This window comes from Centropristis striata, chromosome 2 (genome assembly GCF_030273125.1).
Source record: "Centropristis striata isolate RG_2023a ecotype Rhode Island chromosome 2, C.striata_1.0, whole genome shotgun sequence".
NCBI lineage: Eukaryota > Metazoa > Chordata > Actinopteri > Perciformes > Serranidae > Centropristis > Centropristis striata.
Genome location: NC_081518.1, coordinates 42,072,128 through 42,216,306, shown reverse-complemented (window position 1 = coordinate 42,216,306; position 144,179 = coordinate 42,072,128). Strand labels below are relative to the sequence as shown.

The 144,179-nt window shown below is 38.1% G+C and overlaps 1 protein-coding gene across 3 annotated transcripts; it reads right to left on the bottom strand.

Annotated features, from left to right (window-relative positions):
- Nucleotides 1-33,132: 33,132 nt before the first annotated feature.
- Nucleotides 33,133-141,795, bottom strand: mtss1lb (MTSS I-BAR domain containing 2b). Of its 3 annotated transcripts, none has more exons than XM_059351492.1 (15): nt 141,033-141,795; nt 110,502-110,563; nt 109,203-109,276; nt 73,801-73,885; nt 71,226-71,317; nt 69,029-69,103; nt 63,172-63,329; nt 60,600-60,707; nt 59,746-59,843; nt 58,016-58,301; nt 56,071-56,145; nt 50,832-50,987; nt 49,626-49,808; nt 46,020-46,185; nt 33,133-43,642 (listed from the first exon to the last, which is right to left on the bottom strand). In XM_059351492.1, exons 1-15 carry the CDS (start codon nt 141,117-141,119, stop codon nt 42,777-42,779), a joined length of 2,571 nt encoding a protein of 856 aa, XP_059207475.1. In that variant the 5' UTR covers nt 141,120-141,795; the 3' UTR covers nt 33,133-42,776. The 3 variants fall into 3 exon arrangements, with proteins under 3 accessions (XP_059207475.1, XP_059207483.1, XP_059207492.1); XM_059351500.1 differs by having other exon boundaries at nt 58,016-58,163; XM_059351509.1 differs by lacking the exon at nt 50,832-50,987 and having other exon boundaries at nt 141,033-141,793.
- Nucleotides 141,796-144,179: the final 2,384 nt, after the last annotated feature.

The window sequence follows — 144,179 nt, the reverse complement described above, 5'->3', positions numbered from 1 at the left end:
AAATGCAGCCAAACTTAGCACCCCCTACTGGAATTTTCGGTGAATTGCAGGCTTAATGCACTTCCTGGTTGGCCTCCATGCTCAGGCACGGAGATTGCTGCCTGGTTCCTTAGCGCGCCCGGTGGAAATGCTCTCATTGATTAGAGTGGCAGCTATTTGCAACGGCGACCGCGGTGCTGCCGTTCCGCGGCTGTAACGCACCCGGTGGAAATCAGACTTTAAGGTTGACATGGAAAAAATACTGTAGCAGGTAGAGTGGCAGTGTCAGAAATGAAAAAAGTGCATGAATGTGTGGCATGTGTGCTTTGGGTGTGTCGAGGATGCAAAGCCAAAAGGCTATAATGCAGAGTGGATGTAGAGAAGTTTGCCCATGCATCAGCTCTTAGAAGGTGAAGGTGAACGAGATCAATGTGACAACCGTCCTATGTCAAGCAAACGAAAACAGGAAAACTAAGATACTATGATGTAAGCTCTGCAATGCAGCACTGACATTTTTCAAAACAAATTAATCATTTTTTTTTACTGTGGTTAATGAGGTTTGAACTTGTTTTTTATGAAGTTCTGTTGCAGGTACTCATCAGTCTATGGATAGAAATTTTTTTCACAACAACCAATAAAAGACTTGTTCATGAACTTGCTTTTGTTTCACTCAGGAATATGCCACATTGCAGAATCTAAACACCGCCAATTCACTGTGACTTTAAAGCCCTTTCCGTCTAGTACTGTACATCTCATTGTGCTGCTCTCCTTCATTTCTTATATAGATAAACCCTCTCCTGCCTTTGATTGACAGCCTATTCTGAAAAACATGTCGCCGACCCAAAATGACTCAAGGTTTTTAATAAACTGTAGGGGCAAGCTTCTGATTTCAGGGAAATATATGGAGGGTAAGCACAAAGTTTTTATTATCTACAGAAAAACAGAAGCCGAGGTGTAACACTAGGCTTAAACAATCACAGTGTGGCTAGGGTTTAGCACAGCAGAACGTCTGAGAAAAACTGCCTCGTGGTGTTCTGGGCTTAATCTGTTAATGAAGGGTATAATTATACAACATCATCAGGTAGAAAATGAACCGGTTCCTAATCCCTCCCACCCAAGCTTCCTCATTGAAACAATCAGTGGAACTGATTGGGGGAGTACATTGTGGGTGAAAGAGCCAATTGAATTTTCCACCCCCTCCCTCCTCCCAAGAGACTGCGCACAACTTCCCCCCTTCTAAATGTTATTGCATTTACAAATCCATTAAAATATGTCCTCATTTTTATCTTTTAAATCAGTAATTGTAGAAGCCAGCTCTACACAGTGGCTTCTGCAGCAGCAGCTAGTTGATATAATTGCAATGTACGTGTGACTTGAGTATAATACCAATTAGCTGTGTTACCTCCTTGAAGAGCAAACTGTGTCCAAATAAACACATCTTAATTATGCCCGCAGAGAATAGGAGTTGGAGAACACACAATTAAAGTGGCTAATTAATTCAGTGTTTTATCATCATACTTTTTCTTTTTTTTTTACCCTTCTTGCTTTACGCCAAGAATCATGCAACTAAAAGATTAATAAACTGTCCGTCCCCTCCACAGGACATTGGGTCAGCCTTTGTAGTTCACTGTCCTGGCAGTCATTAGCCTCTATGGGCTTAAGAAAAGGGGACCAGCGAAAAAGAAAAAAATATAAAGTGCCACTCGCACTGAATTTCTGTCCTAACCGGACCAATCACTCCACTTGGCTTCAATACTCTACCAGGCTTGAGGGACTTTATACCCCTCTCAAAGTTTAATTTTGTTTGAGTTAAATCTATATGTTTACTCTTCTCCTTTATTGCCTTCTGCTCTGCCTTCATACAACCACCAAGTGGGTTTGAGGAGCCTTAAAAAAGTTGTTGGGAAATCTTTTCTTTGGCTTTGAGCTCCTTCAGAGCAGTCCAGCCCTATGCTTAACCTCCGCTGAATTACTGACGGATAGGCTCCGGCACCAAAACATGCTGGGAGCTTGTAACATGGTATCAGAGTGGCCTCATGAGGAATCTTTAGAGTCTATGGTCTATAGTTTATAGGGCGGCACAGTGTCGACCTGCCCTCTTCACCTCCCCAATGTCAAACACTAGTTAGAGCTGCTATTACAGCCCGCTCTCACTCCTTACTTGTTACAACAACTTCTTGTCATAGGCCTTGGCATGCGATACCGACGTATAAGGCATAAAGACAAACTGGGCTTTCCATTGACTGTAATGTAAATCCATCTGCAGCATCTAATACGCCTGATATGGCAGATAAAGCAGTCGTTGACATTAGATCACAGGAATGTCCGTTGTGATATCGAATATATTTGTGTATATATTAAGTAAGGTAAATACACTGTAAAACTTTTTACTGTAAAATTACAGTACTGGCAGCAGTTTCTTCAGTAAGTTACTGTAAAATTAACAGTACATCTACTGTATTATAGAAATACAGGTTCGTTTACTGACAAACTGCCTCGAAACGAAGAAAAAAAATAGCGTGATGTTTGAATGTTTATGTTACAACTAATCCATGAAAACTCTATATTAGTATTACTGGAAAAAAAAACACATTGTGATTATTTCAGCCCTGACAAAAATGGAATAAAACATTTTTTCTTTTCGAAAATAACAGCTTTATTTTCCCGACATGCTCAGCTGAAAACCGTAAGTTCCTGAATGCCTGAGCAATCATGATAACTCCCACAATGCATTGCTTTCACAGCAATATACTGTACAACCATAATACAGCAAGTTACTGTTAGAATTTGACTGTAAATTTACAGCAAAGTCTTACAGTGTATTTTATACGATTATTGTCAATTGGCAGTCCTCAAGGACCTCCATGCCAGCCCCACCACAACTTTGCCAGGCAAGAGTGAGGCATTGTTTTGTGCGCTCGCTTTATGACCCAATTCTGACGCCATAGATAAGAGCAGGCTGGGGCTCCAGAACAAAAACACTGTCAGACCGACACATCCACAACAGTATGATGATAACAACTATGACAAAAGTGTTACTCTCAGTGGTTTTTGTGAATTGAGAAATACAGCAGCAGCACGGAGAGGAACACAGTAGCCAAGCGCACAGAATCCCGTTTGCATGTATAAGTGCATTTACCTGCAGAGCGCCTGACTGCCTGTCATGATTAGTTAGTGTCAGTTGAGTAGGTGGTCTTTTAATGTGTTCACAGTGCTAAAACAATGTGGCCAGGTAACTTTTGAATGTGGTCTGAGTGATTGGTGTCCTAAATGCATCCTGGGCGCATTCCCACCTGTATTTAAGATTACTTTATTAATCCCACAATGGGGAAATTCATTCCTCTGCATTTAACCCATCCTTTTTACACACAAGTGAACACACCATGCAAGGAGCAGTGAGCAGCACATCTAGACCTGTCAGTACCGGGATTCGAACCTGCTACTCTCCAGTTGCAAGCCCAATTCCTAACCTCTAGGCCACAGACTGCCCTTAGAGCTGTGATTGCATGTAATGTCAAGTCTGAAAAGGGCCCCCCCGTGACCCTCGAGGATAATCTTACATTGGCTTAATACATAAAGCAAAACTTTGTTTCCTTGGAGGACAACAAGGTTTTGCAGTGGTTGGATCAGTGGCACAGTTTCCCTGTACATCCTGTGTAAGTGTGGGTCTTCTCCAGCTTCCTCCCAGTGTCCAAAGACATGTAGGGCTTAGGTCCAGTGTTGACTGTAAATTTCCCATAGGTGTAAATCTGTCTCTCTCTCGCTCTCTCTCTTATAGATTGTATTTGTATTTTTTCTCATGTGATATTCAGGAAGGTTTTCTAAAAAACGCATAATGTTTATGTTCCATGTGTTCCCCACCTCTCCTTAATGCCAGCTGCGATTGGCTCTAGCCACTACATGACTTAATTGGATCAATGGGACACAAGTGATTGTATAGTAGCTCAAGTGAGCGTAAGTGAGATAATAAACCAGACATTCCTGAGCAGTAATGACATTCTCTGTCTGAGAATAAAGCAGTCTGTGAACAGGCTTACATCAGATCACATACACAATTCACAGAAGGATGAGGCTCAGCCAGCGCAGTACAAATGCAGGTTCAAAGTGTCGGTCCCCAGAGTGTCAACTGCGCTCTTGACATTAGGTTGTGAAGAGAAGTGGATGACATAGTGAGTCAATGAGTCTCCGTGGCTTTGTGAAATAGCATAGTAAAAAAAAAAAAGCTTGCATCAGCGAGTGAATGTATACGTACTCTGTGATGCAAGCTCTTACATTATTTTATATCAGGAAACAATGGATGAAGGCTTCTTCTTTATTCATTTTCCAGGGACTTCGTAATAATTATGTAATACTGGTTTCTGAAATTAATCTCCTATTGTTAATGCCCATTATCAACCACTCTAAACTTGTACATTCTGGATTTAAGTCCTGAAATATGCACCAAGTTTGACTGTGAAGACACAAAGACCCCATTTCCACCTGCTATTTGCATACAATGCGTGTCTCGGTATCCTATCTGAATAATAAAAATGCATGTATTAAGATGTAAAGGCATGCACAGTACATTGCTAATCAGATCTCAGCCAGTGCAACCTACACAGTGTGACCACCTATACTGTAAACCTCAGATGTAAATTTGCAGCGAAATCTGAACAATATCCTACTGTATTTATGTCATGCAGTGTCATACTGCGCAGGTCAATATAATCTACGATAAACAAATGTGATTACAGCACTGATGCCATTATTTACAGGAATTTACTGTAAATGTACACTAGGGGTGTGCCATATCGTATCGTTCACGATATATTGGTATATTTTTTTATGGTTAAAAAAAATGCATATCATGATATTGGCAACATTCCTACTTCTTGATGTAGTGGTTAAAGTTGTTTTAATCACAAAAAGCTACTTACTCTCTGTCGCTAAACACATGCAGCTTTCAAAATAAGAGCACGGTGTGTTAACAGAATCCACCACAGAACTTACAAGAAGACTGTCAAAATAAGATGCCTTAAATAAAACATACAAGAACCTTTATTCTCCTTTACAAAATTTAATTAAAATATGCCCCCGAAACCCCTAAATGTTTTTTTTAAATTATTTTCTCATACTCAAGAGTCAAGAGTAAATTTTTTATTTATTTGGCAACTGTTGAGATTTGCACTTCACACTACATTTTAGATTTTTATTTATTTATACAGACTAAAAAAACAACATATTTTCTATATATTTACTCAAGTACTTTGTAATATCGTCAAGAATATCGTTATTGCAAAAATAGCCTGAAATATCGTGATATTCTTTTAAGGCCATATTGCCCAGCCCTAATGTACACTCAAAAGTTTTACAGTGTACTGTAAATATTCTTACTATATAATATTCTGACAAGCTGAAGAGTATTGTGTTGAAAATTTACATGAATACAGTCATATATTTCACATTTATTCCCATTGAAATCTGGCCCGTCATGCTTTTTCTCACTGCTCTGCATTTTGCTGGACATGATTCGATTACTGTCGGACTCAAGTGAGAGGCATATTTCTGATCATACGGTCCACTTCCTTTCTTATTATCCGGGTGTTGGTCGCACAAATAACGCATGTCACATATTTTCCATCTTGCTGGCTCTACCATTTCATTGATCCAGCCTCTAACAGCCTTGCCAGTTTAACGCCTCTGTTACTACCTCTGAGGGCGGGACAGAGCCGGGATCACTTGGTACCCCCATTATGCCTCAACACGTTCAGATAAAAGGTGAAACGTCAGAGAGGCGTAAATAACAGCAGTATGAAAGGGGCCAATGATAGCCATAGTGGCCACAAAGCAGTCCTTTAGTCCAGTAGTTCTCAACCTTTTTGAGTCTCGACCCCCAATTTAATATGCATGTTGTCCGCGACCCCCGCTCACTGAACACAATCTCACACGCACAGTTCAGATCACCCAAAAAAGACACAAAATGACCAGAAAAGACACAAAATGACCAAAAAAAGACACAAAATGACAAAAAAAGACAAGAAGGAAAAAAATGACCAAAAAAAGACACGAATTAACCACAAAATTATCAAAAAAAGACACAAAATGACTAAAAAAGACACAAAATGATCAAAAAAAGACACAAAATGACCAAATAACACACAAAATGACCAAAAAAAAGACACAGAGTGACCAAAAAGACTAAAACACATGAATACATGTGGAGACAGAGCTGACTTCCAAAATGATTTGGCGACCCCCAAAAATCATCTCCCAACCCCAAGGTTGAGAATAGCTGCTTAAGTCCCTGTGTTAGCTTCTTCGGCTGCTTAGCTCCTGAAAGAACACGACAGTAGACAAAAACAGTGGTAAATAATATTTACATTGATAGAAAGCCGAATGAAAAGTAACCCTACATGTCATCTCCAGAGCCTACCAAATTTGCATTATTAAGATTCAAAATTCAGATGTCATTATCCAGATCACATCTTCAGATGTTGCTTTGTTCCCTACTTACGTTACTAAGCTTGTGTGCACTGCCCAGCAGAGATAAATTATCTGTAAGAAACATGAGACTTAATTATTTAATTACCATAGCCACAAGAAACAGCATTAATCTCAGATAAGATATTCAGGGTATTAAATATTGCTCTAATGCATAAAGCAGCAATATGTAAGAGAGCCGTTAGGGAAGGTCATGTCATACATCATGTCACCTCCCACTAACAATAATTACAGCACCTAAAGGAATTTCACAGTAGGCTATTTGACTATGTTTAACTGATTTTTTTAGAGATTGTAGAGATCGCTATTTAATACTTGAAATGGAACCGATTATTTTCTCATCAGTGTTGCAAGCTCACTGCCTAATACAAGCTATAGGCCTATGCATGCCATTAGTATGCATTTCCTTTTTCCTCATCTAAGCAGTGCTGGCTCTGGGTGGTAGGCCACGGACACAGCGCCATGGACAAATCAGCAGCCAGGCTGCTGGGCACAGAGAGCGGGCGCCTTTATTGATATGCTAATGCTGTCGTTCATTAGCTGTCTTTAATTAGAGAGTGTGCTGCTGGCTAACTGCAGCCACCAACACCAGACCACTTATCAACAGAGAGAGAGAGAGAGAGAGAGAGAGAGAGAGAACATATATGTTGATGAAAAGCCAAGGTGGAGGGCAAGGATTTTCAGGGAAAGTGGAATATTTGAAAATTGGACAGAATGAAAAGGGAGTAGGAACAAAAGTGAATCATTACGCGAGGGAATGACAGGGTTAAGACTACAATACAATTCTCCCTCATTCAGTAAATACTTTAAACCAAATCACATCCTTGGCACAGTGTGGTCTGTTGCAGAGCAACTTTATTATTTTGTATATTATCCAGACCCAGTGATATTTGATTTCAGACACCAGTGGCTCTGGACCACATGCAATCAAAACATTGATGAGCCACTGGGAGCCACACTCTCCAACATGATTTGTGTTCTTTACTGATTTATGACCTTTCCTTGGACTCTTATGGGTTATTGACTGCTTGTCTCGCCTTATCAAGCAATGTTTGTAAAAGCGAAAAAGTGCAAAGAAACTGTCAAAATGTGCCAGGTGCTACAAACATGAGGACTGAAAGCTGACATATTGATTTGTAAGTTTGTACATTTGCCCTCAGTTTGACCCCAAGCTGACAGATGCTGGTGTGTAAAATCTGGACCCGTTCCAGTTCTGTACATTAGTGAATTGACACAAAATTCGACATGACTCCATGAATGTTGGGTGCTGCAATAACTGTAATGGATTTTAGTTGTAGCCACCCAAACTTTGACCTCTCGGGCTTCACTCCTACAACAGATTCTCACAGAGTAAAAGCAAACCTCTTGTGATGTCATGATTCAAACTCATTTTTCAAGGGTTTTGTGGTGGTTTTTGGCATAGTTGGAATAGTCCTGAGCAAGGTTATCATAGTTTACAAAAACTAACGAAATAACGAAAACTAGAATTGATAACACATTTTCGTAAACTGAAATAAAAATAAAAATGAGAGTTTTTAAAAAATGATAACTAACTGAAACTGTATTTTGTGGTTACAAAACTAACTGAAACTAACTAAAATTATAGTGAAAATGTCCTTAGTTTTAGTCTTTGTCAACTTTTTTCATACGTAAACCTTTTTGGTTGATATGAAATAAATGTAATCTATTTGGTTTTATGACTTAATAAACTTATTGGGGCTGAGATGGATCAGACAAAGGAAATAAAGGCAACATTTATTGTGACCTTATTGAATCTGGCACCCAACAAATACCCCATTACAAAAAAACTAAAACTAACACTAAAACTAATAAAAACTAAACTAAAACTAAGCATTTTCCAAAAAATAAAACTAATCAAAACTAGCAAACTCACTCTAAAAACTAATTAAAACTAACTGAATTTGAAAACAAAAATTGACAACGAAATTAAAACTAAAACTAATGAAAAATTAAAAACTATTATAACCTTGATCCTGAGGGGGCCCTTGGGGACCCCCACTGAACCCTCCTCTGTGTTGTAAGAAGGCTACCCATTTACAGACCTCCACCAAGGCCATACCCTTCTACACCTGTCCTGTAGTATTTCAGTATTCCTGCTGACAGACAGACAAACAAACCGACAAACTAACCAACCTCAATCAGAATCTTCTTGGTGGAGGTTGCCAGTACTCCAGTGAGTGTTGGAATACCATGCCCAGGTTTGCTGCAAATTAATAAATAGTAATTTGATTAAACATAAATGTACCCAGGTTTGGCTACAAACATTATCCACCACACTAATGCTGTGATATTAATGTTATTATTGGAGTGTGTACACTACTGGTCAAAAGTTTTAGAACACACCAACTTTTCCAGAATTTAATTGAAAATGATGCAGTTTAATGTCTCAGTGTACTCTGAAATTAATGCACATTTGCAACATTTAAAATTCTTTATTGAGCATGATAGTGTTTTGAAAGTAAAAAAAAAGATTCAAAATCACATTTTATGTTGGACTAAAGGACTAAAAAAAGACACAAAATGACTAAAAAAAGACACAAAAAGACACAAAATGACTAAAAAAAGACACAAAATGACTTACAAAGACATGAAAAGAATTCAAAAATGGACAAACTAGCCCAAGACTCCATAGAGTTAAGTTGTTAATCCACTTCTTGTTCCCTGAAAAAGGCCTACTTGTATAATTCTGAAATGTACATTATTTTTCAGTTTTGGTTAAGCTTACCTTTTTTTATTTACCTCTGGCAGTTCACCACTTACCTTTGTACCCTTTCAAGCTGTTCATTTGACTTGAACTGCTTGAATTTCAATAAAAAACTGGAAAAATTGGGGTGTTCTAAAACTTTTGACCAGTAGTGTATGTCAGCATGATAAACCGGCGACAAGGGGTCAAAAAATAATCTTTCACCTGAAGGAATCCCTGATGGGTATGCCTGGTTTTGTTTTGATACAAGAACAGCTGTCATGCTTGTTGAGGTTCTTCCCACAAATCTTTACTCTTTATATCCTAGCTGTAGCACATAAAGTATAAAACATAGCATAGAAATACTCAGTGAGTTAGAACAAGGGGTCGTGACCAACTGGATGAAGGCTTCTTCTTTATTCATTTTTCAGGGACTTCGTAATAATTATGTAATACTGGTTTCTGAAATTAATCTTCTATTGTTAATGCCCATTATCAACCACTCTAAACTTGTACATTCTGGATTTAAGTCCTGAAATATGCACCAAGTTTGACTGTGGAGACACAAAGACCCCATTTCCACCTGCTATTTGCATACAATGTGTGTCTCGGTATCCTATCTGAATAAGAAAAATGCATGTATTAAGATGTAAAGGCATGCACAGTACATTGCTAATCAGATCTCAGCCAGTGCAACCTACACAGTGTGACCACCTATACTTTAAACCTCAGATGTAAATTTACAGCGAAATCTGAACAGTATCCTACTGTATTGATGTCATGCAGTGTCATACTGCGCAGGTCAATATAATCTGCGATAAACAAATGTGATTACAGCACTAATGCCATTATTTACAGGAATTTACTGTAAATGTACACTCAAAAGTTTTACAGTGTACTGTAAATATTCTAACTTTACTGACAAGCTGAAGAGTATTGTGTTGAAAATTTACATGAATACAGTAATATACACTACCGGTCAAAAGTTTTAGAACACCCCAATTTTTCCAGTTTTTTATTGAAGTTCAAGCAGTTCACGTCAAATGAACAGCTTGAAAGAGTACGAAGGTAAGTGGTGAACTGCCAGAGGAAAATAAAAAAAGGTAAGGTTAACCAAAACTGGAAAATAATGTACATTTCAGAATTATACAAGAAGGCCTTTTTCAGGGAACAAGAAATGGGTTAACAACTTAACTCTATGGAGTCTTGTCCATTTTTGAATTCTTTTCATGTCTTTGTAAGTAATTTTGTGTCTTTTTTTTGGTCATTTTGTGTCTTTTTTTAGTAATTTTGTGTCTTTTGGTGTCTTTTTTGTCATTTTGTGTCTTTTTTTGGTCATTTTGTGTCTTTTTTAGTCCTTTAGTCCAACATAAAATGTGATTTGGAATCTTTTTTTTTACTTTCAAAACACTATCATGCTCAATAAAGAATTTTAAATGTTGCAAATGTGCATTAATTTCAGAGTAGACTGAGACATTAAACTGCATCATTTTCAATTAAATTCTGGAAAAGTTGGTGTGTTCTAAAACTTTTGACCAGTAGTGTATTTCACATTTATTCCCATTGAAATCTGGCCCGTAGTGCTTTTTCTCACTTCTTTGCATTTTGCTGGACATGATTCGATTACTGTCGGACTCAAGTGAGAGTTGTAGCACATAAAGTATAAAACATAGCACAGAACTACTCAGTGAGTTAGAACAAGGGGTCGTGACCGACTGTGTGACGACTTGGGAATGAGAATGTTGTACAGGTTTCCCCTCAACCCGTGTCTTACCCTCTCATTGGTTTTAGCTCCCCAACAGACTCCCATGTCCAGATATTTAGCCTGCTAGATATCTATATCGAGATGTCAGTGGCTTAGAACTGACCTGCTAACACAAAATGCTTAAAAAGGCTACGTCTTGTTCTCAAGATAAAGAGTCACTATCGGCACTAACTTCAGTGACTGTGACAGTTTCACAATAAAAGCCAGCCAGTGTTCTGCCAGTTGGCTGCTTTTATGTGGACGAGCAAATGTAGGAGATGTTTAGTTTGCATTTAAACAGCTCTGATACAGCTGTAGGAGAGTGAACAGTAAACATGAAGGCTGTTAATGAGATAAAATTCCAAACAGTAACGCTGAATTACATGCTTCATCGTTTCCTGTGAATACCTCATGCATGTGATGGAAATTTAAATCCTGTGGGAAAACTCCCAGCCTGTGAGCCAGATGAATCTGCAAGCTACACTGTGATTATTCTCTTTTTTTATGTCTCTAACAGAATATTTCTTTTGTTGTGTCTGGGCTGAAAGTTGTGCACTCTACAGCGTCTGGACCCTAAACGGCACAAACCTCCAAAACATCTCGACACACTTCAAACGGAAACAATCTGTCCTGCGGTGTCCTGTGGCCAGTTGGAAGAGACGGTGAAGAGAGCCAGTGAGCCAGTAGCTGCGTTTCCATTAAAGTTTAATTGAATTTTGATGCAAAATATGAAATGTCACATTAAAGAAAATGTGAATTAGGGACGTTTCCATCAACTGGTTTGATGGCAGTGTAATGTATTGCCTTAGGGCGCTTTCACACCTATCTCGTTTGGTCTGGACTTTTCAGTTTGATCCGAACCTAAATTCCAGGTGTAAAAGGTGCCGCGGACCACGGTCCACACCAAAGGACCAGAGTTTGGTCCGACCAAAAGAGCTGGTCTCGGTCCAGACCAAACGAACCAAGGTCCGAACCTTTTGCAGTGTGAAAACAACTTTTTTTTATAGTTCGGACCTTCGTATCAATGACAGGAAGTTTTTTGCCATAACTGGCAGGATTGCGAGCCGTTTTCTCCTCCTCTCCTGTCGACGGCAAAACAGTTTTGGCATGATGAGGAGGCTCATCTTGCGAATACCAAGCACTCTCACGTATAGCTTATTAAGCTGGTGCTGCTGGTAGCAAAAGACCAGCAAAAGTATTTGTTGCGGCGATCTGCCTGGAGGTGCAGCTGCGTGTGTGTGACAGCGGCCGTGCAGCCGCATGCGTGCGACGGCGTGTGCGTTGCTCCGCGGCGCCTCATCAGGTGAGCACAATCACTAATCAGCGGCAAGGTAACACAAGACCAAGGACAAACATTTAGTTGTGTGCACAACGGAGCTGAGGACAGCAGCAGAAACCTTCACTGCCACAAGACTGAAATAACGCATGGGAAAAGGACTCAAACGGAGTAAAAGGTGTCTCGCTGGATTCATTTAGTGTAAACACGTTCAGGAAGTAACACTGAGGTCAGATGACGGTCGGCCTAACAACGCAGCGTAACCAAAACAAAATGAGCCGCAGAAGTCCACAGGGAGATGACGTGTCCAGTAGAATTGTCTTGTAAAGTTTGTTATTCCTTTTGCAGTGTGAAACCAAAACCAACAGGACCAAATGTAGACAATGGAACAGAACACGGACCTTGGTTCGGACTTTCAGGTGTGAAAACACCCTGAGTTCATCTGCTATACTAGAAGAAGAAGAGATTGAACAAGAGAGAAAAAAAAATATTTAAAAAAATTAGGTTGCTAATTGGACAACTTTGGCCATACATTTAGATTCAGTTGGGCAACTTATAATTGTTCTTTAATGTAAGCTTGTTTTGACTGGCAGAGCGGAAACAGCTGATCAGTCACATGAGTTAAATGCTACGTCAGAACTGAATCGCAAAAAGCGTTTCCATCTCCCATTTAGCACGTTAACTATTTTTCAAAAAATACAAAAAACACCTCAAGCAAGCATAAAAACTTTTATGCACATTTTCCAAGGTTTTTTTTTTTTTTTTTCAAATTTTGTGTTTCCATCAAGCTTTTCTCAAGTGAATCTTCAAAATGCATGGCTGCTGATGGAATTTCTGCTAACAAAGTGAAATGAATCGACGCGTTGAAAGCGTTGATTGCATCTGCTTTCCACACACACACACACACACACACACACACACACACACACAATTGGAAAACTATTAATGTAATTGAAGACACCAGCTAATTCAAGAATTTAGGGTTGTTAACGACACCTGGTTTAGCCCACTCAGACTGTGAATTATGTAGCATAAACTACATAAAGAAGCACGACTGTGACATTAGCAAGTTTGGAGGAGGAAATCTGATTATAGTATAAGTGTTAAAGTCAAACATCATCTTTCTGTCTTAGCAACAATCTTTTTTTCAAACCATGAGCAGAACATTATTTGTCAAGTAATATTTGGCAAACAGTTTGGCTTATCATCATCATTCACACTGCAAAAAAGCCAACTTGTATTTTTTGGCCTAAAACAGTGATTTAAGTTGGTAAAACTTGGAAATATAAATTATTGACATTTAGGGCAATAATGTAAGTTAGCACAAGCCAGTTGTCTGCTCAAAAACAAGTTGGTGAGTTGTTGTTACTTATATCTTTAAGTTGGGGTTCACAACAAGGGACAATAGTTCTGCTAACTCTTATATTTTTGTTGTGAAATGCGGGAAAGCGGTGAAATTTGGTCATTAGCGAAAGCTAGCGGCTAACTGAGGCTAGCGGCTAACTGATGCTAGCGGCTAACTGATGCTAGCGGCTAACTGATGCTAGCGGCGCTGCAGGAAATGACTCAGTAAAGTATGAAATATAAAAACGTAAGGTTAATATTTTTGACATGGTCCGAACTAAGTTAATTGATCAAAACAATTACATGGGAAAGAAAAAAAAGAAGTTATCTGTAGGAGAAAACAAAAACAAAGATGAAGAGATACAAAAATAAACCATACACTGCAAAAAAAGAAAAGTTGAGTGAACTCAAAATTTCAAGGCAACAAACTTCGATAAAATTTTAAGTTGCACAATTAAACTGAATATTTTAAGTTTTGTTTTTGAGTTTGCTCAACTCTGAATTCAGATTTTTGTCAACTCAACTGTAAGTTGTACTAACTTATAATTTTACATTGTAATAACTTTTAATCCTTACTTCTGCTAACTTCTGCAATGTGCTGAATTGACACGATTCTAACGCCGCTATGAAATGTCAGCTAATGTTGCGAACACAATTTTGAGTTAGCATTGATACGCTAATGGCTACTCTTGTAGCTGTAACAAGCAGCGCCGCTAGCATCAGTTAGCCGCTAGTATCAGTTAGCCGCTAGCATCAGTTAGCCACTAGCTTTCGCTAATGACCAAATTTCACCGTTTTCCCGCATTTCACAACAAAGAAATAAGAGTTAGCAGAACTATTGTCCCTTGTTGTGAACCCCAACTTAAAGATATAAGTAACAACAACTCACAAACTTGTTTTTGAGCAGACAACTGGCTTCCTTTGTTGTGCTAACTTACATTATTGCCCTAAATGTCAATAATTTATATTTCCAAGTTTTACCAAATTAAATCACTGTTTTAGGCCAAAAAATACAAGTTGGCTTTTTTGCAGTGTAGTTTCCCTTTAAGCTTAAAGTAGAAGGACGTTACTCTTACATACTCTGACATAGTGCTGGTGAGGCTGATGAAAGTCTCACAAACTGACCCTGAGATGTCCTCGCAAGGCCACATTACACTGGACCCAAGGGAATGATTCGTCCTCGTGTCAGCGAGCACTAGACAGTTTATATTCTATAATTTATGCATGTGTGTGTTTGTTGTCATCACTCAGATGTACTTTTCACTGACGTACTTTCTTGTTGGGTTGTTTTTTGTTTTGTCATTCACTCTGTTGTGGACATGCTGTGAGAGCATACAGCACGTCATTCACCCAGACAGCTTTTCCTCCATCAAACCACTCTTCTTTCTTCCTCCTCTCCCGTCCCCACTCCTCCTCCAGGCCACTCGGTATGCAGACGAGACGCTCCTGATGGTTTTTTGCTGTGAGCTGAGGTATTCTATGATTTTCTGATTTGGCTTTCAGCAGCTTCAGACGAAGGAGCCGCCATTCTCCCTGAAGCCTGACAGCCATGTTAGGATATGATGAGAGCCACAAAATGCAGAGAAGACAGACATTTTTCTGTCATCCTCACAGACACCAACATTCCAGACATCCTTTTCATCTCCTGCAACCTTGCTTTGTTATTCTCTCCACTGATTCTTCCCTTTCTTTTCCTCCCAGGCACTCCCTCCATTTTCAATAATATATACATTTAAACATGAGATCTGCCTGATTCATTGTGAGGTCTCGCAGTAGGCCACATATCAGTGTGATAATCAAAACATGTCACTCTGTGGCCTTGTTGCTCAGTTATTAGAATTCCATTCGTTCACAAGCAAAACTACCACTTTTTTCGCCATCAATTTTCTTCTGCCTCATTTTCTTCGTCTCTTATCAATTTTCTTTATTAAATGTTTTGTGATTGGATGTTATAAGCAGTTGGTGTCTCTAGTGTTTAACAGTTGGTTCACATCAGGGTCTTACAGTAAAAATAAAGCAGAGGTAAGATTGTTCTTCTTCTAATTGCCAGAAATATCCACATATAGATGTCCAGCAAAGTTTTCAACATGCTTTCCACACCAAGCAGAAGACAGAGTAGAGTTTGTGTTGTTTATTCTGTTTGAAATGTTGTTTGTGGCAAGTTGTTTTCAACAATCCAGTCTGATAATATTAGCGATGATGATCCAAACATATGTACAGGTGTTACGTGCCAGAGGACTGTTTGTGTGTGTTTCTGCCTCTCCTCCTTTCTGTGTCCTTCCCAGGTGCTAACTAGCTGATTGGATCCACCTGGAAAGCTGATTTCCACCTGTGGAGATGGCCAATCAGAGGTGGTGTGTTCAGGCTGAAATAGGACCGTTCTGAGGATCACCGGAGGCCATCTTGTTTTTGTTGTGTCTCTGTCTGCGAGACTGGTTTTTGTGTGTTCTGACATTTAAATTCGACTTGTTAGTGCCGTTTGTTGTGGTGAGGTTGGGACTAGGTAAGTTGGGGGTACCCTGTACATTTTGCATCAAGTAGGTTATTTTCTGTTACTCCATTAGTTTATTGGTTGTGCCACCCATGTATTGTTTTGAAAAGCCTTTTTTGTAGAGAAGTTAGTTCGGCCTTTTGTTTGTTTGTTTTACTTCACAGCTAGTTTAGATCGGCCTTCTTTTGTTATATTTGTTTCAACTTTCTTTTGGCACAATCCCTTGTCCCATCCTCCCTCACCTTAGTGCGTCTTTCTTTTGTTGTTCATAAAATAAATCATCATTGTTCACATCACTTTTGATTTTGTTTAATTTTCTGATTGTTGTGTTATTGTGTGCTGGCTGGGTTTAGTCAGTGGACGTAACAGCATGTAACAAAACAACTTGAACAAAAGAAGCAGTTGAAAACACACGTGACCTTGGCAGAGTGTAAAATCTGTGCAGAGTCTAGATAACTTTCATTACAGCTCAAAACAATGATTATATCAGCCACCATATCAGTTATCGATTCATTTTCACCCTCTGAATTCAGTATTGGCATCCGTCTCAAAAATCCAATATCAGTCAGGCACTGGAAAAGTCTATTTCTCACCAAACCATGCATGAACCAAAATATACGGGCTCAGCTATCACTTTTTAATACGGATATAAATGGATCCTACTGATATATTTACTGACATGGACAAAAATAAAGGACGGAAGGAATGAAATCATGAAAGCAAGAGGAAGAAAGGACGAGAAATAAGGAAGAAAAAAATTAAAAAGACATGCCAGCAAGAAAAAACACAAAAGAGAAAGAAATGCAAGAAAGCAAGAAAGACAAAAGACAAAAAAAAGGAAAGAAAGCAGCTCAGAGACAGTGCCAAGATGGTATTGGATAAAGAGAAGCAATCCATAAAAAATGTATGATCGTTTCCAGAAGCCTAGATCTATCAGATTACACAATTGATAATATATGCAGCTGGATGATCTCACAGTCTCATATAAAGAGAATAAGAGGGTCTTCCAATATCAAATCACCAAGGGAACCCAACCACAAGTAGGATATAAGCAATGAACACTCCAAGTGAAATAATACCAATAACTGGTGTTTAATGGGTAAAGATTATGGACTGGTAAGATCATTTCACCATTATTTGCTTGAGCAGTCAGACACATTCTTCTCCATCGGTTTATCTCTCTAACTTCTTCTGTGAGACTGTGCTGAATGGATAAACTTGAACTTACAGTGACACATTTGTTGCTGGGTGTGACAGAATTTGGATGCTGTCCGCTTTCTGCATCTCGTCCATCAAATCACCCATTGTATTGACTTGTTTATGTTCTGAAAAACAGCTGGAACAGATGTTTACTGATAAACAGACCGTCCCTATGATTTACAATAAAAGATGACGGTTGGTGTGCTGCCTGTAAATATGATCTGTATTTAACCGTTTATTGATCTAAACAAATACAAGAAAGAAAGAAAGAAAGAAAGAGGGAGGGAGAGAGAAAGAAAGAAGAGGAGGAGGAGGAGGAGGGAGGGAGGGAGGGAGGGAGGGAGGGAGGGAGGAAGGAAGGAAGGAAGGAAGGAAGGAAGGAAGGAAGGAAGGAAGGAAGGAAGGAAGGAAGGAAGGAAGGAAGGAAGGAAGGAAGGAAGGAAGGAAGGAAGGAAGGAAGGAAGGAAGGAAGGAAGGAAGGAAGGAAAGAAAGAAAGAAAGAAAGAAAGAAAGAAAGAAAGAAAGAAAGAAAGAAAGAAAGAAAGAAAGAAAGAAAGAAGAGGAGGAGGAGGAGGAGGAGGAGGAGGGGAGGGAGGGAGGGAGGGAGGAAGGAAGGAAGGAAGGAAGGAAGGAGATAAAGAAAGAAAGAAAGAAAGAAAGAAAGAAAGAAAGAAGAGGAGGAGGAGGAGGAGGAGGGGAGGGAGGGAGGAAGGAAGGAAGGAAGGAAGAGGAGGAGGAAGGGAGGGAGGGAGGGAGGGAGGGAGGGAGGAAGGAAGGAAGAGGAGGAGGAGGGGAGGGAGGGAGAGAGAGAGAGAAAGAGAAAGAAAGAAAGAAAGAAAGAAAGAAAGAAGAAAGAAAGAAAGAAAGAAAGAAAGAAAGAAAGAAAGAAAGAAAGAAAGAAAGAAAGAAAGAAAGAAAGAAAGAAAGAAAGAAAGAAAGAAAGAAAGAAAGAAAGAAAGAAAGAAAGAAAGAAAGAAGAGGAGGAGGAGAAGGAGGAGGAAGGAGAGAGCGAGAGAGAGAGAGAGAGAGAGAAAGAAAGAAAGAAAGAAAGAAAGAGGACTCAGAGAGTAAAATGTTTAATTTAAGACCTGTAAGGAGAAACATGAAGGTGCCAGTGGCTAATGTTCAGGCTGGACTGGTTAAGATGGAGCTACTGTACTGTGTGTGTGTGTGTGGGTGGTGATATGGCTGAAAGGTGCTGAAAACCTGTTAGACCAAACTCTGCCGGGCCAAAACACATCGAATCAAGTTCACCATTGTGCCAACACCGTCTCCAGCTCGGCCTCAGCCAGCAGCAGCAGCAGTAACATCACTGAGCCTTTTTATAATGTGGATCTACTGTTCACCACCAAATGTTGTTCATCAGTTAATGCTGTTAAAGCCCCTATGCATATATACTCCATACATTCACACATATTTATCACTTACCTTTACAGAAAGAAACAAGATCCGTCAATCCGTTTTTCAACATCCACCCATCATGACACATATCAGCGTTAGTCAAAAACAGCTTTTCACAGGTTTCACTTCTCACAGCGCTAAAAAATATATACATGTATGGTTCGCAGTTGTGAAAAAGGCTGCAGTTTCGGTGAATTTAGTCTACAAAACCACTGACTAGGTTTAGGGCAAAAAACTTCCTGGTAGGGCGTTATAAAAGACAGTTTAAACAGGAATTAAATGTACGTAAATGCCAGAAGTGACGTAGTTAGGAAGGTTTTGTGAGCCACTTAAGTTATATTAAAAAAGAAGTTATGCAAAAACACATGATTCACAAACCATGAGGAAGTTACGGAACCCAGGAGAACCCTGTTCAAGTAGTAAGAGAGTAATACTGCACACCACAGAGAGAGACAGAGACAGAAAATACATTTACCACAGTTTCAGAGTTTAAAGAGAAACAACAGCTTCTGTGTTCGCAGTTCAGTAACAGTGACTATTTACAACATATACACCAGGTACCAACGATTAGTCAGTCCGGTTTGCAGCGTGAGTTGCCACGATCAGCAACTAGGGCTGGGGCGACCCATTAATTCCCATAAATCTTCATAGTTCCCATGGAAAGTTTCCTATTTGGAATATTTCCAAAATTCCCCAGCTTTCAAGTTTCATGAAATTTACCAGAAATGTTCCACCTCTCTGCAACCATACTCAGATTAACCCATTGAGGCCTAAAACACCTGTAAAACCTCTGGGTGATTTTAAAATAACCCCCTAAAACCTGAAGTTTTTCTGGAAATTCAACAGAAGTGTCAACACTTCTACTAAATAATAGATTTTTCAGCCTCTGTAGCAGATAGAAATGAAATTCAAAAAGTATTTGAGAGCTTATACAAATACTACAAAATGACGTATCAGCTTTCCAGGCTTCAGTGGGTTAAAACACAAGTGAGTCTTACTTCCTTTCTCTGGTCAGGTCATTACTCCATGACACCTTTACACAGCAAATATTTGTTTGCTGCTATATTTACAGTCTGAATGCCCTTTAATGTTAGACTGTGGCACAGCAGTAGGTAAAATGCTTCTGCTCAACAGCCTGGAAAGAGGTGCTACTTTAAGAATTGTAAAAATCAAACGTGTGGCTAATGATGTGATATGTGATGTGATGCAGTAGAATCGGGCATTTTTGCCCATGGACACAGGACACTTTATCTCAGTGCATTAAATTATACAACAGATGCTACTTTGTTCACCAGGACAAAGGGCTTTGGAGTATAAAGTCAAATATGACAGTAATCATGTTAAATAGTGTCACCATGTCTGCAGGCTCCACATGTTGCATGTACATTTTAAAAGGCAGAAACCTCGGTAGCATTATTCATGAGTTGTTTTCTCCAGTTTCACCCTCCTGTCGCTGTGTGTTGTGTCAGACAAAAGGACGCCTTTAAACCATCTTTGATCTTCAAAGAGACTAAATGGACACCACGCACACCTACTGCACTGTATTTACCATCTCTACAACAATGAGGTGCATGAGAAAGAGGCAGCAGCTTATTTACAATCTACACATATTTCACACACTGTGCCCTTCAAAGTGCAAAATCAAAACACAAGGAAAGGATCTCACTAGCTAAATGCAGAACACATAGACCAAATTATGAATAAACACATTTTTAAGAAAACGTAGCAGTAAATTCATCGGTAACACTTTACAATAACCATCTAAGTAATGTTTATAGATGGTTTATTAACCAATTATTAACCATTTACAAAGTGCTATACATGTTTAATCTTTAGATGTTTTCAACCAATTTCTTAAAGGTATATGAATCACTTCAAAATCATTAACATAGTTAATATGGTGTTAAAAATGTTAAAATGAGTAACTAAAACTATTAATAAACGATGAATTATAATTTAATTGTTTGTTAATGGTAAAGTAACTATAAACTTATATTTAAATACCATCTATTTGTCATTTATAAATGATTTAGTTAGTTAAACATTAATAAATTATCTATTTACCATTTTAAATGGCCTATATACGGTTTATAAATGAGGATTAAACATTAATAAACCTGTTTACCATTTATAAATGATGGTTATTGTTAAGTGTTACCAATTCATCTTTTAATCTCGATTTAAAAGTGTTAAAACTGTCACAGATTGTCAGATGAGTTAGTTGCAACCCTGTGTGACTAAACACTCATTCACTATGTTTTATCTTTAAAGTAACAAGCCAGTCTCTGATGACCGAGGCAGTTCACATTGTAAAAGCAACTATAAGATGTATTTTCGCCCTAAACCAGCGGATAAACGAGCAGCACTATTTTCACAGCAATTCAGTGACACACTGAAAGCACGACTGGAGGGTTGTGTTCAGCTTTCACAAGCTGTAGCTGTCTAACAAGCTTTTTTTATAGAAGAACTGAGGAGTAGAAAATGAAACTTTCAGAGATAAAAGCTTGAATATGTTTTTCAAAGACTTATTTAGACAGTAATTGTTAGTCTTACCATCTATTAGCTCTCTGTGTGATGTTTGCCTTTGCGCTCCTACACTGTAGTTAGTGCTATGGATTAATTTACAGCAATATGAGGACACTGTTGAAGAAGAAAGCAGGCAAAGTCAACTCTTATGCTGCGTTCACACTATTAGTGACAAAGCAACCCGGCTACAAGCCATTTTTAAAGGAAGACAGTTTCAGACTTTTTCAGTGCAGGAATGATGCGTCAATGTATAATATATATATATACATATATATATATATATATATATATAATTTTTTTTTATTTTTTTTTTTATTGTTGCACTTAAAAAAAAATTCATTCAATCGTTAGGAAATAACAGTACACAAAACAGTAAAAGAAAATGCAGGAAAGATCAAAAAGCCCAAAGGGCTTATACGCGACCCTCCCTCTTAAACCTATAAGTAACTATACTTTACTTAAATTACATAGCTAGATGAAAATAAAAAGATACAAACAAACTTTAAACAAAACAAATACAAAGGTGAAGAACATCTATAGGGATTTTTTGAGCTTGGTCTTAAAAGTATTTAAAGAGGAACATGATTCTGTTAGATGTTTTATGTCATTCTACTGAACCTTGATAAACAAATGAGAATTTGGCAACAGAGGTCCTACAGAAAGGAATATGTAAATCATTCTTTCTCCTTGTAAGATGTGCATGATAATGAGAATTAAACTCAAAGTAACTATGAAAAAAGTTAGGTAAAGATGCAGGAAGGCAAATTACTTTATACATAAGAACCCCTGTTTGATACCTCATAAATTGTAAGTAATTGCAATTGTTTAAATAATGGTTTAGTTAGGGCTAAATAAGAAGAGTTAGTGGCAATTCTTACAAAGGATTTCTGAAATCTATGAATTGCCTGTAAATAAGAATGGTAAGTGCTCGCCCAAATTATATTACAGTAAGATATGTAAGGATAAATTAAACTGTAATACAATGTTAGAAGTGTATATAGCAACAGCGACCATGGGTTAAGGATTACAACACACACTTTCCTCACACCATGTCTGTAATAACTGGTGGAGAAGGAGCTACAATCCAGCTCAAACACTATACACCCCCCACTACAGGAGCCCTCAGGAAACCATTTTTATTACAGCAGGATTTAGGTGTCAAAAGACATATTAAAACACAAGGACCAATCACTACAGCAGCAGCCGGTAAACCGAAAAATATAATAAAACAAAAGTCAATATCTGGTGGATTTGGTCTATTTTCCCCCCTGATAACATGATATTATCTGCCACATAACCCCAAGCACGCTTATGCAAATTTTTCACTGAATTGTACCCTTCAGCCAGCTTTTGCTCCCAGGTACTTTTTTTATTTTTTATTTCATTTTCCACTGCACATACAGTAGCACCCATTTGGTGAAGGCAGAATTCTCAGGTGATCTCCCAACAACATCTCCAACCTATAAACGACAGAATAGATCGTCTGTCAATACCACCCACAACGGGAAAGCATTTCGTGACACAGATCGGTGCGGAGTATTCTGAAAATAGCGCACACGTCATTATGCATACACATACATTTCGGGTTGTGAAAAAAAAAAGAAAAAAGGCTGCAGTTTAATTGAATTTAGGCTACTAAACCACTGAGGTTTAGAGTAAAAGAGTTCCTGGAAAGGTGTTATAAAAGACAGAAAATAAATGTACGTAAATGCCAGAAGTGAAGTAGTTATGAGGACGACTTGACTACAGAAAGTGCCAAGTTTCGTAAAAACGTGATGCACAAAATTGTTTATTTTTCTTTTGACATTGAACACAAACGGGGTCTGTTCCGTTCTTTATACTCACCGTCATTCATAATTACTACAGTCGATAGAGGGCGGGGGAGGACAGTCTCAAAAGTAAATGTGGGGCGTTTTTTTTCTGCTTGTAATTTTGAGGGGGGAGACCAGTCTGGATCTCCGAAGAAGAAGAAGAAGAAGAAGAAGAAGAAGAACACAACATACTTTATTAATCTCCAAGGGGAAATGCTTTTCTTTCTTTCTTTTTTATCCTGTTTGCAGTGTTCACACCGGCAGGAAATGCACATGAACCGGACGTGGGGGGTCAGGGCCTTTTGCCCTGCTGCCCCCTCTGGACCTCTCTCCCCCCAACACATCACACATTCTGCCTCAGTCCCCTTTTTCAAAGTTGATCTCAAATCCTCACCTATTTAAATCTGCTTCTAATCTGTGATCAATTAGTTTCTGTTCTACTTTCTCGTTGTTATTGTTGTTTCTTTTCACTGCATTCACTGTGCTTAGTTGTTCACAATTCTAATATATACACACATATCATTACAGAGATACTGTCCTTGGTTGTTCATTTCGATTTTGTTTACTCTGTTTTTTTGCTTCTGCTTTTATTATGTAAAGTGTTGAGTACCTTTTAAATCGTTATACGCCTTAAATGTATTTTTATTACTATTTTTTATTATGCATTTAATGGAGAAATGCTGGAGCGAGGGGGCACTGAGCAGTTGGGGGTTCATTGCCCCGACTCAAGGGCACCTTGGCAGTGCAGCGGAGGTGAACTGGCTCCACTCCAGCTACCGGTCCACACCCAGGACTCGACCTGTATGGGAACTTGAACAGACAACCCACCTGCTCCCAAGCCAAGTCCCCACAGACTGAGCTGCTGCCGCCCTCATCATAGACCGTGTGCCGTGTGAAACTGCCGTTAACTCATTTTTAACTTGACAAGAATGTACTGTTTTCTCCTGCTGGATCAAAAAAACTAACACCTGCAGTAGGGATGGGCGTTTGGAAGAAACCTGCAAACTCCAGCATCTATAATGTTAACAATCAATTTATCGATTAATTGCTATGTTTTTATACATATTCCGGTATGTATAAAAACATGCATACATGGGCAAAATAAAAACAAATAAAAAATAAAAAATATATATATATACTCTTTTCGTCCTTTCAAAATAAAAGCATCTGTTGTCAAAACAGGCCTTTTCATAGTATTATATATAAACTACGCACAAAAAGTAAGGCAATTTGTGTTTGGTAGATTATTTTGTTGTTGTAACAATGCTTTTTGGCAATAAATCTTATACCGTTGGAAAGCCTGAAGGTACCACATGTGTAAGGAACATCCATTTGTGGGATGAGCAGCAGAGCTGAGTATGTAGGTTGCACCAAAGAAAAATGTGCCAAATCTTCTCTGCCAATGCCTCGGCTACTTTGCCATTGACTCTTGTTTGGTGTTTGGTGGATTGGATGATTGAAGTTTGAAGAAACAAGACATATTGGCAATTTAACAATGCATTAATTTAAGGATCATGAGCCTCAGTAGCGTGTGGAATAACCATATACAGCCACCACAGCCTGGCACCTCCTCCTCATGCTGGTCACCAGCCTGGTCACACGCTGCTGTGGGATGGCCTCCCATTCTTCAACCAGCATTTCTGGTACGTCAGCCAACCTGGTTGTGTTGGTCACTCTGGCACCAACAGCACGCCCAGAATGTGGAGATATGGGATTGCCACTGGTTGCAGAATCTCATCTCGATATCTCTCTGCATTGAGATTGCCTCCAATGATGACGAGCCTCGTTTTTCCAGACACCGACTGTACTGACTGTACTGACTACATACTGTAGCAGGGCCCATTCTCACAGGTGCTGCCAATCAGAAACTTGATTGGCAGCACCTGGGACTACCAAAAGCTCAAAATAAGAGTCAATAGCAACAGCAAAATAATGAGAAGATTTGGCACATACTCAGCTCTGCTGCTTTTTCCACAAATGCATGTTCCTTACAAATGTGGTACCATTTAAAAGGGGAGACTTCAGGCTTTCCAACGGTCTAAGATTTATTGCCAAAAAGTATTGTTACAATAACAAAATAATCTACCCAACACAAATTCCCTTACTTTTTGTGCATAGTTTATATATAATACTATGAAAAAGCCTGTTTTGACAACAGACGCTTTTATTTTGAAAGGACGAAAAGAGTAAAAATAGTAAAAATAACTCAAATTAAGTAATACTGTGAAGATAACTTCAAGGAGTTCAATGTCTTATGTTTTAGCACGCCCCGAAGAGCCATGAGGTTAGGTTTCACAGTAATCTTGCATATTTAAGTGTGATTTGTGTTTATACAAGTTTTGGAAAAAAATAAACTTAGTAATTCATGCTTATTGCAGCTTTCAGTTTGCAGACAGTGGCTTTATCCAACGTAATTCTCTGCTCAGTGGCTTATTCACATACAGCCGCAGGACTGAACGATCGAGTACTAGTACGCAGTCATAGATAAAAATTTAAAAATACACAGATCGATTAAAAAGTTATTAACAATCATTAATTGATCATCTGCTGCCCTTCTTTTTTCAGGCACGATTGTAATCTCAACTAAGGGGACACCAAGAACAAACAGGTACTATCCAAGCACAAGTAGTGCTGTACATCATGTTCAGAATAACCATGTGTGAATGGCTTTTTATTCTGCTGTTCTTAAGTGTTTAACCGGAAGACATTGTCTGCACATTCGGCCCAGCGTAGGCACGGTATTCATGTGTGTCTCTCTACAAACAAAAGTATAGAACGTTGGAATAAAAGTGGTCTGGGATCTGAACCTTGGGGATCTGCATGTGTTTGCATATGCTTTCTGTGTGTGTTGAGCCACAACAATAGGTGAGTCTATTCAGCATGTGTCATTCAGCAGCTCGCTACTAGTGATGCTAGCACTGAGCCATTTAAAACACTTAATTAGAGTACCAACATTAGAAGGACAGAGAAGCAGTGACACACTCCTACTCACTTCTCTACCATTTCCGCTGAGCACACACACACACACACACACACACACACATACAAAAGACAGTACATCAGGCTTACAGTCTCAAGCTGCTGCGAGTTTGAATGAAGCGTGTCTCCCTCAGATTAATTGTGGCCCACTTATTTTTAATTAAAGTTTCTTTGTGTGTTTCTGTGCTGGTAACGTGGGAGTAGGTGGTAAGTAAAAGACGTCTGTCCTTGCTCTGTCAGTGTGGTTTAATCAAGACCGGCTGACGAGAAGCGCTACGGTTAACTAATCGACTGTTTACTGATTCTCTGCAGATGATGGCCTGCAGCAGAATTCTGTTTTGTTGAAAACTGGACATAAAACCCCTACAGGAATTATGGAATAAAGATTTATGACGTTATGATTAAGTGCTACTTTGTGCTCTCAAAGAGAAGTTATTGTCTTTTTTGTGTGCATTTTCAGACAGTGACAGAGAGAACGGAAGGGGGAGACAAAAGTTTTAAGTCCTCTTGTATGGATAATGTATGGACCCATCTACACTGTAAAAAATGTTTGTAGAAATCACAGGAAAACACTGTCAAATACATCAGAAATAGGACGTAAAATGAAAAATTGTATATCACCATATTAGACACTTTTAATTAAATAATAAAATAACAGGATTATTCAGTCTAAATGACAGTTTTGCTGATATTTACATTTAAATTTAGAATAGAAAATCCACTCACTGTATTTTTTACGGTGAAGTTCTGGCAACCACAGCTGCCGGTAATTTTCCGTAAATTAAACACATTCTTTTTTACAGTGTAATACGGCATTAACACTGTAACTGTTGCCTCCTTATCTGCGTGGAAATAGCCTGTAAGAAGCGTGTATCATCACTGCTCCATTTTCTATTTTGTTGAAAACTGGACAAAAAAACCCTACAGGAATTATGGAATAAAGATTTATGACGTTATGATTAAGTGCTACTTTGTGCTCTCAAAGAGAAGTTATTGTCTTTTTAGGTTCTAAGTTTTAAGTCCTCTTGTATGGATAATATATGGACCCATCTACACTGTAAAAAATGTTTGCAGAAATAACAGTAAAACACTGTCAAATACATCAGAAATAGGACGTAAAATGAAAAATTGTATATCACGTATAGTATTAGACACTTTAATTACCGTAAATCAAGGAAACTGGAAGAAACACACAGTGTTGCTGTACAAATATAAAATTTTCATGCAAAATTTATGGAGAAATGCCATGATGTGTGAATGAATGACACAATTACCCTAAAAATAACAGGATTATTCAGTCTAAATGACAGTTTTGCTGATATTTACATTTAAATTTAGAATAGAAAATCCACTCACTGTAATTTTTACGGTGAAGTTCTGGCAACCACAGCTGCCGGTAATTTTCCGTAAATTAAACACATTATTTTTTACAGTGTAATACGGCATTAACATTGTAACTGTTGCCTCCTTATCTGTGTGGAAATAGCCTGTAAGAAGCGTGTATCATCACTGCTCCATTTTCTATTTTGTTGAAAACTGGACAAAAAACCCTACAGGAATTATGGAATAAAGATTTATGACGTTATGATTAAGTGCTACTTTGTGCTCTCAAAGAGAAGTTATTGTCTTTTTTGTGTGCATTTTCAGACAGTGACAGAGAGAACGGAAGGGGGAGGCAAAAGTTTTAAGTCCTCTTGTATGGATGATGTATGGACCCATCTACACTGTAAAAAATGTTTGTAGAAACAACAGTAAAACACTGTCAGAAACATCAGAAATAGGACGTAAAATTAAAAAATTGTATATCTGTTGCTCCTGGTGTGTTGAGCGTCACATGCCACTACTCTGATTAAGGATGTCTGTTGCTATTTCAATTACAGTTTACTATTACCTGACTGATGTGCCTGTGTTTGTTTTGATTTTATTTATTTTTTGTTTTTGTTTGTTTTTGTTTTTTGTGGCTGTTCTGGTTCTGTGGGTTGTTCGGGTATGCAGCAATACTTCCATGATCACTCTTGTTTTTTGTTGTTTGTTTGTTTTTTCTATAAGAAAAAAATGACTAATTTACTCTTTGTATGTTTTAATACGGTTGTACTCATCTGCAAAACCCAATAAAAAAAGTTAAGAAAAAAAAAAAAAATTGTATATCACTGTATTAGACACTTTTAATAACCGTAAATCAAGGAAACTGGAAGAAACACACAGTGTTTCTGTACAAATATAACATTTTCCCTAAACAATTACCCTAAAAATAACAGGATTATTCAGTCTAAATGACAGTTTTGCTGATATTTACATTTAAATTTAGAATAGAAAATCCACTCACTGTATTTTTTAACGGTGAAGTTCTGGCAACCACAGCTGCCGGTAATTTTCCGTAAATTAACCCATAAGAACCCATGGTGACACCCTTGTAACAAACACTTTAAATCTTCTAGAATCTAAGAATAAACCCATTTAACACTTCTAACCCATTAATGGGGTGTCCTGTGTTGCATTTAACTTGTTCTGACCATATTTCCTGTCACAATTTTGATATATGTTATGGAGATGCAAACAAAAAGGCAAATGGTTATTTATGTTTTTATTATTATTAATTTGTTACTTAAAACTCAAAACTGAAAAATAATTTGTTGTTAAACAGCATTATTAATGTCACAATTTTGATATATGTTGTGGAGATGCAAATAAAAAGTCAAATTTATGTTTCTGTAAGCAGAAAATGTGTCTAGTTTATTTATTTTAAAATAAGAAATATTATGAACACAAATACCATAAACGCCCAATGTAACATATATATGTCACATCACAGATCTTTGACATTTAGGGGTAGTATTTTTTTTTAAAACATCATAAATGTGTTCTATGTGGTCCACTTGGTCTGTGGTATATCCCCCATAATGTTCCTTTGTCCCATTAAAGCCAAGTGTATCATATTAGATACAGTAATTTTTTGAGACCTCTACATCATCAAAAACCTGATGTATACATGTGTTGAAGATGAACAAACTGAGCAACAAATTGCACAAAAATACTGGATGTAGCAAAAATTATATGGAGGTTCCACGAGTGGATCAGTCATTGCTGCATTAAAAAACTTCATATCAGCAGATGTATGATGTTGTGTTTTATGGAAAAAATATGTATTTTGCATGTTTGAGGAAAAAGGAAAAGTTAAAAATGTTGTTGTTTGATGTTTTTGTTAGTTCAAGAAAAACAAACTGTGAGCAACAAATTGCACAAAAGGACCTGATGTATCAAATATGATACAAATTAGAATTCATATATGCAAATTTATTTATTTATTTTTGTCAGCAGGTTCAATAAATACTCAAGTTTTAAAAAAAATGAATTTTCTGGCAATTATTTCATGGTTCAGGCTTTATAGGGTTAAACATATTTTGGTCTGGGTTCTTATGGGTTACACACATTATTTTTTACAGTGTAATACGGCATTAACATTGTAACTGTTGCCTCCTTATCTGCATGGAAATAGCCTGTAAGAAGCGTGTATCATCACTGCTCCAGACTCACTGCTGCATGTGCATGTTAAAGGTCTTGGGCGCCCCCTATCTGCACACTACAACACAACTATTACTCCTCTCTCCCTCTCTCCTTCTTTCTACCTTTGTGAGTACTCTACAACTCTTTGTCAAGGGCAATGACCTGGAAAAAGGCAAATGAATTGAAGCAGAGATGGCACACTCAGCATTTACTTGGGGAAACTGTGAAGTCCACTTTAAGGTGTGAACAGGACCTGGTTTACTTTCTGTCTACTTGTCAGCTTCTCTATAGTCACTTACTTTCATAAATAATTGAACAGGGCTTTTCCAGCGCTCTGTATCTATTATTACAATGGCATTTTGCTATTAATCATGCAAGTGTTTCATGTTTTACATTTACTCCAGTGCTCTGTTACAGTAGTAAAAGGGACAGTTCATCCCAAAATAACAAATAAATAGTTCTCCTCTTACCTGTGCTGTTGTTGTTGTTTTTATCTATAGAGATACTGGCCCCAAGGATGTCTGCCTTTCTACAATGAAAATACAAATAGTCCCTACATCAAACTGCTCACTGAAGGTCTGTAGACTATTTTGAGTAACCGGGTCATGATTTCTAGAAAGAGACACTGCTTTTCAAATGTATTTTCTGGCACTTTGAGCACCAGAGTCCCATTATATTGAAGAGAAGGCAGACATTTCCAGGCTGATACCTCCAACACTCTGCAACCCACTCCAGAATAATCCAGATGAATAAATAGCAGGACAGGAGAGAGGAAAAACATGTTTCTTTGATTCTCAGGGGGGAATTGTCCCTTTCAAGTAATTTACTTTTGCAACAATATAGTGTATACTGACTACTGATACTGTGTCTACTGAGAAGCTCATGTCACAGGTGGCATAAGTTGTTGAAGTTATAACCAGTTTCCTACATTCTGGTGAGTTTTTATGTACCACTTTATGTCGAAAATGTCTTTTTTATGTAAAAGAAAAGCAGCAGATGAGAATTGAAAATATAAAAATGTACTTGAATACAATGTAGTAAGGCTCTCGTGTATTCTGTAGTGTTTCAAATATTTATTCTCCTGTAGATAATTGTAATTATGTAGATAATCTGTAATGTCCCATATTGGGATAAATAACGTATATCTATCTATCTATCTATAAACTAATGTGCATGTAGGCATAATTTACTCTTCACTACTCTTTTGTGTCTTTTGTTTGCTCTTTAAATGTGCACGTGGCGCTTATTCATGTCAATGGGAAATTAACAGGCCGATATTTTATCAAATATCTGTCGCAGGCTACGACGATTTAAGCACAATTTCACGAAGTTAAATTGAGGAAACCAAATGCATCCAAAAAGTTTGAAAATTAAACACGAACACACAATTTAAATCCAAACCACAGTCACCACAGAGTTATCATGATAATGCAGAGTTACCACATGTTGCTGTGGAAAGTCTGTTTTAGCTGGAAATCACCACTGTTGGAACAAAACCAGGCCTCATTACACACCGCAGACAAGAACACACAGATATCCTCCACATATATTCAACCAGGTCCACAAGAACTATGTCCAAATATGAACAATATTTTAATTGTGCACAGTACACAACAACATAGCCAAATATATGTATTTTTTTGCAACAAAAACATTATTATATAACAATTCTGTTTCATGATAATGTCAAACTGCTCGGCGGCAGCTTATAAACCAAGCACTTACCTTTACTCCACTAGGTGTTCAGGTGTTGAGGAGATAAAGTTCGTCATTAATGCCCAAAGCGTTCAAAATGTCAAAATGTCCCTTTTAAAAAAAAAACATGCTGGAGTGAATGGGTGATTTAAACTTTTTGTTCCAAAACATCCGCCAGGTAAAAACAAAAAAAGAAGGCTGGAAAGGCTAGATTAACTAGTAATTACTCGGTATGGAAAATGAGATGATGATTTCTTGCATCGGTAGCTTATCAAACTACTCCAAACAGGACAAAAACACAAAGTGTCGCACTGATCCGCGCGTCTCCCACCACAAGTTTGGAAAAGCGGCTCAACGGAGGTAAAAAACCGAAACTTCTCCAAACACGTGTGATCGGGCTAAATGTCACCATTGTTTGGCCTGTTGACCACACAAATGTTAACTTCAGCACCGCTGACACACGTTCGCTTCCTCAGGTGTTTGACAGACAAACAGCGACTTCTGCTGGAGTACGGCAACACCACCGGGACAAACCACAACCACACCTGGTGCCGCATAGTCGAATCAAAGGCACAAAGGTTAGCACAAGGCACAGGTTACAAAAATAAATAATAATAAAGTGATAATATATATATATATATATATATATATATATATATATATATATATATATATATATATATATATATGTATATATATATATAATATATATATATATATATATATATATATATGTATATATATATATAATATATATATATATATATATATATATATATATATATATATATAAATATACACACCTTTATGATATTGTTGTCAAGTAGAGCTAAATTTGACCTAACATTTGTTATATATATATATATATATATATATATATATATATATATATAAATATAAATTAATATAAATTTCGCTCTACTTGACAACAATATCATATATATATATATATATATATATATATATATATATATATATATATATATGATATTGTTGTCAAGTAGAGCTAAATTTAACCTAACATTTGTTATGTATGTTAAACTAAAGTGTAGTGGAGTAGAAGTATAAAGTTACACGAATGGGAATAAATAGGCCTAAATACTGTAAAATTGTACTACAGTACTTGAGAAAATGTGCTTAGTTATATTCCATCAATATTAAGAACGATACTTCAATCAGGTATATTTTTGAGTATGTCTTTATTGTATACAGGCCTTCTGTTTCTAAATGTTTATTTCTTATATTTAAAGTGTACATATGTTTTGTATTTCTTCGATATAATCCAATAATTTGTTTCTTTAATTGACAATTGATAAATAAGTGATTTAGTATTGATAAATAGATATTCAACCTTTCCACCCTTCCAGTTGAAGATGGTATTTTTAAGAATATTATGAAAAGATTGCTAGAATATTATATGTTTTATAATCATGGTCATTTATATTCAAGTTTCTGTATTATCTAAATGTAAATATGGTTTTATTTATAATACAGCATAGGTGAATAAAGTGCGGTGTACTGGAGATGAGTTGTGTGAAATGTGTTTTAATATTGATGGACTGTTTACCTACTTTATCTGTCATTCTAAATCAGCCACAGCAAATTATTATTTAGTAAAACAGCCTGTCTACACATAGTATTGATTTATTTATATATATTTATTTATATTAGCCTTATTTACTGCTCCATTAACAACAGTGTAAACAAGTGTCTTCGTTGTTTACACTGTCTGATTCAAGTTCATATTTTTGCTGATGAAATTACAGCTGTCCTGTTTTCTTCCTCAGAAGCTCGTGTCATGCTGATATTAATTCCTCGGTTCGTTGTCTACAGTTAGCCTCTCTGCACTCATGTGACCTTTAGCAGCGTACAGGCAGCTCACTGACCCGTATTCATTTAGTTCTCTCAGCATACAGCTTCTGCTGAACTGTTGGTGATGGCTCGGGACCTTCACGTCGTTTCTCTCTTGATTAAAAAGAGCCGCTTCACAAAGCTGCGCACAGTTTAAGTACAACTTTTATTAATACTGGAATCATCACAGTGCGTTTTGTTACATTAGCAGTGACTAAAGTTAACAAAAAAGGGTCAATTTTACAAAAAGGAAGACAGAAAAGAAAACCTTATCATCAGCGACAGAGGCAGAACAACCTTGGAAATTAATTCACAATAAATTAAAGAAGAGGAGCAGAAAAGAGGACAGAAAGAAGAGAGAAAGACAAGACCACAGTGCCTGCAGGGCTACGCGGGGGGGAGGGAGGAGGAAAAGATCTGTTTGTACAGAAACATAAAGCAGATGTTGTCACAATGTTATCCTTTGAACAAAATAAACCCCATAGAAATGAGATCAACGCCTCGGTTGGTGAGTTGTGGAGAGATTTCACTGTTGAGTTCATTTGGAGGCTGCAGAGGAGGAGGAAGAGACGGAGAGCGAGCAAGCGAGAGACACTACTGAGAACTGGAGTATTGACAGTAAGACATTCTGTGCAGTGACAGTTACGGTGGCACCAGGAGGCCACTTTGGCCACTTTGGCCACTTTGCTCTGCATGGCTATACGACAGGAAGTTGCAACATGTTTCATCACAAACTCCTGGAGGGCTTCAGAGAACCATCGTGTGCTGTAGCTTCTGAGAATCTACCTTAGTCATGTTTACCTTGAGATGAGTGTGTGTAAGTGTGTGTGTTTCTTCAGTATTAGACAGCAGGAAGGACTGACAGATTGTGTGTGGGAGGTGGGAGGGAAGAACAGTAGGGGTCTCACCAAGTGTCATTGTGCAACACACACATATACATACTGTAAAGTAGACATTGACTATAACCTGGGCAGATGGATAAAGGAGTGGGTTGCACGCACACTCAAACTCACAAAACTTCATCATACATAATTACAACACAATCTGTGCTTCAATGGCCATCACAGGGTAAAGAAAGCTCTTTATCAACCAGTCAGAAAAACACCTTCAGCATGTTCTTTCCAATTATTTTAGGATCCACTTTTAAATCATGTTGGAGACGTTATCTTCGTTTCCAGTGTATGCATAATTGAAGGGAACCAAAGTTACGTAGAGGAGCGTTCCACACCACCAACAGGCTGTTCGCCACAATATTTCCACATAGATTTGTAACTTTGTGTTCATGCTGCGAGCAAATGCTTTCAGTGGAAGTCTGCCAGTTTCCTATAAATCTGAGTAACCAGGGAAACTCAGCTGAGGTGGGGACGGTCAGGAAGTTTACTGGCTGAGAGAATTTGGACATAGTTGAATGTTTATTAACTATTTATGCAAAAGGTTTGCAGCGCAATTTGTATGATGACACATGGAGATCGCTGTTTTCAACATGTGGCAGACACATTTCATCAGCGGACAAAATTTCAATGAATTCCAGTCGTCTTTTGATCCCGTCATACTAACTACAGCCACTAGAGGTTGCCACCTAACAATATGTAAATATTGGTGTATTAAGCTGGACAGTAAGGCCTCTTTTTTTATTACATTCTGAAAATGTTGACTAAATTTTGCCATGTTTAGTTTAAAATACAACTTTACATTATGATCTAATTTTACTACTTTCTCAAAGTAAAATTAAATAATAATAGTCTTCCTCTTACTAATGTTATAGTTGAATAGGCAATAAACCAAACTCATGCTCAGTTTAATACACTCTACAACCTCATTTGGTCTCCAATAACTAATGGACACCTTTAAAAAAGGGCTTAAAACTTTTCTGTTCAGGGAGGCATTTTTAGGTTGTCCCTAGATGTTTTTACTTTGTCTCTGCATAATGTACTTTATTACCCGTGTCTTTTTTTTTTTTTATCTAATGCTGATTTTAATGAGTTTTCTCTTTCTTGTTTCTGTAGCACTTTGAGATTTCTGTATGAAAAGTGCTTTACAAATAAAATGTATTATTATTATTATTATAATGGCAACTAATGTTGGCAAATATTAGAATTTCTTTACTTTATAGTTCTTCCCTTTTTGTGTTAATGTTGCTCAACATTTTAGCATCACGCTGTAACTGTCACAGTGGCAACAAAAGTTGCCAAGTCTGCCGTTGAGTACATTTTTACTTCCGCCAGTTAAGCTCAATTTCACACACGTACCAGTGCTCTTTATTAATTTAGACGAAGACTTTCTTACCAACACTGTGCTTACACATCAGCAGATTACTTGTGATGGTAATGTGGGAGCAAAGTCCCACTGTGGAATTACTGCTCCCACTCGCATCTTAGGTTTCTTTGACAGAAGCTCACCAAGACGCCATCAAAGTGATATAAGCTGCCTGTGAGATGATGCCAAAAAGATGTCTTAAAAAGCATGATCAAAATTAATTAAAATGTAATCCAGCACTGAGATGTAGTGTCAGACATCCAGCTGTTTGCCTTGAAACCAGCTCATGTTGCAGCGTACAGAGGGGAGAAGTTTACCCTGGCTAATGCTTCCAGCCCTTCTTTGAACAACACACCCAGGAGCCATCGGGGTACCACCTGTTAGCCATTAGCGCACACACACACACACACACACAAACACACATGTACATACCCACATACAGACACACACACACGGGTAGATGGAGGGAAAGAGAGCGAAGGGGAGACGGACAGAGAGGGAAACAGAGCTGAGCTCATATTGACTGTGTTGTAAATAAAGACTTCATCAGAATTATGTTTCATTAGCTTTGATGGGCTGCAAGGCACAGAGAGACCGAGAACAGCCGATGGGACTCTCATTATGACAAGCGCTGTTTTCTAACTTGTCGACTACGCGGCATCCCTGGTGGTGCTGTGTCAGTGGATGGAGGTAAGAAAAGAGCAAGATAATAGAGAGGAAAAAGAAGAGAGAGAGGGATAAATATATGTGAGTGTTGTAGATTTTGTACACCTCCAGGCTTTTCACACAATGGTGCTGTTGAGTGTTTCAATCCCACCATAACAAAACACGAATACCAATATAAGTTTTCTAGAAACGTTAGAGGAATTCCTTGACATTACAGCTTTTAAGCTAAGTATCTGCTGGCAGGTATTTCCCAAAATGTCAATCAATTCCTTTAACATTTGTCTGTTTAAACTCATATTACTCACACCTAATAATCAGCAGCACTATAATCTGTCGGATTAACTGTATGCATAGAAACACAGTATTTTCTGAAGTCATTATTTAAACTTTTAATCAAGTGTGCGTACACTATGTAACTGCCTGTAACATGAAAGTAATGTACCGTTTTCCATGTTTGTATCGATGTATTCTCATGAACGGGTTCGTATAGTTTCTTATGAAAATTTTTGCAGTGTGATTTGTGACTGCAACACACTGAATCACTGTCTTAACCATTACAATTTATGTTTTAAACAGGTTGTTAATGCTGTTAAATGGTTAGGATTATGCATCAAAGCCTGTGGTTAGGAAAAAAGACCAGATTTAGGCTTAAAACACTATTATGATCTCCTAGTTAAAAGCCTGGGGTTCATTTGTGCCATCTTGCTTATTTCCTGCCCACCCAATTGGTTGTGTGGCTTTTAAAATGATGTTGCCTCATAAGTGGACAATATTATATAATATTACTTTTCATAAGAATCTCTATGAATCATTCATGAGAACAGCCTGTTTGTATGATTTTCTGCGGAAACTTTTGCATCGTAATTCATATCATATCCTACGAAATGTGACATGTGACGATCGCTGTTTTAATCATTCAAACCGCTGTTTTAAACATGTTGTCTATGCTGTAAAACAGTTGGAACCTGGTCTCACAGGAATCCGTGGAATAGCCACGGAATCACTCAAATTTCCGTGAAACTGACACGGATTTCGCTACAATGCAAGTTAATATTTTTTCCTATTGGTTTGTTCCAAGTCACGTGACTTTTAAGGTCCTGGCGGTCAGAACAAAAAACATGGCGGACAGTTCTCTCATTTTTAGTGAAAAAAATCAGTATTTTGACTTAGTTTCGGCATAAAAATGGATTTTGATCACATTTCTAGCGAGAAATATTTGTTTTATTTTCTAAATATTCCCTCAGTGAATGTATATAATCACTTTGTATGTTGGAATAGCCACGGGATATGACTATTTCACGGATTCCTGTGAGACCATGTTGAACAGTTCAGTTAGTAAGATCAAAAACCTCACTTCTGGTAAATTCCAAAAAATGGGACATGAACACTGATCACCTGGTTTAAAGACTGGGGGTTTAATCCATCAGCTTTCAACATGATGTTGTTTTGTTGCCAGTTCAATTTTTGACGGATACAAACAAACTCCAGTGCATTATTTTTTGCGTAGGAAATCATACGAACAGTTCATAAGGACAGCCTGTGTCTAGCTCACAGAGAGAGCTACTAGCAAAAGATTAAAATGCAGTAATGTCACTGAAAGTCCAGATGGGATATCTATCAACCTGTTTAACTGAATAAACACATAAAATCAATGTTAAAATGTTCCTTTTTACAGTGTGAGTCCTGTTTGGACAAACTGTACAGTAGTTAGGACAGTGTCGTTTTCTCAGCGGAGGAAGAATTGTTTTGTGTGTAAATCCTATGACGCTCATGTGTGTGTAGTTTTGTGTGTACGCACGCATGCCTGCACGCATGTAAATCGCATGTGTCTATGTATGTTCCTACAGAAGGTTTTCATTGTAGCCTCTGCTTTGCCCACATGCCAGTAGGCCTACTTCTACCCACATACACATACACTCATAAAAATGGGCATATTGACACATCTGTAGCAGAGTACTGTAGTTATTTCAGCTTGTTCAGACAGTTAGTTCAGTACACAGTTAATTCAGCATGTTAAAAAAAGACATTATTGTTTAGTTAGATTACTTTTTGTGCTGTTAATTGGGTATTTTAAAGGAAAATAGCAGTGTTTTTCTCTTTTTCTCATCTCACACTCATACTGTAGCCAGTGTGTGCAGTTTGATCTGACTCTCTTCATCTCATTCGATGTGAAAACACCTTTCTTGTCCTGAGTTGATGTCCAACATTTGGAATTAAGCAGCAAGACTCTCCTGCAGGGCACGATAAGCCCTTTAATCAACCAATAACTAAATAACTGGCAGTGAATTCAGTTGTTGCACTAGAATTAATGAACCTACAGCACATACACATCCAGACTAAGGGAAGTGGCTCTAGCAGTGTCCTCGGTCATAGTAAAGGGTCTCTAAACTCCAAATCATACCATCAGAGCCATACAATGTAGAATAGCTTTTTAAATAAGGAGCACATATCCAAGAGTGGACAAAACAGTGGTATTTTCCTTTAACATACCCACACTGGAACATCATTGTGAATGTACGTACATGCACACTATCTCTGTATTGCTTTCCTACTGTTTAAACTTCATTCAGTTGTACAAGAACAAAGTTCAGACATTGCAATGGTCCAAGCAAGTCAAACACATACAGTTCGATGTCCCCCTTCACCTTGCAGTACATTCAGCATATGCACGTAAATTCATGTACAGTGTGACCTCGACAGGCGGTCTTACACAAGCTCTTCAGATGAACATTTTCTCACCCCAAAAATGTGTTTTTCGAGGGGGGGGATTGGAGTCCAAGCCCGCTGCTCTCCCCTTCCGCCCTCTCACCCAATCAGATTGATACAACACACAGCATCCACATGTGACAACACACATACAGTAGTTCCTCCCCAGACAAAAAAAACAAAAAAACATCCCAGAGGCTCACAATGTTAAAAAACATTCTCCTCATTATCTCTTTAAATTAAATCGTCATCATTTTCTCTTCAAATGGCCACAAATATGTTTAAAACAGTGCTCAGAAAGAAGTCAACACAAAGGGCTTGTAAGAGTGCCGATGCCGCCGGCTATGTTCAGGTCACTGCTAGAAGAGCGCACAGACATGTTAATGAAGAGTTCAACAGCCAAACAGGGACACACTCACTCTCAGCCCACACATCCTACATCCATATGTTACACAGCTTAGTATTTTGTGTTACAACTGGAGTTTTTTCTTCTTTTTTTACATTAATTAAAGTAAGACTAAATATTCAAACAATACTGCAGAATGAAAAAAAAAGAAAGAAACGAAATATTCCATTTAATATTTTCTAACAAACCTTTATACCAAATCTGTGCGCCTGATTTTCATTAACTAATACAGCACATACAGTACATATTGTATGAACAGGCAGTGAAATGCTCATTCTACACGTTTCTTCCTCTGTCTGTCTGCTCCACACGTCTAATTTAAGAGCTCCTGCTTCCTTGTCATCAGCAAGCACTTCAAACAGGCTTCACCTTTACTCACTTCTTAATGTCCATAAATAATTCCTTCATACAGCCGTGTCCTGAGCTGAACTGGGTTATTCGCACTGAACTGAGCTGAACCATAATGTAGTGGCGTGTTGTTCACAAAACTGTTTTTTCATGAGCAACATTGACTTTCTGTGACTGAATACATGCTGGTTTAACTGCTCATCAGTAACCAGTGTTGGGCAAGTTACTTTAAAAATGCGATCAGTTATTAATTACACATTGCTCAACAGCAATAGTAGTTAGTTACATTACTCATTACTCTCAGAGGAGTCCTATCCTCAACTGAAAGTTTGGGCAAAGACAAAGCTACTAATTGCTAATTGGCAGCTAACGACTGCCCAACACTGTGAAACCAACTCTGCATGTTTTTTTCCCATATTTTCATCATTTGTTGCTTCCCACATTGTTGCAACAACAATCCTCTTTACTGTGTTTTTTGCCTGCTATCCTTTTAAAAGAAACCTCAGATATCTTTAGTTCACTTTGTAAAGGAGCCAGTTGTATCGGAGCCAGTTAAAATACTATTGTCCAGCTATGTTCAAGGTTTAAAGACACAATGAGTAGGATTTACCAGTAAAAAAGCCCATGTATCGACTCATACAATTAGAAACCCTCTCCATCATCCCCTATGACCCACTCCAAGTGTGTGGTGGTATTTGTATCTGCAGAGACCTGCCCTCTGTCTGTATTTTCTCTTTCATTATATTTTGCTGTGCTGTCTGACTCAGAAGCTCAGGAACCTTCAATAAATTCTCCTGTCTGGATACAGATACTATTAGCTAGCTCCACTAAATATCACTAGACTAATTAGATGTCATTGAGCCGGGCATGAGGGGCCAACTTTGAATGTCGTGTTTACAAATTGCAACGGACAAACTCTACTCATTCTGCCTTGAACTCTGCTTTTACATAATGCAAAAACATACAGTATTTCTAGGTAGGAATATTTTTGCAGATAAGCTGGTGCACATGAGTGGAGACTACTTTGAATGTTGTGGGATTGTATTTCCAACGTACAAAATACTGAATATGACTATGTTGAAATATTCACAGGACATTTATGCCAAGCAAATGCATGTCCAATAAACATAAATCACATGTGCAAATATATTTCAAGTCCATTGTTGATATATGTTTACATCAAACATATTTCCTCACACACAGTATATTAAGTAATATCTGTGTATCGGCAAGAATTAAGCTATGATACATATCAGCATAAAGTGATCACAATTCAATGCATTGCGATATACTGTGATATTGTAAACATTGCCATTTTTTAAATCAAATTTTTTGGAAAACTGTCATAAAATCATAAAATCTAGATTTAAAAAAACTTTAACTTTTTTATGCAACTTGTATTTATCCCAGTTATGTAACAGCCAACATAATCGCATTACTCAATATGTTTGATATGAACATTTGCATGTAATCTATCAAAAAAATGTTTAGTCTTTTAGAGAACTGATGCTGTATAACAAAATATAATTATTGTAATATTCTGTCCATGGTTTCAGATGTGTTCCTCAACTTCAATACCATTGAGTTTGTGACATTCACATTATTTAAGTACATTAATGTATCCTTCTTTCAAATGTGCTGACAGTTCTTAGGGGACTATTATTACTGTGCTAATTACTATTAGCATGGCTAATGAGAAAATATGTTTGTTTGTTTGTTGCTTGGATCAACCAACTCTTAAAAGCCTGTGTCCAAAAGTAGCCTGACCTACCTGTGCAGTGTATTTTTTGCATTATGTGTTCAGATATCAGTGCAACCACATGATAAAAAGCTTCAGTACTATTCACAATCCACAGCAGACGATGGCTTGTCGAACCCTGAAGAGCCCTGACGTCCAATATATAAATATTTTGCTCTACTTTCTTATTCCATCTGTCATTTGACCAATCACTCCAATTCCACCAGTCATTATCACTTCCTCTTTGTCCCTCTATGTATTCTTCTTCTAATTAAATAATTTCCTAAAGACACAGTCTCATTGGCAACCATCTCTCTCACTTTCACTCTCCCTATCATACAGTATGACTACAGCAACACCTAGTGGCTGCTGAACATACTCTACCACCTATCAAAGTGCTTTACAGTTTGTTTGTTTTTCCAACATTATTCTAATCCATTTCCTCCACCAGAAAGAGACAGGGACAGGGAGAGAGACACGCCAAAACCGTCTAGGCATGAATTCACAGTCGATGTGTAATTTAGCATTCCTGATGATTGCCTGAATGTGACAAAGGAGAACCTACAATCCTCCATCTTCTTGGAAACAAGAAAATAAAACACATTTATTGCTCCATTTCTGATTTAACATTTTCTCTCTGGTTCTAGAAAATATATATGAATATATCTATACGCCTGGATTACTTCTCGTAACTTCTCGTACAGTTGTAACAAGGTAAATGACGTCACGATATAAACAAGAAAATACACGTACAACACACAGGAGAAAAGCCCTGCCCTCATTGGGTAACCAGCTGTCCTGCAGCAGAGCTCTACCCACCCCCCTCACACACACACACACACACACACACACAATCAATCGCATGTGCACACACACGTTTCACATTCGCCCACATGCATACACATGAATGCACACACACACACACACACACACACATAGAGAGAGGGGAAGGGGGCACTAGCACGGTTCAATGCCAACAGTATTTTTTTTAAAGAATCTTTTACATTAGGATGAACCAGAGGAGCCCTCTGGCTTGTTAGCTCCCCGTGCTAATACCAAAGCTTCAGTTCAGTGGGCTAATAAGTACAGTGTGTTGCTGCTGAGACAGCCTGGGTTCAAATCCAGCTGGTCACATGGCACTCTGACCCCCCTCTCTCTCGCCCCCACAGGGCCCTCCTTCAGTCATCAGTCTTTCATCTGGGATTAGACAGTCGGGTTAGTTGGAGAAGAGAATGGGGAAGGGTGTAAGTTGACAAACAGAACCCAGTCTTTCTCTCCATCTTTGCCGTTTTTTTTAATCTTATCTGTTTTTCCTGCGAGTCTTTTCATCCCTGGGTGAAGGTGTAGAGAAGACAAACATGCGTCCAACACACACTAGTTATAGTGGCCTGCTAGGAGCCTGTCAATATTCAGTATTTCACTTTTTAATCATCGGCATGAGTTAACATTATTAATGTAATTGTTATCATTATATTATATTATATATCATTTACTCTAATGGTGTCTTTAAACTTATTTTTTGTGTATGTTTTTGTTTTCATTCATCTTCTGTTATATTATAGCTTTCCCTACATAGTTATTGTGTATGTACTAGGCGGTTGGGTTGCACCACACCAACACCTGACTCCCTATTGGCCGACAAGTATCATCCTCTTCCTGCTTCTCCTCCAATCACAAGATGCGCGGCGCTGAGCGGTCATTGGAGACGGTCTTGCGGAGGCGGACTCCTCTCCTAATGGTGGTCAGCATGTCACCGGACCCCTCCGCCCCCTCGGTCCCTAACTGTGTGTCGGAGGGGCCAGTTGGCGGCAGGGCCGGATCATCGGGGAGCGTGGGGAAAGGAAACTGCCCTTCTCCGAGGGCGTGTGCACTGGCTACTAACTCGCCGATCTTCTCCACTAAGCTGTGCCGATTGGCCGCGATCATCTGATCCTCCTCGGACCCCCCTGAGCCCGTTCCCATGGCGAGGCCGTGCTGCTGGGCGTAGACCTCTAACGCCGCCCCTGATCCCCAGGCGGTGTTCGGCAGGCTGAGGCGCTTGGGCGACGCCTTCACATAATCAAGCGCTCCCTGTGCATCGTCAACTCCAGTGAAGAAGACGCACTCCTCACTGCCCACACGCACCGGCACGCCACCTGAGTGCCCTCCGCCAGCCGCACCAGGTGAATGTGAGTCTCCGGGGACAGTGGGCGTCTTCACAGGCACAATGGGTGGTCGGATGGGGATCGGCCCGGCGTTGGAGAGTGTACGCCTCACGCCTGGTTTGGTAGATGGGGTTCGGCGGATGGTGGCAGTTCCTGGAGTACCTGATCCGCCTCCACCAGCTCCGCCAGGTTGTCCTGGCATCACGTGACCCCCGGGACCAAGGACCCCACTGGGTAGGCCGGCGGTGCTGGCTGGCCTCTTGGTCTGGATCATGCGGCGGTAGTTCTGTGCGATGTTAGAGTGGCGAGGAATGGTGGAGGACTTATCGAACTCTGTCTGTCCATCTGGACCTTCAGCATCACCGTTCACTGAGTAGCAGTCATAATCTGAACCTGATAAGGGACAAACGGAGAGAGAGAAGAGAAATGCCATCACAAAGGAAAGATAGGAAAAAAAATGTACTGTGTTCACATTATTGGATCATTGGGTGGGGTATTTAGATAAAGCAGGCCCGGAACTGACAGCTAGCATTAAGATGCAGGAACAGATTTAATATTATTCAATTTCATCTTTATATTTTCATCTCCCAGCTGCTGTCAAGGAAACTGTCAGAACTGTCATATACTGTGCCAGCTGCTTGGATGATTAAATGGATGATTCCCTTTTTAGATTTTAGGAGGTTAAGACAGGAGTTTTGGAGAAAGTGATGAAGTCAAAATTCCGCTAAGCTCGTAAATATGGATATTTCACTTCAAAAAAATTAATAATACCATCAATCGACAGAGTGGCTGTCCTGAGATTTTACAAAATAGAAAATGATTATTTTGCCCGGGAGAAGTGTAATAATTGCTGCAGTAGTAGGATAAATATTGTATTCACTAGTGATGGCCAAATGAAGCTTCATGAAGCTCAATGACCCATTTTGTTTAATTCCTGAGCAAACTAGATGGTTTTCTCTGCTCAAACTAAAGGTTGAAGGCAAACTGAATTGGCATCCTTTGAGCCTGTTTCTTTAAACCAAGAGCACCATATTGTGGGCTCAACAAAAACAGCTGATGGTTTATGAAGCTTCATATGGAGATCACGAGTATTCACATGTTCCACTAGAAGCTAATTGGTGCTGCCATGACAAAAGAAAACTCCCGCTTGTTGGTCTTCTGTTTCCAGTTACCTTGCAACTCTATGACTGAGAGCAACAAACCAGCTCTGAAGTCTTTGTGGGACAGATCAACAGGTGTTCGGGAGTGATTGAGTCTCTACCCGACACTTCACATTGTATGTGTTAGAGCCATTTATATGTATTGGGGTAATTTCCCGATTGTCACAGTTGGTGGCGTATTGGACAACAGCATGTGTGAATACATAAGTAGAGGAAGAGGTAATTACTCCTCAGGTGTGTTGCACAGTTTTTGATCGTCGTTTAACTGCCGGCTAACCTTTAAGCCCTTTTGTTTGTTTTATGCCAGTTACTGATGTAAATGTGTGTATAGCAAAGCTGTAGTGATACATGTAAATAAATACGTCTTAAGCACAAGATCGCAGATGTTTGAATGACTACGAGCCGCCGCATAACGATGCATCAATTACGTATCCCGGTACCAGCCCCTCATTGTGGCTTAGGTTTTGTTAATGTCGAAATCAAGTCACTACAGTATAGTTATTCTGCCTTGTAGCCAAGTCTTTAGGCTCAAGGTTCTTTGATGTCCCTGCATTCCACGAACTCTGAATAGTAACTTCATTTCTTCACTGACTCCTGACATTACTATAAAGCAGCGGTTCCCAAACGTTTTTAGCCGTGCACCCCCTTCTATGTCCCAACGCACCCCCAATCCCCCACACCTTCAAAAAAACAAAATGCAATAAGTATCGCAACAATGCAGTCTCGCATTTGAATTAACCTGAACACAGTTTCAATATAATGCAACAAAGTTATGCGCAAGCTTCCACTTTTAAGAGCAAAGAGGATGATGACAGGCTCAGGATCAGAGGCAGAAAGCACATAAGTTGGGAAAATGTTATAATATTTTGAGCTGCGTTGAACAAAAATTGCAGCAAGTTTAAATGAGCGTAGCGCTAACAATACCCCGTCATCATAACACAGGCTGGAAAAATGGAAGAAGATAACTTCTTCTACGCTTCATTGCTTCATTTTATTTATTAATTAATATTACAGTTTTTGATTTTACATTTTACAAAGGAAATGTTTATTTACACTTATAAAACACTGTTTTATTGGGAAAAAATGTAATTGTGTAATTATCAGACCGCCATTACATTTTTCATCTCACACACCCCCAGGGGTCCACGCACCACACTTTGGGAATCCCTGCTATAAAGGATTAACATAACCCTATATTATATTCCACAATAAAAGCACACTTATTAGTTTATTTGTAATAAAGGAGACATTTGGGTTTATACCTTCCAATAAATGGCTGCGGCCTGGTCATGTGACCTCCCGAACCCAGCAACGCACTAGCAGCTGGCTGTTTCCATGACAACACTCTCCACCAGCATTATATTATCCATAAGACTTTGCCTTCAACACCGCCAGGTAATTAGCGAAGGTGATGTAATCAACATTGGGGTTTATGTCATCTACCTGCTAAAACACTGTAGCGTGTAGCCCCTTCAGATTTTTGCCACTTCTATGAAAAAGCTACATTTTGAAGTGTTAACACATCCTGAAGAGAAATAACAGCTTCGGCTATGAATCATGGGTACATTTATGGAGTCAGGAAAAAGGTCGATAGAGGATCAAAGTTTCACCTTGTGAAGGAATTGTGTCCTCAGAGCAGGATGGGGTTGTGGTTTCTGTGCTGTAGCCACTGGAGTACTGCAGAGAGTCTCTGCTGCTTTTCTGCTGCTCCATGCTCAGTCCTCTGGTCAGCACCATGGCCAGGTCACTGGCTGCTGGAGAAACCTCCTCTCCATGCTGAGGACACACAGAGAGAGAGAGTCAATGCTGGAATGATTCTTACTCAACTTAGTGTAAACTTTGCTAGTCACACGTGGGATATTTAAGAATTGTTATGAGCTTCAATGAGCTCAGACATCAGTACAGGAATGAGTTCCTAAACCCGGAAGCAAGTTAGCATTTTATCGCAATGGGGTCTCACCTCTCAAACTCAATGAGAATTTTGAAAGGGTCTGTGGGTCGGTGATTGCTTACAAGTGGCTAAATAAGGCTACAGTGGTTGTCGGGGACATTAAATGTCTTCACACCAGCAACTCTGTCACTAGTCCACCTCACAGCCTCTATTCATGCTCTTGCAAACTCGTGTAGATTGTAAATTATGTGAATAAACAATTTATTAGGCTACAGATTCACTAGCTTGTCAAAATCACTGGTTAGCTTTTTGGAGACCGCCTGAAGCAAAACGGTGTGAGGTAGAAGTCATGCGACCGACCGTGGTGTAGTTCCCTGTAGCATAACGCTAGCTAGCTAAATAATAAAAGTGGTGTTCATTTGTGAAGAGAATCCGACTGAACAACATACGAAAGCATCATAAATGTGTGTTTGCCACAGAGGTAATTTTCTGCCATAATCCAAAATCTAGTGCAAAAATCCCATAGACAAATTCTCAATGGACCCCACGGCGATGCTATTTCTTTGTTGTGAAATGTGGAAAGCTGTGAAATTCGGTCATTAGCGAAAGCTAGCGGCTAACTGATGCTAGCGGAGCTGCTTGTTACAGCTACAAGAGTAGCCATTAGCGTATCAATGCTAACTCAAAATTTTAGTCACAACATTAGCTGACATTTCATAGCGGCATTACAAACGCGCCAATTCAGCACACTTCAGAAGTTAGCAGAAGTAAGGATTAAAAGTTATTATAACTTATAATGTAAAATTATAAGTTAGTACAACTTACAGTTGAGTTGACAAAAATCTGAATTCAGAGTTGAGCAAACTCAAAAACAAAACTTAAAATATTTAGTTTAATTGTCCAACATAAAATTGTATCGAAGTTTGTTGCCTTGAAATTTTGAGTTCACCCAACTTTTCTTTTTTTGCAGTGTGAAACATTAGTCGTTTTTATTGACCCCCTAGATTGTGCGTTTGGTTTTAAGATAACATAAAACACAGAGTGCCATCTAGTGGGCTCCGAAAATAAAGAAAATTGTTCATGAAGCTTCATTTGGCCCTCACTTTAACATTCTTCTTCTGCTGGTGCTTGCTTATGACTGTCTTTATATTAATAACATTTTTAACCAAAACTGAATTTCTTAAAATGTGGCTTCTATCAAACACAGTTTGTTCAGACGATGCTACTGTCTACTTTCTTATCTTCAATTCAAAACAAAGTAGTGAAATAGCAAAAGATTTTCAGCCATAAAATTGTGCTTGTCTATTATCCTTTACTCTAATATTTCCTTTCCATCCAACATGAACTCTATTATTTTGTTAACATGCAATCATCCAGAGGTACCTTATACATCCATTACTGTACATGCAAGCACATATTAGACATCCATAGAGCTGCTCTTTAAATGATTAGATTTTGTGAGTTACTTTACTGTATATTGTATCTAACTGACCTTGGTCTGTGTATGAGTGCTTCTAATGTTTAAACACATTGCTGTATGAGCTGCCTCCAGGTTGTCTCTGGTGGTTAGTATAATTAATTAGTGTTTAATAATTCCTTAATTAAACCCACTCTTAGTGGTCTAATATGTGCTTGCATGTATGGCTTCATGGTAAAACAGGCGTGAGAAATTAGACTACTAATTGATTTGGGTTCATTTTGTGGGTCAAACCCTGAAGAAGGCAAGTGAACTGATACTTGTTGGTGTATTATTTTAATGTACTTAACCACTTTAACCACTGATGGCCAATTATTTTAAAGGAGAAACCATATTTTAATATTATTATGTTATTGTACAAATACTTTTAAGCACTTCTTTTTCCCTCAGAGAGCACCAGTGAGTGCAGGGGACACCAGAAACACACATTTGTATTTTTTGTATTAACAGATCAGACTGAGTAAGTCGTCTAAGTTTCTAGGTAAGATTTACTGTTTCAACAATGACTCACACCGGATTACAGGCCACATATTTATGCACTGCTGTACACACACTGTAAAAAAAAATAACAATATCTACTCAATAAAATTAAGGCAACAGATTGCATGCAATTTTATTAATTAAATCTAACTACTTTACAAGTTGAGTTAATAAAAACTTAACAGGAAGTGCCTGTCAATTAAAAACGGACTAATTTTATTGTGTTGGATTCATTCAAAATTCTCTTGATTTAGAATTACAGACACATAAAGATTATATTAATGTGATCAAAATAAGTAGATTCAATCTCAAACATTTTTATATTAAAGTTGCTTAAACAACTGCCTCAAAATCAAGGACACATTTATATTTAATACATTTTATCAAATATATTAAGTAAAATGAAATGACTACAGAATAATTTATTACAGTGGCATGCATCAAAACAAAACAGTGAAACACTGCATACTTCTCTAAGACATGCCAGGAATTGTGTCTCATATATCCTCAATGTTGTACTGAAAATAGTGTGACTCAAGCTGTATTCGAGCTTATATGAAAAGTTTTAGATTAATAAATAAATAAATTGATAAATTTTAGATTCACTCGCACTATAAATGTATCCACTGTACCTCAAAATCAAGGACACATTTATATTTAATAAATGTGATAATAATAATAATAATAATAATAATAATACATTTTATTTGTAAAGCACTTTTCATTGTTAAAAGCAATCCCAAGGTGCTACAGAGTACAACAAGATTAAACACAGGTTAAAAGGCCAAAGCACAACGATACATTTAATGGTAACACTTTACAATAACCAACTAAGTGATGTTTATAGATGGTTTATAGACAATTATTAACCATTTACAAAGTGCTACACATATTTAATCTTTAAATGTTTTCAGCAAAATCATTAACATACTTAATATGGTGTTAAAAATGTTATAATGAGTGCAACTAAAAATATTAATAAACTATTAATTATAATTTATTAGTTTGTTAATGGTAAAGTTACTATAAACTTATAATATACCTTCTATTTGCCATTCCTAAATTATTTAGTTAGTCAGACATTAATACAAGTATGTATTTACCATTCTAAATGGCCTATATACGGTTTATAAATGATGATTAAACATTAATAAACTATCTGTTTACCATTTATAAATGATGGTTATTGTAAAGTGTTACCCATTTAATAAAAGGCTTTTCTAAAAAGAAAGAATATTTAAAGTAATTTAAGTAAAATGAAATGACTACAGAATAATTGATTACAGTGCACACACACTCACTCCTTCCACACACCCTGGTTTGTCTTACAGTAATCTCTTTTATCTTTGGCCTGCTTGTCACCGTTACCTTGGCAGCGATGGTTGCTGGGGTCATCCTGTGTCTCTGGGCGTCGTCAGGGTGTGATGGCCCAGCGTATCCATGGGAACCAGGAGACATCTCGTTCTCCCTCAGTCTGTCCAGAGGCTCCTTTCTCCTCTGAACTGGTGCTGCAGCTACCGGCTGCTCATACTGACCTGCTTTGGACCAATCCTGAAGAGGTGAGTCAAATTAATAAACAGGAAGTAGCGGGGAGGATTAGCACACAGGAAAGACTTGTCCACTATCCAGCAGTTTGAAGCCCTTCATCTGAGTGCAGAGAGAGGGGGGGCCTTTACGGGTGGATTTGTGCGTGGGTGCTTGGAGGAGTGTATGTGCGTGGAAGCATGTGGTCAGGGGCTTTTTTTGAGCGTTTTAATGTGTTCATGTTAATGAGTTTGATTCGTCAGCTCTCCAAATCCTGCTTAGTTTTGGCCAATCTCCAGTCGGTGGATTACAAAACCAGTGAGTTAGCCAGGGGAGGCCAAACAAACAAAAAAGAAATGCATGCACACAGAGCAAGTGGAGATGAAAACTTTAAGGAAGCAAAGCAATGTGGTAATGAATGAGTACACCAGGTGATAATTAAAAGAAAATAAATTCCATGCATTAACTGAAATGTATTAAACAGAACAACATGATCTCACAGAAATCCGTGAAATAGCCACGGATTTCGCTTAACTCAAAATCCGTGGAATAGCCACGGATTCGCTCAAATTTCCGTGAAACTGACACGGATTTCGCTACAATGCAAGTTAATGACAGTCATATCCCGTGGCTATTCCAACATACAAAGTGATTATGTACATTCACTGAGTGAATATTTAGAAAATAAAACATATATTTCTCGCTAGAAATGTGATCAAAATCCATTTTTATGCAGAAACTAAGTCAAAATATTGATTTTTCACAAAAAATGAGAGAAATGTCCGCCATGTTTTTTGTTCTGACCGCCGGGACCTTGAAAGTCACGTGACTTGGAACAAACAAATAGCCACAGGATATGACTGTCATTAACTTGCATTGTAGCGAAATCTGTGTCAGTTTCACGGAAATTTGAGCGATTCTGTGGCTATTCCACGGATTTTGAGTTAAGCGAAATCTGTGGCTATTTCACGGATTTCTGTGAGACCAGGTTGAAACAGAAACAGAAGAAAAAATGGTAACTGAAGAAATGGCAGCAAATGGAGAACAAACCTTCCAGATAGGAACCTTTGATGTGGGAGAGGAGGAGCTGGATCCAGAGGGGCAGTTATAGGGTGGGGACGCAGGAACAGGAAGAATGACAGAGAGAGGTCTGGTGGAGCCAGAGTGAGAGAGAGCAGGGCGGAAGGTAGCGAAGGACGTGCCAAACTGCGGGATGAGAGACATAGTCGCGTCATCAGAGGAAGACGAGGACAGAGACAGAGAGAAACAGAGAGGCAGCCAGCTGTGGTGGAGGAACACTGGGCCAAACACATGAGAATAAAAGCAACACATGTATACACACACGTGTTGTACACAGACACATCAGTGTGAAACAGCAGAGTTGGAAAACATAAGCAGTAGATTCAGAATAGAAAAGGGCAATAATAAAACACTATTAGTGGATTCTCATGCATCAAAATAACTACAAGAACTTAGTCAGTGATTCCTAGAAAGCCTACAGTTCACATCTACTTTATTTGTTTCTATGTTAGCAAGGCCACAGGATGTGTTAAAGCAGCATGCATTTAAACATCAGATGACTCTGATTTGACAGGAAATGCTGTAGGGCAGTTGTCATGTCACTTGAAAAGATATTTTGATATCATATTTAAAATGTTGGTTTGTTTTTTTGGCTGTTCAGCTTTATTTGTTTATCTCTGTAACCATAGCAACCTAGAGGTAGTGCATTCTGGGAATCAGGAAGTGGAGGCTGCCATGTGCAGTGATCACCTCGCCTTTCTTTCTCTCCTTTCTTGGCTAAAGCAACGTTTGTAAGTAATTTTTAGCATGTCACATTGAGTTGTTGCTCATTTGAATTGTTTTGTTGATTGAGACAGCTAAGATGGTGATTAGCGTGTGCAAGGCCCAGTTAGCTTAGTTAGCTCTATTGTCTTTACATATGCTATGCTGTTATATTTGTGTTAATGTTAAGTGTGCTATCTACACTGATATTGTGTATGAGGTTTGTCAGTAATGCAGGCATTTTGTTGCAGTTTCACAAGTTCTCAAGTAAATTTCATGGAGATTACAAAGCTGTGTCCTGGAGTTTCTTGGGAGTGTTAAGCTGAGTGGACAGCAGTAATAATGTATCGTTTTATTTGACTCATTCTGTTGCACGGAGCAGTAAAGGGCTCATCACTAGTACAGAACTACTGCGATTACAGTTGGTGAGAGCAAAAAAAGTCTTTTTTGCTCCCAACTGAGTGAATGAGCTGATATCTAAGGTCACAGCCGTGACACTGTACTGTACCTTCACTGTAAAACTTTTTAGAGTAAAATTACAGTAAATTACTGGCAGCAGTTTCTCCAGTAGGTTACTGTAAAATTTACAGTACATCTACTGTATTATAGAAATACAGGTTCGTTTACTGACAAACTGACTCGAAACGAAGAAAAAAAATAGCGTGATGTTTGAATGTTTAACTCTAAATTATGTTACAACTAATCCATGAAAACTCTATATTAGTATTACTGGAAAAACAACACATTGTGATTATTTCAGCCCTGATAAAAATTTAATAAAACATTTTTTCTTTTCGAAAATAACGGCTTTATTTTCCCGACATGCTCAGCTGAAAACCGTAAGTTCCTGAATGCCTGAGCAATCGTGATAACTTCCACAATGCATTGCTTTTACAGCAATATACTGTACAACCATAATACAGCAAGTTACTGTTACAATTTGACTGTAAATTTACAGCAAAGTCTTACAGTGTTCAGCAAAAGATACACTGGACCATCCAGCAGCAACATTTAAAATGATGCACCATTCTGTTCACGAAAATAACAATCAACACGTTGTGTCCATCTTGTGTAAATTTAACAATATTTTCATACAACTGTAATAACTGGGATTTGTGTGAATAAATATGATACAAGATAGGACAGGAGGCAGAGCAACCATTCACAGTGTGACAACCATTTCACTTTGGTGACAGCCTATTTACCTTTTTCCTTCAATTCCTATCTTGGTCATAAGCTAATACTGGTTTATATGGCCTGCATGAAACAACAGGGTAAGAATGAACAGGGCAAATTATCTAAGATAAACCTCTGGTACTCTGACTTCAGAGCATTGCAGGTTTACCACAACAGACCCATTAAAAACATCCACCGTCACATTATGATGTAGCCTAGTGTAAAGGCAGCTGGATGATCTTTTCCCAAGCTCTTGTGAATTCTCCTTCATATCTTTGCTTGACCTCATGACATTTTCCATCGATCTATTTTTCCAAAAAGGACCTAGAAAATCCATTTTTTGACTTTTTGCCTACAGCTCTGCAGTCCGATTGAGTGTTTTCCCCCATGAGACACAGGGGCAGCAATGAGCCAATGCCACATTGGAATGTATTCTTTATCTTTAGAGTATTTTTGCTTTTCTATGAGAAGCACTGTCCTCGCATGCAGGAGATAAAACCACAGCTCTTTTGCTGCTATTCGTGTGAAGGAGTAAAGTGCAGCAATATAAATGTAAAAACCCAGATTTAACCAACAAGTTTGTTGTGTCGAAGAGAACAGAAGTTTATGTTATTGTTTTGCAAAAGCCTCATGGTAGTTGTGCCGGATTTATACGAGGTCACCAGTGGATGTGGAGCATGCAATCCATCTTGACGATGCATGTCACTCAACGTGGAGATCTATTACACACTTCCTGCCATCAGATGGCTGTAAAGGGGGCTAACTGAAAGAGAAGGCAGTCATATATGCAAGCTGCTGTGGATGACAGATGCTGCTGGAAATCCGACATGAATATTTACTTTGCCTCGAGAGCATCATTGGAATTGTATTTATGTTGCAAACAGATGCTCATACTGGTCAAAGAATGTATAATTGAAGGGTAAGAGACAACCTCTCGAGCATAAATAAAAGGAATCTGTGATCTTGGAGAGGTTTATGTGAGAGTGAAGTGGTGAAAACAGCACAGAATGCAATCTATCCATGCATACTTTGCTGCTGACCTGATCTTAGTAGGTGAGTGGGAGGACGATGCAAAAAGCTGCAAACTAAAAATCTGTCTGGTTCCACTTCAGTGAGCCACCAAAACACACAAGATAAGCAGGTAAGAACGCTCCCTTTATGCTCAGGATTATAGTATTTTGCACTATGTGCCTGCAAATAATAGAGCCCTTTGAGTCTAATTCCTGCAATAAAATATTGTTTATCTGGAATATATGGGAATATATTTAATCAACAAAAACCCTCATGCCTGAGGTGCATTTTTATTCATTGTTCTGTTGGTCGATGGTGTTTGATTTGATGTTGCTATATATTGTACCACAAAAAGTCATTCTCAGCTGGAGAGCCCATTTAGCTCTCAGTGAGCTGCTGCTGCTGTCTGACTATCCAGGTGTCCCACTGTTTTCAAAATCCATTAAACTCTTAGAATAAAACTCCTTCTACCTGGGTGAATGTAACTTATCATTTTAAACAGCATGTGATGCATCATTCAGATCTATAATAATGGCGATATACTGTCACAATCATGACAGTTGTTTTAACAATAGTCCCATTTTGAAGTTTTGGTTTTGTTCATCTCTTCCACCAGAAAACAGTTTTGGAAGAAAATAAATATGTTTATAATGCATTACAGACATGGACATTTATAATGCATTGCTAAAAAAGCAATAGGCCTACATCAAGAATCATATCACATTATACATCATTATATAATGACTTATAAGGTCAAGTTTGGTCACACATGGATTATAGTGTATTATAATACTCTTAGTTGTAATTCATCATTACATTTTTATAATTACTATCATCTGATTATTGGGTTAGGCATATAATGCATTATAAGTATGTTTATTTATTTATTTAAGTCATGATAAATTGCTTTATAATGTGATATACAGAGCTGTAATGCACTATAAGTATTTTTGTAATAACGTTATATCTACAAGCTGTTTTAAAGGATTTATGAAACCACCAAGAGGCCAATTTGGGTTGATGACACTAAGAGAAGAAGACATGGCAGGCTCCTCTGAACTTGGCAAATCCATCAGAGGGTTTACACTTTCTATCAGCCCTGATGGAGCGAAGGAGAAACATGGTACTAACATTAACCTTAAGGTCACGGCGTTTGCCTGCGATGGAGCCAGTTGTCTCATAAAAGCGAATTAATTTACTGTTGTTGCCAAAATGAAATTCTTATGTTGAGTTCAGGCACAAACATACTAAAACCAAACTTGGAAAGTGGAAACTAAAGTTTAGGAGGCCCTACAGCATCAGTATAAATATGGGCAGGATGCACTGCAAAAAAGCCAACTTGTATTTTTTGGCCTAAAACAGTGATTTAATTTGGTAAAAGTTAGCACAACAATGGGAGCCAGTTGTCTGCTCAAAAACAAGTTTGTGAGTTGTTGTTACTTATATCTTTAAGTTGGGGTTCACAACAAGGGACAATAGTTCTGATAACTCTTATTTCTTTGTTGTGAAATACAGTCATTAGCGAAAGCTAGTGGCTAACTGATACTAGCGGCTAACTGATGCTAGCGGCTAACTGATGCTAGCGGCTAACTGATGCTAGCGGCGCTGCTTGTTACAGCTACAAGAGTAGCCATTAGCGTATCAATGCTAACTCAAAATTGTGGTCGCAACATTAGCTGACATTTCATAGCGGCGTTACAATCGTGCCAGAGAAATTCAGAGTTGAGCAAACTCAAAAACAAAACTTAAAATATTTAGTTTAATTGTCCAACTTAAAATTTTATCGAAGTTTGTTGCCTTGAAATTTTGAGTTCACCCAACTTTTCTTTTTTGCAGTGTGAGTACAGTTTACTGATTTTACTTTTTAAGAAACTGATACTGTACGTCTCATTGTACACTAAATATTGATTTGTGTGTGTATTCCTGTGTACCTGGTTAGTGATGTACTGATGTTACTTTTTGAGGATTTCTGGGTATTGAAGTCTTCCACATTTATCTTCTTGTGTTGCTGACGAGGTTAATGAAATTCCCTTATGTATTGCTTGAATAAAAAAACATCCAGGCATTTTTAAAATACAAAGAATATATTGAATTTTTAAGGAAAGCTGATTTAAAATACACAATTTATTCAATGTCAATTACCTTATTAAAAAATAAAAATAGTTAAGCTTCTATTAGATGAACTGAAAATAAAATGTACCTGTTCTTTCTTGTTTGTGACACACTTTAATTGCTTTAAACTTAAGGTGTGATCTGAGTGTTATACTGTTGATGACTGTATTATATAGTGTGCAGTATATATATGTATATGAGTACTTACAGTGGTGGGGGAGCTGCATTCACTGACTGACTGGCATGTTTCTGAGGCCTCTGACGATGCTGAGCTGGATGACTTCTACACAGAAAAACACAAAAAAAAACACAAAACTTTGTTGACTGATTTTCACAAACTGATTAAGAGTCTAATGCAGGGGTGTCAAACTCTGGCCCGCGGGCCAAACTTGGCCCGCAGTGTAATTTTATTTGGCCCGCGAGGCAATACCAAATTATTATATTATTATTGTACTATAAAAGCTGACCTGCCGGTATTATACGGCGCATTTACCGCTAATACTAGATTTATTATTGTTATTTTATTTTTAAATGTATTTACCTGTTGAAAAACTTTATTTTGATATTTAAATCAGAAGGATGCAAATAGAAAAGAGGCATACGATTTTTATTTAACTTTTATTTAATAAATTAATGACATTGATGTGTTTTTTATTTGAAATTTGATTTTTTATGTCTGCACTATTTAGTTATATATTGTATGTTTATAAGCGTTGCTGGTTCCATATTTAATATTAAAAGCAAAACATGTTTGGTATATATTAAAAGTTTATTTGTTCAATGTTGGCCCGCGATTTTATTCAAGTTTTAAATTTTGGCCCATTGTGTATTTGAGTTTGACACCCCTGGTCTAATGTTTAAATTTGTGTTGTGTTGTGTGTGTGTTGTCTCCTCTATTTGTATCTTACCTATGTACTTGCTGTCTTTTATATTTGTATTTATTTTTATTTTTTAGGGACTACAGATGCAAACTAGCAGCCTTGCTATAATCCGGCATTTTTACAAAGATGTTTATCGATGTTCATTAATGTGCACTGTCCCTATCCAAAAATAAAGTATTCGTATAATTTCCATATTTCTCCTTCAAAAGATAAGCTAAAAAATATGGGGGAAAAATGTTATTTACACAGTAAAAAGTTGGAATTAAATATTTTTACCTCTTTCCATGAAATGATTGTTACAATGTGATTTATTTTTGACAGTTACAGTGCATATCTTCTCAAAACTTTATAAATCAATCCCTTCAAAACATATCACAATGAAAATGAAACCACAATTAACTGTCTGAAAACTAAATTATTCCAACTTTATGGGCAACTGTGTATTTATTTCTTGTTGTTTTTATTTTTATTGACTTATTTTTTCATCTATGAAACAGGTGGGGATAAGTGACCTACCTTTTTCTCTAGTGAAAAAGGTGGGAGAAAAACTGTCAGGTAATTTTTATTTGTTTCTTTTTTTTAAATTTCTTTTTTTTATTAAAATGGGTGATTAAAAAGTTATAATGATGCAATTCAGACACATATTACAACAACAAACACTTTCACAGATGAAAAAAAACTTATAAAGATTATTCTGGCAAAACCTTTATTTATTTTTTTTTCTCCAGTGAAAAAGGTGGGGGAAAAACTGTCAGGTAATTTTTTTTTTTTTTTTTTTCATTAAAATGGGTGATTAAAAAGTTGTAAGTTTTGTAACGTTGCGTAACATAATGATCATAATGATGCAATTCAGCCACATATTACAACAACAAACACTTTTCACAGATAAAAAAAAGGAACTTGGAAAGATTATTCTGGCAAAACCTTTTTTTTTTGAGTGTTTTAAGTCATAAACACAGGAGAGAAAACAAAGGTCAGACAGAAAAAAGATAGAACTTAGAAATATTATTCTGGCAAAACCTTTATTTTTTTGGTGTTTTAAGTCATAAACACAGGAGAGAAAACAAAGGTCAGACAGAAAATAGATCAAAGTTTTTCCTCTCACTTGCCTCTCAGGGCTTCCGTTTGAAAATGCCAATGAGGTGAGATCATTGTGGCTGATCAAGTAAATCAATTTGGATAATTAAAAGTTGATTTCTCGAAGCTATTCAGAGGCATGTCTGCACACTGACATTTTAAGGCTCATTACACACTAACTAATAATCTGCGTACCTGGCTGGTGATGTCCGAGGGCATGGGCGAGGGGGGCTTGGAGTAGATGTTTGCATCTTGGGACACGAAGCCCGAATCGTGGGAGGAGACGCTGCTGAGGCGGTGGGCAGCGATGCCCCCTGGTGGCGGAGGCTGATGCGGCAGGCTGCTGCGGTAGCGATGGGAGGAGGAGGAAGAGGATGAGGTGGGTGAGTGGGGCTGGGAGCCTCCACCACCTCCACCAATACCAGCACTACCACCTCCCCCTGATGAACGGGAGGCACTACTGTGGGCGCTGTTGACGCTGCTGCGGGGGGGTGGGAAGGAGAGGTGCAGAGGAGCAGGGGAGGAGGGGGGAGTGAGGGAAGGGTGAGGAGTGTGAGGTGAGGATGAAGGTGATGGTTGCCGTTGTGGACAGTATTTAGAGGGAGAGAGTGTGATTACAGGGTAAAAGAGACAGTTTAGGAAAGGTTAGGAAGATAGAAAGAACGTTTATGAGGAGGTGGTTATCGGAGGAGGTGATTGGAGGATGCATTGGAGGATTTAGTGTTTGGTTTATGTGATGGGTGGAGTTCAGGAGTAGTTCACAGGAAGTTGTTGGTTGATCAGGTCAGGGAGAGCCCGAAATGCAATGATGCATTAAAGTCACACACCAGTCACAGTTAAAAGCAGAGAGAACCCGAAAGAGGAAGGAAACAAGGTAACCAAAGAACCCGAGAGAAAGAGGGCAAGTCACATGAGTGCACACACACACAAGACACAAAAATAGAAGACAGACGAGTAGAGAAAGAAAGAAAGAAAGAAAAAGTGCAAGCGGAGAAGAAGAGAAAGTACAGAGGATGATAGTTACGGTATAAGGGAGAATGGGGGAGAGGGAAGGGCAGGAGGGGGTAGACAGAGAGTGTGTAAACTTATGAGGATCCAGGGCACACACACACACACACACACACACACACACACACATACACACACACACACACACACTAAACACTGCAGGCAGAAGGCTGTGATCCTGCATGCTTTAGAGCTTCACCTTGAGGGCGACTGCTGCTACATGCGTACACTGACAGACTGATTCACACACACACATACACAGAAGGATGTTTTACAGACAAGGAACTACAGAAATACATTTTTAGTTTAAAGTATTCTTCTCGTAGAGTTCATTTTGGTATTCAAAGATTTTGAGTTGGAGTACTGAATGCATTTACACCTACAGGAGAAATAAAACATTCACCAATAAATATCAACATTGTTTTTGTGTTAGAAGTTTAATGAAATTGTATGTTTAATTATGCAAAAGATGCATTATTATTATTATTATTATTATTATTATTAAATATGTGCTGCTCTGCATATATTTCCAGAACAGAAATTTAAACATTGCAAAAAGTCAGGTTCAAAATGCTTGTTTCACTTGGTTTTCACAGAGGGAATTTTTTTTATCCGTCTATGAATCAGAAACCATTGTTAAAAATATATATTTTAAAGAAAGCATGAACTGTGCATATGCTGACAATATCCACTATTTGTGTCTGAAGGCTTCATTTATCAGGAGATCGAACTAAACTGAAGATGACCGGACAAACAGTAATGATGGACTGACACACAGACAGAAGGACTGACAGTCCAATGAGACATAAACATCAGTGAAGGCTCCTCTTTCTTAAATCACTGCAAATAACACTGCAGAGCAAGTACAAAGTGTTGGTTATGTCTGAGTGTGTGTGTGTGTATTTGTGTGTGTGTACCTGCACATGCTGCTCTTGCGGGAGCCAGAGCTGCTCGGGGAGGAAGGAGGAGTCTGATAGGACCAGCTGTAGTCAGACCCCTTCAGATCCTTAATCACCTGAGAGGGACACAATGAGACAGAGGTGGTTTCTTCTTCTGGTTTCCTGTGCTCTGTGCGGAGTGTGTGTGTGTGTGTGTGTGTGTGTGTGTGTGTGTGTTCTTGTACTTCCTACATAGTGAGGACCGTAACACGTTTTTAACCAACAGCGTGAGGACATTTTTGCAAAGTGAGGACATTTCGGCCGGTCCTCACTTCTTTAAAGGCTTTTTTGAGATTTCAGACTTTGTTTTAAGGGTTAAAGGTTACATGATAATGATAATTAACTCAAACTGTATTGTGTGGTGACAAAACTACCTAAATTAAAGTGAAAATGTCCTTCGTTTTCATCTTTGTCAATATTTTTCATACATAATGAAGATGGATAAAACAAAGGAAATAAAGGCAAAATGCACTGTGACCTCTTTTAATCTCCTACCCGACAAATACCCCATTACAAAAAACTAAAACTAATAAAAACACTAAACTAAAATTAAAGACTTTCACTCTAAAAACTCATTAAAACTAACTGGATTTGAAAACAAAAATTCACAACGAAATTAAAACTAAAACTATTATAACCTTGATAGGGAATTCACTGTTCCAAAGAGGGTCCTCACAAAGATAGAAGAACATGAATGTGTGTGTATGTGTGTGTGTGTGTGTGTGATGTGTGTGTGTGTGTGTGTGTGTGTGTGTGTGTGTGTGTGTGTGTGTGAGAGAGAGTGTGTTATGTGAGTGTGTGTGTGTGTGTGTGTGTGTGTGTGTGTGTGTTACCTGCTCACTAGCTGGGGGCAGTTTGTGAGGATCAGTTGTCAGCACAGTGAGGTCATCAATGATGGCCTGCAGGTGGGTGATCTCTCCCAGCATGGCGATCTCTCCGTTCTAAAAAAAAACAACAACATAAAAACGAGGACTCTAATATCCTTGACATGCTGTCATAAAACCAGACATCAGGGTACAGTAGCTAGAGAGAGTATACATCTTAAAATTAAAAAAAAAAGAATGAAAATTATTTTCCAACTTGAGAAAAAATGACAATGGTGTTGTTGTGTACACATACAACAATATGACTTCAATTTTTTTGTATATTTTCCCTAATTTAATACGTAATAACTGTACCCAATTCAATACATTTAACATATGTTTGAAGATTTTTTTTTTTTTAAATCTGCCTAAATTTTCCAAAACATGATGTGAATTGATAAAAAAATTATATATTCTCTGAATATTGTTGTATTCAATTCATCCATATTGGTATGCCCAATATACAGCCTTGTGTCAACTCTCATGATAAATACATTATAATAAATTACATTAGCTTGGGGTTGGGCTTCTGCTTCTTTTGTTTGATGAAATCCATGGCAAATATGATGTGATGTCATTTTAATATTCAGCAGTTATATTCGTAATTCAGGAAAAAATAATACATAATTAATGAAAAATAGTAATAATTCACTTTTTTTTTAGACTAATTGAGTTATCATTTGATCTAGGAAATGGAAAAAATATACATCCCACTGTCTAAGGTGATATCGTTAAATGTTTCATTTTTTAAGTTAAAAATCCAAAGATATTCAGTTTAATATGAATGTGAATATATGAAAGAGAAAAGCAGGATATAAAAAAGGAAATCTCCACATTTGAGAGTCTAAAAACAGCATTTTCTGCCATCTGTTTTTTACTAGTTGAATACGTATTGCAGCTCTAAATCATATCAGAAAATTTCTTGCTAACATGGGAGACTAACACACACCTTCTGTATGTTTGTTTAGTTGCAGTATGTTGCCTCCCAGTGGAAATCAAGGGCAGTGAAAGATACTTTCACTGCCCTTACCTGAGTTAAAGCCACAACCTGTCATTTTTGGACGCTACATTTTAGATCTGTTGACAAGCATAAATAAAGAGTATGAGACCAATAATCTGCCAGTCATCAAACAGTATAAAAGGCAGATTCACTGTCATGTCTGCAAACATTTCTGATGTAAACAAACCTTTATCAGAGTAAGGGTACGCAACATATTCTGTCTAGTGGCAGCTCCAGCCCCCCAGGTGGTTCAGGAAAATGGATTTATAGTTCTCCTCTCAACAAATCCCTCACTTATACAGGAATTCTGTATAAGCTACATAGTTGTGAACAAGGAAGTTTCTTCATAATCTCATCTATGTGTTGCAACTTTGAGGTATCCAAAGTGTACTGTACTGTTGTCCTACATATTAACGTTTATGTGTTAGGACGTGGTCTAATTCAGTAGTTCTCAACCTTTTTGAGTCGTGACCCCCAATTTAACATGCATGTTGTCCGCGACCCTCACTCACTGAACACAATCTTACACGCACAGTTCAGACCACCCTAAAAAGAAACAAAATGACCACAAAAAGACACAAAATGACTAAAAAAAGACACAAAATGACCAAAAAAAAGACACAAATTGACCAAAAAGACACAAAATTACCAAAAATAGAAACAAAATTACCAAAAAAACCCAAAATGACTAAAACAAGACACAAAATGACAAAAAAGACACAAAATGACCAAAAAAAGGCACAAATTGACCACAAAATGATTAAAAAGACACAAAATGACCAAAAAAAGACACAAAATGACTAAAAAAAGACACAAAATGACCAAAAAAAGACACAAATTGACCAAAAAGACACAAAATTACCAAAAAAAGAAACAAAATTACCAAAAAAAGAAACAAAATGACTAAAAAAAGACACAAAATTACCAAAAAAAGACACAAAATGACCAAAAAATGATTAAAATGACACAAAATGACCAAAAAAAGACACAAAATTACCAAAACAGACACGAAATGACAAAAAAAGACACAAGATGACAAAAAAGACACAAATTGACCAAAAAAGGAAACAAAATTCCCAAAAAAACAAAACACAAAATGACCAAAAAAGACACAAAATGACCAAAAAAGAAACAAATTGACCAAAAAAGACACAAAATGACAAAAAAAACCACATGAACACTTTAACACAGTGGAGACAGAGCTGACTTCCAAAATGATTTGGCAACCCCCAAAAATCATCCCCAAGGTTGAGAATAGCTGGTCTAATTAACCATAATGACCAACTATTTTGGAGACAGGTGCCCTTAAAGTCCCCCACCTCACTAAAGACACAGAAACCTTCTTCAGACATAAACCTAACAGAATGATTTTCTGATTATTGGAAAGTTTGTAAGAAAATGTTATCCAATGTTTCAGTAATTTTTGTCCAAAGTAAATAAAATATTTCATATCATCTAATTTTGGGACCATACAGTCAACAGCTCTTGAGTCACTCAGAGCAAAGCACAGAAGCTGAATGTTGAATCTCTCTATCTCCTCACCACAACAGGCTGGAGGAAGCCGATGAATGTGCAGAAGCGTCCTCTCTCCTCCACCAGGGCCCGGCGCACCGCCTGCTTCTCCGTCTCCTCCATCAGCAGACACATGTCAGTCACATCCTGCATGGCACTGTCCAGCTGAGGCTGCAGGTCCACTCGGCCTGGACAATGGTGGGGAGAGAAACCAAATATGAGACAGGAGACAGCAGTGAAACAGGCCAAGGAGAAGATGATGGACAAGTATGAAGGAGATAATATAAGTTTTCACCAGAGGAGGTGCATGGAAAGGAAGAAGGAAATATAAATGGAGGTGCAGATTGTGTCAGTGAAAGGGAGAAAAGGTCTGTGTGGGTATTTACAGCAGTAGAAAAAATGTGAAAATGATGATGTGGAAAGGAATCTTAAAACCCATTTTTATTCACTGGCTTTTAACTCAACATGAGCCTTTGCTCTGTTTTATTTTTTGTTTTTATTTGTTCTTAAATTAAGATTAATTTTAAAATTGAGATTAATTTTAAAACCCACTTTTATTTACTGTTTTTTGTTTTACCCAGCATGAGACTTGCTTTGTTTTAGTTGTTTTTGCTTGTTCTTTGTTTTTATTGTTGGTCTGTCCTGCCATGTACAGCACTTTGTATCAGCTAACGCTGTCTTAAAGGGCTCTATAAATAAAGTTGATTTGATGTGGACTTGATGGGTATATGTGTCCATCACTAGAATACATTATGAAGCTCAGACTGAGTGAAACAAAGTAAGCAGCACAAATACCTGTGTGATGTTTTGGCTCAGTACTTGTTTTCATTTGTATGTGGAATCGTTTTTAAAAGTCATCTTAAAACCTATTTTTATTTATTGGCTTTTAACCACACATGAGACTCTGCTCTTGTTTTATGGTTTGCTTTTATTAATTGTTTTTTAAATTGTCTTTTAAAAAGCAATGAATCTATTTATTTTAGTGTTTATTTCCCGTTTTATTTATTTTATTGTTTACTGAGTCAATGCCTCAGTGCTGTTTTGCTGATTTTTCTCCATTGTGCACAGAGACTAAACAGATTTGATCATGCTTAGCCAGTTCAGAGGCAATGTATATATGTGTGGACTTGCTGTTTTTGGCCACATGGGGGCAGCAGAAACAAGCTGTGAACACAACACCGACGTAAAACTTGTATGCTGTTAAGGTGAATTTGTTTGTAAACTGTTCACATCCAGCAGAAACAGAGCAACATTAGCATTTGTGTCCACCAAAATGTACAATCCAATTATTAACCCTTTCATCATTACACATAGCAATGATGCTGCAACAGATGCTCCACCACATCTGAACATTTTTGAAAAGCTGCAAGAAACGTATTACGAGTGCATCAAACTTACTGGGTGACTTGATTTGGCAAGAAAAGACCCAGTCTGTATCTTTTTGATTTTTTCAGTGGCGTTTAGGTTCATAAAATGTACCCACATTTAAGAATATGTTGTATATTGATATAGATATTCCTGTATTCCTATGTTGCAGCATCTGCACTGCAAGAAAGCCAACTTGTCTTTTTTGGCCTAAAACAGTGATTTAAGTTGGTAAAACCTGGAAATATAAATTATTGACATTTAGGGCAATTATGTAAGTTAGCACAACAAAGGAAGCCAGTTGTCTGCTCAAAAACAAGTTGGTGAGTTGTTGTTACTTATATCTTTAAGTTGGGGTTCACAACAAGGGACAATAGTTCTGATAACTCTTATTTCTTTGTTGTGAAATTTGGTCATTAGCGAAAGCTAGCGGCTAACTGATGCTAGCGGCTAACTTATGCTAGCGGCTAACTGATGCTGACGCTGCTTGTTACAGCTACAAGAGTAGCCATTAGCATATCAATGCTAACTCAAAATTGTGGTCGCAACATTAGCTGACAAGTTATTACAATGTAAATTATAAGTTAATGCAACTTACAGTTGAGTTGACAAAAATCTGAATTCAGAGTTGAGCAAACTCAAAAACAAAACTTAAAATATTTAGTTTAATTGTCCAACTTAAAATTGTATCGAAGTTTGTTGCCTTGAAGTTTTGAGTTCACCCCACTTTTCTTTTTTTGCAGTGTGCTGTATATGTTTTTTTGTGCTCACTTTATCACAGTTGCCACTTTTTGTGGCTAAAGATTGATGGTTTTCTGTGGAACACTTAAAATGTAAACAGAAAAAGTTGATCACATTGTGTGAGGTTGTGCAACTTCCCCTCTCTGTCACTGTGTCAATCCACACCTAGTGTAATGAGAGTACAGAGCCAAAACACAAATAATGTGTTTCTGCCTTAAAACTTCATTACTTGCTGCAATTGCACAGCAGTTGCTTGATGACAAAGAGGAAGACATATGTGAATCCTGTAAGCATGGTGTAGAAAATCTCAATCCCATCTATTGTTAACAGGACATGAGATGCAAGACATGAAATAACTCTTTGTAGTGTTTCAGCATGCAAAAAAAGTCAGTGGATTTGTCTGCAGTATCAAAGAAATAATGAAAGAGAGGACAAGAGAGGAAGGGCAGCATTAGAGCAGAATGAAAGCCTGCAGTGTGACTACAAAGCTTATAGTAGCAGCTACAGAAGTCATGCAGGAGTCAAGGAAAAAGAAGTTAAATTACATCATGCATCATCTGGGGTGAAACTGCACGACTCCAACTTCTCAAACAGCTATAAAACTATAGCAGCAGAACTCTAACCTGTCTCCATGCAAAAAAAAAAATGGTTTCATAAATGTTTTTATTGTGAAAAAAGATAAGAGCATTTGAAATATTATATGACCTCCTTAAATTTTTAGGCAATAAATGGATTGCAGGGGGTTCATAAGCTCCAGGCTCAACATGTAGCAATGTAAAGACCCAAGATATGTGTTAAAGAGTTAAACTAAAACAGCAGGACATCTAACTTTAAAGCTTTATATTCCATTTTTTGTTTTTATTGTGCTTATGTGGTACATTTCACAAAATGTATGCATAATAATATTACCACACACTAATAACGAATAAACTGCTAAGTACTGCAATGAATTTTGTGAAAATGGGGGAAATTGTAGTGATGCCCAAATAAAACATTATATACCATATATGTAGACTGTAGTTTTGTAATATACATGGTAATTGTATTTATGTTTGTAATATATATATATATATATATATATATATATACACACATATATATATATATATATATGTATATATATATATGTATATATAGTAATTTACAATGTACACGTATAGGTATTTATAATGTAATATAAATTGTTGATAGTATATATATACATATATATATATATATATATATGTATGTATATATAGTAATTTACAATGTACACGTATAGGTATTTATAATGTAATATAAATTGTTGATAGTATATATATATATATATATATATATATATCTCTTTAATTGTTTATAATATTTGTATGTGACTATATTGATTATTCATATATATGTATATAGATATCTATATCTATATACACACAATTGTTCATTATTTCATATATATATATGCACTAATATAGCTTTTTACCATACTGACATGTTAATAACATAATACTAACTATCCAAGTCAAATTGATCTGTTAACGGGTAGGACTAGATACGTTTTTTTACTTCCTCCTACCCCCTTTCGAGCATGTAGAAAGTGTCTGGTTTTTTTTTATTTTTTGCTTTTTTGTTTTGTTTTTTATTTATTCATCTATTAATATTTAAACTTGTTTTTTTTTTATTGCTTGCATGTTCGAAATAAAGACAACCAAACAATTTGTTGTTTTTGCAGACCCTACTCAATGTCATTCTTGTAAAAAAAATTAAAAATAAAAAAGAAGTGCAAGGAATGGCAATTCAGTGTGCTTCCAAACTTTTGTTGACCAGAGAGCCACATCTACTGGGCTGAGAAAATTAAGAAAAAGCTTCATGAAGCTTCATTTGGTCCATTTGTACCTACAACTAATTTATGAGGAACCCTGGTAGGTAAATCCAGGCCCGTTTACAAGGATCTTCAGTGCCCTGAGGCCAACTTTTTATGACTTTTCCATATTATAAAACAATTCTCTAATATGCATGGAAACTTTCCCATGGCCACTGGGAACCCTTGAATCCCAAACGTCCACTATCTACACACATGCTGGTATGGTAATGTGCAGAGAAGGTTGGGGATGTGAGTAATAACAGGAAGTGATGCGGCAGAGCTGTAGTGAGTGATAGGCTGATACTTACCCTGGATCTCTATTACAGGGGGACAAATACCGCGGGGAGGGAGGGACAGAGAGGCGGTGGCAGTGAGAAGGGAGACCGCAAAAAGGCAGCAAAATAAGGAAAGATAAAGGGAGAGAGAGAGAGAGAGAGAGACAGAGGGAGAGAGAGAGAGCAGACAGAGCAGAACTCATTGTTAAGGTTAGTACAAGGAAGCCATCACAAGACAGCCACAGTGCCACAGGTTAGAGCAAAAAAACACTGCTGCAACCAAAAACTGAATTTAGAAATAATAATACCACCAAGCCCCAGCGCTGACAGGCTTAACCACACACTCACACATCACAACAAGGAACACTGCACTGTTTCACAATCAGTTTGACCAAATGTAATACTTGTTAACAATGTTTTATCATTGCATTTAATGTTTGTATCATGTATTAATAATGTAATAAAACAATAACAAGAATAAGAATAAACATACACGACCGGTCAAAAGTTTTAGAACACCCCAATTTTTCCATTTTTTTATTGAAATTCAAGCAGTTCAAGTCAAATGAACAGCTTGAAAGGGTACAAAGGTAAGTGGTGAACTGCCAGAGGTAAATAAAAAAAGGTAAGCTTAACCAAAACTGAAAAATAATGTACATTTCAGAATTATACAAGAAGGCCTTTTTCAGGGAACAAGAAATGGGTTAACAACTTAACTCTATGGAGTCTTGGGCTATTTTGTCCATTTTTTAATTCTTTTCATGTCTTTGTAAGTCATTCTGTGTCTTTTTTTTGTCATTTTGTGTCTTTTTTTAGTCCTTTAGTCCAACATAAAATGTGATTTTGAATCTTTTTTTTTACTTTCAAAACACTATCATGCTCAATAAAGAATTTTAAATGTTGCAAATGTGCATTAATTTTAGAGTACACTGAGACATTAAACTGCATCATTTTCAATTAAATTCTGGAAAAGTTGGTGTGTTCTAAAACTTTTGACCAGTAGTGTACATCTGTACTCATGTACCAACAACTAACATGTTACTGACAAAAGACAGAATACATGAAAACAGATGTTACTTCGAAGTTTACTTTACAGACATCTTGCATGTATGTATTTATCTGCCTGGCAACTGAATGGAAGCTTCTCCAGAAAGAAAGCACTAATTATTGGTTGCTGCATCACTGAGTGAAGTGTTTCAGGGCAAATGAGAAAAGACCAGTAAAACCATTGATCACCACTAGATGGCAATATAATCCTACAATTCTTATGACCTAGACTGAAAAAGTCATGGTTCTTGACCTCAGTGAATAACTTAATTTTGTGTTTGTGTATGTTGGCACTGAATCCATCAATGTATTTAGAGTCAGTTTTGCAATGATTTTTATCACACATTAAAATCAGATACAAAGCTTTGGCCTTGTGAATATTGTTGTTGGTGCTGATTTACTATTCACAAGCACTAGCAGCAACAGTGACGAGGTCACAGAGATAACAATAAATCAACTGAATGTCCAAATATGCACAGCTGGAGCATGTGAGCTACACAGAAACACCACGGATACCAGCAGTGATGTTGTCTTTGAGTTTAACACCATTAACACCTCTGAATTGTTACTTTCTGTCTGTTCTGTCAAACATGAGAGAAGCCTGGGCTCGACTGCTGACTCTTACCTTTACGAGCCTTCTTCTGTAGTTTCATGGTGTCAGATGACTTCTTCTTGATCTCATGGCGTGACCTCTTGTACTCTTGAAACAGAATGAACAGAGATGCTTTAGTAACAGGAATGCAAATCCCTCCATCTGTACTCAAATTACCTTGCATTCCCAATATTAATCTAACTAGAAATGCTTCCGAAAGCTGTGCAACTAAGAGCTCCCTGCAAGGAAAACACTGAGTTAAACTTGAACAATATCTTTAATTTGTGGCAGTCAGTCCAGGCTGTCAGTATAGTAGATCTGAAAGCAGTTAGATTTTTCTAAAAGCATGGGATATTGTCAGAAAATGTCAAGAAGGCTTCTATTCGATTTGTGAGTGATTTACATTTACATACATCATTTCAAATCACAACTCAAAACACATCTGTTTAAAACTGCTTATTCCCTCTGATCACAATAACCCTGTCCAATCTATCTTTTGTATTGTATTGTTATTAATTCTGTGTATTTTATTGTATTTTATTGCTGAATCTTTTCTATCTTTTTTGTACGGTGTCCTTGAGTGCCAAGAAAGGCGCCTCCAAATAAAAAATGTATTATGTGTGCATTATCATGTGACAGAGAAGATTTTCCCTGATTAACCCTTTATCAGGCAAAGAACTATATTTGGTAACTTCAGGTAATATTTCGAGAAAAAAGTTGCAACTTTACTAGATTAAAGTGGCAAATCTACAAGAAAAAAAGTCGCAGATTTAAGAGATTCAAAGTGGCAAATCTGTGCAAAAAAAAGTTGCAGATTTACGAGAAAAAAGTGGGAAAAAAGCAACTTTTTTCTCCCAGATTCACCACTTTAACCCTTAATAGGACTCTCATTGAAATACTTGCAAATTCCAAATTTCAACCCTAGAGAATATTGGAGGATATTACATACTGCCTGAATGTGTAAAAAAAACATAAGAAATAATATTTTGAGAAAAAAGTTTACGAGATTAAAGTGGCAAATCTACAAGAAAAAATGTGTAGATTTATGAGATTTAAAGTGGTGAATCTGGGAGAAAAAAATAGCTTTTTTCCCACTTTTTTCTGGTAAATCTGCGACTTTTTTCGTGCAGATTTGCCACTTTAAATCACTTAAATCTGCGACATTTTTTTCTCGTAGATTTGCCACTTTAATGTAGTAAATTTGCAACTTTTTTCTCGAAATATTACCTGAAGTTACCAAAAATAGTTCTTTGCCTGATAAAGGGTTAAGCATGTTTAGCAGTATGTCACCACACAGTAACTTTAGTCTCCATAATATTATAGCACAAGATGCCACATTGTCACCATGTTTATAGGTGTTTGTCACTCTTTATGAAATGTGATTTCAACGTTATAACCTTGACTAATAATGCTCAAAATATGTTTTTATTTTTTATTTTTAAGTCATCTTTAACACAAAACATAACAGTATCAGTAAAGTGCAGCAGCACCTGCAATCAGTCAGCAGTATTTCATTTCTCCATGTGATGGATGACAGAGCAGGATAACAATCAGTCAGCCTATATCACTTTAGTTCATTTTTTTTAAACATGAAATGGACTAAAACAACAACAAAAACATTTTTTTTAAACCAAGACTAACCTTAACTGTAAAAGTCGGCTTCAATCAGAGTTATGAGCATTAGGCTATTTTTATTAATTTCAGCCTCTTGCTTGACATATTGAAGAACCCAACACTGACTCAGTTTTTGCAGTGTCATCCTGCACTGGAATATCAAACACTTGCATGTGCACCTTCCTAGTAGATCACTTCAGAGGTTAGTTCAGTGATTATAAAGTCAATGGTGAAAATCGACATTTTACCTTGAAATAGTTAGATAATATTTTTTTATTGTAAATCCTCATCGTATTAAAAACACCTGTGCATGGTTTGAGGCCTGGTAAGTCTTCAAACTCATGGAAATATCAATCGTATTGGACTTCCTGGATTCCATTTTTCATCGTCTCACTGGTACTTGATAATGACGAGAAAGGGGAAATGGATCAGGTGAGCCACAAAATATGATTTGGAACTAATTTTTCCGGTTATTCCGACACCGCAAACAACTTGTGTATCCACCCCATGATTCTGATCCGCTCCAAATTTTAATTTTATCTTCTTTAGCCCATACTACAGCCTTCCACACAGTTTAATGAAACCTGGGCTTCATGACTTGTGTGTGTGTTTGTACCTTTGGCATGATCCTTATCCAGCTGGTTGGCTGTCTTCTTCCAGTCCTCAATCTTGTCCTGGAGAGGAGTGACCAGACTCTCCATCAAAGCACTGTGGGAGAGATTTAAGAGAAAAGTGCATGTATTAAGAGATAGTGTTGACGCAACACCAATAACTACTATATAACCAATAACCAATAACTACTGCTTTGTTTCATCCATAATCAACCCTAGGTCAAATATTTCCGCTGTATGGTGTCTTGATATGAGACGGACTTGGTGAAAACAGTACACTGCAAAAAAGCCAACTTGGTGGCAATAATGTAAGTTAGCACAACAAAGGAAGCCAAATTGTCTGCTCAAAAACAAGTTGTGAGTTGTTGTTACTTATATCTTTAAGTTGGGGTTCACAACAAGGGACAATAGTTCTGCTAACTCTTATTTCTTTGTGGTGAAATGCGGGAAAGCGGTGAAATTCATTAGCGAAAGCTAGCGGCTAACTGATGCTAGCGGCTAACTGATGCTAGCAGCTAACTGATGCTAGCAGCGCTGCTTGTTACAGCTACAAGAGTAGCCATTAGCGTATCAATGCTAACTCAAAATTGTGGTCGCATCATTAGTTGACATTTCATAGCAGCGTTGCAATCGTGCCAATTCAGCACATTGCAGAAGTTAGCAGAAGTAAGGATTAAAAGTTATTACAATGTAAAATTATAAGTTAGTACAACTTACAGTTGAGTTGACAAAAATCTGATTTCAGAGTTGAGCAAACTCAAAAACAAAACTTAAAATATTTAGTTTAATTGTCCAACTTAAAATTGTATCGAAGTTTGTTGCCTTGAAATTTTGAGTTCACCCAACTTTTTTTTTTTTGCAGTGTAGTAACCAACGACCACCAACTGAAATCAAGACGTTTCTGGAATGAGATACACATATTTCCCTCCACATGTCATTCCACTTGTGATTTTAATATATGGAATACTGGCACCCTTCCTATCCACATATGCATACATATGTGACACAAATGCACACAATTACAGTAAATGTAGGGTTACTGGAACATTTGCACATATACGCAAACACACAATAGCTTTTAGATCGACTCAGTCTTCAAAGGGACCCCTGTCATTACCATAGTCATAGATCATCATCATCATCATCATCATCATCATCATTATCATCCCCATCAATGTAATAGCTTATGCCATGGAAAAGTCATTAAACCATATGGAGAATGAAGGACAAGGCAAACAATGGTTGAAAACAGACTCTTGGTGAGGTTTCCAAAGCGGTCTGTGTTGTGTGCCAGTGGCTGTATTCATTTACAGTCATTTCAATATGTACAGACAGAGCAATGTTCCTAATGGAATCGGAATTGCTGACAAGAAAAGCTCAAAAAGCATGTGTCCCTCCCAACACTAAAAACAAGGTCAACTTTGGATGAAAACACATACAAGGTTTGACTTCTGAAAAACCAAGACCCCAAAAAACAAGTCCACTGGTCGTTAAAACAAGCAGCCACAACCGATGTTTTCATTTTATGCAGATAATAATACTAATAATAATGCAACCTCTATTGGCTGCAGTAATTATGATGGAAGCAAAGGAGGAGGTCAGGTGATTTAGTATAAAGAGCATCAAGGAAAAAAAATCAAGATTTTTGTTTGTGTCCAACATGAAACCAAAAGTCAACACTGAGTTATTGCTACTCAAGTACATAAGAAACGTATTTGGATGATACTATCGTACAGTATATCTTTCTTTTTCTTAAAGAAATATCGTCAGTAGGGGACGAACCTTCCCCCCACTCTGAAAACCTCTTTATGAGAGGGCAGGAACAAACAACCTACACTGCAAAAAAGCCAACTTGTATTTTTTGGCCTAAAACAGTGATTTAAGTTGGTAAAACTTGGAAATATAAATTATTGACATTTAGGGCAATAATGTAAGTTAGCACAACAAAGGAAGCCAGTTGTCTGCTCAAAAACAAGTTGGTGAGTTGTTGTTACTTATATCTTTAAGTTGGGGTTCACAACAAGGGACAATAGTTCTGATAACTCTTATTTCTTTGTTGTGAAATGAGGGAAAGCGGTGAAATTCATTAGCGAAAGCTAGTGGCTAACTGATGCTAGCGGCGCTGCTTGTTACAGATACAAGAGTAGCCATTAGCGTATCAATGCTAACTCAAAATTGTGGTCGCAACATTAGCTGACATTTCATAGCAGCGTTACAATCGTGCCAATTCAGCACATTGCAGAAGTTAGCAGAAGTAAGGATTAAAAGTTATTACAATGTAAAATTATAAGTTAGTACAACTTACAGATGAGTTGACAAAGTCAGAATTCAGAGTTGAGCAAACTCAAAAACAAAACTTAAAATATTTAGTTTAATTGTCCAATTTAAAAGTTTGTTGCCTTGAAATTTTGAGTTCACCCAACTTTTCTTTTTTTGCAGTGTATGTGGTTGTTAGGGTTGTAGGGCATGTTGGGAAAACCCTGATGGGCTAAACTATAAGGTCATCAAAGGAAGCAAAGGAAGGAGGCCAGAAAGGACAGAAACAGTGAGAAAGAAAGGAAGTTAAGAGATATATCTTACTTGGTGAACTGGCGAAGTTTGGCCTCAATGCTGCGATGCCTCATGCACATCCTGGTCAGAGCTGAACCTATATCTCTGGTTGCCCCTGGAAAAAGAAAACAACCAGGTTATACACAGACTTATTTACACACATACAGATGCTACCAAAGCATCTCATTGCATATTTAGCACCAAATGCCATTTTCTGTTCCAGAGAAAGCACACAAAGCTGTGATAAATGTTTACATTACAGCTACTCGTGTGCTGTGTAAAGTAAAAGCTGTTAAAAGCACTGTTCTTCAAACACATGAACAACTACCAAGCTTTTGTATCCCTTAACATTCAGCCAGTATTTACACAAGACCCTGATCTGCCTCTCGTAGATTCTACACACACTCCCGGCTTCGTCCAAATAAAGTAGTGTCTCGTGAGTGTGTGTCTGTGTGAGAGCCAAGCGCTCAGGGACCCAGTTTCGTGAGCTGCTAACCTGCAACTGTAAACACCAGTCTATTTTAAGGCAGAATAGGTCCATGTGGAAAAAGCTGACCCCGGAGTTAAAGTCAGTTTAACTGATGGCAGACACTGCAAACTTCCAAACAAGGTGCTCAGAGCTGCTGCTGCTGCTGCTGTACAGGTGGAGAGCCAACAAGACAAATGTGATGAGAGCTTCACTCTCATGCTATGTACTCAAAGACTTTGCAGCAGAGGTATGGCTTATACAGCATACAGCCTCGAGAATACCATAATCACTGCTGCCACTGAAATGTACACACTGGAAAATTCAGATTAAACAGCAGCCAAATGGGATTTCCTCGAGAGACACTGTTTATCATAGCGGCTTAGACGGGCTAACACAGTAAAATGCTGCAAGTGCAAAGGGAGGAAGGTTGTTATTCCAAATATGTAAGCACCAGATTAATATTTTCATCTAAAATTGGAAAATACACTTTAGGAAAAAAAGGCGGGTTGAATGGTCAACAATTTCAGGATAAATATGGTGCAACGTTTCAGCTACGCCAGAGACAGGGACCACATTGTGGAAGAAAGGAATCTAGCAACTCTGAATTTTATCTAAACTGCTGAAATGTATAATCTACACTTTAGTTGTCAAATTTCGAGATTGCAAATATTGTTCTGAAATTTCTTCTCAGAACTCCAACTTCCTTATATAAAGTAGGGCTGGGCGATATGGCCCTAAAAGAATATCACAATATTTCAGGCTGTTTTTGCGATAACGATATTCTTCACGATATTAGGAAATACTTAAAAAGATATAGAAAATATGATTTTTTTTTTTAGTCTGTATAAATAATTAAAAATCTAAAATCTAGTTTGAAGTGCAAATCTCAATTGTTGCCAAATACAAAAAAATTACTCTTGACTCTTGAGTATGAGCAAATAATAAAAATAACCATTTAGGGGTTCCGGGGGCATATTTTAATGACATTTTGTAAAGGAGAATAAAGGTTCTTGTATGTTTTTTATTTAAGGCGTCTTATTTTGACAGTCTTCTTGTAAATTCTGTGGTGGATTCTCTTAACACACTGTGCTCTTATTTTGAAAGCTGCATGTGTTTAGCGAGAGGGAGTAAGTAGCTTTTTGTGATTAAAACAACTTTAACCACTACATCAAGAAGTAAGAACGTTGCCAATATCATGATATGCATTTCTTTAACCATAAAAAAAATATACCGATATTATTGTGAACGATACGATATGGCACACCCCTAATATAAAGCATACAAAACTCAGCAAAGTTATGTTTTTCCTTCTGGTTCAAATTAAAAAACATGCTACCTGGTCTGATCTTGTTCCTGAGCACCTTTATGGTGATGACGGTAATGTAACTTGTTTATTTTTCACACCAGCCAGCCTGAAGATTCAAACCAGCAACCATCTAATTAAAACAATCACATCCTCACATATGTTACCACATACCCATACACTCACAAACGCCACACACACACACACACACACACACACACATAAACACACTTACACTGTGTGTTGTTCACATCCAGAGAGAAGTGCTCCATTCATAATTAACAAATTCCTCCCTCACGCCTCCTGTTCTACCCGGCAACCATTCATTAAAGCAGAGCCACCCTCCCCCAAATACACACATTCATACACACACATACACACACACACACACACATGCGCACACACACAACCACTTCAAGTTTACACCATGCATGCAGATCAGATGTACAACTGAAGCAGTATTTTGAACTGTGTGTTGACACTGTGATCTAATCCCAAATCGATATCCTTAAACTGACGTGGGGAGAGAAAGAGGGAAGCAAAGTCCAATAACTGATGAAGGAGAGAGAGTGTGATATTTTGTATGGGAGGAAGAGGAATATTGGGAAAGAAATGAGAGAGGAAGAAATGGAGGAGAGATGAGAGAGGATGAAGACGAGAGGGGTCGCCTTGCACATTTTAATGAGCTCACTGCTGGCGAGGGGAACATGGGACTGGAGTTACAGCCAAATGTGTGTGTGTGTGTGTGTGTGTGTGTGTGTGTGTTTGATCTCTACATTTATGATGGTCCTCTTCCTGTTTGTCTGTTATTACCATGCCTCTCAGACTCCATAGGAGATCAACAACTAGATGAGGGGCGGCAGAGAACACACACTACTCACATCTGGAATAGAGCTACTGTGTGTGTGTGTGTGTGTGTGTGTGTGTGTGAGAGAGAGAGAGAGAGAGAGAGAGAGAGAGAGAGAGAGAGAGAGAGAGTCAGTGTTAATTTGCTTCTAATGCTAATCAACATGTTTCCACACTTTGAACTAAAAGAGGCAGTGGCTCAGATGCTCTTGTTGTTTCTTGCAAAATTGCCAAAACAAGTTTGTAAAACTGCATTTTTTAATGTGGATTCAATGCTGTTTTTCTGTACTGTATATCTATGAGTGTTAGCTGTTCACATACTGTAAAGGGGTAAAGTTTTAAGAATAAAAAATTAATAAAAAATATGAATGCATTTTCCCAAAAAGGAATAAAAAACAAAGGTAGAGAGAAGACAGGTAAAAGAGACTACCAAAGAAATGAGAGGCTGACAAATAAAAAAAAAACCAGAAACATTCCAATGTATTATTAAAAAACTAGCTTCTATCATTAAGTTTTGCTAATTAAAGTTAGTAATAAAAGCTTACATTTAAAGCAGCTTCCCTATTCAGTATGTTTGCACTGGGAAACAGATGTAAAAGTCAAATTCAAGGAAGAAGAGCAGAACCTTATATTGTAATATTATTATTACAGCACAAAAATACATATTGTTTTGGTTATTAGAGTTTTTTCCACTTAATGACAATATTCTGTCTGCCTGTCTGCAGTCAGTCTGTCCCACAGAGAGATGGAGAGAGAAATATATTCCTGAGAAATACGACTTCCTCTCCCCCTCACTCGCTCTCCCTTTCCTGCTTTTGATCTGCTTCCTGTCTGCAAAGTTCAGAGTGAAAATACACGTGTGTGTGTGTGTGTGTGTGTGTGTGTGTGTGTGTGTGTGTGTGTTTGTGAGAAGGACCCATGTATCAGTTGTAATACACAGTCGCCCAATAAGTTGGAATAATTTTGTTTTTGGACACAATCCTCTGTTAATTGTGGTTTCATTTTCATTGTGATATGTTTGGAAGAGATTGATAAATAACATTTTGAGTAGATAAACACCTTGTCTGTCAAGAATAAATCACATCGTCACAATCATTCATGGACAAAGGTAAAAAATATTTTATTCCAACTTCATGAGCAACCATGCATATGCAACAATTAGGCTATTTTTGTTCACCTGAGTTCAACTTTTAGCACCAGCCATGATGATGACATTCCTGAAATGTAACAATGACATGTGAGAAGCTGTGTGTGTGTGTGTGTGTGTGTAGAGTAACGAGTGTCAGTAAATATTTGTGACACATATGTTTCTGTTCAAAGCCCTCATGTTTGATCACAGACCATGGGAAGTGTTCGTCTGCCCAGTGAATGGCAAAGTAACAGTTCTTCCTCGTCACCTAGCAACTGACTTAACTGACAGGTTTGTTACGGTTTCCATGACAGCGCAGATCTTGGCCTGTTGCTAAGGTGAGAATGAGAATGTTTGTTGCTAAGGTCAAATTGTCTGCTGCTTCGGAAACGAATGTCTGAACCTTACTGCAAGAGAGAGGAAGAGAGAGAGAGAGAGAGAGAGAGAGAGAGAGAGGAAGAGAGAGAGAGAGAGAGAGAGAGAGAGAGAGAGAGAGAGAGAGGGAATACCACACACACACACACACACACACACACATACAGTAACCTCACTGTGAAAACCGGAAGAGGGTTTAGAGCAGAGAGTGGGAATGGGAACAGATAAACTAACACACACACACACACACACACACACACACACAGAGATCAAAAAACAAAATGAAGAAACATGACACATTTCTATTAGTTTTTAAGCTTAAAAGTTAAAGTTTTTTTCTCTATCAAATATTTCTGCAATATTCCTTTCAGCCCAGAAGCAGGCCTGCTGAGGACCAGCCACGTCTCATCTTGTTCCTATCGTGGAGTGATTACAGGTACTTCAGGATTACAGTTACTATGATAAACATATATGTGCTGTCATATACTGTTGCAGAGAATATCAATGAGTCTCTTTAAACAGTCTGCTCTCTAATGATAACATACCAAACCCCTCTCTCTCTCTCTTTCTGCCTGGGGCATCTGTGGCCTTCCCACCAGTGCATCTCCATGGCAACTATTATCTATAATCTTGCAGAGGGATTCGTCAGCCTCTGTCTCTCCATTTGCTGCGCAATGCAAGAAAACATGCAACTGCCAAAGTGAATGATAGTGATGACTAGATGCACATTTGACTTAGACAGATACACTCACCGGCCCTTTATGGTGTCTAGTCACCTTTTGTTATGTTATACCAGGTGATAGAAAAAAAATAAAAAATTGTCATATGTTAGAAATACTGGGACAGCTCACGACTGGATGGACAAACACGCATGGGGACAAGCATTCAAGCACTCAAATTTTAAATTTATTTTTATGAAATTACCTTACAGCAGAGGGGGGCGATTTGTTGGAATGTACACTATAGGGCTGAACTAATCAGAAATAATGCATTATTTATGTGAGCATGAATGCAGCCTACTGTTTAGGCATCTGCCTTGTCACGCTGTTAAACCGTAAGTCATGGTCACACTAGCACCAGTCTGTAAATAGTCCGTCTGTCTCTTACCACTGAAAAAATTCGAAAATCTGTTGCCCTTTCTTCTGACTCTGGTTCACCTTTATTCACAATAAACTGTGAAGTTGTACAGTCAACCAAAAAAAAGTGATTTGGAAATGAATGTTCTGTCTTTTATTATATTACACCACCAGAATACAAACTGCAGCATTGCTGTTATACACTAAAGACTTTGATTCCTCTGCACAATATTTATTGCACACATCGTAACCATGAAATTACATCATTTTTGGGGGCTGATGTGTCTCTGAGGCATAACATAAATTTAACAGTCACCAATAAATGCAAAGAAAAACTTTCAAAGTACTTTTTTACCCAAGATCCTTGATCCATTGATATTCATATTAATATCCATTTTTGCGAGTTTACAATATTTGATGAAGCACATAGTCTATTTTTGGCATAATACATAAAATAAACATGCAATCCCAATATAAATCTATTGTTTTTTTTTGTTTTTTTCTTACAAACTTATTGGGACATTGTACAGCTGAAAGATCAACTTACTGGACAAAAACTTGTACTGGTGACACTGTTTCTATACTGTTCCAAACCTAGTTTGTCATTTATCTACTCCAGCCTCTTGTTATTTATTGGCTGACATATACATAAATACCAATACACATGTATTTGCAATAAGCTAATATTGTCTGACGTGTCAGCCTGACAGATTAATTGATCTAGCTCTATAATGAACATAGACTAAACTGTCAAATATAAACACAAGCTGTGAGCCAGAGTCAGCTAAAAGCATGAACTGTGTAACCTTAATGAGCAGCAGCTCCTCTAAATTTTAGTAGTCTACTTCCAAAAACAAACACCTGTCTGCTGCTCTCATTAACTTAGACAGCATCTGTTGTGTTGGCTGGAAGGTGTGAAAACAAAGTAAGAAGGTAAACTCATATGTTTAATTAAAAGGACAGTTTATGACGATATGTCATAACGTACTCTATGCATGTAGCTTGTACATAGCAGCCATTCAGAATATATAAACATGAATTTTTAAACAGTTTTAAATGTTGTGAAACATAAGCACTTTGTTAGGTTTAGGATGAGCATGGTTCAGGTTAAAACAAGTAAAATCTGCTTTTTATGTAATTCATGTGATACACATTTGTATGTTTTAGACATATATTAGACATATTGAGGAAAATGTAGCTTGCAGCCTAGTTTCCAAAACTCAAAAGTTGACTTTATTCTTGACATTTCAACTTTTTTCCTCAACATTGTATTTCAACTTTATTGTCGTCAATTCGACTTTTTTTTTTTTTAAATCAAACTGCATAATGAAAAACATTTTTCCTCTTCTCGTATTTTTTTTTCTCCTACCAGGCCCTAATCCTCCTCCATACAGTTATGCAGTATGTGTTAAAAAACATGTCAGTTTTCCCACAAACTTTATGACCAATGCAGGTTGATATGCCCCAATGGAAATAGATTCACTGACTGATACTATTTTTTAAACTAAATACTGGCTATAAGGCAGCGTTTAGAAGTAGATTGAAGTGAAATAGAATTGGAAAAACACTGTTAAATACAGGAAGAGGAAAAGGGCCCAGTCGTTGATACGAGGAGGAAGAGGAACATGGAGTCAGGGATGACGATGCTTTTGTGTCTCGGGTGGCATAACAAGGAGGGACTGTTAATGCCAGAGCAGGTGAGGCTGTGGTTGCCACGGTTACAGACGTCTGCAGCAACCGCCCCTCTGTTCCTGTGACACCAGCATCTCTGCGGTGACACAGCAACAATAGGAGGACGGCAGCGAGTTAGGCCGAAAGAAAGACATGCAGGAGAGAGACAAAGAGGGGCAAAAAGGAGGTGATGAGGACGCAGATTAAAGAGGGGAAGACAGGCAGAGGCAGCAAAGAGAGAGAGAGAGAGACTGCAGTAGTAGCAGCGCCAGATTAAGCAGAATAATTCATGAGGCCTCGATTCTCGTCTCACTATGAAACCAAGTCAGAGATTGTGCTTCCCAGACAACCAGGCAGCCAGTCGTCCCGGCCAAAACAAGCCATCAGTCTCCAATACAACAGCATGTACACACTGAAGTGTATTCCAGGGTAAATCCTGTGCAGCGAACCTCAAATACCGCATGCTGCAGGAATGCATTACAGCATGATATGTTATACTTAAGCAATAAGCCACAAGAGGCCGTGGTTTGGAAGGATTTTGATTGAGGAGAAAATGAGTGGTAGCAGTGTAAAGGCTTGTTAGGTTTATTAATCAATAACTTAACAATGTGGTGAGCAAGTCATATTGTGAGGGATGATACTTGGTAGCGGCATAATGATGTGATGATATACACTGTCAAAAATGTTTGTAGAAATAACAGTAAAACTCTGTCAAATACATCAGAAATGGGGCGTAAAATTAAAAATTGTACATCACCGTATTAGAAACTTTTAATTACCGTAAATCAAAGAATAGCACAAAACGTTTACTTTTTTCTGTCATAAACTGGAAGAAACACATTTTCATGCAAAATTTATGGAGAAATACCATGATGTGTGATTGAATGACACAATTACCCTAAAAATAACAGGAATATTCAGTCTAAATTACAGTTTTTGCTGATATTTGCATTCAAATTTAGAATAGAAAATCCACTCACTGTAATTTTTACGGTGAAGTTCTGGCAACCACAGCTGCCGGTATTTTACCGTAAATTAAACAGATTATTTTTACAGTGTACAAGGTAATAATATAAGCAGCTTTGTCCAATCAGAATTTAGAAAAGGGACATCTTGTAATACTCAAGTCCAGTTTACACAGCTACCCTGAGCCACGTCTCCTCACATGACGGCTTCACAAGACTATAGCGGCTGACTTGTGTGTTGTTACAGCCAGTGCATCAATTTTAAATGAGTTCATGGTGAGTCTGTTTACCTGTCTGCCTTCTGCTGAGATCAGAGGCAGGAGGAGTACACGTTTCACAAGTAATAAGGTCAGGGAATGCTCAAAAGAAATGTACAAGATTTAAATGAGGGGTTTCCTCTGTTGAGCTTTATCAGCAACCAGTAGGAACACATCAACAAACCTCACCAGATTAATGGACTGTAAAAGGATGTTTTTGATGTTTTTGATGTTTTCGATTCGTTTTATTTGTTGGTTTGTAGGGTTGTCAGTAGAAGCAAACCAAGCAAATGTTACATTTTGCAGTTACTACTTTAAATCCCTTTAAACCTCCCATTGCATTGCCCCATTTTGGCCCCCCATCTATAGGCAGTATTACAGCTGGATACTATTCATCAGGGTAGTCTGTTATCTATCTACCGACATACAGCGGGCCTCAATCTTTGCTTTGGCTCCCATTGTTTTAAGATCACCACTGCCGGTTTGTTTGTCTGTTTGTCAGCATGATTATGGAAAAGCTAGCACCCCGATTTTCCTGAACTTGGTAGAAGGGTAAAACATGGACCAAAGAAGAACCCGTTATATTTTGGAGTGTATACACAAATTCCTGTTCACTTTTGTTAACATTGCAAGATATAACATATTCAATTCAATTCAATTCAACTTTATTTATAGAGCGCATTTCATGCACAAGGCAGACTCAATGTGCTTCACAATGGATATACATAAGTACAGTTAAAAATCAAAACAAAACAACAGAAAACAAACAAACAAAAACAAACTAAATTAGAAAAAATCAATTACAAATTAATTGAAGAGTGCAGGTAGACAAGCTATGTCATATTCACCACATACACATTTACTTACTCACACATGTGCACCCACTCCCACAACCACACATGCACACACGCATGCACACAGTTCAACCGCATTTTTTAAAATATTTTTTTAATAATTTTTTTAAATATTTTTTTAATAATTTTTTTAAATAATTTTTTAAAAATATTTTTTAATATATTTTTTTTATAATTTTTCTTTAATCATTTTTTTTACATTTTTTTTATAATATTTTTTTAATTATTTTTTTAATATATTTTTTTATAATATATATATTTTTTACAGGTTAGAAGGAGAGGATGAAGTCTTCTATGTCTTCTCATCATTTATAGTTGGTGCATGCTTATTTTTTTTAGATAAAAACGAATACCTGTAATGCCAGACTGAAAGCTTGCAGGGATCAATGCAATCTGCCAAGTTGTTACTAATGTTTACTTCATCTGTGTTTTGTTGATGACAGATGGAGGTGGGGGATATGGTGAAAATCTTCTATCACAATATATATTAATTTATATCTGAATAATGGTCTGTATCACAATACAGTAATTGCTCTGTAAATGGTTAAAAAACAACACACTGTACTTTAAAACATTTGATTGTTATCTTTTATTTTGAGTTTAGTTTTTAGGCTACAAACAATAACAACAACTGCCTCACATAAGACAACACTTAGGTTAAAAATAAAGATTGCAAAAGTAAAACTAAAATAGAAGCTAAAATATTTAAAGCTTCAGCATAACAGGAACCTCAAGTTGTCTTGTCACTCAGAAATTCTTCCAGTCGACAGAAATTGGCATTCACACATACACACACACACACACACACACACACACAACAACATGCCAGCTATGACCTTTGACCTCCTCCCTGGACCCATGACATCAAGAAGGTCGTGGCGAGGTCACTTCCTGTCAAAACACATCTCTCCACCCCAACTGCTGTTGCCATGGTGACAGGAGGGAAAGATTGCCAATGACAGCTGAAGTGACGCACACTCTCGAGGCTAAAGAGGTGATAACAAAATAAGCTTGAACTTGAGTTTTTTTTTTTTATTCACATAATTCTTAGTGAATTTTAATATGATCTTTCTTTAAAAAAGCGAGTGTTCGTTGTTTTACCCCCTTTTCTGTCTCATTTTCCTAAGAGGGACATGTGAAATTCTGTCATCTTCCTCCAGAAAGGACAAGTTTTTGTCACATTTTGCGCTGTTTTTTTTTTAGAAATAAGTATTGCTGCTGCTTATCAGCAACTAGTTTCAGCAGCCCATCAGGCTGGAGAGTGTGACCCAGATGAGGGTCCACTGTGATGAACCTGAACAATCGCTGTTCTGGTTCAGTCTGGTTGATTTCCACGGCCAGTCAGTTCCGTCCTCAGTTGCCTCAAACAGCGCACGACAAGATTTATGGCACACTGACTCATTGATTTCACACATTAACACACATTAAAAAAAAACAGACGATAGGAGTTGAATATTCACATTTCTCTTGGTGATGCCATCTGATGTCTAGACTAAAGAAACAGAACATCCATACTGAACTGAAAGTGTCTGTCTAAACTGTTTTTTAAGATAACTCAGCTGCTATTCTCAGAGAAATTCTAATTTGCAGATTTAAATAAAACTTATCTATAAAAACTGCACTGTAAAAAGTGTTTGTAGAAATTACAGTAAAATGCTGTCAAATTGTATGAGAAATACGGCCTGAAATAAAAAAAATTGCATATCACCATAATAGACACTTTTAATTACTGTCACAGAATAGAACAAAACTTTTGAAAAACACACAGTTTTACTGTAAAAATATTTTTAAAAATCATGTAAAATGAATGGAGAAATACCATATTGTCTCAAGGACACAATTACCTTAAAATAAACGGACTACTCAGTCTAAATTACAGTTTTTGCTGATATTTACATTAAAATTTTCAGTAGAAAACCCACTCACTGTAATTTTTACGGTAAAATTCTGGCAACCACAGCTGCCGGTATTTTACCGTAAATTTAACAGATTATTTTTGACAGTGTGTAATGAAACTAAACCTGAATATTAAAACATGTAATGTAAGTGTTTAAATATATGACAACATGATGGGATATTAAAAAGTGAGAAACCTCATAAGAATCCTTTAAGAGCTAAAAAATAAGTAGTCTCATTGTACAGTTGTTTAAACAGAAGTGATTATAGTTTATTCAGCCCTGATTATCTACTATTAAGGCCTCAGAGTACTCAAATTACTCTTTATGATAATTAGCACCTCAAGCTTTTTCTTCATGCACTCTGCAATCAGGTATTCTAAAAATTATACTTTCTTTCATTTTGTTTTTGAATTGGGGGAAAAAAAAGATCTTGTATTGTATGTTTGATATTATCTCTCTATTTTAAAATCCTGACAGCACAAGCTACATTTATATTGTGGTAAAAGTAAAAATCATTGCTCTCATCATCAGCTGATATTGGCCTTTAACACTTTGTAGCAGTGATGTTACACATCCTACTGATTGCCAGAAATAAATGGCACATTATAACACAGCTTGTGCAATTTATAACATCCAGCAGGAAAAGCCTAACCTCTAATCACTACTGATTAAGCTTGATGGCCTGGAAGTGTTATTAGAAATCACATCATCTCAAACTGTAGATTCATCCTGGTGCTGTCCATCCAGCCTGCCAGAGCTCAAACTGAACCAGTGGACAGACAGAGAATATAGATTCAGTCTCTCATGGAAAGTGGGCCTGTTACACACTGACAGCACACCACTATTGGTGATATGGAGTCACAGGAAGTCAAGACAAAATCAGGGGAGAGGCCTAGATAAGTATTTTATACTTCAGCCTACTCCCTTTTTTTTCGAACAAAAATTATATCAGGAAATGCATATTGAATATTAAGTTAACTGGTTCTTATTTGAATTGAATTGAATTTATTTTATTTGATAGGGACAATGCAGTTAGCATAGATACAGGACATGCATCTGATGTGCTGCATACAGAGATATAGCTTCAGCTAATTTTCAACTCCCGTCCCTAGTTTCTATCTTATTACTTAGACGAGGCAGATGCATGTATATGTATAGGGTTATATATACTGTATGTGTGTAAATGTTTATATGTTTATGTACATCTGTTTAATGGTGCCTATGTGCACTGTAAAAAATGTTTGTAGAAATTACAGTAAAACACTGTCAAATTGCATCAGAAACAGGTCGTAAAATTAAATATTGTTTTCACCGTGGTAGATATTTTTAATTACTGTAAATCAAAGAATAGCATAAAACTGTAGAAAACACACAGTTGTACTGTAAAAATATAAAATTTTCATATACAATTAATGGAGAAATACCATGATGACACAATTATCCTAAAAGTAATGGGATTATTCAGTATAAATTGCAGTTTTGCTGATATTTACATTTAAATTTAGCGTAAAACCTCACTGTATTTTTTACGGTGAAGTTCTGGCAACCACAGCTGCCGGTATTTTACCGTAAATGAAACAGAATTTTTTTTACAGTGTGAGTATTTGTATGAATATGTATATGCATCTAGCCTACGCTGTTGTAGTTTATGTTGTTTTGGGGGTTTTTTCGGTTCGAAAAGAAAAATTAATAAAATGAAAAAAATGAAAAATAACATGAACTGTGTAAGGCAATCCAATGCAACAGTCCTGCAACAAATGTTTATCTTCTTAACTTTACCTTTGTGCTTTTATGTTATAATGTAATATTTTTCTTGCCATTATGCCAGACAGACATTCCTATGTGTATTCACAATGTCTTATACAGAAAATGTTCTAAGTATGAAATGTGCAATAAAAAAGTATAATATAAATACTGTTTTCTTTATTATCAACATATGCATTGTGTGGTATATTGTAATATAATGCACATATGTTACATACTGATTTGTAATTATCTTTATTCTATAATTTATCTATTTAATACAGTAGATATTTGTATTACAGAATAGGAGCAACTGTAATGTAACCTTATTTCCTCCAAGGATCTTGTATGTTAAGCTAAAAGTCACCTTAAAGACGGGAAAGCCAAAGTGCCTCTGTGTTGGGCAGAAAGAGGTCAAGAGCCAGAAGCGAGGTGGAGACACCTGACGTTATGTGTGTGCAGTGTTGTTTCAAACGTTAAACTCTGCCTCTATGTTAGCTCTATGTCTTAGTTTCTGTCTTGCTCCCCCTTTCCTCTCTTTCTCTCTAATACTCACAGATTCCTGTCTCAAGGAGAGATGTGTTGCTTTCCTGTCATATGGGAATAACCATCCAAACAACTTGACAGCTCAAAGAACCGACTAGAAAGTCTCAGAAGAGCCATAAAACAGCATAATAGCAGCTTTCTTTATACTCTGTTTGTACAGTAGTTATTTTTTCCCTCACATACAGCTTAACTTACATCTGGTTTTTAACATCACAAATGCCAACGGTCATTTCAGTGTTAACCACAAATAAAAATACAGAGTATTTTTTTCCTGCTCTGACATTTTAAGAGCTGATACAATTATATAACACAAAAGGTACACTGCAAAAAAAGAAAAGTTGGGTGAACTCAAAATTTCAAGGCAACAAACTTCGATAAAATTTTAAGTTGGACAGTTAAACTAAATATTTTAAGTTTTGTTTTTGAGTTTGCTCAATTCTGAATTCAGATTTTTGTCAACTCAATGGTAAGTTGTACTAACTTACAATTTTACATTGTAATAACTTTTAATCCTTACTTCTGCTAACTTCTGCAATGTGCTGAATTGACACGATTGTGATGCCGCTATGAATGTCAGCTAATGTTGCAACCACAATTTTGAGTTAGCATTGACACGCTAATTGCTACTCTTGTAGCTGTAACAAGCAGCGCCGCTAGCATCAGTTAGCTGCTAGCATCAGTTAGCCGCTAGCATCAGTTAGCCGCTAGCTTTCGCTAATCACCGAATTTCACAACAAAGAAATAAGAGTTATCAGAACTATTGTCCCTTGTTGTGAACCCCAACTTAAAGATATAAGTAACAACAACTCACAAACTTGTTTTTGAGCAGACAACTGGCTTCCTTTGTTGTGCTAACTTACATTATTGTCCTAAATGTCAATAACTTATATTTCCAAGTTTTACCAACTTAAATCACTGTTTTAGGCCAAAAAATACAAATTGGCTTTTCTGCAGTGTACATGTTTTGTTTTTCTGCTTTTGAATGAATTTAACTTTCATCTCTGTTTGATTGGGGTCTATCACCAAATTCTGATATCATGAACTTCTGACGTGAATACAACACAACAAGAAAACATCAGCGCTCCAGGAGAGCAGAGAGCAGTTGGCAAACTGAACATCATAGAGGAAGCCCACTGGCAGACTACTTCCTTACATGCACAGATGTACACACTAATACTCAGGGCCTTGGACCCATTAGGATCCTGTAGAACAGTGAGTGTGCTGGTGTAATGGTTTAGAGTGGAGTCAGCTGGGCCTGGGAAAGCATGCACATTCTCTGGCTTTGATTACAGAGGCTTTAAATCTTTCTTGCACACATACACACTAACATACCCATACAAAGACACACACGAATATACAAAGTGAAACACAGACACACACTTTTTCCCCCAGAGACCACGGCCCAGCTGAACTATAGGCCTTCAGACAGGGCGTATTTACTCAAAAATGGGGGGTTGCTGGCAAAGGACAGTTTCTGCTGCTAAAAATAGCAACACAGAAAGTGAAACCACCGGGCCAGATTGCACTGACATTACACAAGAAACTGTGGAAAATGTAAAAAGAGAAAGAAGAAAAAAATACAAGAAAGCATGTAAAGTTCAGATGGACTTAAAAGGCTCTCATTTGGATATCTCCCTATACAAAGGGAGAGTGTGTTGTAAAGCAGAGAGTGAGTTGATAGGTAAAGAAGTGTAGTATATAAACAATGATGGCCTGATCTTACCTGTTGTAGCCACTAATCATATGCTACTACTTGAATAAAAGACTAGGAAGCTGGGAGGTGAAGGATTTTTTGCCTCTGCTTTTCATACATTCATAGAATGTTACAATAAACTTTGACGAACTAAAAAAACACATTTTGAAAGAATAAAAATTATAAGACAAAAACACTTGTGACCAGACAATCACAAGACAGCCATGGCCTAAAGCATGCCCTGCTTTATTGTCTATTTTTCTTTAATTGAGACTGTTATTTTGAAAAATGTACATCATGTTAACCCTTTATCGGGCGAGGAACTATATTTGGTGACTTCAGCGGATATCCAAAATGGGGTCCCCATGTCTCTCTGTGAGGTCATAGAACCACAAGGATTTCGAGAAAAAAGTTGCAAATTTAATAGATTAAAGTGGCAAATCTACAAGAAAAAAAGTTGCAGATTGAAGAGATTTAAAGTGGCAAATCTGTGCGAAAAAAGTCACAGATTTAAGAGGGATTTCTCGCAGATTCACCACTTTAAATCTCATAAATCTGCGCATTTTTTCTTGTAGATTTGCAACTTTATTCTCGTAAGCTTTTTTCTCAAAATATTACCCCCCTCCCCCGGATCCGTATGTTTTTTTTACACATTCTGACAGTATGTAATATCCTCTAATATTCTCAAGGGTTGAAATTTGGAATTTGCAAGTATTTCAATGAGTGCCCCATTAAGGGTTAAAAGTATAATAGTATAAAAGTATAATTTAAGAGGAAAATGTTTGCTGGGGTGATAAGCCAAGTCCAGTCTTTTTCACACTAATATATAATTGGACTTCTTTTGCAACCGGTGGAGTCGCCCCCTGCTGGCCTTTAGAGAGAATGCAGGATTAAGGCATTTCTGTATTGGCTTCACTTTTCAGGCCTGGAGGTTAACACACTGATTTAGCTAAATGTTTAAGCCCCAAAAACTACAAACAAGTTGTAGTAAAAGTTTATCAGACACGTCAAAAATATAACTGAATATGTCGATATAATCAGTGGTGTTTTTAGGTGATATGAAATGGTGGAGTAACAACTGCTGGCACTAAAACACACAAAAACACACACACACACAGTTTGAAATAATGCTCTATTTCGCCTCGAACACAGTTGATACAGATAATGGGCAAGCAACCACCTGAAGTGTTTTTGAGCAAGACACTTGAGACTCTTCCAGCTCCATAATCTTCCTAATGCATTCAAAACAGCTTAATCTGTATCATGGAAAAGCAATATCACCACCTGATATTGACCCATGTATTGTCTCTCATCAATATATATGGTGAAGTTTGAATTTCAGATGGAGGTCTAATATCAGTCCTTCATCATTATATCATCTTATTCAGTTGTTAGAATACATCCAGACCTGAACATATTACCAATTGATTGTAATTTGGTAAGAACAGCTATTCTCAACCTTGGGGTCCCGACCCCAATTAGGGTCGCGAGATGATTTCTGTGAGTCGCCAAGTCATTTTGGAAGTCAGCTCTCTCTCCACTGTGTTAAAGTGTTCATGTGTTTTAGTCTTTTGTGGTCAATTTGTGCCTTTTTTTTGGTAATTTGTGTCTTTTTTTGGTAATTTTGTTTCTTTTTTGGTCATTTTATGTCTTTTTTGGTCATTTTTTGTCTTTTTTGGTCATTTTGTGTCTTTTTTTTAGTAATTTTGTGTCTTTTTTTGATCATTTTGATTCTTTTTTGGGTGATCTAAACTGTGAGATTCTGTTCAGTGAGCGGGGGTTGCAGACAACATGCATGTTAAATTGGGGGTCTCGACTCAAAAAGGTTGAGAACTACTGGGTAAGAAGACTGAACAGTAAACAGAGCCACTGTTTGATGCCAGTGTAGGCGGCGGTGCTCCTCTCAGTACCGTCTGTGGAGCGTCTGATTTTCTGCACTGTCTGGACTTCCAAACCTCCCGGGGCTACATGATCTATACGAGCTCTCACTGCTCTGGCAAATACTCAGAAAGCCTTTCTGTGTTACATTCAAGTGAAAACTTATATCAGTAACATATTTCTGTCACTCTTTTGCTGTGTGTTTGTGTGTATTCTCTAATATCACATGTTGAGATGGTCAGCTGTGCAATACGGTAGCCTCTGGGCAATCCACTCACTTTACACTTGCAACAGTTCAATACAGATTCAACATTCATGCACAAAGAAGAGAGGGTTATGTCTGGAGACAAGTCAAATATTCTTGTGCATACACTGTTGAAACATCTGTCAAATGAGTCATGCAATCTAGTCCAGAGTCTTGTTTTTTCCTTAAAATAACAACAAAAAAGTTGCCAGTAGGGTGAGATAATTTGACTTGTTCATTGCTCACTTTTCCCATTGAAAATCTCCAAAAATGGTCTTAAAAGTGGCAATGTGTAATTCATGGCCACATGCTCCAAAAAAATAGGGGGCAGCACTTCTATCTGTGCAAAAACTGCATGATTTTCTAAATACAGCCATGAAATTATTGTGGATTGTGTACAGTTAGATACACATAATGGAGGCCTGATTGCACAAAACCACACATAAATTAGCTTAGCTGTAGAGCTAGCAGGCTGCATCATAGCTTAGGATAAACAGTACGAGTAAAATCCACCTAGATGGAACTAGACAGAATCTCAGTTCAGGTGTCGGTATGAATTCTAAGATTTAAAAATCTGGCCAAATCTTACACGTTGCATCTTGACACAAGGAATATCTCTGATTGTAGAAGAACTCCCGCAATTTGGCACATATCTTCAACAAACGGCAAACTTTCACCCAGGAGAAACAAAAGTACAAACAAAAGTAAATTACTTCTTATGTAACTTCAGTTTTTTAGGCAACTTCTGTGGCTCACGTCACCGTCGCAACTACATAGTTTATGTACATTTGTTTACTGTTTAAACTATCTTTTATAATGCTTAACCAGGTGTTTTGCCCTAAATCTAGGTCAGTGGTTTAGTAGCCTAAATTCACAGAAACTATAAAAATGATGAATAATGATGCATGTGCTATTTTTAGAACACTCAGCTGCGAAACACTCATTTTCACAAACGCTCATATGTGTTGTTATGGGTGCTATAGACAAATGGTCTATTCTGTCGTTTAGGTTGGAGATCTTGTTGGTTGGAACTATGATACATGTTGCTCCCAAGCATCCTCTGAGTTGATCAAAAACAACCTGATATGTCCATCCCTGGACAGAGTTTAACCTGGAATCATACTCTCTTGTCAGGTGATGTTTTATTGAGCAAAACAAGAAATACACATGGAGGTTAGGTGTAGAACTTTCCAGCAGGTGTCTCACTTTTTGGTTTTGGTTTCATTTACTTACTAGTCAGGACTGGTACGCCTTGCCGGAGAGTAGCTGCAGACTAGCATGGTTGATGTTTAAATATCATATGAATGAGTGTATAATTTCATTCATTAACTCTGGGTTTTGTGTTTATGTTTGCATTAAAGGTTTACAACCTAATCAACGTCACTGTCACTGTTTACTTTTCTAATTAACGTCGCCACTAATAAGCTAACTAGCGGTAGGCTATCATAGTGTAACAGCTACCCAGTGTGTGGATGCTTATTGTGTACGTTGAGATAATAAAAATCATAAAAGTGACTGGAGTTGTATCCGCCGTACCTGTCCCGATAACCCTTCCAGAGGGGAGTTTATTAAACTATAGAAGATAGATTAGTAAAAATCTGGACATTAGGGGTCAAGAAATCAACCATGGAGGTGGTAAAGTGAAGCTTTTTTCTTTCTCAAGGACACTTTCAAGGTTGACACTCAGGAAAGTGATTTCTTTGATCTTTGAACTATTCAATGCATAGGATTCTTTCTGCTAAGTTCTTCAGTCAAGTCAACTATTTCTTAACACGCACTCCAAGAGAAGATCAAGTAGGAAACTCTCTCCCACACACACAAAGCCCTCAGGGCGACTTCTCGTCATGGCTTCCTTACACGTTATTTTGCATGTAGAGCACATCCAGAGGCCTGGAAACATGACTAACATACAAGATCATGCCCTGCGTGGAAAGGTGTTTGGAATTCACTGCTCATCCACACTTCATGTACCCAATTACACACTGCTGCACAGAGCACACATGCTCCCCACACATCTCCTGAAACACAGCTTCACATATGCTTTATGTGCATGTGCAATATGAACACACACTCTCACACAGGCTTAATTATACTCACATGTTAACATGCACAAAGGCAACCATGCGTTCTACAGATAGTATCGACTGTAACATGCAGCATGCCATCTGCATGGTTGCATCATATGAGCTGCTTCAGGGCAACAGGGGTTGTGTGTGTGCCTGGGTGTGTCTGGATAGCAGAAAGAGGATTATACACACACACACACACAAGCTTATGAATGCATATTAACCCTTATTGTAATTATAATGCCTGTTTAATCTCAGACTAATACATCCCTCCGTGTCTGACAAAACATTACACATATGATTTAAACTAACGATTACACCAGCCACCATACATTGTAATCCCCTTGCACAGTCTTCATAGTGGATTTTATCATGTGGCTTTTGACGATTATGGTTGTTATGATGCAGCTTTTCAGGCCCAGTCTTTTTGAAATAAATATGAAATAAATATGCATATAAGTGGTTTACATATAGCGTATATAGCAGCATCACCAGCAAGAGCTGTGCTGTCAGACACAGTTAGGCTCGGCTGTGCTGAGTCACACACTGCAGTGGACTAAATATAGCATTGTGGGTAATGTAGTCTGGGCATCATGTATGCTCCCCTGCCTCTCTGCACACTCCTGACCCCCAAAAGCCTCACGCAGAACCGGATTGGAGGAAAATGAGCAGATTGTGAGAACGGTGGGTCACGACTCACTCGCTCTACAGCAACAGAGATTTTTACAGACATAAACCCTCTCTCTCCGTCTCTGTCTTTCTCTCTCGTTAACTCTCTCTCACACACACACACACACACATGGTCAGGAGGTGACAGTGTGTCCCTGAGAACACTTTAGCTTTGAGCAGACTGGCTGGCAGGAGGTCAGGTAGCTGTGGGAAATGCTGTTCTGTTACTGCTAATGTCTCTCTCTAACAATGCGTCCATGCAGTTTCCACTGACTTGCAAAAGGACTGTTGACATACCAAAACAAATATTGTGTAACTTAGGAGTGTTCCCATCAGCTGGTAGAAGTGAATAAACAAGCTTCTTGTGCAGATTTCAAAGCTGTCAGAGACCACACCAAAATATACAATGTCTATATTAGAATTGTTTGATAAAACATATCAAATCCACTTAAATGTACAACAATGAAACAAACTCTCAGTTTATTACTGATGCCTCTTTATGACCTAAATAAGCAAACAAGACAATCAGCGAGAAGACTGATTATTTTTATATGGTAATGATTCCTCACAGAACCACTGGGTTAGATTCCGACAAAATCAGACGAAAGGTTTTACAGAACTTTCTGCAGCTCAGACTGCCATTTTATTTCAAGCCGCTATATTAGCGCCTCTGTGATATTTCACCTTGAATCTGAACGTCCCAGAGGCATGATGGGGGACCAAGTGATCCTGGTTCTGTACCGCCTTCGGACATAGTAACAGAGGAGTTAACCCTTTATAGGACACTCATTGAAATACTTGCAAATTCCAAATTTCAACCCTAGAGAATATTGGAGGATATTACATACTGCCAGAATGTGCAAAAAAAAAATATGAAAATAATATTTTGAGAAAAAGGTTTATGAGATTAAAGTGGCAAATCTACGAGAAAAAAATGTGTAGATTTATGAGATTTAAAGTGGTGAATCTGGGAGAAAAAAAGCCGCTTTTTTCCCACTTTTTTCTCGGAAATCTGTGACTTTTTTCGCACAGATTTGCCACTTTAAATCTCTTAAATATGCAACTTTTTTTCTTGTAGGTTTGCCACTTTAATCTAATAAATTTGCAACTTTTTTTCTTGTAGATTTGCCACTTTAAATCTCTTAAATATGCAACTTTTTTTCTTGTAGATTTGCCACTTTAATCTAATAAATTTGCAACTTTTTTCTCGAAATATTACCTGAAGTTACCAAATATCGTTCTTTGCCTGATAAAGGGTTACAATGGCAAGACTGTTTGAGGCGGGATCAATGTGAACCAGCTGAGTTGGCAAGATGAAAAATATATGACATACGTCATTTGTGCGACCATCACCTGGGTAATAAGCAAGGAAGTGGGCGGCATCATCAGAAACACGCCTCTCACTTGAGTCTGACAGTAATCAAATCATGTTAGGCAAAATGCAGAACAACTTTGGTTAAGTGTGTAGAATTTCTACCCTGCACGAGACACAGTCGTTCTTCCACCATTATTGTTTTGAATGCACCCACTCAGTGGCGGTTCTAGACCGCTTTTATTCTGGGGGCCAAGCAGGGGCCAGTGCTTAATCTGAGGGGCACATTAAAAAATGGCAAAGGTGATATTTAAGCATTCAAACCTTTATTTTAGCTTATTTAAAAATCTCATTTAAGTATATTTTGAACATATATACTGATTGAAACATTGAGACATACCAACAATAACAACTATTTTTGTACGACAATGGCATTTCTCATTTTTGTGCACAATTACTTTTAAAAATGTTGAAAGTGCAGTACAGTGAGAATGATCTTTTCTTTATATACACAAGCTTTTATTGCACAATTAAACTATCATACAATGGACACATTTTGGGTTCCTTTTGTGTACAATGAGATATTGTTTGAACAAAAAATAGGTGAGAATTGTTCTGTTGTTCATCGTTATAAATTGATCATTTTACTATTAATTTTTTTTTTTTAATTTTATTTATGCAAAGTTTTGGATATATACAGACACATACAGTACAAGAAACATAGAAAAAACCCAACAGAGAAAAAAATAAAATAAAATAAAAATAAACAAACAAACAGATAAAACAAAACAGAAGCAACAGACAGCCAGCCACCACTTAATCATTAACGTAAAAAGAAAATGTGCACAAAAACATGTCGGTCCAACAGAATGCCCCCAATTGTCCGCTCATATGAAAAGGGCCAGAGATTGAGTCCAGGAGGCCCGAGCCAGAGGGGAACAGAAATTTTTTTTAATAAAAAAAATAATAATTACTTAATAAAATAAAAATAAGAAAGCAGTGCGTTCAGGTCCCAGTTTGAGGTCTATCTTTTCTGATGTATTCAATATTTTATTATTAATTTGACACAGGGGCCACAGCAGGGGCCAAGGGCTTCTTCACAGGGGCAGTGGCCCCTGGAGGCCCCTGAGTAGAACCGCCACTGCTCTGTTACATGGTACTACCCTCTCCTCCATCTTCATTCCACGATGCAGGAATGCAGTGTGAATGAATACCAATATTGCGAAATCAGTAATGTGTGAATGTCTGGAGGTGAAATGAGGGCAGACCTTGTTACGGCACTTTTGCGGAAACGCAGTAAGAAAAGGCCTCAGCTCTGACTCCAACATGGCCTCAGCGTGGTGTCTGTGTTGGAGAACCAGAGCCAGGACTGAGAGGGGCAGACTGTCAGACTCTGCTGCAGTAAAATGAGAGGTTCTCTAATGGCAGTCTGGTGCTCATGGAAACACTCACTTTTGTCTACAAAGGCCTCCGATCTCAAAACAAAATGAAACTTCCTTCTAGCTGCTTTAAGTAGCTTTCAACTGCATCACACAAGACGACCTTGAGGTCAAGAATTACAATTACAATAGTTAATATTTAAAAAAAGTAGGTGGAGGAATGTCTTACCCCTTGTTAGACTGAGAGCCCCAAGACATAAACACTGGCATCTGTGTGTGCCACTGTTGCCATGGCAATGCACCCAGTGGCAAAGCCGCAGCAGAGAGAGAGGGATGAAGGGCAGAGGAAAAACTGAATGGGTAGAAATGAAGTATACACGCACCTAGCAGTATGTAAATACACACAGAACAAATGGAAGCACATATATGATAAATATGATGAAAGAAGTCAGAATGTGATTAAAGATGCCACTCTGTAGCTTCAGGTCTTTAAAGAGGAACACAGAGACAATATTATTATATATTGTTTTTATTTTATTTTTTCTTCTTTTTTTGCTGGGACAGTTAGATTGTATAAATTATATGTTGATTGTAATTCAATGATTGTAAATATTGCTTTATTTTATTGTTATTAGTTTTTCATTTCTTTTAAATATAATAATTTATTATAAATATTGCTTTCCTTATCTTGTTATCTTTTTTTCTGATGCTTGCTTTGGCAATATATACATTGTTACGTCATGCCAATAAAGCCAATTGAATTGAATTGAATTGAATTGACAATGTTGTGCTTTCACCGCTAAAACTCATTTATTCATCAGGAATACTTAAAACATTTGCTGGTTCCAGCTTCTCACATCTGAGAATATGATGCTTTTTTTAGTTTTACGTTTTGTGAATAATTTATTAAGATCTTTTTAGATTCTTGGTTAGGGATGGGAATTTATACAAATTTATTGATAAAGATGCGATTATTGATTCTGCATTTCGGTCTGATTCTCTTTTGATTCCTGATCAATTTTCTATGTGGAGAAAAAAGTAGGCCTACACAGGTTTTCACATCAACACAATTGTTTTATGATCTCTGAGTCTGAACACGGTAGAGAGAAAGAGAAACAGAGAGAGAGAGAGGGAGAGAGAGAGAGAGAGAGAGAGAGAGAGAGAAACAGAGACAGCAACAGAGAGAGAGAGAGAGAGAGAGAGAGAGAGTTAGATTGTATAAATTATATATTGATTGTAATTCAATGGTTGTAAATATTGCTTTCTTTTATTGTTATTATTTTTTCTTTTCTTTTAAAATGAATAATAGAATTATAATAATTTATTGTAAATATTGCTTTCCTTATCTTGTTATCCTTTTTTCTGATGCTTGCTTTGGCAATATATACATTGTTAAGTCATGCCAATAAAGCCAATTGAATTGAGAGAGAGAGAGAGAGAGAGAGAGAGAGAGAGAGAGAGAATAGAGGCAGCAGGAGGTGCTGGCGCAGAGGGCTCTGGCAAAAAACAAAAACAAATGCAGGGTCGTCCCGCATTGCTGGGACTCAATGCAATGTTATCTAGCAAGGCAGTGCCATGGCCAATCAAATATGTTCGAGTGCAAATTCCTGGTAGTTACTTTATAATACGAAGCATTTTTTTTTACTATTTACCTCACGACATGTTGCAACCAAAGGTTATATGATTGATGAAGTGATTTAAGGTTCAGAAAGGACGGCGATTTGGCAAGAAGTTGTGATCATTACAGCTAGGGTTTACAGAATAATGTAGTCCATGGAGTGTCCTCAGAAGGATAGCAGTACAAGGGTGTGTGCATGTACAGCTGAGCCAGCAGCAGCCACTCCAGTTATCACGCCTGGCTGATGGCTGTTAATGCAGCGGATTAACACCTAACTCTCACTAACTCTGAGCACACACATGCACACACCAGTATACCCAGTTATCCCTAAGTGCTGCAAGCGTTGCTTTAATATTTTTGACAAATTGTCAGAGTTACTAAATCTTCAATGATAAAACCATTGAATCTAAAATTCAAAAGAACTCAATGCTGTAGTCCAGTGGTTCCCAACCTTTTTCTTGAGGGACCCACATTTTTACCATTGTAAACTTTGGCAAACCCCCAATTGTCCGTTGCTTCTATGAAGCTGAACTCAATGTTACTTTCATGGTACCCTCTCTTTTTCTTTTTGAGATATTCAGTATTGTCGTCTCCCTGACGCTTCGCCATTTTTCCATTAGCTCTGTGTTTCTGTTGTTAGGTGAGGTTACCTCTAGGTGAGGTTACCGCTAGCTGAGGTTACCGCTAGCTGAGGTTACCGCTAGGTGAGGTTACCACTAGGTGAGGTTACCTCTAGGTGAGGTTAACACTAGGTGAGGTTACCGCTAGGTGAGGTTACCGCTAGGTGAGGTTACCTCTAGGTGAGGTTACTGCTAGGTGAGGTTACCGCTAGGTGAGGTTACCGCTAGGTGAGGTTACCGCTAGGCGAGGTTACCGCTAGGCGAGGTTACCGCTAGGCGAGGTTACCACTAGGTGAGGTTACAGCCAGGTGAGGTTACCTCTAGGTGAGGTTACAGCTAGGTGAGGTTACCTCTAGGTGAGGTTACCGCTAGGTGAGGTTACCGCTAGGTGAGGTTACCGCTAGGTGAGGTTACCACTAGGTGAGGTTACCGCTAGGTAAGGTTACCGCTAGCTGAGGTTACCACTAGGTGAGGTTACCGCTAGGTGAGGTTACAGCCAGGTGAGGTTACCGCTAGGTGAGGATACCGCTAGGTGAGGTTACCGCTAGGTGAGGTTACCACTAGGTGAGGTTACAGCTAGGTGAGGTTACCACTAGGTGAGGTTACCGCTAGGTGAGGTTACAGCTAGGTGAGGTTACCGCTAGGTGAGGTTACCACTAGGTGAGGTTACCACTAGGTGAGGTTACCGCTAGGTGAGGTTACCACTAGGTGAGGTTACCACTAGGTGAGGTTACCGCTAGGTGAGGTTACCTGTGTATACTGCAGGAGGGATGTTACACATGTCCTTATTCTCGCGATATAGCCTTTATTTTTAAACTTTTCTATAGTGATTTTTCTATTTAAACAAATAAATAAACGTTTAATGTAGCCCTTATTTAGTTGTTTTTGTCCTATTAATGAATTAAATGCTGACTCATCTATATTTAACATATTAGATTTATTACACCCCTTAAAATCAAGAGGGTTTCGCGACCCCCCGTGAATCTTTGGTGCCCCACTGAGGGGGTCGGGGCCCCCCCTGTTGGGAGTCACTGCTGTAGTCAACAGCACGTTTAGGACTGGCTCATAACACACACACACACACACACACACACACACACATGCACACACTCTCTCTCTGACATGCATACCACTCCTCACTCCAGCCTCTTGTCTCATTAAACAGGACTTGGCCTTGAAGCAGCAAGACTAACTGAGCTCAGCTTCCCATGCCTGCTGAGCGAGTGCACTGCATATGTGTGTGTGTGTGTGTGTGTGTGTGCAACAGAGCATGTCTTGTGTTGTTGACCTCTGGGACAATACTGCACTATGACATCAGGAAATGTCCTTAGAGAGCTGCCAGCAACAGAGAGGCATGAAGGGAAGGAGGAGAGCAAAGGAGGAATGGGAATGATGGGAGGCAGGATTTGATGGGAGAAACGTGTTGGGAAGTAAGATGGAGCAGAAGGGAACAACACAGGACGGAAGAGAAGAGAAGAGTAACATTTGGAGAGTCGAGGAAGCACAGAAGAGTTGGAAGAGCGAGAGAAAGGCTCCATGGAGGAGGGAGAGAGAGAGAAAAAGAGAGGGAGGGAAATAGATGCTTACTGAGGTTGAGGCTTAATTAAAGACAATAATGTTGTTTTTTGTAGCTCTCCACAATAGCAGGCCTCTCAGCGATGGCCTACTTACAGAGGGTGTTGGGAAAGAAAGAAAGAAAGAAAGAAAGAAAGAAAGAAAGAAAGAAAGAAATTCCTTATTTTTTTAGGAAATTTTAGGAAACACTAATGCAAACATTGGTCAATAGTCAAAAATGAAATGCTGACTTTTTTGATTAATATTTGTCATTTTTCAAGCAAAAAGTATTCTCAAACGCCATAAACATGTGGTTGAATAGTTATTATTATATTATTAATTATAGCTATGTAGAGGCATGCTCCACCTTCTAGTAGGTAGAGATGGGCTGCTATATTAATGTTATTGTAAACATTGCTGTAACACATTTTAAATATTGGCTAGAAAAATATATACAATTGGCATTTTTATATCGTTCTGATATGTACGGTCATATAGGCCTGCCCAAATTTGATAAAGCACAAGGATATGTGTACATTTTTTTCACTTTGCATTCTGCCGGAACACACAGCTATACATCAAGTGCCCAAAAATGGCACTTGTTTTCCGTTTTTATTTCCAACTGCCCAACTAAGAATCAGAAAAAGACATAGTTATATGATAGATTGAAATGATATAGGTCATGATGCATTCGGTGGGGTTAAGGTAAGGTCACAGATCCTAATCCTCATGCTAACCCATTTATGTATAGTAGCCTACTTGCCCCAGTTCAAACACTTTGGTTGCATGATCAACTGTATCAGATCAAATGCATCTCCAGTTGACCGTGAATAGCATGCTATCTGTGAAATGCAATTAAGCCATCTTGCTCAGATTTCTCCTCTCCTCTTGGCAACAACATGGCTATTTTTTCTCTGCCACCACTTCCCTCTCTTTCTCACACACTCACTCTCTCTCTCTCTCTCTCATTCTCCTTGTTGCCTGGCAACCATGCTCGTAAATGTGATTCCACTTGTCTGTGATTGGCTGCACGGACGGCAGATCCATGTCAGAGTCAGAGCGAGAAAAGGGGGAGACACGCATGCATCACACACAGGAGGCATAAACTTATAAATATAACACAAATGACATAAGTATAAAGCTTACGGATACTCTTCTGGAGCAAAATCCACTACCTATTGTTCTCATGCATTTCAACAGGCTCAACCATGCATCGTGTGTGTGGTCACAATTGCATGTTTACACACACATGCCTTTGAGCTACTATGCATGCATGTCAGAGTTGCATGTGTAGGGGTGAGTGCGTGTGGGGGAGTATCTGTGTGTGTGTGAGCAGTGGTATTAACTAGCAGGTGGTCCTTGCAGTGGGGTGCCATGCTGCGAGCTGAATAAGGGAAACCACTCTTGCTGAGTTGCATGTGTGCATGTGTTTGTATGTACTATGTGTGTCTTTGTAGCTTTATTAACTTAAAGCGGCCTCACATCTGAGTGTTACCTCTCTTCCTCCCACCCAGGGAGTCATCAGTGCAGCCAGCATGGAATGGCCTGCCAAGCAGCCAGCTAGTTAATGAGGGAGTGTTGAATACTTTCTCATTGTACTGAATGAACACACACACACACACACACACATACACACACACAAACTCAGCAGACAAGCTTTGAAACAAGGCAACGTTTGAAACGTTTGTTTCTTTATTGTGTTTAGGTATATTTCTTTTTTTTATCCCCTCTGCAACTACACTGCAAAAAAGCCAACTTGTATTTTTTGGCCTAAAACAGTGATTTAAGTTCATAAAACTTGGAAATATAAATTATTGACATTTAGGGCAATAATGTAAGTTAGCACAACAAAGGAAGCCAGTTGTCTGCTCAAAAACAAGTTGGTGAGTTGTTGTTACTTATATCTTTAAGTTGGGGTTCACAACAAGGGACAATAGTTCTGCTAACTCTTATTTCTTTGTTGTGAAATGCGGAAAAGCAGTGAAATTCGGTCATTAGCGAAAGCTAGCGGCTAACTGATGCTAGCGGCTAACTGACGCTAGCGGCGCTGCTTGTTACAGCTACAAGAGTAGCCATTAGCGTATCAATGCTAACTCAAAATTGTGGTCGCAACATTAGCTGACATTTCATGGCGTTACAATCGTGCCAATTCAGCACATTGCAGAAGTTAGCCGAAGTAAGGATTAAAAGATATTACAATGTAAAATATAAGTTAGTACAACTTACAGTTGAGTTGACAAAAATCTGAATTCAGAGTTGAGCAAACTCAAAAACAAAACTTAAAATATTTAGTTTAATTGTCCAACTTCAAATGTTATCGAAGTTTGTTGCCTTGAAATTTTGAGTTCACCCAACTTTTCTTTTTTTGCAGTGTATCTATCAAAGTAACTTTCTTTGTCGCACAGATTGCAATTTGATTAGCAGTTATGTATACAGAGTCCGCTGTAACACCTGAACATCAAGATCAGAAAAGTGTTTAACAGTATCCAGTACAAAATCTATTGGAATAAATACATTTTGGAACATGACTGGGTGTTGATGAATCTAACAGGGCTGTGGGGATGCATCTGATAAAATGGTTGGGAATCCCGTTAGCTGGTGTTTGTATCCACAGGGACGACACAGGCCTGCTGTTGAAGACTTGCTCACCATTCCCCACAACAGTCCTCTGTCCATGTTCTGCCTTTATTGCTTGCTACACTCAATGCTCTCTCAAGCATCTCTATCTTTTCATAAAGTCATCACTCCATTCCTCGGAGGTCTGGAACAATCCTCAACTGTTGCTCCGCATCATTTCACTATCATTTAAACACATTAACTATCATTCACCACACAGCACCACTGTGCCTCAAATCTGAGGTTCTCTATTTACAGGAAATCAATGTGCTCTTCTTCTTTTTGTCGAGTTTTAAATGTGCTGTGTGTCGCAATTTAAAACACCAATAAACTGTTCTCAAATTAAAATTCCTACCTAGGTGAAATGATTGTAAATGCATGAGACCACAGTCAGGATCACTGGTAGCCACTATGTCACACCAGTAGTATTATTAGTGGTAATGTTTCTCAAAATCAAGACCACATTTCCCATAAACTTCATTGCTTCCTGCCCCCCAGTTCCCTTCCTTTGGCTTCACTGAAGAAGATAAACATGTTGGAAATTACTTTTCCAGCCTATTTTCTCTCCTTTCCACCATCTGCAGTGGAGATAAACCTGAGCCCTGTTTCTGACCACTTCTTGTTTAGTAGAAAAACAATCATTCTTGTTCTTTTATGTACAATTGTAGATCATTTTACATCATCAGCATTACAGGGTATATTAGCAAAAAAACATACTGACAGTGTGCCTGTTTAGCACCATCAGGCAGAAAATGTTATGCAGGTTACATGTAATCCATTTTTAGCACTTTTTGATTTAAGCTAGGTTAGACACAAATATGTTTTTACACCCCACAATCTGTGCTTTTAAAAACACTCTCTGACTGGATTAAAAAAATAAATTTACAGGTGATAAAGTCAATTGCATTATACACATGTTAATATGTATAAAAAAAATATTTTAAATGTAGTCAGTGCCAGATTTAGCTGTCAACTAGGCCTATTGTTTTTGCATTTGAGGGTGGACAAAGAACATTTTTAACCCAATTAAACCCAATTAAGAATGGAAGATGTTGCCATTCTTATTATATTTTATATAATTAGAAGATAAATAAAGGATTTAAATAAACATTTATCTTTGTGACCAGTGTATTTTAATCTTCAGGAGCATCTTAAGTCAGATTCACTATAAACTTATTAGAAAGACTCACACAGTTTGATTTTGTACTGGAGATAACCAGGGATTGCATGTGTCTATATGCATGGGAGGGTGTGTGTGTGTGTGTGTGTGTGTGTGCGTGCGTGTGTGTTTTGATAAGATTTATTATATTAATTATGAATCCTTGCATTCAGACGCAGCCAAGCAACCTGGCAATAAAAACGACAGACATTATGTACCATCAGATCACCATCCTCGTTATTACACACACACACACACACACACACACACACACACACACACACACACACACACACACACACACACAGTGGCGCTTTACAGCTGTTCCTTTTGCCAAGTGTGCATACTGAGAGTCCTGGGATTAACCCAGGTTTTACTGCATCTACTGTAGAGAGAATATGGAGACAAAGAGAGAGAGGGGGGAATAGGGAGTAGGGCATATAAAGAGATGCATCATCATCATCATCATCATCATCATCATTATAGACAACAACATTATTGCCATCATGGGAATAAAGACAGAGGAGCTGATGAGTAAAACCATAAAAACAGAAAAGTGGTAGACAAGTGTTTTTCTACAGACATTAATTTCACATGTTTCCCTTGACAGCACTTAAAAACGAGTACACACACACACACACACACACACACACACACACACACACACTGCGAAGACCTCTGAATATTGGTGCTGACTTAAGTTCACATATTTAACCCTTTATCAGGCAAAGAACTATATTTGGTAGTTAGAGTCAGGTAATATTTTGAGAAAAAAGTTGCAAATTTACTAGATTAAAGTGGCAAACCTACAAGAAAAAAAGTCGCAGATTTAAGAGATTTAAAGTGGCAAATCTGTGCGAAAAAAGTTGCTTTTTTCCCACTTTATTCTCGTAAATCTGCAACTTGTTTCGCGCAGATTTGCCACTTTAAATCTCTTAAATCTGCCACTTTTTGCTCGAAATATAACCTGAATTTACCAAATATAGTTCTTTGCCTGATAAAGGGTTAAAGCTGAATCATACCAATAGTTATTTCAAACCAGGGGTGTCTTCCGCAGAGTTAAGTACATGTTTCAACAAGCGAGGGGGTGGGCTCTGCTATCTCTGTTTCGGTTTGAAAGTCATTTAAATTATCTCTTACTAAATATTGCATGATGTGTCAGCCCACAGCCTATTGTCAGTGGATCCTCTTTACTTGGATCACAGATGTAATTTCTAACAAAGCTCTGGGTTGGTCAACAAAATGAAAAAGCCACACAAACTACAAGATGTAACCATGGCTGCTATGTTAAATGGTCAAACAAACTTAAACAAAGCCAAATGTTTCTATTTTCATTATGAATGTGCCTGTGTCAGATCAACATAAACAAGATCATCTGTACAGAGACACAAAACAGAGTCTGTGGTAAGAACTCAATGGTTGCTCATCAAAAAAAGCCAGTAAGGCCTATAAATCACGGCTACTTAAAACTACTGATGGAACCGCAGCTGAATGTGGACACACTCCTATTCATGTGGTTTCAGCCATTTAGCAGAAATTTCTGAAACAGTTTTCAGCTTCGAAAAAAAAGTGACAAGAAATCACTTATGTTTAAGCGTGTGTCTCCTCACTGACACTAACACAAGGATGAAGAGGAGTTGTTAAACAGTGCCAAAAGAGCAGGTTATTAAACATGGGAAACACATGGGGGCCTCCATCAACCCACATCAGGGAAGCAGGCGTGTTGTGTGTTTGTTTATGTGCTTCCATTTTACTGCGGTATGCTGTCACACACACGCACACACACACAGGCGGTTGGCCCTGGGGAAAGTGAATGTTTGGGCTATAACAGGGGAGTGGAGAACACATCTGAAAGTGCACTCAAATTCACCTCTCACCAGGGAATTCACAAACACTTGCACATTTCCTCCTGCTGGGTTTCACCCACTTGTTAAATCTCTCTCTGTCTCTCACACATACTCACACACACCATCACAAACACAAGAAAAACTGTTTCACTCACCCTTCATGCTGCCTTCTTTAACTTTATCAGCCGAAGAGAACAAATTAGCATATCTGGTGGCTAAGCATTAGGGCAGGAAACAAGGTATGGCCATGATTCAGCAGGACAAAACCACTCATTGCACTTTTGAGGGACTATTTACCATTGGCTGCCTGACAGAATACAGCTTTGCTCAATATGTATGCTACCACTTGCACTGCAAAAAAAGCCAACTTTTATTTTTTGGCCTAAAACAGTGATTTAAGTTGGTAAAACTTGGAAATATAAATTATTGACATTTAGGGCAATAATGTAAGTTAGCACAACAAAGGAAGCCAGTTGTCTGCTCAAAAACAAGTTGGTGAGTTGTTGTTACTTATATCTTTAAGTTGGGGTTCACAACAAGGGACAATAGTTCTGCTAACTCTTATTTCTTTGTTGTGAAATGCGGGAAAGCGGTGAAATTCTGTCATTAGCGAAAGCTATCGGCTAACTGATGCTAGCGGCTAACTGATGCTAGCGGCTAACTGATGCTAGCGCCGCTGCTTGTTACAGCTACAAGATTAGCCATTAGCGTATCAATGCTAACTCAAAATTGTGGTCGCAACATTAGCTGACATTTCATAGCGGCGTTACAAGCGTGCCAATTCAGCACATTGCAGAAGTTAGCAGAAGTAAGGATTAAAAGTTATTACAATGTAAAATTATAAGTTCAAATATCAGAATTCAGAGTTGAGCAAACTCAAAAACAAAACTTAAAATATTTAGTTTAATTGTCCTATTTAAAATTGTATCGAAGTTTGTTGCCTTGAAATTTTGAGTTCACCCAACTTTTCTTTTTTTGCAGTGTGTACAGAATCATACATAAAGAGTTTAAATAATTACCACAACATAACAACACAATACCATACAGTCCTGCTTGGTTCAGAGGAAAAGAGAGACACACTGAGCAGAAATTACAGCAACTGCCATGCAAGTAACTTTTTTTTTTTTTAATTATGATGATTAAGTAGATGAATCATGCTAGTGGCTCACTGAGGCTGTAATTAGCAGTGCTTTGAGCTAAATGCTAATGTCAGCATTCTAACATGCTCATAAAATAAAGATGGATGACAAAACAGGTTCCTTAAAAGTGAAGCCAAAACATCTTGATCGCCCCCTGGTGGCTGGCTGCAAAATAGGTCATAGAATCCCGCCATGTCCATGCGTACGGAGTCAGTTATGTAAAAACTATGGTATATTCAGCTTGATGCAATATCAATATCATTAATAGATATGCAATGCCTTTGGACTGTAAAATTCTGGTCAACATTACGCCCCAATTTTTTTTCTATTTCCACCCTGCTGATGAAAACGCTCTAGTTCATATAAAATTCAGCTGACACCCTGAATGGAAACACCAATACAGGCACATAAATGAGAGCGCCGGTACAAAAGCAGAGCGCAGGATCATCAGTACCCTTTGGGCTTGATACACACACATATACACACACACGCTGTTATAAGTGGCACATTGATATAGCGAATGGCAGGAAGACAGAGAGCATCATTATTGGTGCCGTCTTCTAGCTCCATCCATTTAACAAATCTATTAGAGAACATCACACACTGAGAAAGAGCAGCGATTGTGCAGCAATCTGACAAATGGACTCCAGCAGGAATGACTCATCAGTACAGAAAGTACAAAGAGCCTCTGATGCACAGTCTGCATCTTCGTGCCAACATCATTTATGTTATATTTTTCCCTCTCTGTGTGTGTGGCAGTGGTAGCGGCATGTATAATGAGCTGACAGAGCTTGGTGATTTCCTGTCTGGCCTGTAAAAGCAGCACGAGCCTCTTCCTGCATCCTCCTCTGTAGGATCCCACCTGGGGACGCACACACACATCAGAAGCTTCTACGCTGTCTGGCGTCAGGAGGAGAAACTCCCCTGTGTTGCAGCCAAAGTTGTCTTTCTGGTTTCCCTCTCTTCCCTCAGTGGTACTATAGTATTCAGATGGCCTTCAGTGGGCGGTGAGTGCTTGCCTGACCCTCTCAGCTCCCAGCCCACTCTCTATTAAAACTGGAGCCCAGTTTCAAGCCTACGCAGGGAATATCAAAGGTGTCAAGCCAAAAACAAAATATACAATCCATTCACCATAATTCAACAAAGTTCAGTGAGTTTTTCTGGCCCAGTGTAGCACAGGGAAGAACACAATGTTGAACTTTGCATTCAAATGAACCATCACTCCAGGATCAGCAGGGGGTAGAAAACACGTTGCCACAAAGTCACGACAGTTTAATTATGTCACAGTCAACTGTGCATATTCAGCACTTTTTGCAACATGCCAATCTGGCTAGTTAACATGGAATTACAGTTAGATACAGCAGCTCGTGGCAATTAAAAGGCTAACTGAGACTTCACACAAAGTTAGCTGGGTTGTGAGAAATTATCTATCAGTTTCCTAAAACCAAAGAAGTGGATGTAGCCTGTAAGTTTGGAAATTGAAGCCAATGGAGATGTTTCTTAAACCTTTATTATTTCTATTTCAGTTGTAGGTACCTTGTGTTTGACAAGTCGCTTCCACAGCAATTTGTTGATCAGGATGGAGGCTTAGAAAAGTGTATCCATGGCACTGTGCTCATTTAAATAGCTATTAACTTGTTTTTGGTTGTTTGACCCTTTTAAGGTGTGTTTTCAGTTTCAACATTTGGTTGTACTAAAACACACTCTGGGATCAGCTTTATTTTAAAGTACATTTTGTTTTAAGAATGTTTTTTTGCTAGCATCTCAATTAACATCACATTTAATGTAAATTATGGAGACATCTTGCTAACAAAAAAAAAGCTAGCAATAGCATTTGGCTTTTGCTAACTTCATCCAAACACGGTCATTTCTGGCTCCCAAAAACGCCAAACATTTGGCTTCAAAACAGTCTACAAACCAATGGGTGACATCATAGTGGCTACATCCACTCCTTTGATATAGACTATGCCCAAACATAAATCACATGGTCCAGTTTTGCACAGCTTAAAAACACGAAGTCTGATGGTAATAAACCTAATGATGGAAGGAACAGAATGCCACAATATGACAGATTGGTATAAAGTATCAGCACCTTCTAACCAAGACCACCACTATCCACTTTCAAGTTTGCAGCACACTAAAATAGAAAACTGATCATCCTATTGTATTGGAAATTCTAACAAAATATATCCTGCTACACGAATAGCTTTAACTGACCTCTCTGAGATACTTCCGTCATTTTTTTCCCTCCACAAACAATGCGGTGCGACTGCTTTGAAGTTTGGGACAAAGTGTACCTTTAGGCTGTTTGGAAACACTTTCATCAGCCAAAGGAGAATTTAGCAGGCTGGTTGATAATATCTCAACAACATAATGAGATTTCTAATAGTGCTGCCATGTGGAGGGCGCTTCTGAAGAGCAAAACACAACACAGCGCTGGCAAAAGGACAAATACCAACATGTACCAAATCACAAAATCACCAAAATCACAGATCTATTATCTTACCTCTGGTGTTGGTCGCCATGTCTGCCACCTTCTGAAAGGCATCCAGGAAGGCCACAGCAGCCAGAACAGTGGTTCTAAATAAGCAAAAAAACAAAACAAACGAATTACCTTATATATAATGGTGGTGTATTCATAAGTTGCATATTCAATTGTCCAGTTTTGCACTGGTGATGAGCGAAGATTGATTTGGTCGTTTGAAAGCAGTGAATTTCATGTACACTGCAAAAAAAGCCAACTTTAGGCCAATTTTTTGGCCTAAAACATTGATTAAAGTTGGTAAAACTTGGTAAAACTCACAAGTTGGTGATTTTGTTGTTACTTTCTTTAAGTTGGGGTTCACAACAAGGGACAATAGTTCTACTAACTCTTATTTCTTTGTTGTGAAATGCGGGAAAGCAGGAAAAATTCATTAGCGAAAGCTAGCGGCTAACTGATGCTAGCGGCTAACGGATGCTAGCGGCTAACTGATGTTACCGGCTAACTGATGCTAGCGGTGCTGCTTGTTACGGCTACGAGAGTAGCCATTAGCGTATCAATGCTAACTCAAAATTGTGGTATAAGTGGCAACTGCTAACTTCAGCACATTGCGGAAGTTAGCAGAAGTAAGGATTAAAAGTTATTACAATGTAAAATTATAAGTTAGTACAATTTACAGTTGAGTTGACAAAAATCTGAATTCAGAGTTGAGCAGACTCAAAAACAAAACTTAAAATATTTAGTTTAATTGTCCAACTTAAAATTATATCAGAGTTTGTTGCCTTGAAATTTTGAGCTCTCCCAACTTTTCTTTTTTTGCAGTGTATGAGTATGTTGCTTAGTCCAGATTATATCAGTGTTATCTACCCTGCCCACACCTACAGGAAAAAAACAGCACCTAACACAAAATCTGCTTTGCATATTATTTTTCTAATTATTTCTTTTTGTAAATTAAGTCCAATTAAAAGCATACTTGTATTCAATATTTTGATTCAATTCAAGAAGCAAAAACATTTGAAATACTGCATTTAATGTCACATGATGATCTAAATATATATTTTTTTTAATCAGGTAAAAATTATGTGAAAATTACTGAATTCTGATCAGTTTAAGACAAGGAAACTCCAGTCTTTGGTACTGACTTTCCAAGGAATGAAAAGCCAAAAAGTAGCAGAAAAAAGGAGAAAAAATATGATATAGACAGTCTGACTTTCTTTTACCAAAGTAATTTTATCTAATGCAGCATCAAATATTAGAACACAGTGTTACAAAGACTATTAATGTATTTATTATTGTATTATGTTATGTTGTCAAAAAGCTTACCGGAGCTGGGAATGCAGCTTGGTGGCCTTGGCGCTGAAGTCCTCCCACACAGGATAGGAGCACTGGTAAACACAGACAACAACACAGATTAATATCCAACAGATATTACATATTGATAAACAATATGTCCAGCAATTAAGATTATTGTACTTTATATGAGGCCTTTGCGTTATGATTTTATACTGACTTTATACTTAAATGTCATTTTTACTCCACTAAATTAACCACACTGTAATAAATAATTCTGTAGTCATTTCATTTTACTTAATATATTTGATAAAATGTATTAAATATAAATGCGTCCTTGATTTTGAGGCAGTTGTTTAAGTAACTTTAATATAAAAATGTTTGAGATAGAATCTACTTATTTTGATCACATTAAATATAATCTTTATGTGTATGTAATTCTAAATCAAGAGAATTTTGAATGAATCCAACACAATAGAATTAGTCCGTTTTTAACTGACAGGCACTTCCTGTTAAGTTGTTATTAACTCAACTTGTAACGTAGTTAGATTTAATTCATAATATTGCGTGCAATCTGTTGCCTCAATTTTATTAAATAGCTATTGTTCCATCCCCCGCGACCCGATTGCGGATAATTGGTTAATGGTAATGAATGAATGAATATTGTTTATCTTTTTTTACAGTGCAGATGGCTGTAGTTAGTGATGTCCAAATGAAGCTTTATGAACCATTCCCTTTTTCTGAGCCCAGTAGATGGCGCTCTCTGTTCAACAAAGGGTAATTTAGACCTTTTCTATAAACCAAGAGCACCATCTGATGGGGTCAACAAAAACAACTGATGGTTCATGAAGCTTCATTTGGACACCAGCTGTAGTTATTAGTTAATTTGCAGATTAAGATTTTATTCAAATATGATACCAGGGATGTTAATAATTAAACACAAATGTTAAATTGCACGCAATCTTGACAAATTCAATTTAGCACTGGCAACTTGAATGCAAACTGAAAATTGACTTTTTAGTAAAGTAATAGACAGCTCGTGTCTAGCATTTATATTTTCAATGAGTGAGAAGAAATAGATGTAATTTTAGAATTTTTAGATTAGATTAGATTAGATTTGATTTTATTAATCCCACAGCAGGGAAATTTCTTTGTTACAGCCGCAGAAAATCACACAATTTTAAGATAAGATAAAAAAACAATCTAAGAAAAGACATTTAACAATATACAAAATATACAAAATAATAATAATAATATACTATATACAACTTAGTGCAAATTAACAATTTATTTATTTATTTATTGTTTTCTTCATTTTTATTTTTTTACTTTGGTCGTTATTTATTTTTTATACTATATACAACTTAGTGCAAATTTTTAACAAGGCCCTTGAATCACACACAAGCTAAAACATCTTAATGCAGACATTTCTGCAGGTCTTTGTTCTCCTCCTGTAGGTTTTCAACATACAGCATGCTTTAACCTCAGCTTCTGTCATCAATCCAATTCCCTATTCTCCTTCCACAAAGGCACACACTCCCCTACCCCACTCTCTGCTCCATTGGTACCATGCATCTCCCCCTTTTTCACCCTTTCTCCACCTTTTCCTTCATCTCCCAAAAGCAGCAGCCTCCCCTCCTTCCCCCTGGAGCAGACTTCTAATCCATCCACCCAAACACACACACACACGCATGCACATATATACATATAACTTGACAGCCACAGCATCAAAGGGTCTGACTGGAGCAGCCAGGATTGCTAACACAATTCAAAGCTAAAGCTGTGTCTCTAATGGATGTAGCTCCCCATCCTCCCACCCCTCCTGCAGACTCTATCACACACCCGCAGCCTCAGCACATATTACATTATACTTGATCCAGGTTAACCTATAACCCTGTTAAATGTCTGCAAATTGTGTGCATGGGGGTGGGAGCTTGTATTTATATCATTATGAGTCAAGATATTCTTACAGGAACAGACATGTACTGGAAACCTGCCAATATGAAGAAAGGAAACTTAAGGAAATGCAGAGAAAAATGAAAAATGAAAGTGAAGTATGTGCACAAACATAGTAGCCTAATTTATTTTAAGGGTTACTTTTCCTTCTTTTCATTTATTGTTTTCTTCATTTTTATTTTTTTACTTTGGCCGTTATTTATTTATTTATTTTTGTTTTGTTTCTAATATTCAATTAATATTATCTTTTTAACAATAAAATGCATTTCACATTGGAGGGATGCTATAAGTATGAATATTATCTGTAAGCAAATGTCAATTTATGGTAACTCCTGCACTCCTGCAATAATACATACGTATATATATATATATATATATATATATATATATATATATATATATATATATATATATATGTAAAGAAGGCACAGTGCAGTAGGTGTGTGTGTGTGTGTGGGGGGGGGGGGGGTTGGGGTTCATCCTGTCGTGATGTTATTCTATTTTTTTGTTTCTTATGTTTAATTAATATTATCTTTTTAACAATAAAATGCATTTCACATTGGAGGGATGCTATAAGTATGAATATTATCTGTAAGCAAATGTAAATTTATGGTAACTCCTGCACTCCTGCAATAATGCATATATATATATATATATATTTAAAAGAAGGCACAGTACAGTAGGTGTGTGTGTGTGTGTGTGTGTGTGTGTGTGTGTGTCGGGGGGTTGGGGTTCATCCTGTCGTGATGTCAGACTGGCACAGACAGTAAGGGCTGTATACTCTTTGATCTGGCCTGTTTGATGTGGCTTAATTTGGTCTGAAATCACAGTCCTATTTCCCCTTGGTACTGAAACCTACCTCCTCCACCACACACACACACCCTGCTCCCTCCCCTGCAGGCTGTTTGAAGTGCCCTACACCCTCCTCTTGCACACACACACACACACACACACACACACACACACACATGCAAGCAGCCCTGTATCTCATTAGCATATTTCGGGCATTTCAATCCACTAAAAGAGCCTGGTGGCAAGTGACCAAGTGATGATTGAGTGTGTATGTGCGATCGCCTCCCTGTTCCTTTATATGCAGGTCTCACACTGTGTTAGCATGCTGCTGTGAGCTACTGTACGCTAATGGATGACTACCTGAAACATTTAAAGCTGGAGTGCAGTGCTTATACATATGAACGGCAGTTACAATCAAGCTCTTACCAAACAAGCTCAAGCAATGCTGATTAAGCTTATCACACTGCAAAAAAAGAAAAGTTTGCTCAAAATTCAGATTTTTTTCAACTTAACTGTAATTTGTACTAATTTATAATTTTACATTGTAATAACTTTTAATCCTTACTTCTGCTAACTTCTGCAATGTGCTGAATTGGCACAATTGTAACACCACTATGAAATGTCAACTAATGTTGCGACCACAATTTTGAGTTAGCATTGCTATGCTAATGGCTACTCTTGTAGCTGTAACAAGCAGCGCCGCTAGCATCAGTTAGCCGCTAGCATCAGTTAGCCGCTAGCTTTCGCTAATGAACGAATTTCACCGCTTTCCCGCATTTCACAACAAAGAAATAAGAGTTAGCAGAACTATTGTCCCTTGTTGTGAACCCCAACTTAAAGATATAAGTAACAACAACTCACCAACATGTTTTTGAGCAGACAACTGGCTTCCTTTGTTGTGCTAACTTACATTATTGCGCTAAATGTCAATAATTTATATTTCCAAGTTTTACCAACTTAAATCACTGTTTTAGGTCAAAAAATACAAGTTGGCTTTTTTGCAGTGCACCACCAGGGAAAGCTTTCTGTATTTCGCAGTATGCCAGTTGTGTGTCTGTGGTGAGTTTCTGGTGCACTGGAAGTGACGCAAGAGATCATCAGGACAGCAGCAGCTAGGAGTATGGTGGAAGCTATGGTGTCAAGTCCTAAAAGCATCCAAGAAAGGTTTCTGGATTGGATGATCCAGATAAAAAAATAAACTTGATAATGAATGAATGGCAATGAATCATCATCTGTAAGCTTTTGTGTGTGCGGAGGTGTTTCTTTGTCTGTGTCAGATTTAACTTGTGTGAGATTTCACCAAAATCCACCTCTTCTTATTTTCCTCCCATCCCTTCTTCATCCTCTTATCTCTCTACATAATGAATACACTCATACAGCCCAGGGATGAGGGTTAATGATTTTGCTCAACATTTCTCAACACTCACCAGGGTTGATTCTATTTATGATTCTTTCTATGAAATGCACAAGTTAAATTACATTTTTGAAGTGAGGGGATGGTACATGTAAGTGTGTGACTGTCTGTCTGTATGTTTGTCTGCAGCTAATCTCTCATATTACCAGACCAATCAGTCTTAGATTTGTTTTTCACATCTATGATCTGTGCTCAAGGACCTCTCTTGGTTGCAACGATTCATCATCTTTGATAAACCTTTTTATTGATTGTTTTACTTTGTCATTGACTACTGACTCTTCATTCCTGCTCCCCCACTACTACAGTTAGCAAAGGCATTTCCTGCAATCAGCTAAGCTACAATGAAGCCTTACTTAGCCTGTGCTAGGACACATTATTGCATATGTGCAGGATCGTGTTGCATTAAGGTTACAAAATGACTACTATTGATACTTTGCACCTATTGTGTAAGTCCCAGATACGTCAGAAAAGAGGGGCACACAGTTTAGTGAATTTAATCGCCTTCTCCAGGAACTGTGTCTGGATGACTGCTGGTACACTGCTGATAAATTTTTATGTATTCAAAATTAACTGATTTTGCTCTGACTTTATTGCAATAAATGAATCAAGTGTGCCAAAATAACTACAACATAATACAGATGAGTAAAAAAAAGTGTGAATTCAACCTTTGTCAGATCTGTCCACAAGACTATAAGTAAACAATTTTTAAAATGTTGGTTTTCTGAATGGAGTTTGGATCAATCGGAGCTATGCTGTGCAGGAGAATCTCATTGCCTGGCAGAGATTTGCACTATACTGAGTGCACTTCTATAGTTATACATTAAATAATTATCTTTTCAGTATCCCTTTGATTAAACTTTAAAGCTCTGTGTGGTGATATTGGTGAACACTCGTACAAAGACAGGGCCTGTCTGTCCAAGGTCAAAGATCTGCTGTGTGAATTCTTCAGAAATCAGTTAAGAAGGTTACAAAGCTCTCAGCCTGCAAGCTCCACGCTCTATAAATGTGTCAGTGAGTGTTTGTCTCAACCAAAGCGCTCAAAGGCCCCGGCCATAACCACTGCACTCACATGATTGTAGGACTTGGAATATCACGGTGGCCGAGGGGCAAATACATCAGTGTGTGAGAGACACAGAGCAGGAGACAGTGAGTGTGAGAAAAAGCTTTCGGAGTGTATACTATTACATCACCACTTCCTGTGTCACCAAAAAACTCAGCAGGCCATGCATGATTACCTCTTATGCATGCACACAAACACAGACACAGACACACACACTGCAAAAAAAAGCTAACTTGTATTTTTTGCCTAAAACAGTGATTTAAGTTAGTAAACTTGGAAATATAAATGATTGACATTTAGGGCAATAATGTAAGTTAGCACAACAAAGGAAGCCAGTTGTCTGCTCAAAAACAAGTTGGTGAGTTGTTGTTACTTATGTCTTTAAGTTGGGGTTCACAACAAGGGACAATAGTTCTGCTAACTCTTATTTCTTTGTTGTGAGATGCTGGAAAGCGGTGAAATTTGGTCATTAGCGAAAGCTAGCGGCTAACTGATGCTAGCGGCTAACTGATGCTAGCGGCTAACTGATGCTAGCGGCGCTGCTTTTTACAGCTACAAGAGTAGCCATTAGCGTATCAATGCTAACTCAAAATTGTGGTCGCAACATTAGCTGACATTTCATAGCGGCGTTACAATTGTGCCAATTCAGCACATTGCAGAAGTTAGCAGATGTAAGGATTAAAAGTTATTACAATGTAAAATTATAAGTTCAAAAATCTGAATTCAGAGTTGAGCAAACTCAAAAACAAAATTTTAAATATTGAGTTTAATTGTCCAACTTAAAGTTAAAGTAGTACTTAATTACTTAAAGTTTGTTGCCTTGAAATTTTGAGTTCACCCAACTTTTCTTTTTTTGCAGTGCACAGGCACACACACACACACACACACACACACACACACACACTACCAAATGTATCACAAATAAAAAAATACATATCCTCGCTTTCTTCCCTCCCACATAGATTAGAACATTAGATTCACTGTCTTGCATCAAAGGCTAAACACAATTTCAGTGTCTTACATTTATGAGATAAAAATGAGGGAAATTTCCAGCTTTGTCAACTTTCCTTATTCCTTTATAGATACCCTCCCTTCCTTCCTCTTTCTTTATCACTGACTCTATCAAGCTGTGACCTCCCTTTCAGGCAGTTGAAATCAGAGAGATAACCATTAAAACTTGAAATCGTTGTTGTTTTGAATATAAATCATTTTAAATTGCAGCGTATGGCTCTATTTAACTCTTGAACTTAAACAACCATGGAGTCAAGCAGCAAACTGCATTTGGACAACAGTGACTAAATAAGAAGTGGGAGGCGCTTGGCAGCAAGGACTTTTGGTCTGGCTGGAACTTTATTCCTGACCTCAGAAACAGTTTGAGACTCCTTCTCCCTCCCTCCATCCTTTCTTCCTTCCTTTCTTCCAGTAACAGTCTCTGATCTATTTTTGATTGATAGATTTTATTTCCTTTCCTCCATCTCGACCTTACCCCACCATTACTCCTTCACTCCCCTGCCTGATTATACCCTTAGTGGTGTTAAATAAAACAGTTTATAAGCTCCAGATGATGAGCAGTTGAACCTTTTGACTGTTTACTCAAACAAACTTATTCAGCCATTTGTTTTAATGTTCAAAATAGAAATTGTGTTGGTCTTTTGCCAATATGTCTGCATGTTTTCGATACACAGTAAGACCTATTTTAATGGGACATTTTAAGCCTTGATCATGTATAAAAAGACTGATAGCGTGAACATTATGTCACTCCTCTTTGCCTCCAGGAAAACCACCATGCTTTGGATGACATAAACAGGAAGTTCAACGTTGCCATGGAAACAGTGAGTTTCCTATGGGCTACACATGAGCCCCAGGTGGCTGAATTTGCACACACACATCTCAGATTTGTTCAGTGATTGAAATAGAACTGGTGTTGTGCCCGTTGACTGCTGTTTCTGCCAGTTGAAGAACAAATCAGAGTTTAATATGCAGGATTGAAATGGGACAGCGTCCTCACACACAGATGGGATACATGAGACAGTGCTGTACAGTCAGTACATTTACATGACACTTGAAAAAAATTAATTATTGCCTTAATCCGACTACAACTGGATTACTGAAGTGCACGTACACATGTTAGTCCGACTAATGTCGGAGTTCTCCAACTCCGATTAAGACACCCAGATAATGCGATTGGAAAAGGATTTTTCGCTCCACCCTCCCACCCCCATCTCTGCCGTATGACCCTGGAACAAAAACATCCAAGAAAGCCGGACGCAGTAGCCAGACGCAGTAACCGGTCAGTAGCCACGGCACAATGTGTCGAACCGAAGACAGGCTACAGTTGTAGCCCTCCAACAGCATCCGACGTTCTTGTCTGACCCTCAAAAATCACCATCTTGTTGTTCTTGTTGTTCAAAAATGCTTCCCGCCTTTCTCCACTTGTTTATTATGAGGTAATAGGTCAACTTCAAATAAAGGGTTCACTCCAAAACAAAGTCACATGAATTAAACAACAGATTGACTGAAATATGTGTGTAAATTCATGCCTCATCACTTTGTGAGAAAAAAGGTATAAACCAGACTGTAACATAAAAAAAACTAACTCTAAACTTTCCGCACGGACATGAGAAAAGTGAAGCGCGTGCAAACAGAAACGTGGCGGAACTGTCTGTTGGAATATTGTTTCCGCCCGTCAGGAATTATTTGACACACAGCTAAAGTTAGCTCGACAGTTAGCCTGCCCTGGAGCAGGCTAGTTCAGTGGTAACCATGGTTTCTGAGCGGGGAGTCACACAAGCCACTTTGATGGAACGCATCTCTCACTAAAATTAGTGAGATTTATCAAAACAAGCCAGTCTTTTCTAGCCTGGCTAACACCAGACTAATCACAAATGAGATTAGTCTGGAAACCAGCCGTTCATTTCTCCGTAGAGGAGGTGTGGCTTACGATCCTCCGGAGCCGTTTATTGGGCGCTAAGAATGTCTATCAAAAGCATCTGTAGGTAGCTCTTAGCCAATCAGATCAGTTATACCAGATGATGTAGTAGAGCAACAGAGATGGATGTTTGTTGTGTGTGTGTCTGTGAGCGAGTGTTGCTTGCTGCTTTGCTTCTCTAGTTCTCGCTTCCTGCTAGATTTATTTTCACGCTTTATTCCCCATCATGTCATTCTGCCACACACATCCACTGATTTTATGGGCAATAAACAAGCTACTAGCGCCGCTAATAGCTAGTTGGTAGATTAGACTTTTCCCAAATCCTGTCGGAAGCAAGGCTAAAACATCCTTTTTCGTGGTGAAACAGGAGTGTAAAGTCAATTGTTGTTCTTCTTTTAAAATCAACTGTCGCTCTAAACTATTTAAAACGCCGTCAACTAGATTGAAAGAGAGTTTCGCGTCTGCTGCAGCCATGTTGGATCGGTAAGAAAACTACAAAACTACAAGCTTCCGTCTGTCGAGTAGTACGCGTCATCGTCTTGCCGTCCCTCCCCGCTCTGTGATTGGATCCTAAAACAGGGCTAAGAAACCTCTCTGGTTGCCAGACTGCCTGGAGGTTCGAAATGAAACGCGCAAGGCAGTCTGGTATACCCAGGCTAAGTCTTTTCCTTAATCCACGGTGACAGAACATCCCTCTGCAACTATAACAGGACAATCACCTGGATAACTTTTGATACTGAAGAAAACATCAAAACAGGATGACTTCGGGGCAGCATGTGAAAGTTATGAGGATTTTCAGTTTTAGATTATTTCTGAGGCGATTTATGGACGTTTAACTGCAATCAGTATGTGTGTGATGTTTGTGTTTTTTGATTTAAGAGAGAAAGAGAAACGGGGCAATTTCAAATTGTACTAATCAGGTTCAAACTTTCTTTTTCTCCGTGTGTGTGTATAAAAATAAAGAATAGATAAACTGTGCTTTACCCTCCAGATGATCCCTGTCTTAAATCCAACAGTGTACAGGGACCTTTCCTTCTTCCTCTATCCCTTTAATAATAATCCCTCATCCCTGATACTAAGCAATATATCGACAATTTTTTTTGCCTTTTTCCCATTACAGTCTTTCTTCCAGTAATCCTCCGTTTCATCTGGTCCTGACTCTGGACTCGGGGGTGCTGTCAACAGTCCTCTGGCCTAGTTCTCAGAGCACCACCAGTCCACCCAGTCTGCCCAGCACTCTATTGAGAGCTCCACTCCACCACTCACTACAGTGGATGAGAAGCTTACTGTCTCCTCTCGTTCTTTTGTTCCCTTTGTTTCCCCCACAGCAAGACAGAAAAACAGAGGAAATCCAGCAAGAGAGACAGAGGGAGAGGGAGGACGGGCGGAGCAGGCAGAGAGGGATGTAAGGATTAGCCCGATTTTTTTGTTGTATAATCGAGCCAATTCACACGTTAAAAGAGAAATGCAAGAAGCAAACAAAAGGGGCTAATTTCACAGTGCTTCATATGCATAATCGACTGGCTGGGAGTTTTCAAAAAGAGGATCACACTCATTTTTATCAAGGTTGGGGATGGATGTATAACCCACAGAGAAAAATACTACATATTATCTATCTCCACTTAGAAATAATAGTTCTGTCTTTTGTCTGTTCTGTAGTTAGTTGTATCATTACAGATTCACATACTGTGCATAAGTTCAGCTTATTGTCCTGCTTTAAAATACTGATAATAATTAAATATTGACATTTGTTAAGCTGGGCCCATGAACTACACTTTGATTTTCACTCAATCGAATCTTTTCCGACTTGGTCTTGTCTAAATAATTCATGCAACGTACAGGACTACTGGATAATGATTCCAGGTGTTATATTTAAAAACAGCACTCCTGTCACTTTAGTTTAAAGTTTAATAGATGTATTGAACTTGCAAACATCTCCTTGGGATTTAGAATAAATCAAGTTTCACAGTTATGTAACCTGTTATCATCTTTGGATCATCAGTTAAATGTCGGAAACAATCCCTCAGCCTTGGGTCTATAATACATCACTGCCAGAGCTACAAAGAAACCTGAAACTTCCAGTGCCTTTTTGGTGCACAAAAGCTTTATCTGAGTCTGGAGGCTCAAACATTTATGGCTGCATCACTGTGATCACTGCATCACCTCTGAAGCTAGCCATCTTGAATAGCACTACTCTTTCACCAGTCAACCTAGAGCAAGCAGCAGCAGTGGTCCAGAATTTCTCAATGAGGGAGAAAGTGTGGGTGTGAGACCAGCCTTGTTTTTGAGTTGCAGTTGTCGTTTGAGACTTTTAATGAAGGAAAACCAAAAGGTAATCATGGCAGAGTATTTTTGTATTCATCAAAACCCTCATAAATACATATTCAGGCTACGTTTACATGAGGACGGTCTGAACAGAAGATGCAAAAGTGGCGTTGCGTCTTCACTTTTTATTCCTCGGTTAGACGAGCGTTTTCGGGAGGAAATCTGCTGCATACGGTGACGCAAAAGTGTGTGAAATTCGATTGTATGCAGCCAGGCGGCATCACTTAAAGCCATAAGAGCATCTTTGGGTATGTGGAAGTTTTCACGCCACACATTTTCATCAGCTACTCCTTCCACAAAGTTCTCCACCATCACTAGATCTCCCAGGTCTCGTTCACAGCCGTCTGGCTCGCCTCCGACGAATTGCTGCATCCAAAATGTGATGGAGGTAATTCCAGATCCTTCTCTGTTCACTAATACTATCTGTACATATCCTGTACATTTGGTGGAAAGACTCCTGTAAGTTTATTAGAGCTGCCAGAGCAGCTTGAAGGTCTGACTCATGGAAATAATCCCACATGTTTGTTTATTTCCTGTTCTGGAGCATGTATGTGACGTAAACACATACGTGACGTGAGCAGATCAGATCAGAGTTTTGTGTCTTGTCAGTGTAGACGACACGCTACGGAGGAGAGGATTCAACTTTTCCACTTTGGAGGGTGGTTTCAGATTTTTGCGTTTTTAAGCCCCAAAAACGCCGTCAACGTCTAAACGAAAGGCACTTCCGATAAAATATTTTGTCTTTTTTACCCGCAAGCGTCCTTGTGTAAACGGGGCCTAAATGTTCAGGTTTTCAGAAGATGTGGCCCATCTCTGCTACTAAACACTGGGAAGCTTAACTCCATAGTTTTAATTTCCTAACCCTAACCAAGCCTGAACTATAGGTGGATGATGAAAATATAGCTGAACAAAAATGTACATATTTGATATCAACTCTTAAAATGTTTATTGTATTTCCCTTGTTTACTTTACATGTTGTTTTCATTATGCAGTATGTAAGATAAGTGGAGTCATGATTTCCTCCACCATGCTGAGTAAAACACTTCTCCCAGCACATCGGCTGGCACTTTGTTTCAAAGGGAAAGGATCAGCATGCAGATGAGGAGACAGAGGCTGCCTCGCTGCATAATTGATGAAGTGCAGCAGCTAATTCCAATCTAAACATAGTGATGAGGGAAAAAGGAAACCATCTGTGTGTTGTTGTGTCTCTACGCAGGAAGGCCAGAGATCATAGACGCCCTATCAGTGAAACATCTGCCCGATGGGATGTCTGCACCATGTTTTGGGCAAAATAATATTCACAAATGTCACGTTTATGGCAGAGAGGGTAGCCATGAATGTATACACTTAATCTGTTGCTACATGCAATGCTACTGTATCACAGCAGTGAATGAATGATGAGGAAGGAAGAGGAAAATAAAGTAAAACAGGAAAACAGGAATCAAGCAACTTCGCTTCGCACTAATAAATATTCTTAAAAAGAAACCAGAATTACTGCTGTGGCCAACCAGCCAAGTTTTACTTTACATTCATGTCTGTTCAGATTCATATGTAGCCATGATAGTAGACAATGCTTCAAATATTCAAATATGGATGTTGCTGCAGTGTAAGTGTGGCTGATTTACTCACATCTCCACCCCATCAGCATATACAATCATCACAGTTTCAAGGTTGGTGCCCAAAATTAGAATCACCAATTCAGTATCTGACCAAATGTCTCCTCAACTGTTCTTGAGTTATGGCATTGAATAATGGCCAGGAATCGTGTTTCCTCAGAATATTACGGTGCTACAGTTAAGTTGAACATGACTTTTTAGGTATAAAATTTCATTATTCCATTATTTTTTCCTGTTTGAGACTTTGAGAGAAATGTAGTTTTAACTAGCGCATAAATTCCAGATTTATGGCCACACTGGCCTCATTATGAATCCCACTCGTTTTCTGTGTAGGTGTGGTTCAAATTATGATGACCCATTGGTTAGGGCAGCTGTTCTCAACCTTGGGGTCGGGACCCCAATTGGGGTCGCGAGATGATTTCTGGGGGTCGCCAAATCATTTTGGAAGTCAGCTCTGTCTCCACTGTGTTAAAGTGTTTTAGTCTTTTTGGTAACTTAATGTCTTTTTTTGTTCATTTTGTGTCTTTTTTGGTCAATTTGTGTCTTTTTTGGTCATTTTGTGTCTTTTTTGGTCATTTTGTGTCTTTTTTTTGTCAATTTGCGTCTTTTTTTTGGTCATTTTGTGTCTTTTTTTTGTCATTTTGTGTCTTTTCTTGTCATTTTGTGTCTTTTTTTGGTCATTTTGTTTCTTTTCTGGTCATTTTGTGTCTTTTTTGGACATTTTGTTTACTTTTTTTGGTCATTTTGTTTCTTTTTTGGGTGATCTGAACTGTGCGTGTGAGATTGTGTTTAGTGAGCGGGGGGTCGCGACTCAAAAAGGTTGAGAACTACTGGGTTAGGGGACAGGGCCTGAACAAATCAGGTGCTGGCATCTCCAGCATTGACACCTGGCCAATCCTGGCCTATAAATGCTGCTCAAAGGCAGATCTTGCCAAGAAAAAGCATGGGTTCATAATAATGTGTCACAATGACCTTGACCTTTGGCCCCTGAACACCAAATTCTATTCTAGTTCATCTTTGAGTCCAAATATTTGTATGTGCCACATTCCTTCAAGGTGTTCCTGAGATATTCTCTTAATGAGAATGGAAACCTAAAAGGTCAAAATTGGAGTGACCAAGATATCCTCATTTGTTCCCTTCTTCATGCCTCCATTATGTAACACAGGCATTATGGCTTGGGTAGTGCTAACAAAGACAAGAATCTGTTGGCCTGAAAGAGCTGACAGGGGAAATCCACATCAATATCAATGTGTTTTATTCATAATAGTAAATATTCAGGCATGAATCATGTAGAGAGATTCACACACAAGACAGACAGCATTGTGATAAAAGATAAGACCGAGACAGGGCCATCTGCATTATCTGTCATTGGACTGTATGTTCAAAAGCTGCCATCAATCATCCAGGCTCTTATAGGTAAAAAGATGTCACTTAGCGTTTTCTTTCCTATGCTTTGTTGGGCTGAAAGTCGTTTATCTGCTCTGCTTCAATCGTGTGAAAAGCAACCTGAAGATGTGTCTGTCAGACCACTTAGTGTAAGTGACAGCCACTGGTGCTGTGACCCTCAGCACTTAGAGATATGTATGCAGAGATGAGAAGCAGAGGAACTAACTTTGATAGCTCAACCTGATCAAACCCAAGCAGATGATACTGGAAGCCATTTCAGACACTATGTGGCAATCAACCTGGTCTCACAGGAATCCGTGAAATAGCCACGGATTTGCTTAACTCAAAATCCTTGGAATAGCCATGGAATCACTCAAATTTACGTGAAACTGACACGGATTTCGCTACAATGCAAGTTAATGACAGTCATATCCCGTGGCTATTCCAACATACAAAGTGATTATGCACAATATGTGAATTTACGAGTGAGATTTATACGAGTGAATATTTAGAAAATAAAACATATATTTCTCGCTAGAAATGTGATCAAAATCCATTTTTATGCAGAAACTAAGTCAAAATATTGATTTTTTCACAAAAAATGAGAGAACTGTCCTCCATGTTTTTTGTTCTGACCGCCGGGACCTTGAAAGTCACGTGACTTGGAACAAACCAATAGGAAAAAATATTAACTTGCATTGCGAAAATCTGTGTCAGTTTCACGGAAATTTGAGTTATTCCGTGGCTATTCCACGGATTTTGAGTTAAGCGAATCCGTGGCTATTTCACGGATTCCTGTGAGACCAGGTTCGTGGCAATGGCACGAATGCACTTTGAAATCCATTATTTCCAATGGCCTACAATTGCCAGTGCATTCTCAAAAACATTGAGTAGATTAGTTAAAAACATTCAAGGAAATGTCTTGTTATCTAAGCCTCAATTAACTGTAATTGCAACAGTTTGTGGCTTTAGAAGATTTAATGTAAATCAAAGGAAAAAGTGTAGCTGCACTCATAGTAATATATTATATGACCAATGGCTCAAATGACGATGTGCAATGTGTAATGGCTTGCTTGTTACATGAAAAGGAACATCACCACGACATCTGTAGTACTTTGTGTAATTTGGACCAGTAGTTCTTGACCCAGGGGTCGGGAACCCCAAGGATGATTATGAAGAAAACAATAAAATAAAATGTAATATGTTTTATACTTTAGACCAGGTAATGGTTTTTACATTACTCTGTGAGGTTGGTAGCATTTGTGTGTTATATCCAGCTTGATTTGCAAATCAGGAGTTCCTGCAACTTAGAGAAGGAGGGCAATCTATGTAAGAATAGCACATTTTCTAAATAACCTCTGTGAAAGAAATTTGGTGTTTCCTGTCATGGTGGGACATGAAGTAGGCGGCGACCTACTTGATATTCAAGACGCAAGGCCTTGTGGGAACTCAAACTGTGAACTTAACTGAGAGGGGAACGTGTGGTCTGTCCTGATATGATGTACAGGGGGATGTTTAGGGCCACGTTGCCTCTTTCTGAAGAGCCAATGCTGGAAAGTGCAACAACCACAAGTTGAGCGCTGTACGGGACTTTGTTGCTTTGGTAAATAACCATCTGGGACTGAGCGGTGTATTGGAGTACGGATGTGTTAACAAAACCTGGAGAACTATTTGTGTATTTGTGTGCTTCTTGTTTGGCTAGCTCATCCATTATCTAAGTGCAATTGTCAAAACTGCCACAACACGTCAAATATTTGTTTTGACATTCATTTCTTGTTACTTACACGCTAAACTAACTCTAATACCTTTATATCTGTAACATGCTAATTGGCCAATTTATCAGTCTTGCTTATCAGTCAGTCTGTAATTTAGATCAGCTATTCTCAACCTTGGGGTCGGGACCCCAATTGGAGTCGTGAGATGATTTCTGGGGGTCGGCAAATCATTTTGGAAGTCAGCTCTGTCTCCACTGTGTTAAAGTGTTCACGTGTCAATGTGTTTTAATCTTTTTGGTCACTTTGGTAACTTCATTTTGTGTCTTTTTAGGTCATTTTGTGGTCAATTTGTGTCTTTTTTTGGTCATTTTGTGTCTTTATTTGGTCATTTTGTGTCTTTTTTTAGTCATTTCGTGTCTTTTTTTGGTCATTTTGTGTCTTTTCTAGTCATTTTGTGTCTTTTTTTTGTCATTTTGTGGTCAATTGGTGTCTTTTTTGGTAATTTTGTTTACTTTTTTTGGTCATTTTGTTTCTTTTTTGGGTGATCTGAACTGTGCGTGTGAGATTGTGTTCAGTGAGCGGGGGTCACGGACAAAATGCATGTTAAATTGGGGGTCGCGACTCAAAAAGGTTGAGAACTACTGATTTAGATAAATATCTTTCTACAGAATATTTAGAAGAGTTCCAAAAATTTCTCAATATGTACTGTTGCATAAAATCATAATTTTGCCAATGTCGGTTTGTCCTTGGGCACCATGCAACACATTGAAAGATGTTCTAATGTAAAGCCATATAAATACATGACAGGAAGCAAGGCAGGGCTGCACACCAGTACAGTATGTAGTGAGATGGAGGGGCTGTCAGTACTGATTGAGAGGAGGGGTGGAGTTTCTTTATGGCTGAATGCAGATGCTGCATACAAATTTTTCTCCTCTGAATTTCTCTACAGCTGTACCATTCTACTCAGTTCTGCAGCTTCTGGCAGGAAAGACGAAACAAGCACTGAATTTCATATGCTGATAAATTAGCTCTTGCTCAATTTAGTCTAATATCACAATCATGCAAGCCCACACACACACACACAAACACGTAATCACCTACACAGTTAAATGAAACATATCTCTCTAAAATTAAGATGCAATATATAGAGCATGAAGAGAACTTTCTGTTCATTCAGTAGTTTCTATTTGAAATGAACAAGAGAATATTGATTTTCCACATTCATTGTTATTCTGTGTCTCTGGCCTGTTCATAATGATCAATGTGTTTTACAGTGAACAGCTGAGTGTGATGAGAAGGCTTTGACAGGTCTGACAAAGGGTTCAGTGAGAGAGGCTGTCTTGGCTGGCTCCCAGCAGCCTCCACGCCTCCCACGACCAGTCCTCTCCATTCATCTGTACCGGCCCTAACGAGCCCCGGGGCCCTGACGACCTCAGAGATTTTAACGAGTCCTAACGAGGGAGATGCTCCTGTTATTCGGTTGGCACTTCGGCACCTTTTACTTATGAAACTGAACTGAATGTTTTAACATTGTTGCTTTTGCAGAGAAAAAGTTTCAAGGTAATCTGAATCACTAAAAAACAGAAGCACGTATGCCAATGAGATGATGTCCCTTCAGCTACAAGACACGCTAAACCTACCCTCTGCTTCTCTACAAACTTGATTCCTTCAACTTTTAATCCAACTTTAGCCTTAAAAATGAATTTGCTGAAGACATTACTGAGATCTAAGGGTGTTAAAGGAATCAAAGAGGAGTTCAAAGTTATTTTAGCATTCATAGTTCCAAAATGTGTGACCAAAGTTAATCTGTTTCAGTGGATCTTGCCGTTTCAAGTGTTATTGCTAAGGGGACTGAATCAAATCTGTGCTGTTTTTTTGCATAAAGTTCACTTTTGATTAGCAGTTGCAAAGTGTCTTAGAGCTCATCTTTGACGGAGCAGAATGCAGAGTCAAAAAAAGGACAAAGTTCTCAAATAAGCTGTGACAAACCAACCATATCATTCTGCAAACTGCTCTACAAGGTAGCCATGCTAGATGAGGTATACCATTGTGGTGGTCCATGTGGCTGCTAAGTTCTGGTACACCATTGGCTAGCTAGCATTTTACTGGTTAGCTTGACAGCCACTGTTAGAGCCATTTATATGTATAAAGGTCATTTCCCGATTGCCTCAGTAGGTGGCGTATTGGAAAACAGCATGTGTGAATGCATAAGTAGAGGAAGAGGTAATTACTCCTCAGGAGTGTTGCTTACCGGGAGTAGCACACAGTTTTTGACTTAATGTTGTGACTTGATTTCGACAAAACAAAACCTAAGCCACAATGAGGGGCTGGTACCGGGATACGTAATTGACGCGACGTTTAACTGCCGGCTAACCTTTAAGCCCTTTTGTTTGTTTTATGCCAGTTACTGATGTAAATGTGTGTATAGCAAAGCTGTAGTGATACATGCTAGTAAATAAATACGTCTTAAGCACAAGTTCGCAGATGTTTGATTGACTACAAGGAGCCGCCGCATGACGACGCGTCAATTACGTATCCCGGTACCAGCCCCTCATTGTGGCTTAGGTTTTGTTTTGTCGAAATCAAGTCACAACAGCCACAGTACCTTGCAAATTGCGAAGTCGCTCCATCACCAAGTGTCAACCACCAGTCATTTCACAATGAAACAACTGTGCCACTTGCTGTTCTGATTGGACATCAACATTGTGCATGGACATGCTGGATGCTGTACTCATAGACTGTATAAAAATAGTGGACATAGTGACTGTGAGGTTGGTTTATGGAATCCAGATTTTAAGCCTTGTGTTTGGCAGACTTGAAACTAGCGATTGGGATTATAAACCCATTAGGAAAATGTTCAAGAAGTAGGGTCATTTTCATATTGACTTTCAGACAAACTGACTCCTTTTTGCTTTCAGTGGAGTCGCCCCCTGCTGGTCATTAGAAATAATGCAGGTTTAAGGAGCAGAGGCTGCCAACACATAAGGATTCTATCCAGAGATGTTAGCTTAAAATCATGTTTGCGTTAATAGGGCAACTAAATAAGATTTCAGCACTAAAGGATTGCAGAAATACAGCAATCCACCACCTGTACATTCACTGCATGATATAGACAAAGATACACACAAATCTAAAAAGGCAATTCAAGTATGTACTCAGTGAAGATGCTTTAGTAGCTTTCTTGAATCAACTGTTGTGTTCTGCAAACTGATTGCAAAATGCCAAGAGTTGTTTCTGCAGTAACAGGCCTTTTTTCATGGAAGACATTTTGACATGTCACAATAAAACATGAATTATTGAATTATTCTATTAAGCTGTTTGGTTTCTGGGGTTGTGCATACTGGCTCACCATCACATTGTTGTGGCTTGGAAACTTTCAGTTAAGAACAAATTTATTGTTAATGTTATTAGTAACCTCTGTGCTTTTCCTACAATGACAAGTCCAAATGCCTGGCTTATTGGTCTAATGGAACTAATGTTGCATGACTGGACATACAGGAGCCATGATGTTGAGAGAAGTCTGTCTTTTTCCTCCTTCCTTCCACTGACACGCATCCCGGCCTGTTTTACAACAGCACTGCAGAGGGAAGTTCCCTGGACCACACAGACACAAACAGTCCACAGATTGGACTAATGATACGCTTCCACAGAGCATCTTCAGTTCTACAGCATGGCCCAGAGTCATAGGACATAATTGTCACAGGTTTTTAAAAGGCTGGACAACAATGGGCAGTCTCTGTGAGGTTACTGACCAGTTTACGTCCAGGTCCCCTGGTTTGTTGATGTTGTTTTCCCAGTCTACTAATTTAACCCTTTATCAGGCAAAGAACTATATTTGGTAACTTCAGGTAATATTTCGAGAAAAAAGTTGCAAATTTACTAGATTAAAGTGGCAAATCGACGAGAAAAAAAGTTGCAGATTTAAGAGATTTAAAGTGGCAAATCTTTGCGAAAAAAGTCGCAGATTTACGAGAAAAAACTGGGAAAAAAGAAACTTTTTTCTCCCAGATTCACCACTTTAAATCTCATAAATCTACGCATTTTTTTCTCGTAGATTTGCCACTTTAATCTCGTGAACTTTTTTCTCAAAATATTATTTTCGTATGGTTTTTTTTTTACATTTTTTTTCTGGCAGTATGTAATATTCTCCAATATTCTCTAGGGTTGAAATTTGGAATGTGCAAGTATTTCAATGAGTGCCCTATTAAGGGTTAAAGTGGTGAAGTGATTTGTTTGTATTTATTTGAATGTGGGTCACAAAGGGTTTGCAAATCATTGCATTCTGTTTCATTACATATGTATTTATTTTTTTTACAAATTTCACTAGTTATAAACCTTCCACCAAGTATGTCCACAAAGGTAATAGAATAAGTAGCTGTGGATGCAGGGAGGGCCCATAGAGAATGCTTCCATAATTTATGTGGTAGACCCCTCCTCGGAAGGGTCCCATTTCTTGAGTCGCTGGGAAGTCTTTCTTATGACATTGGTGCGCTCATGAGCTTTAAATCGTAATGTGGGAACAACACGGACAATACAAACGTGCTGAATTTTATTGCTTGAGTATGTAAACAACACGCTGACAGCTTTTTCCAGTATTTGTGTGACAAAGAAGACCAAAGGAAACAGATCAGATGTGCCATGAAATATGTATTATATATATAAATATATATACACTACTGGTCAAAAGTTTTAGAACACACCAACTTTTCCAGAATTTAATTGAAAATGATGCAGTTTAATGTCTCAGTGTACTCTGAAATTAATGCACATTTGCAACATTTAAAATTCTTTATTGACCATGATAGTGTTTTGAAAGTAAAAAAAGATTCAAAATCACATTTTATGTTGGACTTAAGGATTAAAAAAAAGACACAAAATGACCAAAAAAAGACACAAAATGACTAAAAAAAGAAACAAAATGACCAAAAAAAGACACAAAATGACTTACAAAGACATGAAAATAATTCAAAAATGGACAAAATAGCCCAAGACTCCATAGAGTTAAGTTGTTAACCCATTTCTTGTTTCCTGAAAAAGGCCTACTTGTATAATTCTGAAATGTACATTATTTTTCAGTTTTGGTTAAGCTTACCTTTTTTATTTACCTCTGGCAGTTCACCACTTACCTGTGTACCCTTTCAAGCTGTTCATTTGACTTGAACTGCTTGAATTTCAATGAAAAACTGGAAAAATTGGGGTGTTCTAAAACTTTTGACCGGTAGTGCATATATATGTAAGTTAGAGAGAAACACGGCATTAGGGCAGCAAATAATCTATTTTGTTATAGTTTTATCTGACAGAGTTTGAATTGATCTGCAAGAAGAAAAAAAAGGAAAAACGCTGCCAACAGAAGAGGCACACCTAAAGAGCAGATTCCCAGTGTCTGCATGACATAAGTGTTATCATCTGTCTATTTCCGCAAGAGTCCATGCCAAGTGGCCACATGCAGCCCAAAATTATAGACATCTGTACACATTGACCAAAATGCCAACTGCACATGTGTGAACACATTTGCCTATACAGGCACCTGAAGCAGTAATAACAGAACCACATGCACATCCGTTGGAGGATATCCAGTCCTAAAGAGGCTGAAGTAAAGCTCGCTGCCAGTGGGGTTTGTGCTCTAAATATACACTGTATGTGCCTGAACGATTTCAAAAAATTTTTTTTTTAATTTTGTCATTAGAGAGGTAGATGCAGTAATGATAGAAGAGTAATGATGGGGGTATACCATGCAACACCATTATTTTAATAGCAGTATTAACCCATTGAAGCCTGGAAAGCAGATACGTCGTTTTGTATTATTTGTATAAGCTCTCAAATACTTTTTGAATTTCATTTCTATCTGCTACAGAGGCTGAAAAATCTATCATTTAGTGGAAGCGTTGACACTTCTGTTGAATTTCCAGAAAAACTTCAGGTTTTAGGGGCAGATTTTAAAATCACCCAGAGCTTTTACAGGCAGTTTTAGGCGTCAATGGGTTAACTCTTTATTTTATTCTACCTTTTTCAATTCTTTTTTGGAATTGAACTTGTCATATACAGTTATTGTGAGCCAACACACAAGCCACAGGGCAGTAAGGAACATGAAAGCACTGCCCGGCTATAGAACCACTAACCCACATGCGCGTGAGGTTCCTTGTATGCTTTGTGTTACATGCTAGACTACACACACAGCAGTGTGAAGCCTGGTCATGGCCAGAGAATATAAGCAAAGCAGATGTGGCTAGCCAACAAGCCGCAGACTCTTCCTGGTTCCCACCATAGCTGAGCTGAGGACTGAACTCTGAGGAGCCATCTCTGCACGAAAGAAGAATAAAAGTGTTATTTAAAGCAAAACCAGGCCTCAATTTATGGCTGATATGTGTTCATGGAATTATTTAGACCCGTATATCCTATAGTTGTATTGCATTCCGTGCTATGAATCTATCAGTGAACATAAATAACATAACAGTTATTCTACTGGGTTCTGTTACGGACTCAGAAATATTTATCTTGGAACTTTTGTGTTATGGGGTAAGGTTCTCAGTCTCCTGACACTATTCTCATGCTGCTAATGTTTGAAACAAGGGCTGCAACTATCTTTTTTTATTCAGTCATTAATTTAGTATAAATATCAAATCACAGAGCTATGGAAGTATTGACAGGGGGACTAAATTTTCCAAATTGGGCCCCTCAACCACAGCCACTCACCCCTCAACTCTACCAAAACCATCTATGCAATTCCAAGGAAAAAATGTAATTAAATTACACCATTTTGAAAAATAGCAATGCCCCCTTTCCCCTGCCAAAAATTTTTTTTTTTTTGACATTTATTTTTATTGAGCGCTGATAGTACAGAACATGTACAAAAATACACCATTCACAAAAGAAAACTTGGACCAATGCTCACATAATTTTTTGTTTTTTGTATGAATCCCCCCCCCCCCCCCCCAAAAAAAAAAAAAAAACCCTGAGAGTGTATTTTATTTTCTCTAACTGTATGAACTGCATTAAGTCATTAAACCACAGAGACACACTAGGTGGATTTTTAGATTTCCAGTGTAATAAAATTCTTCTGCGTGCAAGCAGTGTTGTCCCCTGCCAAAATTTAACCTAATTTTGCATTATTTAGCCTTTTCCCAACAACATAGCAAGCCATTGTACCAATGGATGCTTTGCCTAGTTTTATAAAAGTCTAACATCTGCTAGCTCTAACTGTGCCGTCTGCAGTTGGCTTTGTTTGCTACTCTGCCTCTTGTATCTCTTCTTGCTACACTGCCAATATACAACTAAAACTAAAATTAACACCCTCACATGAACTGGAATTCTGCATTTAAGAGACAGGTTGCAATGGTTCAGTTTAGGTTCTTCCCAGTGGACATTACTCGCTCAGTGAATCAAATCAAATCAAGTTTATTTGTATAGCCCTTTACAGTAGCCAGAAGGTACCCAAAGTGCTTCACAGGGAGGTGAAGCACACAGAAAACAACAGCCGGCAGAGAGGAGTCACAGGAGGTGATAGGAGAGGCAGCAGAAGTGCGAGCCAGGATCCAGGCTAGGCTAACAGCAGCTACGCATAACTGGGCTTATTGTACAGCAACTTTCTCGCCAACATCCGCTCTCAAAGAAGATTGAGAGCATGAGACTGCAGATTACAAACCACTGCACAGACAGCTGCATTATGATGATATCTGACACCAGGTTGCATGAAAATATACCAGATTTAGCTTAGCTGTGGCGCTAGCAGGCCTCATCGCTCCCTTTATTCTTTTCCAAAAAGCAATTCCCACTCCATAAAAAACCTTCAACACATTTGTCCAGTGATATAGAGCTGAAAACATGGACTAAACCTATGCAGTCCTGGGGAACAGCTGATTTAATAGCAAGGTTGCCAAGTGATATGAGCTATTGGCTTTTGGCCTGCTCTTTAACCATCGCTTTTATGTCAGCCTTTAAAAATCTATTGGTCGACCTCTACAGGAAATCATATTCTTCTTTACTGCAACTGTCAACAAAATATTACATATATCCACTCAGTAACCAGTGGTCCATATAGCCAGCTGACCGTGAACATGACCTCTGCGTCTCATCATATTACCCCTATGTGACCTGTGTGTGTGCGTGGGTGTGTGTGTAATTTACTAGAAAGTTGGTAGACATGGCCTCTGGGGATATACATTGGCAGACAGCAACATAGGCATAATGCCCACACACACACACACACACACACACACACACTTTACTGTACAAGGATATAGGAAATACCAAACACCCTCACTGTAAATCACAGAGAGAAGAATCCCAACTACCAGAATGAAACTATTACTTTAATTTTTTGTTATTATAAGCTTCCTGGAAGCTCCGTCTGTACACTGCTACAGATTTACAATTATCAGGTCCATGCAACACAAAGTCCAGTTTGCACATGTCATACTGGCTGACTGGTTGCTTTGGGGGGACGATTTGCTGAGGAGACAAAGAGGAAGGGAGGACCTGGGGAGGAGCAGGGCGAGGAAGAGGAAGATGATGGGGAAAGAGGAAGAAAAAGTGCTTTCTAAACAGCACGGATTCCATCTGCTGACCTGGGCAGACAGCAGCATTAAGCTTAGCTGTTGTTTTTAACGTGAGCATGACATGACAACTAAAACCACCACAGCATCAGGTAAAGATAGAACTTTAAGATGAACTTGGCGTAGCTTACTGGCTAAGGAGGTTGTCTTTAAACAAAGGCAAAGCTAAATGCTACAAGCTAACGCTGCATCCCCCCGACATGGTCTTGATATGAGGGTATATTGATAATTCCTACTGGATCCTGTAAATTCAGGTGAGCCCTCTGTCTAAAGCTGTATAATGCTTTTTGCTCCAGAGTGAGCTCTACAAAATCTGACAATTGCCTCCTGTGATGTCACTTGAGTCAGCCTCAGGCCTTCAGACTAGCCTGGCTAACACCAGACTAATCACAAATGAGATTAGTCTGGAAACCATTTCTCCATAGAGGAGGTGTGGTTTACGATCCTCCGGAGCCGTTTATTGGACGCTTAGAATGTCTATCAAAAGTGTCTGTACGTAGCTCTTAGCCAATCGTATCAGTTATACCAGATGACGTAAGTAGAGCGACAGAAATTGGGGCTAGTAGAGGCGCTAGTAGCGGGGCTAGTAGCGGGGCTAGTAGCGGCGCGAGTTGGTAGATTAGTAGATTAGACTTTTCCCAAATCCTGTTGGAAGCAAGGCTAAAACATCCTTTTTGGTGGTGAAACAGGAGTGTAAAGTCAAACGTTGTTCTTCTTTTAAAATCAACTTTCACTCTTAACTATTTAAAACGCCATCTACAGCTAAAGAGAGTTTCGCGTCTGCTGCAGCCATGTTGGATCCGTAAGAAAACTACAAAACTACAAGCTTCCATCTGCCGAGTAGTACGCGTCATCGTCTTGCCGTCCTTCTCCATTCTGTGATTGGATCCCTAAAACAGGGCTAAGAAACCTCTCTGGTTGCCAGACTGCCTGGAGGTTCGAAATGAAAGACCGGATATCTAGCCAGTTTCCATGGTTTTCTTGATAATAAGCAAAATCATTATCAGGAAAACCATGGAAAATGGCTAGATACCAGGCATTAAAATGAACAAGAAATTGGAGAAAACAATGGTCTAATATTTTTTTCCATGACTGTATGTATGTAGTTGTTCTTCAAATGTCTTATATATGAAGAGAAAAATGGTCCGTGCTGTTTTTGTTGGGATCACTAATGTTCTTGACTTCAGATTCACAGCTGAGTAGATTTACATGTGTCAAACCTACTTTGACCAACAGGAAGTGAAAGTAATTTAATAGAAATAGAAAATAACTGTGCAACCAGTGAAACTATTCCAGTCAAGACATTTTATTAGAATTAGTAGGCTTTTAAGCCAGCAACCAACAATCATTTTAATATCAATTAATCTATTGATTATTTAAGAATTGTAAAAAAAAAAAAAAAAAGGCAGATCACACTCCCAACCAAATATTTGATTAAGCATCATATATGACAAAGAACAGCAGCAAGTGTGAACAGCTAGAACCAGAGAATTATTTAGCTTTTTGCTTTTAAAAAAATGAATCATGAATCAATTATCAATTAAGAAAAAAGTTGTTGATTAATCAATAAATGAGACAGTTTCAGCTTAATACCTGGCTTTCCAAGTCACAAATCTGTTATTGATATACAGCAACCAATCAGTTATAAGTTGGCATGTAAGTGCACATGGTGCATTTAGACACGGATCATGTGTAGCAGTTGGAGCACAGCTTTGCATCCACTTAATAACCAAATCTGTCGGAACCAGCCTGTTTCCGAGAACCAAAGAAAAACGATTAATCCATTTGTTTCTTCTGACAAATGGCTTCTTGTCTGCTGAGCTATAAACACTCATTAAAGCCACATTGTTTCCTGTTGAGTCAAAGTGGGTTTGAGGGCTGATGACTCAATGACTCTCATCCACTCACTGATGTTCATTCAGTGCCTCCTTGGGGATTCAGTTATTCAGACAGGCAGTCGTGTTTTTGGCCCAGGTTGTAGTGACCCATATATATTCGGAGTGCTGGATAACATAAACAAGAGGACCATTAGAAACCAAATGAATAATAGATGAAAACAGAGACAGTCAGAGAAGGGGAAGCAGAGGGTTGGCTTTAAAGTTGAATTCCTTGAACGATGAGTTTTATTCTGTATTGTGCAGGTTTTTTGATCATCGTTGCCTTAGAGCAGCTATTCTCAACCTTGGGGTCGGGACCCCAATTGGGGTCGCCAAATCATTTTGGAAGTCAGCTCTGTCTCCACTGTGTTAAAGTGTTCATGTGTTAATGTGTTTTAGTCTTTTTGGTCACTTAATGTCTTTTTTTTGGTCATTTTGTGTGTTGTTTTTTTTTTTTTGTCATTTTGTGTGTTTTTTGGTAATTTTGTGTCTTTTTTTATGTGTTTTTTGGTAATTTTGTTTCCTTTTTTTGGTCATTTTGTGTCTTTTTTTAGTCATTTTGTGTCTTATTGGGTAATTTTGTTTCCTTTTTTTGGTCATTTTGTGGGTTTTTTTGGTCATTTTGTGTCTTTTTTTAGTCATTTTGTGTCTTTTTTTGGAAATTTTGTTTCATTTTTGGGTAATTTTGTGTCTTTTTTGGTCATTTTGTGTCTTTTTGGGTAATTTTGTTTCCTTTTTTTGGTCATTTTGTGTCTTTTTTGGGTAATTTTGTTTCATTTTTGGGTCATTTTGTTTCATTTTTGGGTCATTTTGTGTCTTTTTGGGGTCATTTTGTGTCTTTTTTGGTCATTTTGTTTCTTTTTTGGGTGACCTGAACTGTGCGTGTGAGATTCTGTTCAGTGAGCGGGGGTCGCGGACAACATGCATGTTAAATTGGGGGTCGCGACTCAAAAAGGTTGAAAACTAGTGCCTTAGAGAACAAGAGAAAGACAACATAGAGATAAAGTTTCTGAAATATGAAATCTATTAAACTGAGCAGAATTACTTTGAGAAGGGCCATGATCATGCTAAGCATCAGCTGAAACCACAGCTTTCTTTGAACTACTATGTCACCACACTGCTCTGCAGCCTACGGGGCAATTCAGCCATGTCTCCATGCAAAATATGTAACTTATGTAACTTACTTTCCCAATAGTAACATGTGCTGAAACAACTCTGACGTCTCACAGTTCTGCCATCCCTCTCACTTTCTACCCATATATCCTGTGCTCTGTCAAGGACCACTACAGATGCTGTGTCATGGGTGCTGATGTTGCTATGCGACCAATCCGAATGGTTTTCAGAGGGTTGATCCTAATACAAGTCTGTTATCATCTCAAAATGGTTGTATTTGGCAGAATAATGATTTCCCATTAGCAGGAAGCCTTGAAACTGCCTTGATTTATGATCTGCATGGTTGGTGCATCCCATTATATGGCAGCTTTCACAAGAATTTCCTCCCAAGTACAGACGAACTGCTAATGTCTTATCACAGGATAGAAATGCTAAATATTTTTATCACTGCCATTTGGTCCAGGCAACAAGCTTCACACCCATTTAGACATTTTTTTATGTCAGAAAATAGTACAATCTGATTGGACAAGTATATCCTAGCCTATCGTCGACTGATCCTAGAACCTCTGTACAGCAGGATGAGCTGGGCTGATGTCTCAGCATTTTAATTGTCTGTAGTACTGACAGAAAGTGACCAAGGGCCAACCAATGTCTCTAAGCCTGTTTGAGAAATCCTAAATCCAGAAAATAATTCACAAAATCTTATTGACTGGTTTATAATGACAGGTACTAACCCACAACATACACTGAAATCTGTCAATTTCTGAGAGATTGACTCAATAAGTGGCAAACTTTTTTTATTTGAAATACTGAAAGCTGCCTTTTGTGACATTCAGAACATTAAAACAGAAGCAAACATATAATATATATTATATAGTGGAATAATGGCATCCTTAGAAGAAACTGAAGCCACAACCATAGTTCAGGATAACAGCAGTGCTAGCTAGTATCTTGTATTGCAATTCTGCACCAAAGGCACTATGTAAATAAATACAGTCTTATTTTAGCCCTGAGGTCGCCCCGGTGAGAGGGAGCTAGCCCCTATTAATAACTTTATGCCAGAACTGTTACCATTGCTAGCTTTATTAGTGCAGCAGAGGTGAGAACCATGTGCAGTCAACCAGACCATGTTGCGCATACAACACCTTTAACATTTCCATTTCTGAAAAACTGTAGGCTACATGTACACATAACCTGAACTTCTGAACTTAAAGGCCCATTGTTGGGATTACTTGCTATTCAGGCTGTAAAAGCAGGAGTATAATGTGATCTGCTGCAGGGGGCCTTCTACAAAATTTCGGGGAAAATGATAAATATGATCTAAAAATAATAATCTCAAGTTGTGCTTGTAGACTTGCCCTACAAGTCATCTGAAAAATGAGGGCATTTAACAAGCAAGAATGGTCTAACAAAAGATGTCAGCGGGGAGCATAATGAGAAATGTAACATCCAGTGTTTTTGGAGCTTGACCCACACTAGGGACTAAGGGTCGGTCAACTCTGCCTCTCCTGCTTCATTTTTACTGTTATTGTTAAATATCTTGCTCTAGTAAGTTCCCAAACATTATGGAGGAATGGTAAATCACTGGAGTACGCCTTTACATTACATTACATTACATTACATGTCATTTAGCAGACGCTTTTGTCCAAAGCGACTTACAATAAGTGCATTCAACCTGATGGTACTAGACATAGACCATAGGAATCAAGTAACTTTAACCCATAAGAATCCAGACCCAGTTATCCTTAAAGGAAAGTTATGGGGGTATACCACCATTTCTGATGTGTTTTCAAAAACACTATCCCTAAATGTCAAAGATCTGTGATGTGACATAAACACTACATTGGGCGCTTATTGGATTTATGTTTATAATATATTTGTTTATAATATTTCGTATTTTAAAATTTTAAAAAACTAGACACAAATTTGCCGTTTTCTCTGCATCTCCACATCATCTATCAAAATTGTGACATTATTAGTTCTGTTTAACAACAAATTATTTTTTAGATTTGTTTTTAAGTAGCACAATAATAATAAATCGATAATAAATAAATACAAATAACCATGTGTCTTTTTGTTGATCAAAATTGTGACTTTAATTTGTTCAGGAAATATGGTCAAAACAAGTTAAATGCAATACAGGACACCCTATTAACGGATTAGAATTGTTAAATGGGTCTAAACTTAGCCTCGTAACCAAAAATAGAAGTTTTAACGTGTTTGTTACACGGGTGTGACCATGGGTTATTATGGGTTAAATTGCCTATTCTTTTTCAATTAATTTGACCATGCACTTGTATAATGAGAAATTCTGAATTTAATTGAACTGGGATCTATTTCTTTGTATATTGGAAACTCTTTGATCCATGTATCGACTTGCTCTCCAGGATCATACTTGTGTATTACTTTCTCCTGATCCTGCATGTCTCACTGCACAACATAAAGCCAATAATCTCTCCTTATGGCACAATAAGAGTAATGCGCTGGCCATGACCTCTACCATTTGGGGTCATACAGATGGCCATAAAATGTGCAGAGTTTGGATGAGAACAGCCTTATCTTTTGATATTTAGAATGGGGTAGACAAAGAGGGAGGGAAGACAGGCAGACAGAGCTGCATGGGCGTCTGACAGGCAGACATATTGACAGAGACTGTATCATGAAGCATTTGATGGTTGCTTTCATCCAGAGAATCTTACAGCAGCAGAGTGAATCAGGACATTTAGCATTGGGTGGGTACTGGAGCACTAAAGCCGGGCAGCGGCCGCTGTTAGCACCCTGTTGGAGCCATCAAGCTGCAGAGCCTCTGACTGACAGACAGACTGATCGGACAGGCAGACGGGTGGAGAAAGCAGACAGACAGACAGACAGACAGACAGAAAGGCAGGCAGGCTGGGTGTCTGACGGCTGCACGGCTTCTCACGCCTTCATGTTTTCCTGCCAGATCAGCCTGACAGAAAATCAATGACGCTGCACTCTCATGGAGACGCACAGTAACCACTGAATGGAAAGAACCATACAGCCAGACAGAATATGCAGTGGTCATGCCTGCATCTTTTCTAAAACAGCGGCGTGAGGGAAAACCAAAATGACATTGACTGTGATGATGATGAAGCATCTCAAGTAATTACCCACCAGCCAAGTCCACATGTGTATGTAATGGAATGTGTCAGTGCTATAGCCTAACCCATGTACGGGTCTATTATAGGACAAAATTCTGAAAGGCCTCCCTAATTTTCTCTATAAACTCATCAAGATGAATGGAGTTCCTGCTAAATTTAAGGGGGGCGGCCCTTTAAACTGAGCTTTCATGAAAGCCCCAGCGCCCTTATAGTAGATTCACATTGACACACAATCCAAATGATGTGCGCATCATGGCAAAAATTTGCCAGAGACGTAGATAAACCTTTGTGAACACAGCAGAGTAGGTAATGTGTGCATGTAGCAGTCCTGTTCTAGCAGGGGGAAAGGGGGGGTGAGCATCTTCCAAGCATGTCCGATAACGGATGCATTGACGTTTATATGCGCAGGCAATATACTGAGGAGAGGGAGGAGGAGGGGGGGCGGGTTTCGCACCAACAACCCAGCAGGCCGCCGCATCACTGTCACTATAACGGAGCTTTCTCTCCTGTTTAATATTACATTCAATCAAAAATAAGCATCAGCTCATTAGTAAAGATGTGTTTCCAGATATTTTAAACGTGCATTGGCACCAGAGACGCCAGCTCCATTATGATTAGGCTGTTTGGTTATTCTCAGGGAGGAAGCACATGTGTTTAACCACCATCACGGATCCAGTGAGACGTTAAAAAAACAAGCTTTTATTTACCTTCATGTCGTTGACAATCGCCTGGAATAGACCCCCGAGGGCCCCGCATTCCTTCTCCACGGTCTCCATGTTTGCCAAATCCACCATTCACCGGAATTTACAAAAGCGCGCACCAACTGCGCGCTACCAACTCTCAACAGGAAAAAAAAAATGCAAAAATGTATTTCCACAAAATCACGACCCGGGCTCTCCGGTTTCTCCTTAAAACCGGGAGAGCGACAATAACGGAGGGATGCAGCACGAACGGGAGGAGGAGGAGGGCGAAAAAAGATGCCGAAAGAAACGGCTGGCGCTGCGGTCTCTTCCAAGCGAACGGAAGATGGGTTGTGAGAGAGGAAAGATGGTCTTTCTCTCTTTCTGTCTGTCTGTCTGTCTGTCTGTCTGTCTCTCTCTCTCCCCCGGCTCTGGGTCAGTCAGGCGGTGAGACGTTCAGATGGTACCGGGACGACCGCTCATCTTGGCGCAGCCAGCGCTACGCGGAGTCGGTGGGGACGCATGTGAAGGCAGCGGAGAACCGGAGCGATGGATCGCCGTGTATGTGTGTGTGTGTGTGTGTGTATGTCAGGGTCTGTCTGTGTCTGTGCGTCCGTGCATGCGTGTGCGCGGAGGTAAAAGGCAGGCTGTGATTGGCGCAGAGGTGGTGGGCTCAGCGGTGCGGGGAGAGCAGCCAGTAATACGATCCATGCAACTGCAAAGGAGTCAAAAAAAGGAGGCTGGGCAACTCTGGACGGCCTGTCACATGGCCACGCGCACGCACAGACACGCATACACACACACACACACACACACACACACACACACCGCAGACCACCAGAAAAAAAATTAGCAGGGGGTAAATGTCAAAAAGATTTAGCTACCAGAAGAGTGTGCACATGTGTGTGTTGGAATGTGTCCGGATGACCCTGATTAATCACTTTTTAAAATATCAATTTCATAACCTTTCAGTGACCTATAAGTACTGCTGTTATAGGAATTATTAAAAAATTTGGTGGTATAGAAGTGATGTTTATCTGTGCTTTATTGCTCATGGATTCAAAACTACAGTAGAAACACAACTATTGTATTCATCCTTACAAGTTATTTCTTATGAGATAATATACAGGAAATAATGAAAATAGCTGTCATGAGCCGGTCATGTCAGCTATTTTTATTATTTCCTGTATCAATATGAGAAACCCTGTCTCCAAAAAGTTATATTTCATTCAATGAAAACTGCATTTATGTTTTGACATATTTTCTACTGTATTACAGTTGGCATGTGTCAAACATGTGGTTAGCATTGAATTGAAATAACAATTTAAACAAAACTATATTTAACAAAGATCATGGTTTGGGTTAAAAAGAATAAGTATGTTTGTTATGTTACTTTTAGTATGTATGTTTGTATGTTTTAAGTAGTGATGGCCAAATGAAGCTTCATTAACTATTTTCTTTACTTTCTGAGCCCACTAGATGACACCCTCTGTTTAAGAAAGACACAAAAGATTTAGAATAGATTTAGATTTAGTAATTTAGCAGAAGATTTTATCCAAAGCGACTTACAGGAAGAGTAAAAGCAATCAATCAAGGTATAGTGCAATAAGAGCTATATATAGTGCATCAATAAGTGCACTGAATTGCCAGTCCTTGAGCAGTCCTTTTTCTTTTATCCAAGAGTAGCAACTAATGTGATCATTAAGCTTCAATTACACATTAACAATGGACATCATCACGTAAAAGTAGTCAAAACTGACTTTAAAGAGCCTCCCGGGTGAAAGTCCTGTTTGTTCAACCCGTCTCCTCCATACGTGGACTTGCAGACTTTGCTTTGAAACATATTTGTTGTTTGTCAAAAGCAAATATAATCCTGGGGAAATGTATTTGGTAATGCAGTTTTGTTGTATGGGGACTAGTTTTAGGAGACCAGGCTGATATGAGAAGAAAGCGAACTACTTATAGTCTTAAATTTCCTCTAATGCAAAAAAGATTCTGGCAGAAGTTGTGTTTGGAGGACTGCAGTGTGAATCAACGAACAAGATGTTTCTAATACAGAACAGTTATGTCACAAAACCTGCAATATAATAGACTCAAATCTGCAAGTAAACAATGAGCTGAAACCCTCAAAAACACTCGAGGGGAGCAGCAGATCCAGGTAAATCTCTATATTTTCATCAGCTACCCCATCATCATTTGAAACATTATTATAAAAACAATAATTATAACAGCAGTTTAGTGTATGTATCAAATATTGAAATTAAACTCTGATCTGTAACTCTGATTCTGGGAGAAAAAAGCTGCTTTTTTCCCACTTTTTTCTCTTAAATCTGCGACTTTTTCGCACAGATTTGCCACTTTAAATCTCTTAAATCTGCGACTTTTTTTCTTGTAGATTTGCCACTGTAATCTAGTAAATTCGCAACTTTTTTCTCAAAATATTACCTGAAGTTACCAAATATAGTTCTTTGCCTGATAAAGGGTTAATTAGAGTTTTGTGGATGACCCTGAGAAAATGAATTAAGATGACTGTGGTCATAAGCCTCATAATAACTCCTGTTAGTTTCACCATGCCTGTAGAGTAGGAAGTTATGTAATACTGTAAAAGCATCAACTAACAACAAACGTTTCCTGAGGCAGTTCTTTTATGAGTAGAAATCCTCTCAGTGGGGGGCGTCTAACATGGATCTGTTTCAGTGTCAAAGCTCCTGCTTCTGACATAATGTTTGGTTTGGATAAAACTAAGATTTGAAAATGAAGAATAGGAAATACACAGTTGTGTAACTGCGTTAATGTGGAGTAAAAGAGCAGGTATTTTGTGTCTGAGTGTCTCAAAATGTACTGAGTACTCCAGTAACATGATGCTGTAAATAGCCAGAATGGTTCACAGGTCAAAGGTCACAGTGCCCTGGATATTCCTGTGACCAAAGATAGATCATGTCTTGGAGAAATGCTGGGAAATAAGATATTTATAGAAAGTGAAAAGTGATGTTTTTTTGGGGTTTTTTTGTATCTACTTCAGGTAGCAGGATATTGTTATTGATAACCTCATTGTGATTTTTTTTTTGTTTTTCCACACCAGCCTAAAATTTTTGCACAGTACTGTATATACAATATATCATATATTATATATTTAAATTTAATAATTGTCTTAATTTAAGTAATCAACTGGGG

What these genes read in the sequence shown, in the direction of transcription:
- mtss1lb (XM_059351492.1), bottom strand. Translation starts at nt 141,119, where the DNA reads ATGGTGGATTTGGCAAACATGGAGACCGTGGAGAAGGAATGCGGGGCC. An exon ending in AAACTTCGCCAGTTCACCAA is followed by an intron (nt 71,318 to 73,800) that starts GTAAGATATATC and finishes TCTCTCCCACAG; the next exon opens with TGCTTTGATGGAGAGTCTGG. An exon ending in GGACACAATTCCTTCACAAG is followed by an intron (nt 43,643 to 46,019) that starts GTGAAACTTTGA and finishes GTCCCTTATCAG; the next exon opens with GTTCAGATTATGACTGCTAC.